Source organism: Nelumbo lutea, chromosome 3, assembly GCF_056320005.1.
Source record: "Nelumbo lutea isolate HS-2025 chromosome 3, American lotus-T2T, whole genome shotgun sequence".
Taxonomy (NCBI): domain Eukaryota; kingdom Viridiplantae; phylum Streptophyta; class Magnoliopsida; order Proteales; family Nelumbonaceae; genus Nelumbo; species Nelumbo lutea.
Window position 1 is genome coordinate 111566772 of NC_142686.1, and position 141253 is coordinate 111708024.

A 141253-nucleotide genomic window follows, 5' to 3' on the forward strand; every position below is an offset into this window, starting at 1 on the left:
AGAAAACTTACCAGCCAAGAGCAAAGAGGCTCTTCGATTGTGGCTCTGATTTGGAGAGTTCTGGTTGGATCTTCCGCTGAGGTTGGGATGTGGATCATCCCTTCGGTTGGTGTAGCTCACTCCTCGAAGCGTTTGATGTAGATTCTAATCGACTTCCCTTCCCACTAGACTATACTAAGAGGGCTCTCTTGTGACCTCGGGCACTTCTTACTGGTGATGAAATGCAAGGTGAACAACTGTGCGAGCTGCGCCCTGCTTTTAATTGTCCCAGGCACAATGTTTTTATACCAAGTGCGGATTACTCCTTTGAAGGTCGTGGAGAAGGCAATGCACATGCAGGCCTCATCAGCCCTGGCGAGATGCATCTGGGACTGAAAGGAATCTACAATGTCATTAGGGTCAAATGACCTGTCATACTTGTCCAAGTGGGGATTTTGAAGTTCGTTGGCATCGGGGAAGCCAGAAGCTCGGGGGATAGAGGAGAGGGTACATATAGGAGTGGAGTAATGTTGGTGACTCCCGAGCTTACCTCCACTTTACCTTTAGGTTGCTCAGGTCGGATGGGTGCTTTGGTATGCCTTCTTCACCGCTGCTCGACTAGTTCTGCAGCAGTGCTGCTAACCTTTGCACCGTCGAGTGGTGCTTTTGTCAGGAGTGACTCGGACTGCTGGCTACTATGGAGAGAGAAACCCTATATGAGGACTTCATTCTTTCAACCGAGAGAGCTCGAGGGTGGAAATCTGACTTCTTCCCCCTGATAGGGGACCTGCTTTTCATTCTCTTGTCGCCATCGTTGTTCAAGTTGTGGTCCTCCTTTCTTTTCTCTGTTGGGGCTTCAGTATGCTGGTTCATCTCTTCGTCAGTCCTGATGTACTAATCAACGAGCTTAAGGAACTCTGTAATGTCCTTAGGTTTGTTCTCCACCACATGCCATTCAAATTCTCTGTGAGTAATCCCTTTTTTGGTTGTCGCAAGTCTCATAGTTGGGTCTAAGTCTGGGATTAGCAGGCAAGTGTCGTCGAAGCGTTTGATGTAAATTCTAATTGACTCCCCTTCCCTCTAGACTATACTAAGAAGGCTCTCTTGTGACCTCGGGCACTTCTTACTGGTGATGAAGTGCGAAGTGAACAACTGTGCGAGCTGCGCCCAACTTTTAACTGTCCCACCCACAATGTTTTTATACCAAGTGCAGGCTACTCCTTTGAAGGTCGTGGAGAAGGCAATGCACATGCAGGCCTCGTCAGCCTCGGCGAGATGCATCTTGGACTGAAAGGAATCTACATGGTCATTAGGGTCAAATGACCTGTCTTACTTGTCCAAGGGGGGATCTTGAAGTTCGTTGACATCGGGGAAGCCAGAAGCTCGGGGGATAGCGGAGAGGGTACATAAAGGAGGGGAGTAATGTTGGTGACTCCCGAGCTTACCTCCGCTTTACCTTTAGGCTGCTCAAGTCGGATGGATGCTTTGGTATGCCTTCTTCACCGCTGCTCGACTGGTTCTGCAGCGGTGCTGCTAACCTCCGCACCGTCGAATGGTGCTTTTGTCAGGAGTGACTCGGACTGTCGGCTACTACGGACTGAGAAACCCTACCTTGGGACTTCGTTCTTTCAACCGGGGGAGCTTGGGGGTGGAAATCTGACTTGTTCCCCTTAACAGGGGACCTGCTTTTCTTTCTCTTGCGGCCATCGTTGTTCGAGTTGTGGTCCTCCCTCTTTCTTTTCTCTATTGGGGCTTCAGTCCACTGGTTCATCTCTTCCTCAATCCCGATGAACTGATCAACGAGCTTAAGGAACTCTGTAATGTCCTTGGGTTTGTTTTCCACCACATGCCATTCAAATTCTCTATGTGTAATCCCTTTTTTGGTTGTCGCAAGTCTCACAGCTAGGTCTAAGTCTGGGATTAGCAGGCAAGTATCGTCGAAGCGATTGATGTAGCTTTTAATTGACTCCCCTTCCTTCTTGACTATACTAAGAAGGCTCTCTTGTGACCTCGGGCACTTCTTACTGGTGATGAAGTGCGAAGTGAACAACTGTGCGAGCTGCGCCCAACTTTTAACTGTCCCACGCACAATGTTTTTATACCAAGTGCAGGCTACTCCTTTGAAGGTCGTGGAGAAGGCAATGCACATGCAGGCCTCGTCAGCCTCGGCGAGATGCATCTTGGACTGAAAGGAATCTACATGGTCATTAGGGTCAAATGACCTGTCTTACTTGTCCAAGGGGGGATCTTGAAGTTCGTTGACATCGGGGAAGCCAGAAGCTCGGGGGATAGCGAAGAGGGTACATAAAGGAGGGGAGTAATGTTGGTGACTCCCGAGCTTACCTTCGCTTTACCTTTAGGCTGCTCAAGTCGGATGGGTGCTTTGGTATGCCTTCTTCACCGCTGCTCGACTGGTTCTGCAGCGGTGTTGCTAACCTCCGCACCGTCAAATGGTGCATTTGTCAGGGGTGACTCGAACTGCTGGCTACTACGGACTGAGAAACCCTGGCTGGGGACTTCGTTCTTTCAATCGGGGGAGCTCGGGGGTGGAAATCTGACTTGTTCCCCCTGACCGGGGATCTGCTTTTCTTTCTCTTGTCGCCATCGTTGTTCGAGTTGTGGTCCTCCCTCTTTCTTTTCTCTGTTGGGGCTTCAGACCACTGGTTCATCTCTTCCTCAGTCCCGATGAATTGATCAGCGAGCTTAAGGAACTCTGTAATGTCCTTGGGTTTGTTCTCCACCACATGCCATTCAAATTCTCTGTGAGTAATCCCTTTTTTGGTTGTCGCAAGTCTCATAGTTGGGTCTAAGTCTGGGATTAGCAGGCAAGTGTCGTCGAAGCGTTTGATGTAGATTCTAATTGACTCCCCTTCCCTCTAGACTATACTAAGAAGGCTCTCTTGTGACCTCGGGCACTTCTTACTGGTGATGAAGTGCGAAGTGAACAACTGTGCGAGCTGCGCCCAGCTTTTAACTGTCCCACGCACAATGTTTTTATACCAAGTGCAGGCTACTCCTTTGAAGGTCATGGAGAAGGCAATGCACATGCAGGCCTCGTCAGCCTCAGCGAGATGCATCTTGGACTGAAAGGAATCTACATGGCCATTAGGGTCAAATGACCTGTCTTACTTGTCCAAGGGGGGATCTTGAAGTTCGTTGACATTGGGGAAGCCAGAAGCTCGGGGGATAGCGGAGAGGGTATATAAAGGAGGGGAGTAATGTTGGTGACTCCCGAGCTTACCTCCGCTTTACCTTTAGGCTGCTCAAGTCGGATGGGTGCTTTGGTATGCCTTCTTCACCGCTGCTCGACTGGTTCTGCAGCGGTGCTGCTAACCTCCGCACCGTCGAATGGTGCTTTTGTCAGGGGTGACTCGAACTGCTGGCTACTACGGACTGAGAAACCCTGGCTGGGGACTTCATTCTTTCAACCGGGGGAGCTCGAGGGTGGAAATCTGACTTGTTCCCCCTAACAGGGGACCTGCTTTTCTTTCTCTTACCGCCATCTTTGTTCGAGTTGTGGTCCTCCCTCTTTCTTCTCTCTATTGGGGCTTCAGTCCGCTGGTTCATCTCTTCCTCAGTCCCGATGAACTGATCAGCGAGCTTAAGAAACAATATAATGTCCTTGGGTTTTTTCTCCACCACAAACCATTCAAATTCCCTATGAATAATCCCTTTTTTGGTTGTCACAAGTCTCACAGCTATGTCTAAGTCCTGGATTAACAGGCATGTCTCGTCGAAGCGTTTGATGTAACTTCTAATTGACTCCCCTTCCCTCTAAACTATACTAAGAAAGCTCTCTTGTGACCTTGGGCACTTCTTACTGGTGATGAAATGCGAGGTGAAAAACTGTGCGAGCTGTGCCCAGCTTTTAACTGTACCAGGCACAATGTTTTTATACCAAGTGCGGGCTACCCCTTTGAAAGTCGTGGAGAAGGCAATGCACATGCAGGCCTCGTCAGCCCCGGCAAGAATCATCTGGGACTGAAAGGAATCAACATGGTCATTAGGGTCAAATGACCTATCATACTTGTCTAAGGGGGGATCTTGAAGTTCATTGGCATCGGGGAAGCCAGAAGCTCAGGGGATAGCAGAGAGGGTACATATAGGAGGGGAGTAATGTTGGTGACTCCCGAGCTTACCTCCGCTTTACCTTTAGGTTGCTCAGGTCGGATGGGTGCTTTGGTATGCCTTTTTCACCGCTGCTCGACTGGTTCCGCACTGGTGCTGCTAACCTCCGCACCGTCGAGTGGTGCTTTTGTCAGGAGTGACTCGGACTACCGGCTATTACGGACTGAGAAACCCTGCCTTGATACTTCGTTCTTTCAACCGGGGGAGCTTGGGGGTGGAAATCTGACTTGTTCCCCCTGATAGGGGACCTGCTTTTCTTTCTCTTGCCGCCATCGTTGTTCGAGTTATGGTCCTCCCTCTTTCTTTTCTCTGTTGGGGCTTCAGTCCAATGGTTCATCTCTTCCTCAGTCCCGATGAACTGATCAGCGAGCTTAAGGAACTCTGTAATGTCCTTGGGTTTGTTTTCCACCACATGCCATTCAAATTCTCTATGTGTAATCCCTTTTTTGGTTGTCGCAAGTCTCATAGCTGGGTCTAAGTCTAGGATTAGCAGGCAAGTGTCGTCGAAGCGTTTGATGTAGCTTTTAATTGACTCCCCTTCCTTCTTGACTATACTAAGAAGGCTCTCTTGTGACCTCGGGCACTTCTTACTGGTGATGAAGTGCGAAGTGAACAACTGTGCGAGCTGCGCCCAGCTTTTAACTGTCCCACGCACAATGTTTTTATACCAAGTGCAGGCTACTCCTTTGAAGGTCATGGAGAAGGCAATGCACATGCAGGCCTCGTCAGCCTCAGCGAGATGCATCTTGGACTGAAAGGAATCTACATGGCCATTAGGGTCAAATGACCTGTCTTACTTGTCCAAGGGGGGATCTTGAAGTTCGTTGACATCGGGGAAGCCAGAAGCTCGGGGGATAGCGGAGAGGGTACATAAAGGAGGGGAGTAATGTTGGTGACTCCCGAGCTTACCTCCGCTTTACCTTTAGGCTGCTCAAGTCGGATGGGTGCTTTGGTATGCCTTCTTCACCGCTGCTCGACTGGTTCTGCAGCGGTGCTGCTAACCTCCGCACCGTCGAATGGTGCTTTTGTCAGGGGTGACTCGAACTGCTGGCTACTACGGACTGAGAAACCCTGGCTGGGGACTTCATTCTTTCAACCGGGGGAGCTCGAGGGTGGAAATCTGACTTGTTCCCCCTAACAGGGGACCTGCTTTTCTTTCTCTTGTCGCCATCGTTGTTCGAGTTGTGGTCCTCCCGCTTTCTTTTCTCTGTTGGGGCTTCATTATGCTGGTTCATCTCTTCCTCAGTCCCGATGAACTGATCAACGAGCTTAAGGAACTCTGTAATGTCCTTGGGTTTGTTTTCCACCACATGCCATTCAAATTCTCTATGTGTAATCCCTTTTTTGGTTGTCGCAAGTCTCATAGCTGGGTCTAAGTCTGGGATTAGCAGGCAAGTGTCATCGAAGCGTTTGATGTAGCTTTTAATTAACTCCCCTTCCTTCTTGACTATACTAAGAAGGCTCTCTTGTGACCTCGGGCACTTCTTGCTGGTGATGAAGTGCGAAGTGAACAACTGTGCGAGCTGCGCCCAGCTTTTAACTGTCCCACGCACAATGTTTTTATACCAAGTGCAGGCTACTCCTTTGAAGGTCATGGAGAAGGCAATGCACATGCAGCCTCGTCAGCCTCGGCGAGATGCATCTTGGACTGAAAGGAATCTACATGGTCATTAGGGTCAAATGACCTGTCTTACTTGTCCAAGGGGGGATCTTGAAGTTCGTTGACATCGGGGAAGCCAGAAGCTCGGGGGATAGCGAAGAGGGTACATAAAGGAGGGGAGTAATGTTGGTGACTCCCGAGCTTACCTTCGATTTACCTTTAGGCTGCTCAAGTCGGATGGGTGCTTTGGTATGCCTTCTTCACCGCTGCTCGACTGGTTCTGCAGCAGTGTTGCTAACCTCCGCACCGTCGAATGGTGCATTTGTCAGGGGTGACTCGAACTGCTGGCTACTACGGACTGAGAAACCCTGGCTGGGGACTTCGTTCTTTCAATCGGGGGAGCTCGGGGGTGGAAATCTGACTTGTTCCCCCTGACCGGGGATCTGCTTTTCTTTCTCTTGTCGCCATCGTTGTTCGAGTTGTGGTCCTCCCTCTTTCTTTTCTCTGTTGGGGCTTCAGACCACTGGTTCATCTCTTCCTCAGTCCCGATGAATTGATCAGCGAGCTTAAGGAACTCTGTAATGTCCTTGGGTTTGTTCTCCACCACATGCCATTCAAATTCTCTGTGAGTAATCCCTTTTTTGGTTGTCGCAAGTCTCATAGTTGGGTCTAAGTCTGGGATTAGCAGGCAAGTGTCGTTGAAGCGTTTGATGTAGATTCTAATTGACTCCCCTTCCCTCTAGACTATACTAAGAAGGCTCTCTTGTGACCTCGGGGATTCTGGTGGGCTGAGTATCTCTTGACCTGCTTACTTGAAGAGAGGTGGGGGGAACTTGTCTTTCTCTTCTATTGCGAGATGACGCCTAGGAGGTCTCCTCCCGATCAGAACGGCTGCTTTAGCAACGAGGCTTGCTCGGGGTGATTGGACACTAAGGTGAGGTGGGTTGTTAGATGTGAAGCAGAACTTGTTGTTGGTACTGATGGAACTGCTAGACCTGGTGCATTTGGTCTTGAATAGCCCGTACACAGTATACCAGGTCGTTTAGTTGGTTTTGTCCTACTCCCGGGGGAACTATGGACAGTTCAACAGAGGTTGCGCCTGCCACAGAGGGAAGTGGGGCATTCACAGGCCCAAATAGTTAAGGCATAGTAGGTGTTGGGATCCCACACGTAGGAAGTGGTATGGTGAACTTGCCTGTACAGACAGTTGGGGGCTAAGGTTGCGCCCCGGAGGTGTTTGCTTCCCTATGCTGTCCGGCATTGCTGGAAGAAGCCATAGGTCTGGTTTTTGAGTTCTTTTTGTTCTTGGAAAGAGAATAGAAATGCTTTTTTGTAAGATTTCCCACATACGGTGCCAATTGATGTGGCATAATCCGACTACTCCCTGCTGGATGCTGATGTGGCTGCCAGTAACAATGAGGACTAGGTTCTTGGAAGAGAAGAGTCAGTGATCCCAGGGTGGATCACCCGTCATGGATACTCCGATGACTAAGTTAGAACATTCTTATAGTAGAGAGCTTGAAGATGATAACAATGAGAGAGCTAGAGAGCAAAGATTACACACAATCAATAGATAATAGAACATACCTTCGCCCCTGGTGAGAGCGAGGGTTTTATACACTAGCTCAGGTGGGTAGGTGGAACGGTCACTGAACCCTCGTTACGATGGGACCTGTCGCATGTTAGGTGGTTGAAGTGCCATCAAACGGTAATATTGTCACTTCCCGTCAGAATGGGGAGTTGGTGACCTAATGTTACAGTTATAAGTACGATCCTACGGAGTTCAAGGATGAGGGTGTACTCCCTGAGGTTTCCATGCGAAGATCTGTACGGTAGGTGAGCCACCTGTAGAATACCGGGCTGCTCGGAAGTGAGCTAATTTGTAGCGAGCTTCTCAAGCTCGTGTTTTGGTTTGCCCTTGTTGTAAATGCCAAAGTGCCTTCGGGCCGAGGTGATCCCAATGTAATCTTGTGTGGTGTGCTCGTCCCGAAGTGACTTCAGTTTGGGGTACTGACGTATCCGAGCTCGCTTTGTATCGAATTGACTTATGCTGAGTTGACACTTGTGTCAAGTCACGTCCATGTGCCAATTTAGTTACGTTGAGTTGTTGCTTATGCGGAATCAAATCCACGTGTTTTCCTACCAGGAATTCGGACCAAATCCTCCATCAGTTATTAAATATAATAATAAGAATAACTAAAATTTTATACTTTTTTAGCATTCAAGTTATAGTAGCTATAGGAAGGTATTTGTAGCTCTCTTTTTTATTGTTATCTAGTGAAAAATATGCTACCATGTAATTAACCTTGGACCTCCGAAGGAATAGTAATATTAATAATTCTCTTTAACTAAGTTAATATAGCCAAACTTAAAAGCATAATGATAAATATCATTAAAATATAATTAAAGACATTTCCAAGGAATACTAGTAAATTTCCCAACAATTGCACTGGTTGTAACAGAGTCTGATCCAATCTCCAAGATCTTCCAGTTCTGCTCAAAAGCAAAAATAAGAGCTCTAAAGATAGCTAGGAACTAACTTGCAAAATGCATTGTTTAACTTCAAAAGTTTCACCTGCAGCCACAATGAAATTCCTTAAATTAGAAGAAACCACAAAACCATATGCCCCATCAATTATCTTCTTCATACTTCCACAATCTCAACCTGTAACTCATGAAATTTCTTTGGTTTGAAAGTCCTGCCAAATACTTAGCCGTGCAACATAATATATTACATGAACTTTCAGAAGACATTGCATCACATTATTGACCATTTTATATCAACTTGATGCAACTATGAAATTTGATTAAATATGCAACCAACTTGATAGATCACAGAAGTCTTTAGCTACCTGAATATAAGGATCAACATAGATTAGATCACAGAAGTCTTTAACTAATGGTCAAAAAACTCTCTAATCTCAATTCCTTTGCTGTTGATTTTTCCAGAGCCTCGAAGAGAAGCACCTATAGTACTGTTAAAGTACAATATGATGCAGTTACTAAACATTGCTGCATAAAGGAAAAATCTCATGCAAAAGAAAATGGAGAACAAAAAAAAAGGATAAGTTCATGTGTATGCCCCTACCCTACCGATGATTTTTTATGTGCATCAATTCAAGAAAATAAAGATTCAAAGGGAACAATTAATTAATTAATTAAAGAATAAAATTTTTTGATAATTCTTCCTTACTGGAATTAACTAATTAATTTAAGAAACTGAAGGGTAAAGCAAGGAACAAATTAAGCAAAAGAAGAGTAAAAAGGAAGGAATAAATTATAAGAAACTTATAGACTGATACCCAAAAAGCACAACAACGAAATTAAAAAAGCACCAAAGCACAATAGTGATAACAATGCTGACAGAAATGCTAATTAAACCATAGGGTACACCACCACGCTCAAGCTTAACTGCAACGGTATAAAGCGAATTAGGAATTGAAAAACTAATGGTATAAAGTACTAAAACACAAATTATCACCCACAGAAGCATCAACTTTGTTGAACCCACGATACAATGTCTCAAATATCACCTTGGGAAGTAAGGGACGATGGGAAGATACAGAGCAAGATCGTAAACGGGGTTCTTTTATAAAGACGATGAGATGTGAGGGACGATGGGATTCATTTACAGGGACAATGGGAAGTGACAAAGCAAGATCGTGAAGCGGAGCAACAATAACTTAATTGAACCCACAACGTCTCAAATATCACATTGCAAAGTGAGGGACGATGGGAGAAGAAACAAAGCAAGATCGTGAGTGGTGTTTGTTTCCAGGGATAGACCGGATAATCCATCTTCTTAAATCTTAACCCGCATACATGAATTGTGTCAACGAAAACCGACGCATGGGGCGACTTCTTCGGTGGCTGTTTCTACTTTCTAGCCCATTTGCCCCGGAAATACGTCAAAAAAGTTGCTAGAGAAGTCGCTGGCAATATGTCATAGAAAAACGGCGAGAAAATGAAAATACAGTCAGGATTAAGAGTAAAAAATGAGAAAAAGCGAGTGAAGAAATAGTACTTATGTCTGAGATTGAAAAACCGTAACCCCAAAAAAGTATCGGCGGTGAGTGAAAAGACGATCACCCAGAAACCGACAAAGAGGGTGATCATTCCAAAAGCGATCTAAGTCCAAAATCTGGACGTTCCAACAAAGAGGAAAGTGAGACAGCAACAGCGAAGCAAGAAGAGGAAGAGAGATATATAGTTCTGATTCTTTCCCCGAGACTTGGTGGGAGGGCGGGAGACGTTTTAGAAGTCCAAACGTCTCTCTCCTCTCAATGGTTTGAATACAATTATGTGGATTAAAAAAAATAAGAAAAAAAAAAAAGAAAATTAGGAAGGGGTTTCCTGTCGAGAGAGCAGTTTTAATGTGTTAGGTTTTGATTTTTGGTCTTTATTGTTTTGGGACTATTTATGTATTATTAGAAATTTCCACTTTTTAATCTTTATTGTTTATTTTTTTGAATTGTTGACAGTTAAAGTTTTTTATTTTATATTTAGAATTTTAAGGTTAATTTCTTTAATTTCGACATTTTTCATGTATTTTTTTTTTTTTAAATCTCAATTATTTTTATTTGAATTGACCCATGGATCAACCCTAAACCGAACATTTAGAATTAGGATCCAATATTTGCTAATCCAACCCAAACAGAAATCAAGTCAAATTGTCTTAACCCAACCTGAACCTGACCTAACCCAATAGCCAGGTCTAGTACCCACCGTGAAAATCTTGAGAGAGGATTTGAGGGGAAGTTCAGAACGGAATCGTCCACAAGTTTGGGACAGACTTTTTGGGTGGAGAAACTTTTGGCGCTTTAAACAAAATCGTCAACAAGTTCGTCAGTTTGCAGATCCTCGCTTCATCTCTCAATGTGTAAGTGTATTCCTTAACATTCCATCACATCATCAGACTTAGCTCCTCATTTAAGAATCACAATGCCACTATCAACAAGCTCGGTACTCTTCCTCTTCGGTTAGGGTTCCAGACTCTCAAAACGGCAACATTCTAGCCTACCAACATGCAGCTCCGCTCAACTCTCCTTTCAATATTTGGGTTCAAACTTAAAAAAGTTTAGGTTAACGCTCTCAAAAAATTCAACAGCCAAGCCTCTTGGCTATCAGCCCTATCAAAAAGTTTAGGTTAACGCTCTCAACTCTCTCACTTTTCATTTACTTTTAAGGGGTAAAATTGTCTAGTAAAATAATATTTCTTTCTCGCTCACCTATTTGAACATTATTGGTTTTGTTAATTTAAATAACTTTATTAATTTTTTTTGCAAAAAGTCTGAATTTAAATTTGATTATATTTTGTTGAATTCGGAACATCCCTATCTATATGTTTATATTGTATTTTGGTAATTTTTTATAAAAGGAAATGTGTATACATATAATAAAATAGTTGAAAAATAAATGCTTATATTTTTTCATTATATAGACTGTTATATTTTTTTTTCTTAATCACTTCTAAAATTTTACAAAAAACAAATCAAATTGGATCATATATTCAAAAATTCTTATAAAATTTATAAAAATTTATATATTTTTATTTTTTATTATTTAATTTATGAGATACTGAAAATTACTTATTTACCAAGAGGAAATGCAATTTCAATATATTGTTTGAACATTAGTTTTTAGTATTGTGGTCAAATCAATTATTTATATATATAATTCATATATAATATATACGTTATTTATTATTTATTTATATTGTACTTTTGTAAACTTTGACATCTTGATCGGATCCAAATTCAAATCAATATTTATGAGATCTGATCGAATCTTTGGATCATATCATATTTGAATATACCCCGATTCAAATCTGATATGATTTGTTTGCATCCCTACCAAATTACTTGCATACGATGACCTAGCTAATTAAATTATTGAACCATTTAACATGTTTAGTCGGGTCATGTATTAGACATTAATGCTCTTTATTTTTTTTATCCCATTTCTATTGTTAATGAAAATAATTCTCATTAATCACACTTTTTTATATGATGAATATATAATATTATAAAATGTACCCAAAACTATTGACAATTTTCTACATTTTCTAGAATTTTATGTATTTTATTATTTAAGAATAACATCATGTGTGTTGATCCATTTGATATGGATAGTTTAACCACTAACCCACCACTTGGATGGAAAAACCATTTTGATTTTTCGGTTGATTTTAAATCATGTATTCCATTTTTATCATTGATAAAAGTAATTCTTATTTTTACATTTATTTTTATTTAATATGGTGAATATATAACAATAGAGTTGTATCAAAATGCTTTATATAAAGCTTATATATATATATATATATATATATATATATATATATTCATTACTTAGTTATGACATCATAAATTGACCCATTTCACCCGGAATGTTAGAACATTGACCTACTTACCATCTAGATATGGAATTGGTTTCATTTTCAAATTGATTTTAAATTTTACCTTTCATTTATATCATTAATAAAATATTTATTGCTTATCATACTTATTTTTGTTTATATTATTAGTATATAATATTATAGATGTGCCCAAAATTGTTTCATTTTTTTGTACTATTCTATTTAAAAAATATATATTTTTAATTATACATCATGGGTTAACCTACTTGACCTAAAGGCTGAATCACTAACCCACCCCCTAGATAGGATGGTTTCATTTCTCATCAGTTTTAAGTTGTATATTTGATGTCCATCATTAATAAAATTATGTCTATTTTATCATACTTATTTTTTAATATGACAAATATATAATAATAGAAACATTTCCAATTTTTTTAAATTTTATTTTTTTTTATTTTGTATTTTTTTATATTTTTAAATTTATATTATTTATTTATGACATCATGAAATTATCCATTGGACCCAAATGGTTGAAGTACTTACCCACCACCTCTATGGAAAATATGATTTCATTTCTATGTTTATTTTAAAAATATAAAATTCCATTCTATTAATAATTATTGTGTATGGATTTATTAGTAGAATTTAATGATGATAAGCAAAAGCATTTTTTATATTTCTAAGTTTGTATTATTTATTTATGATATCATGAAATTATCCATGTGACACAAATGATAGAACTACTTACCCACCACCTACATGAAAAATATGATTTCATTACTATATTATTTTGAAAATATAAAATTTCACTCTATTAATAATTATTGTGTATGGATTTATTAGTGGAATTTAATGATGATAAACAAAAGTATAAATGTTGGATTCAATGAGAGAGAATGTGATTTATTTAATGACTTAAATGTAAGATTTAATAAGAGGTAATTGAATGTAATTAATGGTATTCTTTTACTTACATTTTCTGCCCTTTCAATGGAGATGAACTAAATTCAAGAGGATGGATATTTTAGTAAAGAAAAATTCTAGAAGCCAATACCTCCTCATTGGCACTTTTATTAGTATAGATATGTCTGGTTTCAATTATTCAAATTTGGTTATTGATTTTGACCCTTATGCTTAGAAGTTCGATTAACTGAAGAAAACAACTTTTATGTTAAGTTTAATATTATATGTAATATATATAATATCATATATAATAACAACAAATAATTTATTTAATCAAAAAATAAATAATTATGTATAAATAATATTTAATATTTATAAGCCTGATGGCATGAAGTGGTTTGTACTCTAAGGTTGAAGAATTGATTGGAGTGAAAGTAGGAAAAAATGAGAAATAAGAAAGTGGTTGGACCCCGAAGAATGGGCAACCTACATACCTCTAGGGAGGGATCATGCTAATGTAGTTCATCGGAGCTAGAACTTTGATGAAAAGAGAGACAAAGTGGCTGATGGCTGAAATTGGAATATGGAAAAATGTTAATATGGATGAGAGAGAGAGAGAGAGATGATGGATTGATATTAAGGTGATGGGGCAAGAATGGTTCCAAGACCCCTATTCTATTTATAGTTTTGTGTGCACATTTCAGAAGTTTTTTAAGTTTGTGTTCTTCCTATTTTACTCTCATATTCTAGAATGTTATTTAGGCCTAGTTTGGAAGTAGTACAAATACAAATATGTACACTACAAATACATACAAAATAATATAAAATAATCACATTTTCATTGTACATATTTGTATTTGTACTCCTTTCAAGCTTAGTATTATACACATTTAATACATGTGGCTAAATATCCTTTTAGAATTATCTTATTAATTGTTATTTTTAGTTTTACCCTTTTGTCACATTTTTTTGATAAATACCTTTTTGTCATTTAAACCACATATTTAGTTCCTTGATTAGCTGGATTTATTTCTAGAATGTTTTCAATCTTTGTCTCTTATCCAAAAATGCCTTTTTGATTTATAGAATATTCATTAATTGTGTTGAAACATTCAGCAATTATATTTAATAGCTTGAATTGACCCAAGCTTGGTTGGTCTTGCCGCGGTCATTAATCCATGTTGCTTCTTAAGTTGATCCCCTTACAATATTAATAATTTACTAGCGATGACTCGTGCGAAGCACGAGAAAATATGAAAGATTTAATAATTTTATTTACTATTAATTAATATTAAGTTAATATCAAAATTTGTTGTTAATTATCTAAAAGTATTCAAAGTTATTGTTAATATCTAAAATTTTAATAATTGTATTTTTTATTTAATGTTGATTTACAAAAAATAATTATTGTTAATTAATATGAACAATTTTTTTTAATAAATTTAGTTTTATTAATAATTTGTAGTAATTTTAATAATTTTTATTATTTTTATTATTTTTAAATGAAAATTTGACTAATTTTAAATAAATAAAAATAATTACAAAAGCAAACATTTTTATTAATTTCACTAATAATTAACAATTACATAGGAATGACAATGGGGTGGGTTCAGGGCAGGGCACCCCATCTTTGTCCCTACCCCATAGTCAAGACACTCTACCCCATCCCCGCCCTATCCCCAGTGTCAAGCGGGTTTAGGGCAAGGCAACCACTCCTCAATGTCGAGCAAGGCATTTCACTCCTCAGTGTTAGGCGGGTTTGGGTGGGTTCAAGTAGAGGTGTAATTTGGGTCATGATGGGTTGGTACGACATGACCCGCATGCAGCCCACACAAAGTGTTGGTCGTGCCTCCCTCCCCTAGGATAATTTGGGGGGTTGATTCGGCATGACTCATGGCCCGAGCCCGCATGGACCCGTACTGTGCCATGGGCCAAGCCAAGCCGCGAATTGAGCCAAGCTGTGAGAGGTCCATTTAAAAAAAATTGAAAAAGATGTTTGAATTTTTATTTCATATGGTTTTTTATGTATACAATTAGACTTATTCATGGGTCGGGTAGCCCCGCAGTCTGGCCCGGCCTAACCCATTATTTTTTAGGCTTTGACAAAATTTCAGACTCGTAGGCTTGAGCTCAAGCTTTCTCAAATAAGCCTGGCCTGGGCCCGAGCCTGCCACTATACTATTACATATATAAAAAAGTACTTATGTTACATAAGGGCTAGGCTCGGGCTTGAGCTTTGGACTTTATATAAGGGCTATGTCGGGCTTGGGCTTACACATTTTCTGTTGATAAAGAGTCTCGTGTTAATTATAAAATTATGATTTTTTATAAATTAAAATTTTATTTAATTTTAGTATAGTATAAAAATATACAACATTTCTATATATATTAATATAAAAATTTTTATTTAAATATTATATAATAATGTTTACCATATATGCATATAACTTCCAAGTTGAGCTTGTTAGGGGTTGTTTAGCTTGGGCCCTATCTGCTAAAGCCATCATTGGACTCCAAAAGTTTGATACCTAATTAGACTTTGAATTTGATTATCGTTGATAATGTGTGGGCATGGTGCATATCTCAGCTAGGTCTAACTCAAAAGAAAATAGTTGCTTAAGCTTGTAAATTTATAAATCTAATCGGGTTAGGTTAAGTTATAAACGATTTGTTACTTTTTATTATTAATTATTGAAATATTATAATTATTAAATTACTATATTTATTTATAATGCAATAAGTTGTAGAAATTATAACATTTTCAAAAATATTGCTAATTTTTTGGCTAAATGTTGTTTTTGGTAATTAAATATAACTTTTTGGAAATTAAATGTAGTTTTCTACTATTTATATCTTAAATTATAATTACTGTTAACTATAGTTTAAAAATAATTATTGTTAATTATATTACTATTAATAATTAGAATACATTATTTTTTTCATTATTATTCAGTATTTTTGCAATAAAATAGAAATAATTTATTTTTTTATTATTTTTAGTATTTTAATTAAGCTTTAGGTTTTTCATAATTTTTGGATTTTTAATTAATTTTTGGTGTTTTTCGTTATTATTCAGTAATTTTGCATATGAGTATTTTTCAATAATTTTCAGTATTTTTGACATTTATTTTTGCATATTAGTCACTACAAAATTAACTTGCATTTGTTTTCAGTAAAAATAAATTAAATAACTAAATAAGTACCACCGTTAATAAAATAATACAACTAATTTTCAATAATTTCTAGCTTGGGTATTTTTTTGGTATTTTTAATAAGAAAATACTATTAATTGTACTTTTTAATTACTTTCAGTAAATGCCCTTATTAACATAAAATATTGTTAATTTTCAATATATTTTTAATTATGTTTAGGTTTTTCTGAATTTTCCATATTTTTAATTAATTGTTGGTATTTTTTCATTATTATTCAGTAATTTTTACATATGAGTAATTTTTGTAATAAAACATTGTTAATAAATCAGGTTTTGCATTTTAAATTTTCATTAATTTTTATCATTTTTAATGAGTTCATTATGCACAATAAAGGTCTCAACTCATAAAATGAATTATTTACAAATTTACCAATAAAAAGTTATCTAATAATATTATTAAAACTATCAACTAATACTTTATTTTTAAATTTCTTATTTTTAATTAATTGTTGGTTTTTTTTCGTTATTATTTAGTAATTTTTGCAATAAAGTATTGTTAATAAAATGGGTTCTGCATTTTTTATTTTCATTAATTTTATCATTTTTAATGAGTTCATTATGCACAATAAAGGTCTCAACTCATAAGTTATCTAATAATATTATTAAAACTATCAATTAATATTTTTATATTTAAATTTCTTATTTTTATTAGCGTTTATTAAGTTTGGTTTTTAAGTGGAATTGAAACACATTTTTAATATTTACTAAGTTTTGTTAATATTTATTTTTTGTGAAAGTTTAGTGTATTTTTAAATTAATAATGTTTTGATTGTTTAACCTCAACCTATTTATATTATTATTATTATTTCTCTCTTTCTTTTAAATATAATAATAACATGCATTAAAATAAGAGGCCTTGGAAAATCCAAAGGTCTCTCTCTTAAATGTCTTTTTTAAATGTAATAATAATATGCATTAAAATAAGAGGCATTGGAAAACCCAAAGGTATCTCTTTAATAGTGTGCAACTTTATTAATCTAACCAAGATAAACAATGATTACCGTTTTATATTTTTAAGGCAAAAGAAAATAAAAAATTCAAAAAATGGAGAAAATAGACAAATAACTTCTCTCAAAGGACATTTTGACATGGACCGTCCAATTTTAATATATATAATGCTGACATGGATTTATCATGTATGCACTCTATTATTGTTACAACAGCTTATACTTCTACTACATTGTATTGTTCCTTGCCCTTATGGTGTCGTATGCCCATGATATAAATAGCAAAATTGGCAATCATATTCTTTGAAAATACAAATGGTTTCGGTATTATGTTAAAGGAAAAAAAAAAGAGAGAGAAATAGTTTCAATGGTTGGATTCTTCAACCATCCCCTTACCTTAAAATCGCTTGGTTCATTTATAAAGGATAGTAAATGTGCACGTGGCAATTCTAGATTATGATAACTATAATAATAATATATCCAATTTTTTATATAAATTTTATTTATTATTTATTATTTATTTTTATATATATTTTTTTGTTTTTATTATTAATTAGATGCAATTTACAAAACCCAAATATGATTACATAAGCACCTCATCCAAATATGTGATAGGCTATTATGCTTGGTTAGACTCTTCTTTTTATAGTATTTTATCTTCTTGGCATATTTTTCTTGTTTTGTTTATTTATCAAAAAAATATAAAATTTAAAGAGGGAATTGAATGAGGTGAAATGTACGTAGTAGTTCAATTTACAATTTAAATCTTACAGCTAAATAGGTACTAAATTCAAATTTTAGTATTTTAATCAGTATTTTAAAAACTGGACTAGATCGAGTGGTCGAACCATTTGGTCTGAGAACTGGTTAGATCAGTGGTTCCATTTTGGCCATGAATTGCTATTTTACAAAAAAAAAAAAATGTTGAAATGGTCAATGAACTGTTGACTTGGACAATATAACCGTTAAAATGTTCAACCCAATTAACAGTTATCGAGTTGCTTTCAAACTAATTCCAAAATTTTTTATTTATTTTAAAATAGAAATTAGAAAGTAAAATTGAAAAAATAAACTTTCATATGTTATAATCTTTTTCAATTATTCCCAATGGCCAAAATTAGTTAGGGTTTTTAGTTTTTCCATTTTGATTTTGGGTTTTCTTATTGATATGATTCTTTTTAAGTTGTAGCAGCAAAAAAAAATTGTAGTTCCAATGAAAAAATCGATGCAAGAGATGGGAGATTAAACATCAATCTTATATTTAGAGAATTAGAGAAGTTAAGCAAATGATCTAGGATTTGAGAGATATTTAGAGAGATGATAGATATGTAAGAAGAGGGAAAATAGTGTTGTAGTGGTAGTGATAATGAACATGGAGATAGTTGTTGGCAGCAGTTCCTTTTTCTTTTTCTCATTAGGGAAAAACGGTTTTGCAATAACAACCGGTGAACATCTTGACAACCACTTCCGGCTTCACTTCATTATCTTCTTCTTCATCTCTTTCTTTTTTTTTTTCCCTCACTTCTCAGCTTTAACTAGCCGCCTCATTCTCAATGTCTCACATTCCCCCTGTTATAACAATGTATATATATACGGTGGATTTTAACATAATCCTAATCTAACAGTCAAGATAAAAAGTTACATTATATTTTATATCTTATCGGTTTGACCCACTCAAACTAGATGGTTAAACCATTGACCCATAAATCAGAAGCCAAATAGTTGTTTCTGGGTCGGTTTTCAAAACCTTAATTTAGACAAAATAAATTTCCGCAATCTTATTCATATTTTTAATAGTAGTGTAAATATAGAATTATAGATGTGTTCAATTTTTTCTATATTTTTTTTGTATTTTTGTGTGTAAAAATAATTTTGATATGTCATACTTACTTTTTTATTTAATATGATAAGTACGTGATATTATCCATGAGCCTAAATGCCTTTTTTTGCAAATTTATGTTTTTTTTTTCATTTTTGTATTTTTATAGTTTATTAATTTTTATTATTTGTTTATGGCATTAAAGGTTAACACATCTAACCAAAAAGTTGAAATATTTATTATTAATTTTTAAATTTCATTTTTGGTTAGTTCTAAATTAAGTATTTCATTTTAATTATCAATAAAAACAATTATTGTTTATTGCACATATTTTTCCTACAGTTTTTTAAATTTTTCTATTTATTTTTCTTTTTTAAAAATTTTATTACCTAACTATGATTTCATAGGTTGATAAAATTGATTCAGATGGTTGAATTGCTTAGCCAACAATTGGATAAAGAATTGTTTTGTTTTTGAGTCAGTTTTAAAATATATGGGTTTATATTATTAAAAATATTAACATAAATCTAATTAATAGTATTTATTAGTGAACAATAACTTAAAAATATAGGATTTAATAAGAGAAAATGAGATTCAATACTATAAGTATAAGACTTAATGAAAGGGGATTAAATGAGGTGTAAAGTAATAATTGAAGTTACATTTGCAACCCTTACAATTAAAAATGGATTAAATACACAAATATGACCATTATAGTAGCCATTAAAACTAACAGTAAAACTATAATAAAATAACTTTTATACCCTTTCTCAAACAAAAAAATAAAGGACAACTTTAGTCCAAAAAGAGTTCACACTGCATTCACACTTTTATATATAGTATAATTAGTTGAACACAATTAGACCTATACATGGGGCTGGGCTCAAGCTTGGTTTTTGTCAAAATTTGAATGGGCATGACCCAAAAATTGAGTCCAACAGTGTAAAGGTAGGCCTAAATCCAGACCCCATAAACAATTCTAAAGGCAATAGCTGTTTTAACAGGCTATGGAATCAATAATAAAACTCCACGCAAATAATCAAATATATGGGGCATTACCATTGGTTTCACAGCCCCTTGAACAACCATTGAAGCTCACCCATTAGGATTAGGCTTTAAATCTTACAGCGAAACAACTTGGATATACTATTCTTTTTAATGAAAGTGGGGTTGGGTGCTAGATCCCTATCAAACAAGAAAGGAATGTATTTTTTTGCATTTTTTATTCGATCTATTAAGTTTTGCTTGCCGGATTGACATGTTTAGGTGCTGGAGATGCATGGGTATGCTTGAACAAGTAGATCTTTGGATTTTCCTAATAATTGAGAAGTTAAAAATATAAAATAATTTATTCCACATCGCAATTGTTTCTTCATAAATAAATTTAGTTGGGATAAGGCTTCATTGTGATGATGATTGATGAAATAATTTATTTTTCCTTGTGTTTGTAGGACTTAAATGGTAATAAAAAGGACTATTGGTAAAAAATAGATAGATCTATCAACATTTTTTTTTATAAAAATATATATTCTTATTTTCAATTATTTATAAAATTAAATAGAACAAAAAGGAGCAAATTTCTTCAACTATCCTTATGGTTTAGTTAATTGAGTATTTCTATCTTTATTACTTATATAGTATCCTTAAATTTTTTGACAATTGTATAAAATCTCCCATATCAATAACTTTTATCATGTAACTGATATATTTTTTAAAAATTCCTAAAATATCCTATACCACCTTTTACAATGATTTTTGGGAAGAAGAATTTCAGCCGAGGATTTCAACGTGTTGCAGGATTTTGAAGCCCGGCAACAGCAATTCCTCAATGATGATTTGTCCTGCTTCTCCACTGATAACAATAGGGCGTGTTATCTCTATTTTGGATCAGTGAGGGTTTTGAGAGACTCTGAGAGTCGAAATTCTAGCGGGAGATGCCCACAAAGATTGAAAGCGGAGGTTCCAAACACATTGCACCTGCCCGCCGTTGATAAGAAGATGATGACGATGGATGTCGAAAAAGTAAAAATAGAGTAATAGTTATTTTATTTTGAAAATTTAAAGAAGATTGAAGGATAAAATAGTTTTTTCAATTATTAAAAAATTTAAAGGTACTTCAAATTAATTTTTAAATAATAAGGGTGAATTAATCAATTTCTTAAAGCTTAGGAGTACTTTAAAAAATTACCCAACAAAAAATAGTTATTTTAGTGAAACACGATGGCTTTTGACTTTTCTAAACTGCACTGTGAACAACCCTAATATTTAAACACCTAGTGCCAGTTTGGGAGGGATGAAGTGTGATGGCTTCTGGCCATCCGAGGTGGGCCATATATAGACAGCTTTAAGTTATATTTGATGAAAATCCAGAGAGTTGAAATCGGTTGTCAGCATTTTGTAGTGTGTTTGCTTCAATAATTTATTCAGAGCATCTAAAATCAGCTGAACCAGTTTAACAACCCTCACAAGGGGTCCAAACGGACTAGGTTATGATCCAATAAGAATTCACAACCACTTCAGGAATATATATATATTTTATAATTTAATTTTTTATATTATTTATGTTGTTTTATAAGAAGATATATATAGCCTATTTTATTTTATCTTTCGTTCAAATACCCTATTTTATTTTAAAACACATGTTAAAATGATTGTAATTTTATTAAAATCAACATTAAAACTACGAAGTGATCGACTATGATATAGATATATACCGATTTGAATCTGATCCCGCCCGTTTGCATTCCTACCCTCCCAAACGGGAACCTAATACGAGCATCTCCGAAAGTCTTTTGTGGCAGAGGTGGCAATGTGGTATTTGGCCATTGGGGCTCGATAGCCTCCATTTGATGACTTCGTGGCTCTATTATCAACCGTGAAAAAAGCATTTCTTCTCTTTATGGACCAGTTTAAAGATTAGGAGAGGTGGGTGCCTGCCTCTTTCACCATACGCCATGCTCAAGGGGATAAGGGTAAAAAGTGGAAAGAGACAGATACGGGGAATCTCCGAACAATGGAATGGAGTCAACTGCCAACCAAAACTACTTACGCAATGACAAGTTTCAGCGTGGTTGTTACAGTTGATTTCCTAGTCCATCCTCCGATCGAACATCAAAACAGAAATGCACTCAGCCGTTGTGGTTGAAGAAGGACGAACTCCTCTTCCACAGTCTTCTCTCCCTGCTATTCCATACAGAGAAATTTCAGAAGATGGCGAGATCATCCCTTTGTCATCGTCAAACGAACAAGGTGGAGCGAAACCTAGTTCTACCGATCCAACCCAACGGCTTGTCTCTCTCGATGTTTTTCGAGGTCTCACTGTTGCGGTACATGTCTCAAATTTCTCCCCAACGACTTAAGTTCATTTTGGTTTTGGGTGCGAAGAGTTTGTTAAGCTTGTGTGATTATATCTGCTGCTTGAATTAGCTATTGTTTGAACATTACGAAATCTGATTAACGATACAGGGGAGCATTTAAGGGTGTGTCTTCATCGATGTTTCGCTGATAGAAACCGTAGAATGTATAATCCCATTCAACAGAATTAATCGAATCTAAGTTTGTGATACAATTGAAATAGTGTTTTCCATGCACAAATAACAATGATGGCAAAGGTAAGGGCCAAGAAAAGCTTTACTAACTAATGAAGGGTAGTCATCATAGGAATCTAAGTAACCTTCTCCAAATGTTTCCGCAGAAACAACCAATCATGGTTGCTATAACTGAAGGCCTATGGGGAACCTCTTTTTTTTCCCCAACTCATTCAACAATCTAAAATTTAGTCGTTCTATTATTTATACAAAAGGAAAAGTTAGTATTGTTTACAATTCTATCACAAGAACTTTTCTACAAAAAAGAAAAAGAACAGATATGAAAGAATTATTATGAAAAAAAAAAGACTAAGCCGTAATCAAAGGCTAAGAAATTAATGTCTATCATGTTCAGACCCCAAACGGTGACTTATGCCATAGAGCATGGAGATTATTATATTGAGTACCTAGACAAAAACTTTGTCCTGTTGAAGTTGACTGTTATCTTCCCCTGTGGGATTAGAAGATTTAGTAACCTATTTTTGCTGATATCTATGTTTCACTTCTTCAATAAATGATTGATTTTGGACCTTGAATAAATTATTTTTCTAAACTTACTACTTTGGAGTTATAGTGCAGCACTATGCTGTTTTAGTGGATCCTATACTTTGATCCTGTTTGAATACTTCAGCCCTTGTGTTTCAGTTGTAGGTTGAAAGAAGAGAGAAAAAAAAAAAAGAATAAGAAGAGAATGAGAGATCCACGGTCTGGACTGGAGAGAATACTCTCTCCCCTAGCTGACCCAAGCTTATATAGATGTGATAATATTACAATGACTAATTTGCCCCTACTTAAAGCAAGACAAAACTGATAAAGCATAACTTAATGAGAAGATAAAAGACCAAACTGCCCCTATTTAGTCGACTCTAACACTCCCCTCAAGCTGGAGAGTATATGTCATATAGTCCCACCTTGTTATGCATGTAATCCACTTTTCCACAACTCAATCCTTTTGTAAACAAATCTGCCCACTGGTTTCCTGAACTCACGTGCTCTATGCTTATCACTCCACTAAGAACCTTCCTTTACCTACTTTTTTCTTCAAGCCAAACACAACCTTACAAAATGGTAGTCAACTTCTATGTGCTTCATCCTCTCATGAAAGACTAGATTAGATGAAATGTGGATGACAACTTGATTATCACAATACAATTTCATAGGACTATTTACTGAGAGCCCAATCTCTTGTAGGAGGTTTTTCAACCACACCAACTCACACGTTGTGTGTGCGATAGCCCTATATTCAGCTTCAAAATTGCTTACTTTTCCACGTTATTAGATTCCTCCAAGATTTCAATATCCTGTAGATGACCTTCTATTAGATATTGAACCAGCCCAATTTGTGCCGGTGCAACCTATTATTTCAAGTTTCCCCCCTGACTTGTACAACAACCCACAAACTGGTGCTCCCTTTAAGTATCACACAATTATGAGAACTGCATCCTAATGAGGGACTTGTGTGTTCTACATAAACTGGTTGACCATACTAACTGCAAAAGAGATATCTGGTCGAGTAATAGTCAAGTAGTTTAACTTTTCAACCATACGTCTATACCTTCCAGGGCCATCAAACACATCACCTGCATCAATGCTCAATTTAACATCTGGTTCCATGGGAGTTTCAACTAATTTAGCACCTAACGACCCTATCTCTTCCAATAGATCAAGAACACACTTCCTTTGGCACAAATTTACACCATGCTTTGATCTTGCAACTTCTATGCCCAAGAAGTACTTCAACTTGCCAAGGTCCTATGTTTGAAAGTGATCTTGTAGAAAGGCCTCTAACCTGTCACTGCCTGCTATAACGGTATCATCTACATATACAACCAAAAAAATCTTTCTAGCCTCAGAATTATGGCTAAATACTGAGTGATCAACCTGACGCTGTCTCATACCAAATTCTTTTATAACTTCATTGAATCTGTCAAACCAAGCTCAAGGAGACTGTTTCAGCCCATAAATTGCCTTCTTAAGCCTACATACCTTACCATCCTCCCCCCGAGCAACAAACCCAAGAAGTTGCTCAATATAAACTTCTTCAGCCAAGTCACCATGTAAAAAGGCATTTTTAATGTCAAGCTAAATCAATGGCCAATCATATATAGCTGCTAAAGATATGAGAACATGTACTGAACTAATTATAGCAATTGGAGAGAAGGTTTCCATATAGTCCACCCCATACAACTGTGAATCACCTATAGCCACTAATCAGGTTTTCGATCTTTCCACTGTGCCATCTAGTAGGTATTTGATAGTATATACACACTTACAACCTAAAACATGTTTACTAAGGGGAAGAGTAGTAAGTTCCCACGTGTTATTGTGTGCAAGAGAGGAGAGTTCTTCTTCCATTGCTTGATGCCACCTTGGTGAGGTAAGAGCTTCGTAAACATCCTTAGGAATAGATATGGAAGACAAAAGAGAAACAAACTTGCAATGGGAAGTAGAAATGATAGAAATAGAAACATAATTGGATATTGAATGAAGAGTACAACTACATTTGCCTTTATAGAAAGCAATGGGAAGGTCAAGGTCATAAGCAAGAGGCAATACCGGGGTAGGAACACCTGGAGTAGGATTTGTCGATGGAGAAGGAACTATAAGAGGAGGAACCAGTGTTTGTCTATTAGTATACACTTTTTTTTGATTGGTGGCCTCTCAATATGTGTCTGCACTGGAGGAGGTGAAGGCTTAATCACAATTGGAACAATAGGGATGGCATTATCAACTGGAACTAGAAGAGGAACCGCTAGAGAAGAGGGCAAAAAATCAGCACTAAAAAGGGAACTGACTCAAAAAAAGGTAACATCAGAACAAACAAATGATCGTTGATTAAGAGGATTTTAGCACTTGTAACCCTTTTGGGTCCTAGAATAGCCAAGAAAGATATACTTTGTAGCACGAGCATCCAACTTGCCCAATCTAGGACCTAGATTCTAAACAAAACATACACAACCAAAGGTTCGAGGTAGGGGTGAGCATAATTTGGTTAAAACCGAATAACCGAACTGGAAATTTCGGATTCGGTTTTTTCGAGTTTTGGTTAATTCGGTTTTTGAATAATTCAGTTTTTTGTTTTGGTTTTTAGAATTAGAAATTCGGTTAACCGAATTCACTGAGCTTTGGTATATAATATGTAATATATATTATGTAGTATATAATGTGTAACATATAATGTATAGTGAGTGTATGTACAAGAAGTTTGATGAATAATATCATGATGCTCCAAATATTGCTGAAACAAAGTAAGAAAGTACTCTTTGCCATTATTAAAACGAAGAATTTTTATTGGAATGCCAAACTGAGTGCAAATTTCAACATGGAACTTTTAAAAAATAGAGAATAACTCACTTCTTTCTTTCATAAGATAAATCCTTATCATCCTTGAATAGTCATAAAAAAAGTACAAAATACTTGTAACCGTTGTAGGACACAATTCTATTCAGACCCCAAACATCTAAATGGACTAAAGCAAAAGGACTTAATACATGATGATTGACTCTAGGACTAAGGGAAACCGATGGCGTTTCCCATACTGACATGACTCACACTATAGTGATGATAGGCGACTCAATGATGGAACAAGTAGTTTGAGAGCTTTGAGAGACGGATGACCAAACTTACAGTGTCATTGGAAAGGAGTAAGGGAAGACTAAAGTGCTACTGTAGGGCTACCACCATCAAGATAATACAATCCACCCGTTTCATGCCCTCCACCAATCTTTTTTCCTGTCTTGAGATCCTAAAAAACACAAGAAGATGGGTAAAAGGTGATGGAACAATTGAGGGATTTGGTTAATTTACTAGCAGACATAATATTAAAAAGGAAATTTAGGCACATATAAAACAAATGATAAGGATAAAGATGCAACATCAACGTTACCAACACTACAAATGGCTAAAGTAACATTGTGTGAGGTGGAGGATTGAGAAAGGGAAGAGAACGCACTTGGAGTCCCAGTCATATGATCGGAGGCTCTAGAATCGATAATCCAAGGAGAGGGTTTGGATGTCAAACAAGCCATACCTGAGTGAACAAGAATAGTTGTGTTTTTCTGGGATGTAGCCTGGAGAAAACTCTCATATTCATCATAGGGAACACTCGTTATCTCTATCCTAGGAACAAATGTAGAAGATGTTTGATCAACTTGCTAGTTATTACCTGCTTCACCACCACTTGTTACAGCATGATTGGCCATGAAGAAGGTGGGTCATGTAGATCATAGCGGAAGTTCACTGTATGTCCCTTCATACCACAATAGATGCACTTCCTAGGACCATTACCTCATCCTCCACACGACCTCCCCATAAATCTCGAGCACCACTACCTCCGCCACCTTGGCTAAACATAGGACTACTACAGCCTCCTCTAACTCCATGACCACCACCTCGATTTCCATGGCCTCCTCTTCTTGCTACGACACATGCTCACTTATCAAAAGTAGTATTGTTTTCTGTAGGTCTAAGTGAAATCCTATGAAGTCGAGCAAACACCTCAAGAGAGGGAAGAGCAGGTCCCCCCAATATTTGTTCTATAACTGGCTCATATCCTGACTTCAAGTCCACCAAAAATCTAGTCACATCAATCTGCTCTCTTTGTTGTTGTTGAATTTTAAAATCTAGAGTTTAAGGGATGGTAAACATTGAGTTCATTCCTGAGACTTCTCATACTAGCATAATATTCTTCAAGACTTTTGATTTCCTTGTTGCAAATTGAAATACTCTTGGTAGAGAGCTACCCTTGTGTTATCCTGACTAGAGTAGAGTTTCCTAGCATGATTCCATATCTCCTTGGCTGTATCAAGTGTGTGCTGAATGCTGTATTCAAAGTAGAGAAGTGAAGAAGAAAACCACTGGTATGCTGGAAAATGTCGAACTGTACTGTTCAGTCGACCAGCAATGATTTATATTTGAATGAAGTACAATGGTACAAGAATTTACTGGAATGCCCGTGATTAGTGATGGGACACCCAGTTAACTTAAAACATTAAACAAGCTTAGGCCCATTAACCCAGGCCTAGTTACAGGATAATTTAACTTAAGTATGGGCTAATAAGATTCTTATCAGCCGAACACTCATACAAAGAGACTTCATTCTAACATTCTAACACTCCCCCTCAAGCTAAGCATGGATATCAATCATGTTTAGCTTGCCAAGTAGGTCTCTGAACTTTGTTGCTGTCAGTCCTTTAGTCAATACATCTGCAATTTGCATCTCAGATGGTGTATAGGGTACACAAAGTTCTCCTAAAACAATTCTCTCTCTGACAAAGTGTCGGTCAATTTCAATATGTTTTGTCCGGTCATGCTGCATGGGATTGTTGGCTATGTTGATAGCTGCTTTATTATCACAATACAGCCTAAGAGGGCCCTCACCCTTAATACCAAGCTCGTTAAGAAGAGTTATGAGCCATAAGAGTTCAGCAACCCCGTGCTTCTTACTGCGCCATGTGACCAGGTTCCCTCCTAAGAATGTAAGTAACCTGAGGTTGATTTCCTGTCTCCAATAGAACCAGCCCAATCTGCATCAGTGTATGCTTCAATTTCAAGTTTGTTGCTTTTCCTTAATAGGATTCCTTTCCCTGGGCAAGTCTTTAAGTACTTGAGAATTCTTTCCACTGCTCTCATATGAGGGGTCTTTGGCGAGTGCATGAATTGACTAACAACATGCACTGCATAAGCAATGTCTGGCCGAGTAAGGGATAAGTATATCAGCTTTCCTACCAATTTTTTGTACCTCTCTTTATCACAGTATTCCTCACCCATTGATTCTTGTAGTCCGTGGTTCAGTTCTATTGGGGTGTCTGCTGGCCTGCATTCCATCATGCCTGTTTCGTGTAGGAGATCTAACACATATTTCCGTTGACATATGTAGATTCCTTCTCTTGATCTAGCAACTTCAATCCCAAGAAAATATCTCAGATTTCCTAGGTCTTTGATCTCAAGTTCTGAAGCTAAGAACTTTTTCAGCCTTTTCATCTCTTCCAAGTCATTTCCGGTGATCACCATGTCATCCACATAAACAATGAGTGCTGTAAGTTTGTCATCCTGTCTCCTTGTAAACAATGTGTGATCTGCACTACTTTGAGTGTACCCCACTTTCTTTATAGCCATACAAAATCTCTCGAACCATGCCCGGAGAGACTGCTTCAAACCATATAATGCTTTCCTTAGTTTACATACCTTCTTTCCAACATCCTAGCCTGGTGGGGGTTCCATGAATACATCTTCACGAAGATCACCATTTAGGAAGGCATTCTTCACATCTAGCTGATGAAGTTACCAAGATAAATTTGCTGCTAATGATAGTAGGACCCGGATTGTGTTGAGCTTTGCTACTGGGGCAAAGGTTTCTTTGTAGTCAATTCCTTCATTTTGTGTAAATCCCTTTGCCACAAGTCTAGCCTTATACCTTTCGATTGACCCATCTTCCCTGTGCTTTACTGTGAATACCCACTTGCACTCAACAGTGCCTTTCCCCTCTGGCAGATCAACCAATTCCCACGTTCTTGCTTTCATTAGGGCTTTCATCTCTTCATTCATGGCTTCTTTCCACATTGGATCAGATGCTGCCTCTGAGTACCTGGAAGGGACACGGACAGAGGAAAGAGCAGACACAAAGGAGTGATAGGCAGGAGATAAGTGTGAGTAAGAAAACAAAATCAGCTATGGGATGCCGGATAGTACAAGAACAAACAGTCTTACAGAGAGCAATAGGAAGATCCAAATCTGAAGTGTGAGGGTCAGAATTTCCTTGGATTGCAGAGACAGATTGGTCTGAGTTCAATTGGTTGTAATCATGAGATTGAGGGCCTTTCTTTCTTTTGCTGTATGTAAGTATCTCTTTCCCTTGCTTGTTGGAGCCTTCAAGAGCATCTGCTGTATCAAGGGATGTAACTGGCACAGTGGGAGCCTCACTAGATTGACCCGAAATGTCACAGCTAGGAATAGTGGAAGGTGATGAAAGGGGAACAGATGAGAATCCTCTTCCACCCCATTTGTCTCCCCCTGAAGAGGATTCTAAGAAGACTAGAAATAGGGTTGAGACTAAAAAAAAAACTACATCTCTAGTGACATACTTTCTCTTGGAGACAAGATCATAACACTTGTACCCTTTTTGTGTAGGAGAGTACCCCAAAAATATTCCCTTTGTAGCCTTGGGATCCAGCTTGGTTTTCTTTGGATCCTTCACATGTATGAAGCATGTACAACCAAAAACCCGTGGTGGGAGAGGAAATTTGGGAAGAGTGGGACACAAAGCAGAGAAAGGGGTAGATGGCATCCGATTTATCAGGTATGATACAGTGAGTATAGCTTGAGACCAATATTGCTTGGGCACTTTGTGTTGGAAGAGTAGAGCTCGAGCTGTCTCCAAGAGGTGCCTGTTCTTGCACTCAGCAACCCCATTTTGTTGAGGGGTGTTAGCACAAGAAGATTGGCGTAACATGCCTGCATCTTTCATGAATGAGTTCAAAGATCTTTCAAAGTATTCAGCCGCATTGTCTGACCGGAATTGCTTAATCTTCTTGTCAAATTGTGTTTCAATCATCTTGCAAAAGGCCATAGTTATCCCTGGCACTTCATCTCGTCCTTTTAACAGATAAATCCATGTACACCGAGAATAATGATCAATAAAACTGATAAAGTAACGGAAGCCATCAATGAAGACAATGGGTGAAGGACCCCAAACATCAGAATGCACTAAATCAAAAGGAGCTCGAATTTCATTACTAGAAGTTGGATACACACTTCTACATTGTTTTGACATCTGTCACACATCACAAATTAGACTCTGACTTGGAATTCCCTTAAACAATTCGGGTAACAACATTGCTAAAGAAGAAAAAGACACATGACCTAGCCTAGCTATTGACTCTACACTTTTAGGACTAGTAGTAGCAGAAGCTTGTAAGGCTGAGCTGATGTCTGCATCAAAATAGTAGAGGCCCCCATACTCACGACCGCTCCCAATCGTTCTCCTCGTCAATCTGTCCTGAAAGACACAATGAGAAGGAAAAAAAATGTTATACTACAGTTCAATTTTTTTGTAAATTTTGAAACAGACAAAAGATTTGAGGTAAGAGTAGGAACATGTAGGACAAATTTAAGAGAGAGGCCCTTGCGTAGGTCAACCACCATCTTTCCAGAGATGGTGGAGAGAGACCCATCAGCCACTCTCAACTTATCCTGCCCAGACAACAAGTAGTATGAAGAGAATAAGGAGGACATATGTGTCATATGGTCAGTTGCTCCGGAATCAATCACCCATGAGGAGGAATCAATGGAACTAGTTGCGCTGAAGGCAGAGACTGTACCTGATTTGGCAAGAGAGGTGGAAGCTAAAGGGTTATTCTTCAGACGGGCTAATGCCCGGCTGAGAATCTCTACCTCACTAGCTGAGAAGCCCAAGGTACTAGGTCCAGAGGAGTCGTTGACCTGCCCTGTGATGGAAGAGGACACTATTGGAGTATTCTGTGACTTGTCACCGCTGTTGTTGGTGGCAAGATTCCCACTTGCTGTATGCCCCCTATGTTGTCTTTTGTCCTTTTTCAAAGCAGCTGGCTTCAGATGAGGATACAAGACCCAACATTTTTCCTTTATGTGTTTCTCACCACCACAATGAGTACACTTGAGGGACTTCTTGTCTTGAAGTCTATTTCCCTTAGTGGAGACTAGGGCTGAATGTTCTCCAGATAGCTCTGTTGATTGTGTCTGGGAGTCAACTTGCATCTCCTTTCTCCTTACTTCTTCATTCCTCACCAGGTAGTAGACATGGTGAATCTCGAGTAATTCATCTCTCCCTAGAATCTGTGACCTTATACCTTCATATACTGGGTCTAGTCCAGCCAGAAACTTGAAGGCCTTGCTCTCCTCAATCTGCTTGTCATGCTTCTCCTTATCCCTGGCATTTTCCCAGTCCAAAATCAAGTGATGGTCAAGCTCTTCCCAGAGGCCTTCCAGTGTTGCAAAGTATGTTGCTACGGACATGTCCCCTTGCCTTAGGGCTGCAATGTCCTGGTTCAGCCTGTAGATTCTAGCATTGTTCTTTTTCTGGCCGTATGTCTTGGATACTTTCTCCCAAGTCTTAGCAGTTGTAGGGAAATGATGAACAGTTCTAGCCACCCGAGGAGTCATGGAAGCAAGCAACCAAGACATGACTGTGGCATTTTCCTTGCGCCACACGGTGTATTCAGGACTGCCAACATCTGGTTCTTTCTTGTCTCCATCCAAATAGCCCGTGAGTTCATGAGAGGTAATGAACAGCCTTGCTGAGACGGACCACTCTTTGAAGTTATATTCATCCAACAATATGTTAGTGATTTGCAAACTGTGCAGATTAGGGTTTTCCAGGTTGGGTGACCTTGCGGCAGGTCTGATATCCCTGGAGGAAACTTCTCTGGATAGTGAAGACATGCTGACTTCAGTCTTAACTGGTCAAAGAGTTCAGTGCTGGGCAATCTAGAGCTGACAGCCCCCTAGGTAACTTCACTTAAGCTGAAGGAGATCGGGTACAACAGTGGTGAGGGGTTTCGGACTGATAACCAACCTGAACTTGGAGCTGTTTACCACTTTGCTGTGCTGGTTTTGCTGGGGCTTCGAAGCTGCTGTTGTAGGGAAGCTCTCCCCCTTTTGACTAGGGCTAGGACTGCAGAAATCAGTCCTCAACTAGGTCTGTCCTATACAGACCTCACTTAATAGCCAAATAGCTACTATCTTGCTGAAGAAGAAGCTAGTAGGACATCCACTTCTGGGCCTTACCTCCCTTGAGCCCTACAACCAAGGGAAACCCTAGGTTCGAATCTACCTTGTTCTCTTACAACCCTCTTTTTTTCAGCAACCCAGAGAAGAAGAAGAAACGAGAAAAGAGCAGCAAAAAGAGAGAGAGTAGAAGCTGGTGTGCCGGCTGGAACCCTAGGTTCGAATCAGCTCTGATACCATGTGTGCTGAATGCTGTATTCAAAGTAGAGAAGTGAAGAAGAAAACCACTGGTATGCTGGAAAATGTCGAACTGTACTGTTCAGTCGACCAGCAATGATTTATATTTGAATGAAGTACAACGGTACAAGAATTTAATGGAATGCCCCTGATTAGTGATGGGACACCCAGTTAACTTAAAACATTAAACAGGCTTAGGCCCATTAACCCAGGCCCAGTTACAGGATAATTTAACTTAAGTATGGGTTAATAAGACTCTTATCAGCCGAACACTCATACAAAGAGACTTCATTCTAACATTCTAACATCAAGAAACATAAAGTTTACTATTTTGGACTCCATACTATTCCACAACTATGTCATAATTTGAGAATCTTTCTCCTCCCACTCACTATACCCTGGAGATTCAGTTGAGGGTTTCTCATCCTTCACATGCTTCACCTTTTTCTTAGCCCTATGAAAAACCTCCACTGATTTGGTCCATGGCACATGATTCTCACCATTAAGTTTGATTGATGTCATTTGCACACTTATCAGGGGTTATCATCATATTTGATTTTTTATCACCACTAGTCTCTCCTATTGTTGTCATAATGCTGTCTACTCAAAACTGTCAACACCACCAGGTCAACCACTACTGCTCTACTACCAACTCACAAGAACTAATTGTCACACACAAAAGAAATATTACCTGGGCATTACAGCAGTTCACCTACCTCCTAATAGCACCTTCCAACCCACATAGTGAGGAGAGACATGCAATAACCATACCTAGAATACATCAGCAACTTTCTCCACCACAAAGTTCAGCCACAGTTTCAGCCAGCATTAGTACTGTCAACTGACCAAGGAAAAAGCCCTCTTGACTGCTCAAATGAGGGTCCAAACCACCAGACAAACCACCACTTGATCACTAGGTCTGTCACTCATCATGACAGCCGTTCACAGGGTGCTGAAATAGGGTTGCCACAGCCTCTTCAGTCCCTCAACTCGACCCGGAAAAGAAAGGAGGGAAAAGAGAAAAAAAAACTGCAGCTGTGTCTTCTCTTTTACAGATCTGATACCATGTTAGAATACTTCAGCCCTTGTGTTTCAGTCATAGGTTGAAAGAAGAGAGAAAGAAAGAGGAAGAGGAAGAGAAAAGAGAAAAGAAGAGAATGAGAGAACCACGGTCTGGACTGGAGAGAATAATCTCTCCCCTAGCTGACCCAAGCTTATATAGATGTGATAGTATTACAATGACTAATATGCCCTTACTTAAGTGTGGGGACATCAACTTAAAGTAAGACAAAATTGACAAAGCACAATTTAATAAGAATATAGAAGACCAAATTGCCCCTGTTTAGTCGACTCGAACAGATCCCATGTCATTTGAACTACACCCGCCCCTCCCCCCTTCCTCCAAAGGAAACATTGGTTTCATACCTTAACTATGTTCTTATTCTGTAGTTGGAGTGCCTTTGGCTGTCACCATCATCATCATCATCATCATCATCATCTAAGCTTTATCCCAACTATATGGGGGTGGGTGTAGTTCAAATGATATGGGATCAAGGTATAGGATCCACTAAAACAGCATAGTAAGTCTTTCCTTTGGAGTAATACTATTAAATAGTTTACTTATATATTGTCTACAGATTAGACAAAATATGCATGTAAGTTCTTTACTTTCATATCTCTATTGAAGGTAGCTCCTGTGTGAACTTGCTTTTTCTTACACCCTTGTTTGGTTTTCCTAGTTGATGATTCTAGTTGATGATGCTGGGGGCGCTTTTCCATCCATAAATCACTCCCCATGGTTTGGAGTCACACTTGCAGACTTTGTGATGCCGTTTTTTCTTGTCAGTGTTGGCTTTTCCATTGGTCTCGTATTCAAGGTATTTTGAACTTTCACCTTTGGTTTAGAATTACACTATTTACTTTGATTTTCTTAAGAACCTTAATAATATACAGCTTATGCGCTCTTCCTACATGAAAATTCTTGGTTATCTTGTATTTTGTTTTTTATGTTTGAGATTGGTTGTTACATGTCTACTTACTTTGAACATCGAACTTTTTTAAAGGTAAGAGTTGCATTGCTATGCCTACAATTGGGTTTTTGTTTGGTTAACGCTGTTCATGACTATATTTTCTTTGTTGGTTTGTTTGAGGTTTGAATTGTTTGTATTGAAGTGGTTGATGACTTGAGAAATTAAAATGAGTACGGAGAGATTCTTTGTATTTCTATCAAGGTTAGGGAGGGTGCTGCAAGCTTTTAATGGCTGCTTGTAGAGGGTCAGTTGCTTTGTTCTCGTCACCTTTTTTTTGCACTCTTTTCATTTCTTAATAATCTATTTTAGCTTCACTGTAAAAAAAGAATGTGTGCATAGTCAGCTTGGCTTCTTATAAACCCAAATAACAGAAGTCTCATTAATCATGAGAAAGCCCTCCAGAAGCTACTCAACGACACTCTTGCTAGAGAAGAAGTATATTGGGCTCAAAATTCTAGGGTTGACTGGCTCAAGCTTGGAGATAAGAATAATAAATTTTTCCACACCACTGCAACAATTCGAAGAAACAAAAATAAAATTAGGAAAATCAGAAATGACAATGGTAACTGGGTGGAAGATATAGAGAATATCAAAGTTGTTCTATAGTGGTTTTGAGAAGAGATTCAATGCTGAGGGTACTATGGATGTTGACAATTTCATTTCGAATATTGGCAGTTGTGCAACAGAATCTATGAATGCTACCCTCTGTAAAGAAGTTTCGAATGAAGAGATCTACAATGCCCTTCTTTCGATGAAGGATATGAAGGCCCCCGGTCCAGATGGGCTAAATGTATTTTTTTTTTTTAAGTTTTGGAATACTGTTGGGGATTCTTTTTGTAAAACAGTTAAAACTTTCTTCCATTCCAGGAAAATGAATGTTGAATTAAATAGAACGTTTATTACTCTTATTCCAAAGTTTGATAACCCGGAGCGAATTAATGATGTTAGGCCCATTAGCCTGTGTAATGTTATTTATAAGATCATTTCTAAAATTTTAGTGAACAGGATTAAGCCGTACTTGGATGACATTATTTCCCCCTTCTAGAGTGCATTCATTCCAAATAGACAAATTACAGATAACATTCTTATTGCTCATGAAATTATGCACACTATGAAGAAAAAGAAAGGCAAGTAGGGGATGCTTGCATGTAAGGTTGACATGGAGAAGGCCTATGATATGTTGGAATAGGACTTTATTAGGAGAGTTCTTGTTAAATTTGGATTTCATGTCAAATGGATTAATTGGGTTATGGAATGCATCACTTCAGTTTCCTTTCAGATTCTCATAAATGGTTCTCCCACTCGAACCATAAGAGCTTCTAGGGGTATTCGGCAGGGAGATCCCCTCCCCCCGTATATTTTTGTCCTTTGTGCTGAAGCCCTTTCAAGTAAACTTCATATGGAGGCTGTTGGTTGCAAGAATGATGTGGGTTGTAAAGCCTTTAGGGGAGGTCCGACAATTCCAATTCTGCAGTTTGTTGATGACTGTATCATTTTTGCTAAGGCCTCTATCAATGCTTGTCTCAAAATCAAGGAGGTTTTGGATAGTTATGCTAAAGCTTCTTGCCAGCTGCCTAATTATCTTAAGTCGACCATAACTTTTTCCAAAAAATCCCCAATAGGCTTCAGAAAGTTATGGCCAGAATTCTTAAAATTCCGATTGGGAGTAGGAATAGGACTTATCTTGGAGCCCCCATTATTGAGGGTAGAATTTCAAAAGATACTTTCAGACATTTGAAAGAAAAAATGACTAACAAATTGGCAGGTTGGAAAAAAAATTCTCTCTCCTTGGCAGGGAGATTAACTTTAATTAATTCTTCTGCCTCCATGGTGCCTCAATTTGTTATGCAATCCTTTAAAATTCCAAGTAGTATTGTTGCTGATTTAGAAAAAGAAAAAAGGGATTTTATTTGGTCGAATGCAAGGAGCCAAAACCCCATTCATCTTGTCAGGTGGAGTAGGGTTTGTTCGCCCAAAAAGTGGGGTGGACTTGGTGTGAGGAACCTCAGATGGTTAAATAAGGCCCTTCTTGCTAAATTGGGGTGGAAAATTTTAAATTGCCATGACAATCTATGGGTCAAGGTTGTGACTAATAAATATCTTAATAAAAGCAATTTCTGGGATACAAATAAAAAGAGTAGTTCTTCTTGGGCATGGAGAGGAATTTTGGGTTCAAGAGATCTAATTAAAAGGGGTTCAATGTGGAGAATTGGCAACGGAAAGAATGTGAATTTCTGGCTGGATTCATGGGCTGGTAATGACCCTCTGATTGAGCTAGCTAATAAGAGTGATTTGATTGGTACGGATTTAACTGTAAGTAGGGTAATTGACCTTGAGAGGAGAGTTTGGAATGAGAATCTCATAAAATCTATTACCAATTATCAGGTTTGGCAACTTATCAAACCTATTTTGATTCCCCACGGGGACTATGAAGACAAAAGAGTTTGGAAATTCACTCTAGATGGTAATTTCTCGGTTAAAACAACTTATAACGAGGAGTGTTGTTTTAATGGTGGTGAGAGTCTTGCTTCCAACTATCAAGTAAATTTTTGGAAACTTATGCTCCCCCCAAAAATTAAAATTTTTCTTTTTCTCTTGTTAAATAAAAGACTTCCCACAAAAATCAATCTCAATGCGAAGGGTTTTGGGATTGATCCAGCTTGTGTTTTTTTTTGTGGGGAGGTGGACATTGACCACCTATTTATCAAATGTGAAGTTTCTAAACAAATTTGGTGTAGATTAGAAGGGGAATTACCAGCTCCTGGGAACTTAGTGTCGTCAGTTAGTCAGTGGTGGGCTTATCTAAGCAAGCCGAATGGTATCTTCAGGGATATTTTCCTTAGAATAATTTGCTTGTGTTTCTTGGTTCATTTGGAAGAATAGAAATAATAAATGTTTTAATGGAGGTTCCAGTAATGTAGAGTATATTATTGGTAGAGCTTTGGCTTACTGGAATGAAATTAAAGAGATATCTTCTTGCATGGGTAACATTAACAGTAAAATTATAACTCATGTTGAGTGGTTTAGGCCTGAAACTGATTGCATCAAAATTAACTTTGATGCTACTTGTTTGATAATGGCAACTGTGCCATTGGGTGTGTTGCTAGGAACCATCAAGGTAAAGTTCTCGAGATCAAAGCGCTTGGGATAGGTATCACGACGATCAACCTTGCAGAAGCGTGGGCAGCATGGGAGGCCATTAATATCGCGATTAACTTCAGGGACCAACAAATCACCATCGAAGGTGATTATAAAATGGTTATAGATTGTTTCAATGGTCGTGTCTCGCCCCCGTGGAGAATAGATAGTATCATTAGGGAATGTCGGAACCTTGTTGAATTTTTCAACTTGAATAAGCATACGTATCGGGAAGCAAATCAAACGACTGATTGGTTAGCTCATAAAGCTCTTAACAACCGGGAGGCTAGTAAAGAGTTTAGGTCTTGTGATTTTAAGTTTATTTGTGATGCGGATGTAAGGGGAAGAGCTACCCCAGGTTTGTGTACTCACATTTTTTCCATAAAAAAAACCCAAATTTTTGGACAGCATAACTGAAATTTTCAAACTAGGCTCCTAGTGATTGCTTTGGCCTATAGGTTACCTTCTTCAATTTGCATACTCTCCTTTTGTCACCAAACAATACTATCCCAGGGGAAATTATTACAATTCAATACTTTACCTTCTTCAAAAAAAGGAAAAAACAAAAACCTACTTATACTGCATTTTTTTTCCTTTTTTTTTTGCTACTGGAAGATCAACCAAGTCCCATGTGCCACTCTTGATTATCATTTCATCCCCTCATCAATTATACTTTTCTATTCAGGTTTGCTTGCAGTTTAGCTTTTTAGACACCATTTGGAATTTGGACATCAAACTACGAGGAAACAAGCTCAAAAGGAAGGGGAAGATAAGGCATTGTACAACACAAAATGCCAACAGGGTAAATAGTACATGTAGGGGGAGCTGTTTATCCATTCCCACATAAATTTTGTAGGGGAGCTGCATTTCTATATATATAGATATATTGATTCACAAGGAAGGTTCAATGCAGCGTCAAGAAACACTAAAAAAATGAAGGTCCCAAGGGCTTCTGGCAACAAACTCCTAATCTCTCTGTAAACCTCTCTTCGCCAGCCATTCAGCCACACAGTTTCCTTATATATATTGATATATATTGATACAGATAGATATAGATATATATTGATACACGAGGAAAGTTTAATGCCAGCGGGGCAGCGCCCTGCCAGCAACGAACTCCTCATCTTTCTGTAAATATCTCTTTGCCAGCCAATCAGCTGCACATTTTCCTTCTCTGCATGTGTGCACGTATTCAATTCTTGCATGGGTGTTACGGGTCTGCTTTTCTATATTTCGTGCATCAGTTTACATTCTCTCATGTACTCTCTCTTATGATATATAATATGCTTACACTTTTAATTGTATGGAGGCCTGGCCATCTTAGATAATCCTTGGTTATTTTTATTTGAGATTGACATGGTATACTTGTATCTCAATACTTCTCCCACAATTGGAGTTAATGATCTTTGTGTTCTAATATTTAGATTTTAATAATATTTTTTGATTGGTTATGATAGAAGAAGGAACTACTAGGCCAATGATTTTAGGACTTTGAAGAAAATTGCCGCAAAGTATATATATACAATTTTCATGGAAAAAATTGCCCTAAAGTAAAGATCTACACTTGTAAGTCATAGGTTACTTACAACTCAAGGGAAAAGAAGGTTTTTGTGCATGGAGGCTTCTCAGGATGCATCTTAGGCTTCTCCTTGAGGATGCTTCTGTTCTTTCACCTCAAACTAGAGAGAGATTGCAAGTTTAAGTTTCTATAACATGAAAAATCACCACTATTTATTGATGGATTTAGCTCAAACCAATTTATGGGGCATAGAATCTAAAGTTTTCATGTTAAAGTGAGATCTATAGTTGAGTCATTCTTTAAACTTGAGTTCTTCTAGTTCTAGAGAAGTAAAACTCTTCAGTATAAACAATTGTTTGAATTTCAAGAATTTTAGAAATAGTTATAATTATAAATATTCGATAACAATTGGAAAAACTAGAAAGGATAGAGTCAGAAATGAAGTCATACGAAGGAACCTAGGAGTAGCTCCAATAGGTAATAAAATGAGAGAAAGTAGGCTAAGATGGTTTAGTCATGTGCATAGAAGACCATCTATAGCACCCATAAGAAGAAGCAATCTGTTGCAAGTTGAAGGGGCTAGAAGGGCCGGGGGTAGACCAAACAGGATGGTAACAATTTAACCTGGCTAAAGAAAAAAGTTTGAAGGAATTGTCCACAAAATTCTAACTGAACTGGACTTAGAAAATTATGAAAACTCATAAAACCATTCATAAACCCTTTCCCTGTTGATGAGGTTTGGTGCAGAGCAATCCCTCCTAGGGTTGGTAGTTTTTGTTGGGAAGCCTATCTGGAAAGATTCAACACTAGTGATCTACTCCAAAAAAAGCGACCCAATACTTGCTTGTCACCCCATTGGTGTGTTCTATGTAAAGCGGATGGGGAGACTGGTTTTCACCTATTGGTGTCTTGCCATTTTGCGAGGTCAATTTGGGAATGGGATTTTTCCCTCTTTGGGTGTAGATGGAACCCTCCACCAGATCTGCAGGGCCTTTTTTCCCCTTTTGTCTTCAGGTGGCATAGGAAAAGGGGAAGGACTATGTGGAGAGGTTTGAGGGCTGCAGTATGTTGGACAATATGGGAAGAAAGAAACTTCAGGATATTCTCAACAGCTGAGAGAGGGGTGGAAGAACTAAAAGCTATCATTCATTTTAGGGTTGTAGAATGGCTGAAATCTTTGGAACTATTCACAGGTTACACAGTGGATGACATGTTGAGGAAGTGGGGTGAAATAGCAAAGGGCACACAGACCAAGTTAGTAATGAGTGTGTCTTGGACACCTCCACCTGCTAGGTTTATGAAATTAAATTTTGATGGGAGTAGTAGGGGGAACCCTGGACAATTAGGGATTGGGGGTGTTTTAGGGATGAGAATGGGGTCATTTTTGCCTTGTTCTCAGGCCTAATTGGAGTGGATGACTCCCTTAGAGCTGAGATCTTTGCAGTTATGGAAGGAGCCCAGAAATCCAAGGAGATGAACATCAGAAAACTCTTAATTGAAGGGGATTCGGAGGTGGTGATAGGGTGGCTGAATGCAGACAACAATGGTTTATGGAGGTACAATAATTAGAGGAGGAAATTTAAGTGGCTGGTGCGGGAGATGGAAGTTAAAATGTGTTGGGTCAAAAGATCAACCAATTCTCTAGCTGATGGTTTAGCTAAACAAGGGGAAGAAAGGGATTCAATGTTTTGGGATAAGTTGTAATTTTTTGTCTCTACCTATTCTTTTGTTTTCTTGATTGTACTTGGAAGATAAGTGTGTTTGTCTTTATGTAACCTCTTTGGTGAATTAATGAAATTGTTATTGATCAAAAAAAAAAAAAACTAAAACCTTCAAAAAAATAGGAAAAACCCATTCTAAATCCTCTTTTCTGAGTGATTCAAAATCTATAGCTATCATTGTGAATATACTTTCATATGATAATAGTTTAAAAATTAGTAAATTATCAAGTCCAATGGTATTTTCGAAAATAGCCATATTGCAAGTTCTAAAGATTCCTCATATCTCAGAATGTTCCACATTGAATATCTCTGATCTCTCATAGTTAGTCCCCAAGAACTAGTAGAAGTCTGCAAATGGAAAAAAAAAAAACATCAATCTTGACTTGAGTCAGCCTGAAAAGGATGTGGTGTCTACAAACTTCATATGGGAACCAATAGATCAAAGCATAACAAAATGGGAAAAAGAAAGAAAGAAAAGGAAAACAAAGACTCTTTGACTTCCTTTAGTTAATGACTTTAAATCTTTTATTTTATTTGTTACGAGATTATAGGTTGTAATTATAGGCTGTAATTATGGAGCATTAGCCCAATTTGGAATGGCTTGATTATAGGAGTTATTCTTGGAGGAGGTAGTTGATTTTCTTCCTATTTTAGTATCTACAAGGCTATATATATATGTACTATTTTCTCAGTTGATAAAGACATCAATTTCTTCCAATTCTTGTTCTATCACATGGTATCAGAGCTAGAGGCACCAATTCTAGTCTGAAATTAATTTCTGGTTTTCTTCCCGTTGCTGCCCAAGTGAGAAGATTTGCCCAAGTGAGCAGCAGCTGCGATCTCTAGGTCATCCATTCCGAGTGACATCTGCATCTCACCACCCCTACCAATGGAAGCGGAATCCCCAGATCGGCCTACCCACCAAGTCGCATCGCCGGAAACCCAGCAAGTGAGCTACACACACCGCCACCGGTTTCTGCCCCTCCGTCATGCGCCGGAGCGTGGAGGCATGTGTGACGGACCCACCTTCACCGGTCTCTTTTCCGACGATCGCATCAGCTTCGGTGTTACTCTTGTGGTGTTTGTTTGCCCATCAGGAAAGTCTTTCTTCTCTGTTCTTTTTTATACATTTGATATTTCGATGCTGCCAATTGTGATTTGTTGCTATTTGGGTGTTGCATCTGTTGCCGATTCTGTTTAAGTGTGTTTTATTGGCTTTGCTGGTTGTCAAAAGTCTATTTTCTTGTGTTTATGGTGGCGGTTGAACAGAAGAATTGGGCTATGCCTAGTGTTATCCCCATTCTGTCTAAAATCACTGAACAAAAACTAAACGGGACTAATTATTTAGACTGGAGTAAGACTGTTCGTTTGTATTTACGAAGTATCTCTAAGGACAACCATCTAAATAAGGACCCTCCTACTGATGAGACTCGTACTGAATGGCTAAGGGTTGACGCTCAATTGTTTTTGCAAATCCGTAATTGTATTGAGAATGAGTACGTCGGTCATGTCTCTTGCTGTGAGTTTGTAAAAGAACTAATGGAATATTTGGCTTTTCTATTCTCTGGTAAAGAAAACATTTCCCATATTTTTTATGTTTGCAAGGCATTCTATCGGGCTGAACAACAGGATCAGTCTCTTCAGACATATTTCATGAATTTCAAATGCACTTATGAGTATCAAAGTTTAGCAGACTCAACGTGAACAGATGGATATCATGAGTTTTCTGGCTGGTCTTAATCCTCAATTTGATGGTGCTAAGTCACAGATTCTGTCTAATCCTGAGATTACCTCTTTAAAGGAGGTTTTTACTAGGGTCCTTCGTACAGATACTAGTTCCCATACCTCACCTGTACAACAACCTAGTGCACTTGTCAGTCAGAATAGTGGATCAACTGGCCAGTCTCGCTCTCAGAATAGTAGCAGAGGTGGCAGTAATAGTGGTCGGGATGCTGGAACTCAGGACACAGGGGGATTAGTTTGCTACTATTGTCATGAACCAAGTCACACTAAAAGGACTTGCCAGAAATTGCTAAAGAAAAATCAGAAGTCTTCTGGGTCTCAGTCAGCTCATGTTGTAACTACGAGTGATGCTCCTCATCCATCGCCAGATCAGACCATTACAATTTCTGCAGATGAGTATGCGAAATTTACCCAGTATCAAGAGGCATTAAAGAACTCCTCTCAGTCCATCACTGCCCTTGCTGAGTTAGGTAAAACCAATACATGTCTTCTTTCTTCTTCCTCTTAGTGGGTCATTGATTCTGGTGCAACAGATCATATGACAGGTAATCCTAGTCTCTTTTCCACTTTCCAATCACACACTTTTCCTTCTTCAGTCACCTTAGCAGATGGTTCTATTTCTTCTGTCCTTGGTTCTGGAACTATCAATTCCACACCAACACTTTCTTTGTCATCCGTATTGAGTTTATCAAAATTTTCTTTTAATTTGGTATCCGTTAGCAAACTCACTCGTACTCTTAACTGTTGTATCTCATTCTTTCCTGATCATTGTCTGTTTCAAGATCTTATGATGAAGAGGATTATTGGTAAAGGACGAGAATCAAGAGGTCTGTACATTTTGGATACCCAGGAACCCCGGACCATTGCCTGTTTCAGTACTTTATCCCCTTTTGAAGCTCATTGTCGGTTGGGGCATCCATCTTTACCTTTGTTAAAGAAGTTATGTCCTCAGTTTCATGATGTATCTTCTTTAGATTGTGAGTCTTGTCAGTTTGCAAAACATCATCGTCTATCGTCTGTTTCTCGAGTTAATAAAAGGGCTAGTTATGCTTTTGAGTTAGTACATTCAGATGTTTGGGGGCCTTGTCCCATTATGTCTAAGACTGGATTTTGATATTTTGTTACCTTTGTGGATGATTTTTCTCGTATGACTTGGCTTTATTTAATGAAATCTCGTTCGGAGTTGCTTGCACATTTTAAAACCTTTTGTGCTGAAATAAAAACCCAGTTTGATGTGTCTGTACAAACATTGTGAAGTGATAATGCCAAAGAATATTTCTCTGATTCCTTTCAGACCTACATGGCTCAGAATGGAATATTCCATCAATCATCTTGTGTTGATACTCCATCTCAAAATGGAGTGGCTGAGAGGAAAAATAGACATCTTCTTGAAACTGCCAGGGCTCTTTTGTTTCAAACACATTTTCCTAAACAGTTTTGGGTTGATGCTGTTTCTACAGCGTGTTTTTTTATTAATCGCATGCCCTCCACTGTTCTAAATGATCAGATTCCTTATAAGATTTTGTTTCCTAATAAATCTGTGTTTCCTGCTGAACCTCGTATCTTTGGATGTTCTTGTTTTGTTCGTGATGTTTGTCCGCAGGTTTCCAAATTGGACCCCAAGTTATTAAAATGTGTCTTCCTGGGATACTCTCGTCTCCAAAAAGGGTATAGGTGTTTTTCTCCTCTCTTGAATAGGTATCCTGTGTCAGCTGATGTTACATTCCATGAACATCTTCCTTTCTTTACCGCTCCATCTACACCTGTGTGTCCACAAGAGGATGATGATCTACTAGTGTATCATGTCCCCAGTCCAGACTCTAGTGTTGTTTCAATACCACCACCACCGCCTTCTCAACCAAAACCACCTATTACTCAAGTCTATTCTCGACGACCTAATCCTCCTGTGACAAGTTCGGCACCGGTCTCTTCTTCGTCATCGGATCCAATGCCCAGTGACATTGATCTACCTATTGCTCGGAAAGGTAAATGTCAGTGTACTTATCCAATTTCTTCTTATGTTACCTATGATCGTTTGTCCTCTACTTCTTGTTCGTTTGTTGCCTCTCTTGATTCTGTAGGGATTCCCAAATCTATTCACCAGGCCTTATCCCATCCTGGGTGGTGTGATGCCATGCTTGAGGAAATGAATGCCTTGACTGAGAATGGTACTTGGGATCTGGTCGATTTACCTGTTGGTAAGAAAGCGGTTGGATGCAAGTGGGTCTTTGCAGTCAAATTTAATATGATGGATCAGTGGCTCGCCTGGTGGCCAAAGGCTATGCACAGACATATGGAGTGGACTATTCTGATACTTTCTCCCCTGTGGCAAAATTGATTTCAGTTCGATTATTTATTTCTCTGGCAGCTACATATGATTGGTCACTTTACCAGCTTGATATTAAAAATGCTTTCCTGCATGGAGGTCTTCAGGAGGAGGTTTATATGGAGCAACCACTTGGGTTTGTTGCTCAGGGGTAGTCTGGGAAAGTTTGTCGTCTTCGAAAATCGCTGTATGGACTAAAACAGAGTCCTCGAGCTTGGTTTGGGAAATTCAGTCAGGCAGTAGAGAGGTTTGGGATGAGGAAGAGCAGATCTGACCATACTGTTTTCTATAAGCAGTCCACATTTGGCATCATTCTACTTGTTGTATATGTAGATGATATTGTTATCACTGGGAGTGACACGCAGGGAATCTCATCCTTGAAATCCTGCAGAGCCAGTTCAATACTAAAGATTTGGGGCACCTAAAGTACTTCTTGGGGATTGAGGTGGCAAGGAGTAAAAGAGGCATTTTTCTGTCTCAGAGAAAGTATGTTTTGGACCTGTTAACAGAAACCTGGGAGTCAAACCATGCAGTACTCCAATGCTTCCTAACCAGCAATTCACAAAGGATGGAGATGCTTTTGATGATCTTGAACGATATAGAAGATTAGTTGGAAAGTTGAACTATCTCACAGTGACTCGTCTTGACATTGCTTACTCAGTTAGTATTGTAAGTCAATTTATGTCCTCTCCTACAGTGCATCATTAGGTAGCCTTAGAACAAATCATGTGTTACCTGAAAGGAGCTCCTGGACGGGGGATACTGTATCAGAATCATGGTCACAGTAATATTGAGTGTTTTTCTGATGCGGACTGGGCGAGTTCCAAGATTGATTGAAGGTCCACTACTGGCTATTGTGTTTTTGTTGGTGGTAATCTGGTTTCGTGGAAGAGTAAGAAGCAAAATGTGGTGTTGCGATCTAGTGCAGAATCTGAGTTTAGAGCAATGGCACAAGCTTCGTGTGAAGTTATGTGGGTTTCTCAACTCTTAACTGAGGTCGGTCTTAAAGTCTCGGTTCCAGCGAAACTATGGTGCGATAATCAAGCTGCGATTCATATTGCTTCGAATCTAGTTTTTCATGAACGAACTAAACATATTGAGATAGACTGTCATTTCGTTCGTGAGAAAATTCAACAAAACTTGATCTCTACAGCTTATGTGAAGACTGGAGAGCAGTTAGGAGATATCTTTACAAAAGCTCTTAATGGAGCTCGGGTTTCTTATATTTGTAACAAGTTGGGCATGATTGACATCTATGCTCCATCTTGAGGGGGAGTGTTACGAGATTATAAGTTGTAACTATAGGCTGTAATTATGGAGTATTAGCCCAATTAGGAATAACTTGATTATAGGAATTATTCTTGGAGGAGGTAGTTGATTTTCTTCCTATTTTAGTATCTACAAGGCTGTATATATATGTACTATTTTCTCAGTTGATAAAGACATCAATTTCTTCCAATTCTTGTTCTATCACATTATTAAATAGATAATGGAACCACTTAAGAAACGTGCTTCATAATTATTTGTTTTGTATCTCTGATTAAGCTTTTAACTAGTAACTTTTGTATAAAATTTCTGAATCACATTAACCACTTTGGCCTTTTTAACTAATAACCCTCTACTCGTGATGTTTTTGATCTTTTAGCTGGTTGTTAATCTTGATAAATCATCAAACATCAGTTTGCCTTGCATGATCACCCCCTCCCCCCCCCCCCCCCCCCCCCCAAAAAAAAAAAAAAAAAAAAAAACCCTCAATTTGCCCCTTTGTTGATTGCTAACTTTCTCAGATCTTTATATGCTGCAATCTTGGTTATGATTTATGAAGTTGTTAGAATTGATTTGGTCCTGGGAGGCTGGGACACATGGAATATGCCAAATCGTCCGAATAGAAATCAGGGTAGGCTGATGTTAACTGGAGAAAAGGGAAGGCTGATGGGATGGCCATCTCCCTCACTAAGCCATTTTCCAGTTTCTGTGGGATTGTTGTTCTGGGAGCAGGGAATGATAGGGCAAGAGGGTCATCAGGATGCATTGAGTGGATTGCCACCTTTTTCTTTCTCCTCTAGTTTACTCTCTTGCCTTCTGTGTCTGCTCTCGTATTGAGTAATGACTTCGATAGGCTGTCTTGATGTCAACTACATCTTTGCTGCATGGGTATTTGGATAAAATAATATATATTTTTTAGAATCATGCAATCCTCCTTGCTTGGCTTGTCTCTGAAGCATGGGAAGTTTGCCAAATGTTTTTTGACAGAGCCCTATCGGGCCCCCCTCCTCCCAGCAGTTCCTCCAGACATCTGACTCAGCAATGTATGAGACATGATTTCCCATAGTTACCTCCATCCCTGCCACGTGCCACTTCGTTCTGTTTTTCCTCTACTGCAGTCTGGCCTGCCCCAAAGTAGTTTCTTCCTAATCCTAAGCTGATCTCACCCATGTGGTTGGGCTAATTGCCATGTGGATGCCTTGTTCTTGGGCATTCAGAAATTCACCTCTGACAGAAGTTTTCTGTACAATCTTTAAAGAAGATTTTCTTATTTTCCTTTCGTTTCCTTCCCTGATAATATAATGAATTTTCATTTAGAAAAAAGTAAAGTACATTACATGAACACAATATCCTTATGTTCCTGTGGATACGTTCCTGTTTATTAAAATATATACTTCAATCACTTATTGTTTTTTAGCATATCTTTTTGACTGGCTGTAATTATGATCTGTAACATCATTCAGAAAACATCTAACAAATGCATTGCAACGAAGAAAGTTATTCTAAGGACAGTGAAGCTCTTTCTATTGGGTTTGGTGTTGCAAGGTATGAATCTTTCCACCTTTAGAAGACCTTGCATGAACTTGTTCTCTCAACTTCATCTCATGTGCATAAGTCAAAATTACATAAATGTGAAGCATCTCCAGTGTCTACAATTACTGCAATCCCTTTTAAAGCGACCAAGTCCAATGTAATCAAGTAATGCCCTAATGTGTTTGCATTCTTAGAAAGGTGATTATAATTATCAACAGGCTAGTAATATGAGTTTTCATTATTTTCTAAGTGGCTTTTATGCCGTCTTTATGCTGGTTTCATCTTAATGAGGGGTAAATCCATTTAATTTTTAATGGGTAGTTGTGATTTTTATTTCTCTGGTTAAACAAGTAGTACCTACAATCAAGGTTCAAATTTTTGATATGTATCAGGCTGTATCAGCTGATATGTATCATATCTGTGGCTTCCCGATACACCCTTACAGGGGGTGTTTTGGGGTCTGACCTGGTTCATGGGGTAGAAGGGCCTTAAACCGACCCCTTTGAACCAGTTGGAGAAGAAAAACTAAAAAATAGGCGAGCCACGATACAGGCCGATATGGCCCTACTGGTGTATTGGCCTGTATCAATATTTTGAACCTTGTGTACAATGTATGCCATGATCATCCCATGGTTTAGCCTAGTATTACTAGCCACCTTTCATGATATGACAAATTTCTTATGGGACCAAAGTTTGATTTGCTAGTCCATCTGTTAGACAGTTGGTAGTTCTTGGTGATAGATCCATTAATTTCATGTTTTCCCCTAGATATTCCAACCACTGACCCCTAACACTTACAGTGAAGTAACTTGTTTTCCTAATTTTGGGTTAATACTTATTTCTTTATTGGTTGCTACTATTTCTTGTAACCAAACTTGTTAACTGAGCATGGCTTAATGATTGTTTGTTCATGTTTTTCATCTTAGGTGGGTACTTCCATGGACGTAATCATTTAACTTATGGAGTGGATGTAGACCGTATACGCTGGCTGGGTGTCTTACAGGTAGTATTATCAATTAATCCCTTGTCTGAAAAATTTTCTTTTATGTTGCTAGTTTATTTAATAGAAACTCTCAATGTTCTATCACTGATTTTTCATCATTGAGAGTAAACTTTGGTCTTTGTAATATTGTGAGGGTAGTTTACTAATGCCTAGATTGAAATTTCCAACCATATTGTACACTTCCTACTAGAATCACAGATGACCATATAAATTTCAATTTACATAAGTTTCAACACCTCATAAACATAAGACTGAAAATTGCAATTATTTATCGAAACTTAAGATCTTAGCCTTTAAGTAAGTAATTGACTAAAAGAGTAAAGGAAAAACTAAAAGATAACAGGAGGTTTCCTGCATTCAAGATTACCTTGTTTACATGTATTTTTTCTTTACCAGCCATGGGAATAGTATTATTAGAATATACATTTTTAAGTGTATTCCTATAAAATACTTAATTGTGTAATCAAATTCAGCATTGAGTCCAGTATATTGACCTGCATCCTTGCTCCCCTTGTTCTCTTTTATGTGCAAATGTAGTTTTCAAGAAATCTCCTAGCATCTCCAATGGTTTATTGATGGGTGAATGCAATGCATCACAGAAATTTCAATTAGATGCATGAAACCACTTCATTTGGTATTGTCACTGGAGTCTAGATCAGAGAAAATGTCACTCCATCAACTCCAAAGGGTGCCAAACCATCACGGAGAATTAGTGACTTGAGGGCAAAACACATGGGTCTATTCAATAATTTTAGCTCATACATGGTGGAAGTGGAGTTTGTAGTCAGAAGCAACAATAAAGACTTCAGTTGTGTTTGTGTGCATCCTCAAATAAATTGATTTTATTATGATCTCCAGTTCTCCATTGCACTTTAAGAACAAAGGTTTACCATCTCAAAGCTATTTCCACTTACTGAAAAAAAGATAGAAATGAGATTATCATAGGATTTCAAGAAGTGAACTTTCTAAAGAGCAGCAAAGGCTGGTGCAATACACTAAAGTCCTAAGTGAACTTATCTCTCTTAAATTCTAAGATGAAGTGATCTCATTTTGCTTGGCATCATCATCATCCAATCCTTGTTTTTCCATTCTGTTCTGTTTATTTGCTTGGCATCTTCACAAATAAAGAAATATTAATATTTCTCCCCTACATAGAATGCTAACATGCAATGAATTTTTAAGTGCATTTTAATTTAAGGGGAAAATGCTTGAACCTCCCCTGAGATATCTGACAAATACTTAAACCTTCTGCTTTTTGAAAGGATTCTGACATCCCTTGCCAGGTGATGTCACTAGACTAATAGTACCCCTTCATTAGTCGTCCTTCATGCTCCATTTGCATGTGATATTACATGATCGTTATCATCATCCAAGCCTTATCCCATCTATATGGGGTTGGCTGCATGAATCCTGTTTTTCCTATCCGTTCTGCTTATTGCCATATCCATTGTTAAATTATTGGTGCTTAAATCATTTCTTACTACTTCTACCATGTCCTTTTTGTCTATCCCTTGCTCTTCTAGCCCTTTCGACTTGTAACAAATCACTTCTTATGGTGCTGTTGATGGTCTTCTATGCACATGACCAAACCCATCTTAGTCTACTTTCTCTCATTTTATCACCTGTTGGAGGTACTCGTAAGTTCCTATGAATGACTTCATTTCTAATCCTATTTTTTCTAGATTTTCCACTCATCCATCTCAGCATACACATCTCTGCCATACTCATTTTCTGGATGTGTTGTTCCTTGACTGCCTGAAATTTTGCTCCATACAACATAGATGGCCTTGAATTTTCTCTTTTATCTAAATGGTATTGGCCTATCACATAAAACTGTAGATGCACCCCTCCATTTTGCCCATCCTGCTCTAATTCTATGGGTGATATCCTCCTCAGTCCCTCCTTTGTTATGAATTATCGAACCAAGGTACCAAAAAAGGTCACATTGAGTTATCTCTTGGTCTTCAACCTAAGTGTACCCTGATTTGCACTCCCATTGTTATTAAATTTACATATGTTCTGTTTTGCTTCTACTTACTTTAAAACCTCTTGTTTCTAAGGCACTTGTCCATAAACTTAATTTTGCATTTAATCCTTTTTTAGTTTTAGCAATTAAAATAATGTCACCAGTCCGGGGGATCTCCTCCTAAGTGTGTTTAGTCAATTCATCCATGATCAGTGCAAATAAAGAAGGGCCAAGTGTTGAACCTTGGTGAAGGCCCACCTTAACTATAAAGTCTGATGTTTCTCCCACAGGTGTTCTTAACATTGGTTGTTGTACTCTCATACATATCTTTAATTAGATCTATATACATATTCTGAACCCCTTTCTTTTCCAAGACCCACCATATTATTTTTCTAGAAACTCTACCATATGATTTCTCTAGATCGATGAACACCATATTGAGATCTCTCCTTTTCTCTCTTAACTTTTCCATCAATCTTCTCAAAAGCAAGATAGCTTCCATGGTTGTTCTCCCTGTTATGTTATTTTGGAAGCCCACTTTTGTCTTTCCTTTTTTTTTTTCTTTCCTCCTCTTCTTCCCATCCCTGTTTCTCTTCTTTTCAACCTCCCTTGAAGTACACATTTAGATTTTATTAAAACCCAAAATTACCTTTTATTCATCTTTCTCCCTCGCTAGAAGATGAGGATTTTTATTTTTGGGTTCCAATCTTGTGCATTTTTGTGATTTGCAAGATAGCTGGCAGAGATATGTGAATGCTATGAATGAGATTCTGGACAGTGTTGGCTGTAGGATTATGGGGAAGGGGAGTATAGCTAGCGCATCTTCTACACTGAACACCTCCTTTGACTGAAATTGATGATGATCCTCTAATTCTACATAGAGCACCTCCTATGTGGAACTCCTTTTTTGATTGGAATTTCCCTGTACCCTCCACTTATTTTCATTTCCAAAAGGCAGAGCACCTCCTTAGACCGGAATTGATGACCTGATGCTAGGTCATAGAAATATCTATCTTTCATTCTAGCAGAAATACGATGGACTTGAGTTCCAAGAAGTCCCAAGCTCAGCTTTTTTCTCTCCACATTCACCTAATGTTTTTCCATACTCACAATGTGGCATTACCAGACCCTTTTGAACCTCACCAACTGAACCCATCTCAGCTTCATCTTCCTTCCTCTTTCAATCCCCACATTGTTGTGCATATTTTATGTAGTTTTTAATTTAAATTACTATGTCGTAAATATTTGCATTCTATGAGAACATGATGACATAAATATTAGAGTGTTTCTTTGATTAGACTCATGGATATCTTGGAATCTTGTATTTGAATAATTGAATTTTCTATGTGTAATGATGGCGATTTGGGCACAATTAATAAAAAAGAGTTTTTTTGAAAGGACAAAACTACTGCTATTAATTACTTTTTGTCATTTTCATAAATAGGGTACCTTCTATCTCTCTCCAGGGACGTATCTGGTAAAATGGGATTTTCCCAAGTTGGCACCCATTTTGTATATTTTTAGGTTTTGGGAAAGTTTAATTTTCCCTTATCTTTATATTTGCATATTTGCAGATGATTTATCCCAAGATTCATTAACAAATTCCCTGTACGGCTTTGTTCATTTTCTCATGTACTTATCTTCTTTTTTTCATTGATCCAAATATATCAATTAGCTTTGTTAAAGATGAACAAGAACATCCATGTATGCATGCATATTCACCATATGCCTTTGAAGTTGGATATTCCTATGCACCTTCATATTACAACTTTATTTAATGTGATGATCATATGCATACAATAAAAGCCAGGACAATTCAGGGACAGTGGCAATTGCTTTATTTTCATGTGTCTATAAATATACTATGCATTAGTTTGATGAATAGTACAGTGAAGATATTGCAATTGTCGGATGTTTTTGCAATATGGATTGTTTGTGCAGCTTTTGAGGTTCATAATAAAATTGCTTGTGCAATTTTAATTGTGTTTCTATATTCTACAGAGGATATCAATTGGTTACTTATTAGCAGCAATTTCTGAAATTTGGCTTGTGATCGATATCATAGTGGATTCAGTCGTGGCTTTTGTGAAGAAATACTACATGCAATGGTTGGTAATGTTTATTATTCAATTTATTCTCCATAAGTTATTGCCACACATGAAGAAAATCAATATAATCGACTTTTGACTGCTTGGCGTATTTATGTTACTTAATTTTGAGGATGTTTCTATCTTTTTTGTATATTTAGTAGTGGCATAATGGTACTTTTACTAACTTATGTAACCTAACATGTAAATAAAATACAGACAGCTAATGGGTGCAAATTCTTCTGTTCTCTTTTAGTCCTTTACATGCTCTCTCTTTCTGTATTCTTTTATTATTCTACTCTCACTTTTTTTAATATATTATTCTTTTTTATTATTTCAAGTTGGTATCAGAGCTCTTTTCTTGGGGTGATTGAGCTATTGCTCTGCTCTTCTTCATCAAGTGCATGGAATAGAACCATTTGCCCTTTACCACTTGAATCACCCAACATTTGGATTTTTCTTTTCAGATTTTTTGCAGCTTTCTACCTCGGTATGACTGCCTAGAGAGGTTCTGGAATGCCAGGAAAATCAGTTTTGGTTTTTTGAATTGGTGAAACTTAGTGAGAGGAGATGAGCCTATTTTTCCACTAAGAATATTGAGGTGAAACTTAGTGTTGGACATTTATGGACTGCTAGAATCAAGCAGTGATTGATTCTGGGAGATATCAAGTTTTTCTATAGTAATTTTTATGATCCTTTTTTAGTGCCATCTATAGTGAGTGTATTTGGAAGCTGGCTGCTTGGTATCTGTTAAAAGACTGTTTATAAGTTGTTTTCTTTGTTTTTTTATTTTCTGATTAGTGTTGCAGGGGTACTATTATAATTCCCCTCTCTTTATGTTATGTTATGGTCGCCCTAATATAAATACCAAAAGGCTGGTGCCGCCAGCTACAGTTTTGCTCTCAGATCTCTCTTTTTCTCTTCTCTCTTCCTCTCTTCTATCTTCTATTCACTTCCGCTTCTGGACAAGATGGTATCAGAGCAGGCCCATTTGATCTGAAAGGAGATTGAAAAAGCTCTCCTTTGTCTTCTCCCTTATCTTGCTGCTGATTTTTTTTTTCCTGAAGAACCAAGGTAGATTTTTGAACTGATCTCAGAAGCTTCTTTCTTCCTTTTTTTTTTTTTATATTTTTCCTGATCGTGTATCAGGACAGAACCAAAAAAGGGGAATAAATCAACTGACGTGAGGTGATCAGCACCTGTACCTTCCTTTTTTGTAGGATCAAGTGATCCTTGTGGTGGTTGTAGGTCAGAGGTGACCTATATGTGCTGTGACAGCAGCTTTGTGGAGTGTTTGTAGGTCAGAGATGACCTGTGTGTGCTGTGACAGCAGTTCAGTGGGTAGTTTGTAGGTCAGTGATGACCTGTAGGTGCTGTAACAGCGGTAAAACGATTTTTTTCGGGTGATTGAAGGACTGTGGTTGAACTAAAAGGTGGCTGCCTGTAGTTTCCTTTTTTCTAGGTGCTGTAGTTTCCTGTTTGTAGGTCAGTGCGTGAAAGGGAAAACAGGTTGAACAGGTCGGACTGTACTTTTTCTAGTTTCCTTTTGGAGCTCTTTTGAGTGTGATCTAAACCAGTTATCATGAATAGTGAAGATTCAGCCACGTTAGTGTTTCCTCAATGCAGAATGGACTGAGTGGGGGTATGGATTTATCCTTCCCTATGGCTGCCATACCTCTTGATGGTCTCAATTACTTAGAATGGTCGAAGGGGATCAGGTTATATATTACTACAAGGGGAAAGATAAGATATATAAATGGAAGAATTAAAGAACCTAATTCTGGGAGTGCTGAGCATGATAGATGGAACCAAGAAAACAACATGGTAATGTCATGGCTCTTAGTGTCTATGCAACCTTAGGTGAGAAGAAATTTTATGTGGGCTGAAACAACTTATGAGATTTGGGAATAAGCAAAGTCAATCTATTCTGATTGCGACACTATGCAAAAATCTATCAATTACAGGCAGAATCCTCTACTTGCAAACAGGGGGAGAGGAGTCTCTCTGTGTACTACTCAAACTTGTCTTCCATTTGGAAAGAGTTGAATCACTATCAGAGTATAGATTGGAAGTGTGATGGAGATGCCAAAGCATATAAGTCTCTTGTTTCACAGCAGAGAGTCTTTGCCTTCCTCCTTGGCCCAAACCCTATGTATGAATCCATTAGAGTACAGATCCTTGGAAGCAAGGATCTCCCATCTGTCCAAGAGGTATATGCTCTAGTACAATCCGAAGAAAGAAGAAATCTGATGAATAATTATGGGGGAGATGCAGTTGTGTTGGCAGCAAAAGGAAGTGTTGTTACAAGTGGGGGAAATCCCTTTAAGAAGGGAGATTCTCAAAAAAAGGTGGATGACAAAGAAAAATTATGGTGCACCCATTGCCAGAAGTCTCGACACACTCGTGACACATGTTGGGACCTCCATGGGAAGCCAAAATGGGCTTAGGAATTGAGTAAAAAACAAGGTTCAGATCTGAATAAGAAGTTAGGACAACAAGGTTCAAGAAAATTCACTACAACAAACATGGCTACTCAGGAGAACCATCCCTCAACTACTATTGCAGTTCAGACATACACCTCTGGTTCTGACCCTAGGGAGGATATCATTAATTCCTTCCGTGACCATTTAGAACTTTATGGTAGGGCAATTCGCCAGATGGATGCTCCTCTTCCATCAACTTCATATGCATCTGCATTAGATAATTCTGCCACAGCTCTCCATGTATCGTCTCGTTCCTCCGACTCTCCTTGGATAATTGATTATGGAGCGTCAAAACATATGATCAGTAAGTCTACTTACTTCCAGACCTATCATGTCCTCTCTAGAAGAGACAAAGTGAGACTGACTGATGGTTCATTCTCTACCATAGCTGGCCAAGGAACCATTTCTCTTCCTTTTGGCCCTACCTTTCTAATATTTTACATGTTCCACAATTCCCTATTAATTTGTTTTTTGTTAGTAGTATAACCAATTCTTTAAACTATTCAGTAACTTTCTTCCCTTCTTGTAGAGGAAATGGTTGACTAGCTTGTGGTCCCATCTGCTCACATGTTCTTTCTTGTATATAGTACTGTTAGACTTTTTTTTCTAGTGTTTCTAGTGATAGGGACATTCCTGTCATTGTACCTCTTAATGTTGAAGACCTATTTTAAATATCATTTGGGGTGGTAGACTAAGCTAGCCAAACCCTTCATTCTCTTCTATTCTCTCTTCTTCTTCTCTTCTCTTCATTTCTGGTTTACTTTTCTTACTAAACAGGTCTGAACCCTTTGGTTTCAGACAACTTGGTATCAGAGCAGGCCTAAACCTGGCTTGGGCTCTCATGTAGGTGTTGTCCAGCCGACTACATGAGAGTTGTTCTAGGGCTGGAAGCTTCAGCTTGAGTTGCCTGGTTCTTGGAGGTCATTGGAGATCGAAAGAAGGTGCCCAAGATTCAAATCTCTTGGGAGAGCTGTCCGGTGACCAAGAAGAACCGGAGAAAACAAGTTGGTTTCTGATTTAGAGCTTAAATCAGAGATTGAGAGTGGCGCCCAGTAATTTCTGGGTTGTTTTTATTTTTCTGGACTGTTAAAGTGTCCAAAATTTCTATGAAGTTAGTACAGCTATTCGGCTGTTCTTTTGACTGCTTTAGCCCAGAAATTTCTGGGTTTTTTTCATATTTTTTGGACACTCAAGTGGCTGAAATATCTCTGGAATTAGTACTGCTGGTTGTTTTTTTCTCTTGGACTGTTTAGGGCTCCTGTACAGACTGTTTTCTGGGCTGTATTATTTTTTGACAGTGTTATCTCCTCTACTTCCCACCTGGTGTTTGTAAAAAGGTCTCTGAAGTTTTCTGCTTCCTTTGGGTGCTGTTTGGACAGTACCTTGAATTTCTATTTAGAAAAGGAGTTTGGACAGTTCTGTACTCTTCATTCAATGATTACTCTGTCCACTTTAGCATGGAAATGACTGGAAATGAGAACAAACCAAATGGAGGACTTGTGGGAGCTGTAAACTCTACTGATAACAGTTCATTTCAGATTACTACTGTCAAGTTTGATGGAACAAACTATTTGGAATGGGCCCTGTCAGCCGTGATGGCCATAGGAGGGAGGGAAAAATTGGGGTATGTGATGGAAGACACAAAGAAACCAGCACAGGAGGACCCTTCCCTTGCTAAATGGGTTCAAGAAAATTATTTGGTTATGACTTGGTTACGCAACTCCATGCAGCTTCATATCAGTAGAAACTATCTTTGGGCAAAGACAACTAAGGAGATTTGGGACAATATGAAAGAAACCTATTCTCAGCCCCTTAATGGTGCTAGAGCCTATGAACTGAAAATGGAGGTGAATAATCTTAAATAGGGGGAGAAACCTGTGTTAGTTTATTTCTCCACCTTGAAATCATTGTGGTATGAGATTGATCATCTTGAGACTATGGAGTGGGAGAGCCAAAAGGATGCTGCCACATTCAGGAAATTGGTTGAGAAAAATAGTGTTTGAATTCCTAGTTGGGCTAAACTCTGACTATGACATTGTAAGACAACAACTCCTTACTAGAGATAGTATCTCTTTATCTCAAGCCTACTCTTTGGTACATAATGAGGAAAGTAGAAGGAAGGTTATGATGCAAATCCCATCTATGGAATCAGCTTTAGTAGCTATAAAGCCAAAGATTAGAGGTGATAAGGAGAGGGATGTAAAGAATGATGGAAAGAGGGATGTGTTTTGTGACTACTGTAAGAAGCCAAAACATACTAAGGACACTTGTTGGAAGCTTCATCCTTAGCTAAGTCCAGAAAGACTATAGCCACAGGAGCTTCATCCACAGGAGCTCCATCCACTCCCAACACTAGATCCAGTCCTCTTGATGCAGTGGCTGCTGTTAGGGCTGCTTTATCTCAGCTGGAGAGTGAAGTTGGTTGCTTTGGACAGTCTCATTCTACTCCCACCTCTGCTTTTCCTCAATCAGGTACAAGGGCCTCTGCCTATAATGCCTCTACCCCAAGTAACACTAGCCATTTTTGGATTATTGATTCAGGTGCATCTTATCATATGACCGACTTATCTTCATTATTTCATACCTATTGCTAGACCTGTTCATGGGCCGGGCCGGGCCAGGCTTTTACTTTACATAAACAGGATTTTGTTAGGCCTGAGCCCGAGCCCGGCCCAACCAATGGGCCTACAACTTGGGCCCGAGCCTGGCCCTGATAAAAAGCACAAAGCTCGGGCCCGAGCCCAAAACATGAGAATGAGTCTATAGAGAAGATTGATTCTGGAAATTGTTCAACAGGGTTTTGATCAAACCTAGGCCAGACTCTCCACCTAACAAATTTATTCTCTTTGTCCTTGCTTTTCTGGCCTAGAAAGACCCCATTGAACTTGGACAAAGGACAAGCTCGATTTTTCTTTTATTTTTTTTGGGTGAACAAGAACTGAATTAAACACAAAGAAAAATAAAACAATTACAATCTACTAGGCTTAGTGGCTTACTAATTACTAAACCAAACTACTACAAGGGGCTTTTAGTAAACCACGACGAGCCAACACGTGCGCTACTCTGTTACTTGACCACTTGATGTAATACAACAAAATGGCAAAGAGGACTCACCGTCGGTGACTGTGTTCGCTTGTGCTGAGTTCGTAGTGAGCTAAGATTTTGACAGTGAAAAGTGAAGTCAATTTGCATCAAAGAGAGAGAAAGAGGACTCACCACTGCCGCCTCGCCGGTGCCTGAGTTTGCGTCTGAGATTTGAGAGAGAAGTGAGAACTGAGAAGGGGAATGAGAGAGAGAGAGAGGACTCATGCCGGTCTACCGGAGTTTACTGGTTGCGCCGGTGAGTGTTCGCCGGTTCTATGTTTGCTTGAGAGTGTGAGGTTGTGAGTCACTGTGAAAACTAAGAAGTTCGGCTAACTGACTTTGACAAGAAAGAGATGAATGAAAAGAGGGGTTAGGATATTAGGGTTTTTTTATTTAACATATAGGTTAGGGCGGGCCGGGCTTTTTTAAAAAATTCTGAGACCGGCCTGCAACATAGTCGGGCTCAGACTTTTAGGCCCGAGGTCAAGCCCGCAAGCTCAAATGTGTGTTCAAGCCCGCCCGGGGGCCAAGCCGGCCCATCGGGCTACTCGGCTCATGAACAGGTCTACCTATTGCTTGTCTTCTGGCAAAGACAAAGTGTCTATTGTTGATGGCTCTCTTGTCCTTATTTCAGGCAAGGGAGACATCAATGTCTCTGATGCTATTTACTTATCCTCAGTTTTGTATGTTCCTAAACTAAGCACTAATATGCTTTCTATCAGTAGTATCACTAAACACTAGAACTATTATGTAACCTTTTTCCCTGATCATTGTGTTTTTTAGAATCTGGCTACAAGGAAGGTGATTGGGACTGGCCGTGAGACGAATGGGATCTACTTGCTTGAACATCCACCTGGGAAGAGGAAAGAAGATGAGAAGTCTTTTGTGTCACAGTCTGTGAGTCAGATTATGCTTTGACATAACCGATTGGGTCATCTTTCTTTTGGGTCTTTAAGGAGTCTTTTTCCTAATTTGTTTGAGTCAATCCAAGTGTCCAGTTTGAAGTGTGAGAGTTGTGAGTTGGCAAGGCATTGTAGATCAACTTATTTACAATGTAATAAAAGAAGCTCTGTTCTTTTTCAAATTGTGCATACTGATGTTTGGGGGCCTTATCATATTTCTGCTATGGGTGGGTACAAAACATTTCTATTGTTTGTTGATGACCACTCTCGGTTTTCATGGGTGTACCTCATGCGCTCTCGGGATGAGGTTCCCACCTTGACTCGCATTTTTCATCAAATGATCCTAACTCATTATGGGGTTAAAATAAAAAATCTTAGATTTGATAATGCCAAAGAATGTTTTGCAAAACCCCTGTCCTCTTATCTCCTTGAACATGGAGTGATTCATCAGAGCACTTGTCCTCATACACCTCAGCAAAATGGTGTAGCTGAGAGGAAAAACAGACACATCCTTGAAGTTGCAAGAAGCATCATGTTGAGTACTAATGTTCCTATTCGTTTCTAGGGGGATGTCATTCTTACTGTTGTTTATCTCATTAACAGGATTCCTTCACGATTATTGGACATGAAAGCTCCTTTTAACTTGTTGTATCCTGATAAGGAGTAGTTCTTTGCTCTTCCCAAAACCTTTGGTTGCACTTGTTTTGTCTAAATCCTCGGGCCTACCCGTTCAAAATTTGATCCTAAGGCTGCCAAATGTGTTTTCCTAGGGTATGCACAAAATCAAAAGGGGTATTGTTGCTATGACCCTGTCTCAAGAACCAAATTTGTATCTATGGATGTCACCTTCTTTGAAGATGTCCCTTATTACCCTAGGGTTTCACCTCGGGGGGGGAGTGGTGAGTAGGGTGTGTTTGCTCAAGATGTTCCTAATAAAGGCTGAGATGGATGCCCTTGTAAAGAATGATACTTGGGAACTGGTTGGTCAACCAAGAGAGAAGAAGCCTATTGGGTGTAGGTGGATATTCACAGTGAAGTATAATGTTGATGATACAGTTGAAAGGTATAAAGCTAGACTAGTGGCTAAGGGATATACTCAAACCTATGGTATTGGTTACTTGGAGACCTTTGCACCAGTTGCAAAAATGAATACCATCAGGGTTTTACTGTCTCTTGCTGCTAACTTCTCTTGGCCTCTGTTTCAGATGGATGTTAAGAATGCATTTCTAAATGGTGACTTGCAGGAGGAGGTGTATATGGAGTTACCTCCTGGTTTCTATGGTGTAAGAAAGTTTGCAAGTTGAAGAAAGCTTTGTATGGTCTAAAACAATCTCCAAGGGCATGGTTTGATAGATTCAGACTTGCTTTGGAAAGATTTGGCTATGTTCAATCCAAATCTGACCACACTCTGCTCTTTAAGAAGAAAGAATCTACTTTGACTCTCCTAGCTATGTATGTGGATGACATTGTGGTAATAGGAAGTGATATTTGATGAGATTAACTCTCTTAAGCAACTGCTGAATGAAGAATTTGAAGTAAAGGACCTGGGTGAGTTGAGGTATTTCCTTGGAATAGAAGTGGCAAGATCTAAGCATGGCATTTTTGTTTCCTAGAGGAAGTATGTTCTTGATCTCTTGGAAGAGAGAGGAAAACTAGGAGCTAAACCTGCTAATACTCCCATTGAGCAAAATCATAAGATTAATGTAGAGGATGGTGAGTCTCTAAAAGATAAAGGTATGTATCAACGACTTGTAGGAATATGTCTGACTCGCCCCAACATTTCGTATGTTGTAAGTGTTGTTAGTCAGTACATGCACTCTCCCAAGACCTCACACCTCCTTGTTGTTGAGAGAATTTTAGCCTACTTGAAGAGGTGTCCAAGCCAAGGTATACTTTTTAAAAATAGTGGCCATATGAAGATTGAAGTATATATTGATGCAGATTGGGCAGGTTGTATTGATGATAGGAGATCTACTTTTGGGTATTGTGCCTTTGTTGGAGGAAATTTAGTTTCAGGGAGTAGCAAGAAGCAAAATGTTGTTGCTCGGTCCAGTGTTGAAGCTGAATACAGATCTACGGCTAATGGTGTTGCTGAAATATTATGGCTGAAGTCTCCTTACAGAATTGGGAATTGAGTTTGAGAGACCCTTGATGTTGTATTGTGATAATCAGGCGGCCATTAACATTGCTCACAACCCAATACAGTATGATAGAACCAAACACATTGAAGTCTCCTTATGTTGCCACTAATATGCAGCTTGCCAATGTTTTCACCAAGGCAGTCAACAAAATCAAACTTGAGTCAGATTTAAGCAAGTTGGGAATGATCAATATATTTTCCCAACTTGAGGGGGAGTGTAGAGAAAATGGTTGACCAGCTTGTGGTCCCACCTGCTCACATGTTCTTTCTTGTATATAGTATTGTTAGACCTTTTTTTCTATTGTTTCTAGTGACGGGGGCATTCCTATCATTGTACCTCTTAATGTTGAAGACCTATTTTAAATATCATTTGGGGTAGCAAACTAAGCTAGCCAAACCCATCATTCTCTTCTATTCTCTCTTCCTCTTCTCCTCTTTTCTTCTCTTTTCTTCTCTCTTCTCTACTCTTCATTTCTGGTTTACTTTTCTTACTAAATAGGTCTGAACCCTCTTGGTTTCAGACAACTCTTCTTATTGTGTGATTCAGGATTTGGCATTGGGGAAGATGATTGGTAGAGGGCGTATGGTGGATGGTGTCTACTTGTTGGAGAATAAGGCTGGTCTTGCAATCACAGAGTCTAAGAGTCAGTCTAGTAAGAGTCAAGCCTATTTATGGCACAGTTGTCTTGGTCATTTATCCTTTGATTCCTTAAAAATTGTGTTTCCAGAGTTGTTTAAGCCAGTGTTAGTGTCAGAGTTGATATGTCAAACTTATCAGTTGAGTAAACATTGTAGAACTCATTTTTCTTCAAAGAATAATAAATCTGAATTTCCTTTTCATGTTGTTTATTCTGGTGTTCGGGGCCCAGTTACCTTACCATTCGAAAGTGGCTACAAGTATTTTATTACCTTTATTGATGACTATTCTAGGTACACATGGGTATATCCCATGCGAACTAGGGATGAAGTACAAAAAATTATCCAATATTTCCAAAGAATGATTTTCACTCAATTTCAAACCGAAATCCAAATCTTCCAATCCGATAATGCCAAAGAATACTTTCATAATGATCTCACAGAGTCCTTTGCTTCATGTGGATCACTCCACCGTAGCTTCTGTGCCCGAACACCACAACAAAATGGTGTTGCTAAAGGAAAGAACCACCATCTTCTTGAAGTAGCTCGGGGATTATTGATTCATATGAATGTCCCCAAACGTTTTTGGCTTGAAGCTATCCTTTGTGCTACTTATCTCATTAACCGCATGCCCTCTCGATGGTTAGAGTACAAAGCCCCACATCAGATTCTGTTTCCCAAGGCTCCTCTAGTCTATTCCTCTTCGTGTTATTGGTTGTCATGGCTTTGTTCAAAACCTGTCACCCCCTCATGGGAAATTGGATCCTTGTGCTATTCCTTGCATCTTCTTGGGGTACCCTATAAATCAGAAGGGGTACCAGTTCTTTAATCCCATCTCTCGAAAATAACATGTTTCTATGGATGTCTCCTTCTTTGAGAGTGAACCTTTCTTTCCTGTTTCTCCTCAGGGGGAATGTAGGCATGAGGACAAATAGGTTCAAAATTCTCCTCTGCTTCGGATTCAGCTCCCTCCTCTACCTGATCCTCCTCCCTTTTGTATTTTTTGTCGTTGTCACAAAGGCCAACCATGTTCAAGAGCTGTGGAGCATCTAGAAGTTGTACCACCAATGCCATCAAATTCTTCGGGGACAGATCCTACCCAACCAGGTACCTTAGTTCCCATTGATATTTCTGACCCTATTGCTATTGATACCTCCAGTGCTGATGATCTTGACCTTCCTATTGCTCATTGGAAGGGTGTTAGGTCTTGCACCACTAAGCACCCTTTTTCCCATTTTGTTTCCTATGAAAACATTTCACCTTCCTTTCGGGTATTCCTCTCTTCCATTGACAGTGTTCCAATTCCTACTCCTAAGAATGTGGCAGAAGCCCTCTCGGTGCTTGAATGGACAGATGCAATGAAGGAAGAAATTAATGCATTACATAAAAATGGTACATGGGAATTGGTGGATCTTCTTGAGGGAAAAGAACTAATTGGATGTAAATGGGTGTTTACAGTGAAACATAGGGCTAATGACACAGTGGGAAGGTATAAACTCGTCTAGTGGCAAAAGGATTCATTTAAGTATATGGGATGGATTATGCAAAAACTTTTGCACCAATTGCTAAGATGAACTCCATTAGGGTTCTTTTCTCTTTAGCTACTAACTTCGATTAGGACCTTCAGCAACTGGATATCAAGAATGCATTTCTAAATGGTAGGGCTGCAAGTTGGGCCGGGTTAGGTCGGGCTGAGGCCAACCCTAGCCCAACCCTAACCCTAACCCAACCTAACCTTCAACTTGACCAACCTAACCCTAGCCCTAACCCTAACTAAATTCCTTCAACCCTAACCTAACCCAAACCAACCCAACCCGAAGTCAATTTCGGGTTGGGCCCAATCCAACCTTCTTCCCATCCTTCAAAACCTCATAGAATTTCTCGATTTTAGATCTTAACTCAACTTTCACTACATATATTAATCCTATATTTCATTAGTATTTGTTTGTTGATGTTTTTTTTTTGTTCTTTTGGTACAAAATTCAGAAAAACAAGTGTTAGAAATGACTATAATTTATTATGAGTTATGACTTACGATAGATCTTTCTTGGGTGGCAAACAACATAGAGGAGATGAAGAATAAAATTTTCGAAAAAACATAAAATAATGTTATTAGGGCTTTAGTCTTTCTGATTAGGATTGAGTGAAGTGATTATCTGAAAAGAAATACATGATACTATGTGGTGGGGGCTATACAAATATCATGCATCTAAACAAATCAATGTATATTATATATTTACATACATGTATTATAGAGTTGGGTTCAGGTTGGGTCAGGTTGGCTAAGGGGTCAACCATAACCCAACCCGAAGTAAAGTCAGGCTCATGAATTTCAACCCTAACCCTAACCCAAACATCAACCCAACTCAAACCAGCCCAACTTTTTCATGTTGGGCTCGGGCCAACCCGGCCCAAGTTGCAGCCTTACTAAATGGTGATCTTGAAGAAGTGTACATGGTACAACCCCATGGTTTCTGGGCTCAAGGTAATGAACAAAAGGTATGTACGTTGAAAAAGTCATTATATGGCCTGAAACAATCACCAAGAACTTGGTTCAGCATATTCCAGGTAGTTGTACAACAAAAAGGCTACAAGCAATGTCAATCTGATCATACATTGTTTGTGAAAAGAGGGGAAGGGAAAATTGCAGCCCTAATAGTGTATGTTGATGATATAATTATCACTAGTGATTGGAAAGATAAAATTCAAAGATTGAAGGGCTTTCTTGCTACTTAGTTTGAGGTGAAAGATCTAGGTTCTTTGAAATACTTCCCCGGAATTGAAATTGCCCGCTCACAAAAGGGTATCTTCATTTTTCAGAGAAAGTTTATCCTAGATCTGCTACAAGATATAGGAAAATTGGGAGTGAAACCTGTCAATTCTCCTATTGATGCTAATCACAAATTAAGTGATTGTCTAGGTGAATTCATTAAAGATGTGAAACAATTTCAGAGGCTTGTAGGAAGATTGCTATATCTCTCCATGACTTGGCCAGACATTGCTTATGCAGTGGGTGTTTTTAGTCAATTCATGCATACCCCTGAGACCACCTACCTTGAAGCAGCTGAAAGAATTATTAGATATTTTAAGAAATTCTCTGGTGCAGGTTTATTGTTCCAAAAGCACAGGCATTTGAAGGTTGAAGTGTATACTAATTGAAATTGGGTAGGATCACTGAATGATGGGAAGTCTACCAGCGGCTACTGTACCTTTGTGGGAGGAAACCTAGTCACATGGAGAAGCAAAAAGCAGAATGTGGTGGCTAGGTCTAGTGCTGAAGCTGAATATAGAGCAATGTCTCATGGAGTGGCTGAAATAATGTGGCTGAAAAATCTGTTGAGTGAGCTAAGATTTATGGTTGATGGACCTATGACTTTATATTGTGACAACAAGGCAGCCATAAACATTGCTGCTAACCTAGTACTGCATGATAGAACCAAGAACATTGAGGTAGACGGGCATTTTATCAGAGAAAAGATTGTCAAAGGGGAAGTGTGCACCCCCTATGTCAGTGCAACATGATTGGACTAAGCATATTGAGGTAGATCACCATTTTATTAGGAAAAAGTTTACTTGGAGGAGAAGCATGCTTACCATTTGTCAAATTAGATAAACAAATAACTGATATATTCACCAAGGCTGTTGCAAAACAACAATTTGAAGTTAAATTGTGCAATCTGGGAATGAATCTTTGCTCAGATTGAGAGGGAGAGTAGAGAAAAATGTTATAATCTACTGTTGACTGCTGGAGCTATTTTTGACATTTAAGTTTGATGTATTTCTGTTTTGTTTCCTTTTTACTTATGAGGGGCATGATAGTTTTTACTGCTTTATGTAATGTGACATATAAATAAAAGGGTCATTTACTTAGACACCCCCAATAGTTTAATGCATTATTAAAACCTAACTTACAGTTTGTGTATTACTAAAACACCCCTATAGTTCGCAACTGCTTTACTTAATTGACCTTTCGTCAGGAAATGTTTGTATTTTCATTTGGGAATGGTCATGGAACCTCTTAAAACGAGTAGAAAATGTGAAGGGGCATAGGGGTGTCTTAGTAGTATGCAAACTAGAGTAGGTTTTAGTAAGTATGTGAAACTATAGGGGGTGTCTATGTAAACCATCATCATCATCCAAGCCTTATCCCAATGGGTGTCCATGTAAATGGCCCTAAATAAAATAGATGCAGCCAATGGCTGCATATTCTTCTCTTCTCCTTTACATCAGTTTCTTTCTTTTCTTCTTCTACCATTTTATTCTCTTTCTCACTTATTCTTTTAATATTTTGTCTTTTATATTCCATGTCTACATATTCTAGGAATTCAGATACAGAAATTATGAAAAAATATTCTGAACTGATGTATTAAGATCTTTATGTTAATTGGCATTTTCAAGTAATGTGTATGGGAATTCTCATTTGTTAGCGGTAAGAAAGCTCAGTTCTAATACAAATTTTAGTTGCACAATTTAATGAAGGCATGTAAGAGTTAATGGTGGTCTAGTGAATCTATTCTATGTATATATAGAACTTTTTCTAGTAATCTTAATAATTGGACCATTCTATTAAATATTTTATTTAATGTTATGGAGTACTAATTTTGGCTTGTCTCATTGTCTGTCAAGGTTGGTTGCTATCTTACTATGCTCGTTGTACATGGGCTTACTATATGGGCTTTATGTTCCTAGTTGGGATTTTGAAGCTCAAAGTATGAATTCCACCTTATCAATGCCAATTTATGGCTCTGGTTCTCAAATTGTAAGTTGAAAGCTGAACGTTTTGAAATCATTGATAAACAAATTTGGAGTTAATGTCTTTCCTAGTGCCAGTGGGTACCTATGTTGAAAAGCACTAGCAGTCTACATCACTCTAAAATCTGAACTGAACTTCTTGTAATTATTCTGTACTTTTGCATTGTCAATTTAAGGTCATTAGACTGCAACAATTATTTATAGTAATTTTCTTGGACTAAATGTTTCTGTTCATCAAATTAATCATATAAACATTTTTGGCATCAAATTAATCAGTTTGGATTGGCTTAGGTTGAGATCAACTTTAGCCCAACCCAATGTGTTAAAACTTCAACCTTAATCCTAACCCAACCCAATCTTCAACCTGAGTTTTACAACTCAATAATGAGATTGTGTTGGATTTGGCGAAATCAACTGACATATAGCTTCCTTTGTTGCTAGCCCTTCTTGAACTTGGTCAATCTTGGACGTCCGTGTTAACACGCTTCTTTGGCATGCCTTGGTTTATTACAATATTTCATATTGTCTTTTTCATTTCAGCTAGATCACTTTTCTTCATACTCCCCTTAGGATCATTACCAGAAGAACCACTAGATGAGACCGGCTTAGATTAATCACTAGAACCTTTCTTGGCACTCTTCCATTCTTAACTTTTTACCAGTGTAGACCTTACTCAACCTAGGAAACTTCTTTTTGCCTAAAATCTGATACCAAACTTTCATACTTGAAATTCAGACCAGCAAGGAATAGGAGAGATTTTAAGGGATTATAATGGGCCAGACTTAAAATTCCAACCCAATTGATCATGGGGACTCTACAAAAGCTGAGATTATAGCAACATTGCAAGGAATAAATTCACAATAACACTTAATTACAGAAACCTAGAAGGGAAAAGTGATTATAGACTGATCAGATAGCTCAAAAAAAAAAAAATAGAAGCGACTCCTTGGCAGTTGGCATTATAGAAGGACCATGAGAGAAAAGGACTAAACTACCCTTTACATTTAAACCTCTAGGTCACTACATTTAACTTCTTCATTGTTTTGATTAATCATGTATTATGAGATGTAGGCCTTGATTCATGAATATTGATTATTGATAAAAAAAAATTCAAGAATGCTGATTCTTGATTCTGCCTTTCATTGATGGGAATATGTGTTGATTATCCATTCATTGATGCTTATTGTGGTGAAGCTAAATACAGGTCTTTCTTTGAGCTGTTGCTTTATTTCTTTCCTTCTCATTGGGTATTTAGATTTGTATTTTCTTGCAGTTCTAAAGAAACAAATCAATGGTTACTGGGGGGGGGGATTTCAACATCATAAGATTCTCTCAAGAGAGCTATAATCCCAATCAATCCATCCCGAAAAGCGTGAGAAAATTTAACTCATTTATTAATAATCATGCTTTGAGAGACCCTGTCCCTTAGGCATGCTAGGTTCACTTGGTCTAATTTTTGAGATAACCCCACCTGTTCCAAACTTGATAGGTTTCTGTTTTCTATGGAGTGGGAGCATCATTGGAGCAACCTATTGAGTATTGCCCTACCAAGACCCATGAAACCCTTTCTATGGCACCTAAACCTTCTAAGTTTGAAACATGTGGCTTACCCATCCTTCATTCATCTCTAACCTGAAGTCTTGGTGGGAGGAGGACATTAGAGGCAAATGGGAAGGTTTTAGGTTATTGAAGAAACTTCAGAGGACCAAGGCGGCTTTGAGAGCATGGAACAAGGAGGTCTTCAGTTATCTAGATGCAGAGAAATCCAGAATTTTAAGTCAAATTGAGGAATTGGATGTAAAGGAAGGTGAAGAGGATGTGTCTGAAAGGAATTAAAGAAGGAATTGGAAGAAACTTTCAGGAAGAGATCCATTAGAGATAGAAGTCGAGATATAAATGGATCAAGGAAGGTGATAGGAACACAAGATTTTTCCATCAAGTAGCAAACAACAAGAAGAAGAAAAATATAATCACAAGATTGATGAAAAACAGGGTAGAGGTAACTGATTAGGAGGCAATAGCAAGAATTATGGTGGATCACTTTAAAGGATTATATGGAACATCCCCACTAGCAAGAGAGCAAGTAAAAAGACTTAAATGGCCAGTGTTGGATAGGGATCTATCTGTATTCCTAGAGAGACTTTGAGGAATCAAAAGTGAGGGAAACGGTTTTTTGGATAGATGTACCCAAAGTTTCGGGCCCTAATGGATTTACAATGGGTTTTTTCCAAAGTGCCTGGGAAGTGATAAAAGGAGACTTAATGAGGGTTTGGGGGAACTATTTGAAAGAGGAACTATCAATGTTGGAGCAAATGCCATGTCTGTGACCCTCATCCCAAAATCAATTGAAGTAATGACTCCTAAGGACTTTCAGCCCATCAGTTTAGTTGGGAGTATGTATAAAATAATCACTAAGGTGCTCTCCCTAAGATTAAAGAAGGTATTGCTAGCAATAATATCTCAAAATCAAGGAGCTTTCATTGAGGAGAGGCAAATAGCTGATCAAATTTTGATAGCTCATAAAATTGTGGAGGAGATGAGAAGAGCAAAGAGAAAAGGTTGGATCCTAGATGTGCAAAACCAACTTGGAAAAGACATATGATTATGTGGATTGGATTTTTTTTTTTAGAATTATCTTCAGAGAATTGCAGATTTGGAATGAGGTGGAGAAAATGGATTAAAGGATGCTTTCAGACCTATTACTGTCCCATTTTGGTGAACGTCTCTGCTAAAGAATTTTTTCCAGCTAGAAGAAGGCTAACCTTTATTATTCACTATTATAGCTGTTGTCTTGAGCTGATTGATAGGAAAAGCCAACAGTTTGGGCTTAATAAAGGGATGGAGGGAAGTGAGGAATCATGTGGTTGTGTCACATTTGCTCTTTGCAGATGACACCAATATCTTTGGGCAAGATAATGGGGAAACTAGGGTTAGGAATCTCCATCTTCTACAATTCTTTGAGAGAATTACCAATTTAAAAGTTAATTTGGGTAAGAGTTTTATTGTGGGAATTATTTTGGAGGAGGTGGTAAGGAAGTATGCAGAAATTATGGGATGTGACTTAGCTCATTGGCCTATTATATGCTTGGGTCTGCCTCATGGGGGGATCCTAAATCATTGGCTTTTTGGAGCCCAGTAGTAGAAATATTCTCTAGAAAATTGGTTATGTGGATGAAAAAAATACATATCCCTAGGGAGCAAAATAACTTTAATCAAATCCACTTGTAGTAATTTCCCATTTACTACCTACCAGTTTTTAGAATCCCATGCAAGATTGTGTTAAGATTTGAAAAAAGATAATGAGGAATTTTCTGTGGGAACCAGGGGAAGCAAAAAAAAGGGCTATTTAGTTAATTGGAATTTGGTTAGTAGGAGGAAAGAAGAGAGGCTTGGAGGAGAGATTTTTTGTGGGAACCAAGGGAAGCAAAAAAAGACCACTTAGTTAATTGGAATTTGATTGATAGGACACTCATATAGTTTCTACTAAGAGAATCCTTTGCTACTTGAAGGGAACTCTAGAAAAAGGTATTTTGTTTGCTAATCATAGGCACAGGAGGATAAAAGCACACAGTAAATGGGCAGGCTGTATTGATGATATTAAATCTACTTCTGGACATAACACTATTATTGTTGCTTTGTTGGTTCTTCAACTTAAGTTCAGTATAGGGCTATGGCCCATGGGGTGTTAAAATTGTTATGTCTTAGATCATCTCTGGGTGAGTTGGGCATTGTTCATGTTAAACTCATGTTGTTATACTATGATAATTAGGCAACTATTAATATAGCCCATAATTTGGTCCAACATGACATGACAAAGCATATTGAGGTACATAGACATTTTATACTAGCAAAGTAGCCTCTGGAGAAGTTTGTCTACCCTTTATTGCCTCTAAAGAACATCTAGCGGTCTTCACTAAAGGAGTTCCCAAGTCTAAGTTACAGAATCATGTAAGCAAGCTGGGCATGTTTGTTGTCTATGCTCAACTTGAATGAGAGTATTAAATTCTACTTGTGAGACAGTGAATATACATTCAAGGGCATTGATGTGCATGATGAGGCTTTTAGTAAATAACAAAATGGATGCCTCGCATCATATCGAGAAATGGAACATTGCGAGGCTGAAGAAAAGCTTGCTCGCAAGAGCGATAATCAAATATGGAAAAGATGCCCTTCAAATTGAGCCTTGCAAGACTAGAATGACCTCACTTCACGAGGCCATACTAATCCAACCTCGCGAGCCAAGACCTATATCGTGAGGTTGAACTGATTTTACTTTGTAATTAGCAAGAAAACTGATTTTGCTTTGCAAAGCTATACTAATTCCACCTCATGAGACTGAACTGTTTTTGCCTCGCAAGGCCATGCCAATCCGGCCTCACGAGGCACCCAAAACCAAGTCAGAAGTGTGGTAAGTTACTCCAAAGGCTGTGGAGATGGATGTATTGGAGATCTTCTTACATAGTGGTTGAGTATGACCTATCGTTGCACTTGGGTCCCTCTCAACTGCAAGCATTGGCCCAAAAAATTGATGGGTTCATGAGGTTGAAGACATTGGTTCAAGTAGTTCTCAAGAGGGGAGAAAGTTCAGTGATTTGTCTCCACATAATGATAAAAGAGTTATGTTTCTTCCCCTAGGACAATTCTGATGATATTTCATAGTCTTCTTCCAGTAAATGGAGTTCTGAGGGGAAGGTCCAAGTCTTGATGCAACCTTTAGAAAGCACAAGGCACCCAATGGAAGCCCTGCTAAGGAGGCCAGTTTTATTGGCAACCAAAGCTTGCATCAAGAAATTCCTTTCCAAATTCAAGAAGCCTAGTTTGTAGGAAATCATTTTGTAGTACATAAATTTTGGAATCCTATCATCCAATCCACTCCCCATATAGGTTGGAGGCATGGATGATGACGATGATGATCATCCAATCTACTGGCAGAAGGAAACCCAACCAGGCCTGGAATTAACATCTCATCCTTGGCATTAACATCATCATCCTCAATGATTGTGCAATTGGCACTGTAGTCTTCAGAAATGAGAAACTTGAAGAACCCAAAACAGGTTGAATAAAAGGGATGCTAGAGTATTCTGATAAATCCCGCTGATGTTCTGTCACCGGTCCTCCTGAAATGGATGAGAGGTAGAAGACGAGAGAGAAGAGAGAGAGAGAGAGAGAGAGAGAGAAATCTCAATGATTCATTCACTGCCCTTCATGTATTCGTTCATTGGCCTATATAGTAAATGGCCAGCTAACAACCTGTAACCGATTCTGAGCATTTTCAGTCTATGATTACTTTTCAGTACGTGGGCGTCGGGTGTAAACGAATGTAATGGGTGGTGCCACCCGCGTGATTCGTGTGGTGTTCTGGACTGACGCATGGGCCTGTTGGGCCTGACTTGCTCTGCTTGGGTCTTCTCCACTAGGCCTTACATTCCCATCTCCTTCGAGAATGACCTTGTCCTCAAGGTTGAGGGTGGGCAACTGCTTTTGAAGTTGGTTATAATGCTCCCATGTGGCATCCTCTTGAGGCAAGCCACACCATATAACTAGAGCCTTCTTAAGGACCTTACTGCCCTTGCGAACCCAACAAAAATCTTTGATCACCAGTGGCTCGAACACCACTTCCCCTGCCTCTGTGAATTGTGGAAGGGTGGGGCCGATAACATCGGTGGAAGCCAAGCATGGCTTCAGAAGACTGACATGGAAGACGGGGTGCAGCTGGCACTCGGTAGGCAAGTGGAGACAATAGGCCACAAGCCCAATTCGCTCTGCCACCTGAAATGGGCCAAAGTATCTGGGAGATAGTTTATGGGATGCCCTCTTCACCAGAGAGGCCTGTCTATACAGTTGGAGCCGTAGGTAAACCCAATCCCCAACTAAGAACTCTAATTCCCGATGCTTCTTGTCATAGGCTAATTTTAGTCGTTGATGGGCTTGTTGTAAGTGGAATTTGAGGAGCTTGAGTGTACTGTCTCTCGCCTGTAATTGTGTCTCCACCTCGGCTACCAGCGAAGTGCCTGGCTCATACGGCAGAATGGAAGGAGATTCGTAACCGTACAACACCTTAAAGGGAGTCGTTCCAGCGGAAACCTGGAACATAGTATTATACCAATATTCAGCCCAGGGCAGCCAGCCACTGGGCCCACTGTTTGGGCCTATCACCCACAAAACATCTCAGGTATGTCTCCAAGCAACGGTTGACGACTTTGGACTGCCCGTTTGTCTGAGGATGGTAGCTGGTAGAATGCAACATCTGGACCCCTTGAGTGGTGAAGTATGCCTTCCAGAAAGCACTCATGAAGAGGGGATCCCGATCTGTTAAAATGGACTGTGGTGTCCTGTGGAGTTTGGCTACCTCATGGATGTAAGCCTGGGCCACTGTGGTTGCTGAGTAAGGTCGGGAGAGGCTTATAAAGTGAGCATATTTACTTAGTCAGTCCACCACCACCAGCACCACTGATTTCCCATGGGACATGGGTAACCCAACTATAAAGTCCATAGTGACTTCTTCCCACACCCTCTCCGGAATGGGTAGAGGTTGCAGAAATCCAGCTGGAGTCTGTGTGCTATATTTCTGCTGCTGGCAGATAGTACATCGGGCTACAAACTCTTTCACCATCCATTTCATACCTTTCCAGTAATAGTGGGCTGCCAGGCGTTTATAGGTGCGGAAAGCTCCAGAGTGTCCCCCTTGGGCCAAGTTATGGAAGAGTCGAAGCAGCTCTTGATGATATTTGGATTCTCCCAATACCAACACATGACCCTTGTAGAAGAGAATCCTGTTCTGGACTGTGTATCTTGGGGCCTGTGCAGAATCCTCAAGGATCTGGGCCCGAATTTGGGTTAAATGGGGATCATCCTGGGCTTCCTGCTTCAATTGGGTAGACAGTGGATAATTCAGCCGTGACAAGCCCATCAAGTGAAAGTCACCAGCTCTGGAGAGTGCATCTGCCACAGCATTAGAGGCCACAGACTTGTATTCGATAGCAAAATCGAACCCCATTAACTTGTAGGCCCACTTATGCTGATCCGGGTCCAAAACTTGCTGCTCCAACAGGTGCTTAATGCTGCGGTGGTCCGTCCTGACAGTAAACCTTCGGCCCAGAAGATATGATCTCCATCTTTGAACTACCAAAGCAATGGCCATGAGCTCCTTCTCATAGGTGGACTTAGCTTGAGCCTGTGGAGAAAGAGCCTTGCTGTAATAGGCCAAGGGCCGGCCTTGCTGCATCAGAACTGCACCGATTCCTTTACCTGAGGCGTCAGCCTCCACTATGAACTCCAAATCAAAATTTGGGAGCGCCAGTGTAGGTGGAGTTGTTACGGCTTCCTTGAGTGCCTGAAAGGCTTCTTCAGCTTGTTGGTCCCACACAAATGAGTGCTTCTTCAACAGTCATGTGAGGGGAGCGGCAAGAACCCAATATCCTTTAATGAACTGGCGGTAGTAACCTGTTAACCCAAGGAACCCCTTGAGAGCCCGTGGAGAGCTGGGTCAGGCCCATGAAACCATGCAATTAATCTTCTCTGGGTCTGTGTAAACCTGTCCTCCAGAAATGATATGCCCCAAGTAGCTGATCTGGGTCTGTCCAAACAAGGACTTTGAGGGTTTGGCAAACAATTGGTGTTGTCGTAGTAGGTTTAACACGCACTGCAAGTGATCCAAATGGGAAGCCCAACATGAACTGTAAACAAGTATGTCATCGACGAACAATAGGACAAATAGGCACAGATAAGGCTTGAAAATCCCATTCATGAGCCTCTGGAATGAAGAGGGGACATTGGTCAGCCCAAAGGGCATCACTAGGAACTCAAAATGCCCGTCTGAGGTCCTGAACACAGTTTTGTGAACGTCCTCGGGGTGGACCCGGATCTGATGGTATGGGGTACCTGTCCTTGGCCGTGTTGTGGTTCAAGGCTCTATATTCCACACAGAATCTCCAACTTCCATCCTTCTTTCTTACCAAAATTACTGGGGAGGAAAAGGGGCTTCTGTTGGGCTGGATAAAACCTTTGTCTAACAGCTCTGTCACCATACGCTCTACTTCTACTCTTTGGTAATGAGGGTAGCGGTAGGGTCTGATGTTGGTGAGTGGGTCTCCGGATTGGATAGGAATCCAGTGGTCATGGGCTCGAGTGGGTGGTAATGAAGTGGGTTCTTGGAAAATGTCGGAGTAGGACTGAAGCAAAAGTTGGAGCTGTTGGGCTTGGCTTGGGGATGGGCTAGTGTTTCCTGTGAGTGGAGTGGGCCCAGTGGGCATGGAACCCATGCTCATCAGTAATGGGAGTCTTGTTGACGGGTCTTGAGAACCACCTCCAAACTGTCAGTGGTTATGGGTTGGGCCTTAATCCCTTTTAACGTGTAGGAATTCCCCTCATAATTAAACTGCATGGTCAAGTCAGCCCAGTTACACACTACAGGGCCCAACAACTGTAGCCATTGTATGCCCAAGACAACATCTGCCCCAGTGAATTCTAACGGATGTAGTTCCACCTTAAATTGGTACCCCTGAATCTTCAATTCTACTGACTTGCACCTACCATCACAAGAGATTTGGTGGCCATTAGCTACATTAACTGCAAACGGAGAGACGGGTTCTATCATAAACCCAAGTTGTTTGGCTAGACGAGGAGTAATAAAATTCAGAGAGCTTCCACTGTCAATCAAGACAGCCACTCTCTTCCCTGAGATCAGCCCTTGTACTCGCATGGTCCTTGGGGCCTGGTAACCAGCTAGGGCCTGAAGGGATATAACACAGTATTCTATCTCTGGTATCACCTCCATCTGCTGAACCCTCGGATCACCGATTTGGGTTTCATAATCATCTTGTCCTCCTTCTACTTGTAGAAGATATACCTGCTGGGCCTTGCACTTGTGGCCTGGGACGAATTTTTCGTCGCAATTATAGCAGAGGCCTTTCTCCCTATAGGCCTGCATTTCCGTCCATGATAGTTTCCAGTAAGGGACGGTGATAGCTCCAGTCTTTCTGTTCGGTGGAGCTGGTAAGGGTACCAGCTTGGGAGTAATAGGGGTTGGAAGTAGAGGCCCAGGTTTCGAATCCGCCTTGGGATAGGGTCCTTTCTGAGTCAAGCCCGCCTGAGGCCCATTAGACCTCCCCAATTTCTTAAGCTGGTCCAGTCTCTCCTCTTGAAGTTTGGCCAATCCCACTGCTGCCATCAGGGTGGTCGGCTGCATGGCATTCACCCCTATGCGGATGTATTCCCTTAAGCCCCCTATAAAGCATCCCACCAGTGTGGCCTCCGGCCAACCGTGAACCCAGATGGCCAACCGTTCGAATTCATTCTGATACTCCCTCACTGTCCCCGTCTGCCTCACCTGGGAGAGAGACTCGTTGAAATTTTCATAAGCAAAAGGACCGAACCTCACACGTAAGGCTTCGGTAAGGTCTAACCAGGTGGTTTGAGGGTGGGTTTTACGGTACCATTGGTACCACATGGTAGCTTCACCATCCATGTGTATGGCAGCAATGGAGACCCTCTGATCTGCTGGGGTCTCATGGAATTCAAAGTAGCGTTCGGCCCGATAAATCCAAGGAATGGGATCATCACCTGAGTACAGAGGAAAATCGATCTTGGCAGCCTTGACTGGAAATGCTCCTCCTCGCCTAACGCCACTGCTGCTAGACCCTTCAACCTCCGTGGATCTGGGAGCTGGTGACATTCGTTTGAACTGGCCTACCAGTGCTGAGAGGGTCTCCTTGATTTCTCTCAGTTCATTGGTGGTCTGTCGAACTTCTCCTTCTATGTGGTCAATCCTCTCTTCTGCAGACGAGGCCCTGGTGGTTGGCATCATAGCAAGGCTCTGATACCAATTGATAAATCCCGCTGCTGTTCTGTCACCGGCGAGCTGATTCAAGGGAGCTCGCCCTCCTGAAATGGACGAGAGGTAGAAGACGAGAGAGAGAGAGAGAGAGAGAGAGAGAGAGAGAGAGAGAGAGAGAGGAAGAGAAATCTCAATGATTCATTCACTGCCCTTCATGCATTCGTTCATTGGGCATCGGGTGTAAACGAATGTAATGGGTGGTGCCACCCGCGTGATCCGTGTGGTGTTCTGGACTGACACATGGGCCTGTTGTGCCTGACTTGCTCTGCCTGGGTCTTCTCCTCCACTGGGCCTAACATATTCCCACCTCCATGGCTACTTCCGTACTTTCCTCATTCAGTTCTGCAACAAAGGGCCTCTCTGAAGTGGTTTCAAAATCATCCTCACCACTCATGAAGCCCCCTTGGATTTATAACTATTGTCACTACTGTGACTGCTAAAGCTACTTCTATTGCTTTGCTTATCACCAATGTTTTTCTGTAGCAGTTTTGATATCAACATTAGAAGGCAGAGCTCAGATACCTGGTGAGCTGGATAGGGAGACCTTAAGATGCAGTGGTTGTTGCAGTTGGGACACTTCCACTAGGTAATGGGGCTGCGTGTGTTGTACAACACAGTCTCATCAAATGGGCAATTTAGTAATTTTATTTTTATTGTTAACCTCAATGGTGATGAAGTCATTCAGAGGGAACCTAGAAGTAGCTCAATAGGTGATAGAATGAGAGAAAGTAGACTAAGATGGGCTGGTTATTTGCATAGAAGACCATCAACAGCACCCATAAGAAGTAATTTGTTGCAAGTTGAAGGGGCGAAGGGCAAGGGGTAGACCAAAAAGGACATGGGTAGAAGTGGTAAGAAATAATTTAAGCACCAATAGTTTAGCAATGAACATGGGTTTAAACAGAAGATTGGCAAAACAGGATTCATGTAGGTGAACCAATATGGTTAGGATAATGCTTGGATGATGATGATGATGATGACCTTCATTGTTAACCTCATTAACTGTCGGGTAAAGTGATGGAATCCAAAAGTTCGGAAGGGCGGGGGACACCAAGTGTCATGATCCCTAAATACAGGGTGGGTGTCTGTAATTTAGCTTAAAGAATACTCATCCTGAGTGAAGTTTGAATATGCATTCCAACATATTTATCTTTGTCGGCATGAAATTTTTCATCTTATTATCTGGACGACTCTGGTAATTAGGTGAATTGTGGAGTGAGGGGTAGTCTTGAACCTCCCTGCAATGCAGTTGGCATGGTTGATCGAATTTTACTTGGTGAAAAGCATCTCTATCAGCATCCTGTATACAGAAGAACAAAGGTAATTCCCTCCTATTGGTGTATTTTCTTGATAAGCACTGTTGTTTGCATTCATCAACATCTATACAATAGCCTCCTATTGAAGAATATGTTTTCTCTGAACCTTGATCCACTTTTTTTCTTACTGCAGGAATGCAGTGTTAATTCTCCTGACTATGGACCCCTTCCATCAAATTCACCTGTGTGGTGTCTTGCTCCATTTGATCCAGAAGGCATCTTAAGGTCAGTTAACTTCAAAATGCATTCCTTTGCATGATACCCCTATCTTATGTTAATGTATGTAAACTTAATTATTTATATATATATATATATATATATATATATATATAATGTACATTTTTGTACACCTATATAACATATATATCTCTGCTCACCTTATGTGTAAAAACAGCAAGAAGCAAATTAATTGCATCCTGATGTTTCAAAGACAATTTTTCTTGTCAAAATTAATATTATAATTATTTATTCTCCTAAATATTTTTTCCCTTTAGGAGAATGATACTTTAGATATCATATTATTTATTAGTATATTAACAGAAGCTTGTGTCACAATTTCGCCTGCAAAATAAATATCATTGAATTTTATTATTTATAACATTCTTTCATCTTTCTTCTCTTCAAATTCTGCACACCCTTTCTCTACACCTTTCATATTGGATAATTAATTTTAGTGTATAATTTTTCAAAAAAGAAAAAGATCATGAGGTCCTCTAAATGGCACATGGAAGGCTTAAATAGTGTATACCAATGTTTTAAAATGTCAAGGTGTGACATGAGGTGTAAACCAGAATGCAAGAGGCATAAGCCTTCTGAGCATAAATTTTTAATTAATAAATAATTAAAATAATAGCAAATAAATAGAAAAAGGAAGTCCCCCCAAATAAAAGAAAATTTGGAACAAACTAAAAAAATTGTGGTTGTAATTTCAAATAAAAAAAAACTGATATTTAAGCATGTCAGTAGCCAGAATGCTTAAATGTCAATTATCAAATTCAATTAGGCAAATGATTGATGGTAATTGTTAGAGAATAAAACCTATTCAAGGACCTCACTTAACAGTTTAAGATTTTAGGTTGAATGGTTCTTTGAGATGGTATCAGAGCCACTTTGAGCAAGTGGTCCAGTGTTCGATTCTCATCACCCTCATTATAATTAATTAAGTTTCAGCACGAGGTAAGGGTGCGCCTGTGCTGTCCACGCTTCAAGCCCAATGGGCTTTCGTGTGAGGGGGCACGTTAGAGAATAAAACCTATTCAAGGACCTCGCTTAACAGCTTAAGCTTTTAGGTTGAATGGTTCTTTGAGAGTAATATTATCATATAATGATGTCCAAATGTGTCAATTTAACAAATAAGTAGGTTTTTTGTCAAATTACAGATTAAAATACAACTATCAGTTATGATTGGATCTTATCGGGTCAGACCCAATACTCCTGATTACAGAGCCTATAGGGTCTAGCTTGGAACTGGTTATTCATGTTTACTTATCAGATTGGGTCCTGATCTACCCTCACCAGTGCCAGACCTCACTGATTGACGGCACTATTCCCATGTCTAGGTGATATATCGAAAAAAGCATAGGTGTAGGCCAGAAACATGTGGAAATAGGAAGAAAAGGAAAATAATTATTTGTCATCTAGATTTGGAGGCAATGCTAGAAAAATGTTGTGTTGCATTTCTGGGGAACAAGCTGGTGATCACCGTTTAAATGCTTTCTTTGGATAGGTACTGTTTTAATAGGAACTAATTTTAATTTCTGTTGTTCAAGTCTCTCTTTTTCCAGTATTTAGCCATGCTTTCTCGTTCAATGGTTTCATTTGGCTACTAATTTGTCTATTCTGAATTTTTAGTTCACTGATGGCTTCTGTCACATGTTTTGTTGGATTGCATTATGCACACATTGTTGTGCATTGCAAGGTATGATATTCTTTGTGTTTGATTATGTTTTTTAAGCTATAACATTATTTTGTAGTGTCTTAAATATAGTTTATTAGATTCTTATGTTTTAACTTGATTTAGTATTTTCATTATTTGGTTTATGTATTATTGTTTCCATTTTTAATTGTTTTTAGCTCATCTTATGTTTCTTTGCTATAGAGCCACAAGCGAAGGATCTTTTTGTGGTCCATGTTTTCTTTGCCATTATTACTCTCAGGATTTGTCATGAAGGAATTAGGTATACTGTCTTACCTAAGGACATAGTTGCATAATTTATTTTTAAAGGAGCTCTATTTCCAGTTCCCTCTCTAATTACTGTAGGTCTTTATTTATTTCAGGTATTCCTTTTAGCAAACAGTTATACACATTAAGCTATATGTGCATAACAAGCGGAGCATCAGGCATACTCTTAAGTGTGATTTATTACATAGTGAGTTTGAAATCCTTATCTTCTGTAAAATAATTAGCAAGCTTATGTTCTTTCATTTCTTTTTCTATTTTTCTTTTTCTGGAGGGGGTTATTTTTGTAAAAAGATCATCCGATTAATCCTTTTATTCATGACAGAATTTTCCCAGGCATGCCACTAACTTTATCGTTTTGTTCAGTTTTGGTTCTCTAACAGTAGAAAAAGATATTGATGGAATTATTTTCCTCTGAAAGTAAAAAATATATTGATTCTTTATAAATTAAGTAATAGATTCAGATATCATCTGCCGCTGTTTCTATGGTAATGCTGCTTTATAGGGCTTGCATCAGTTAAAGATGTATTTATATTTATTGTCAATTTAAATTAGGTGTTTGACATGAGAAAAGTTTGTCCTGTGAAGGTTGATGCCAATCATTTTAGAAAGCCAACTATCTTACTGCAGTGGATGGGAATGAATGCTCTCATTGTTTATGTTCTGGCTGCTTGTGAGCTTTTTCCAGCAGCCGTACAAGGTTTCTATTGGCGTTCTCCTGAAAAAAACCTGGTAACCTCTTTCTTCTTTTGTCCTGAACTGTTACCACAAAAATAATTTTGAATTCTTAATTGTAATGAATTACTAAGTTTTATATATCATACAGTATTATTTTTCTCTTCCAATTGTAATGAAGCTGGTGAAAACAAAAGCTGAAAACCCTTAGATAACATCAATGAACTTGAAACACCACCACAAACTACTACAGTTTCATTTTATGGTTATTAATTACTTGCATAGAGGAAGAAATTGGATAAATTGTGTAGCAAGATTAATATGACCCATTTGTTTTTGTCTTCAATGGTTCATGAATGTTATTGAAGTTGATATTTAAAATGAACTTATACAAACTCGAATGATACTTTTGATATAAAAACATCATGTATGTTAACATCTTTTTGAAACAAATATGAAAATCTATTTATGTATCATATCTTGTTCGTTACCATTATTTGGTATTACTTGGAAAAAATTAGTGGGAACTCGGGTGGGGACTGAACAGGGTCCATGTGAGGAAGTGTTATCAATGCTGTGAAGTGATGACTAGTCATTTTGTCCTCTCTAGTTGATGCAATAACTGATCAGTGCCTAGGCACTAACTAGTCAATAAAAAAAGTTGTTCTAAGTTTAATATATTAATGCAATCTCATAAAGAAGTTAATATAGACTACAATTATGCAAGAAAAGAATGAAGTTGAACATTTAGTTTAAGTCCTTTTTTTCTGCAAACAAAGAAAAAGTTAGGCTGGATAAGGAATCAAAGCCTTTGTTTTTTTTTCTTTTTTTTGACAAATAAACAAAAGCCTTTGTTTTTGAAATAACAAATGCAACCTTTCTATTTGATGCACCCTTTGTTTGTTTTAACACTATTAACAACACATCACTAATTGGAAGGAAAATAAATTCCTATGCTGCCTTCTTTTATTTTTTTTATTTTCTATATTATACCACCATCCAATCATGTTCCATCATAAATGTTTAAAGCAACAGCATGAATATAACAAAATGTAAACATATTATATATTATTTCAAATAATCAAAGATACAAACAAACAAATAAAACTTTAAAATGGATTTGTGATGGACTAATTGTTAATTGACTGGTGATGAGTTGGTCTGGTCCTCAAGTTGACTAGTCAGTCATCAGTCAACTAATCAATGCTTTGATAACACTGATATGAGGCCAACTGGCCATACCATAAAGGACCTGAAGCTCTGTAGGTTTGACCTTATGCCTCATTTTTTTGGAGTGATGCTGAAAACACTTAAAATCATCCCATGAAAGTAAGGGATCAGTTTGTTTTAGTTAGTTACACGGATGCTTTATTTATTAAAAGGGGACATATCAATGCTTTCAAATAGAATTGGCGCCGTGGCTGCAACTTGGAGTTTCCTCTTAAGACATTTAACATTATGAGTTTTCTAAGATGCAGTCTTTTTGCCATTATAATTAATATGAAAATATTTATTTACCACTGGAACAGAAAAAATAAGAACCAGTTATATTCTATATACAAAGATTTCCGGTACAAGCCCCCCTTGGTCAATCAATTGGCATCCTTTTTGACGTTATTATGAGAACCTATACAAAAATCTCACACAGACCTTATTAAGGTATTATCATGAAAAAGGAATTCAACAAGGTCCTTGGAGCACTGAACACATTTTCATGTTAACATTATAAATGTCTTATTTTCACAAGATATAACAGTTAGGATTGAACAAATGTGCATTCTAGCAATGCCTCTGGTGTGTTATGTAGCAAGGACTAATTAGTAGTAAAACAAAGAAATTTTTACTCACTTCAAAATGCAAAATTAATAGTAGATGAAGGAAATATTTATGCAAAAATTGCAATTGCTTACCTATCATTACTCCCTTGTATTTATTTGTAAAGTATAAAATGGAATTATAGTTATTGATCAGACGTATATCCTTCATTTTCTACTTGACCTCAAGCAGAAGCTGATTTGCAGGTAAATGGTACAGAAGCTTTAATGCAAATCATATTTCGATCTAAGAAGTGGGGTACCCTGGCGTTTGTATTGTTGGAGATCCTATTTTGGTGTCTCGTTGCAGGCTACCTTCGCATGAAAGGCATATATTTGAAGCTATAACAGCTAGGGGAGTACGTTATTTTCTAATGTACATAAAACCTGTATTTTCATCTTTTTGTGGTTGTATTAGTGTCGTCGTCAGGATCCACGTTCATTCTTATATCTACTGTGCTGTATAATTCTATCCACTTGTCATTTCTCCCCTTCATGCCTTGCTCATAGAATTTGTACCATAAAAACTGTTAGGTTTCAAGTAAAGCACCAAGTCACCACAGAGGCATTTGTATGTTTAACGTGTGCCTTTTTTTTTTGTCTCATGTAACAGAGATGTATGATGTTTCCACCTACTCTCTTAAATAAACTCTTGTTTTAAGATTTTCCTGAGATAAATTTAAAATTGTCTTGTTCTCGCACTTGGAGCATGGACAACCAAACGTAACCTTTAAGAGAAGATTTCTCATCAATTCGGATTTTTGCAAGAGATGAGGACTGAATATACGAACTATGAAACCAAGCATTCATGGATCCATACGCATCGCTAATATGATTTCAATAGATCCTCCCCCATGTAATAGAAGACTATGTCCTGCTCCTGTCTGTTTTAGCTTTCTTTCCACTCAAGATGCAAAAAAACCCTTTGATTTCATCAGCCTAGTGCCCTACTCTTACCTAGCCCCAATAGAAGATGAGCACTTGCCTGATGTATTAACAGCCACACCTTCCAAAAAATCGAAATAGAGAAGGGAATGCTTTAAGGAATATTTAGGTGGTGTTTGGCGTTGATGCCGTTTTCTGAGAAAATGGTGCCATGTAGGTGCCACATCAGAAAAAGCAGTGTTTTAGAAAACGACCTCTTATTTGGTACTGTTTTTCCATATAAAGAAAACGTTTCATACTACACCTTGGAAATCGGGAAAGTGTGGTCTGAAGCAACACCAAATTTGATGTTTTTTCAAAAATCAACTCATTGGTGCTAGCGGTGCAATGATGTGGCATCATTTTGGGTGTTTGATAATATGACTAATGCTGAAAACAATTTTACAGCACTGGTACTAAACAAAACTAGTGTTGTTTTCCCAAAAAACAGCCTATGTAACAGTACTGCTTCCAAACAAAAAATAAGCACAGTGCTTATAACCCAGACATGTCCAACACCGTTTTTTCATGAAAACGGTACTGTATTCCCAGCACCGATGCCAAACACCTACTTAGGGGCTCACAAGGAACAAGTAAACAATGGATGATGAAACATGAAAGGAAAAAAGAAAAGACAATCAGTTGGGTTCGCTGGATCCCACCTAAACCAAATGAAATTAAAATAAATTTTGGTGAAAGGAAAGAGAGCGGTAATTGTGCTTATGGTTGTGTAGCCAGAAGTTACAAAGGAGAGGTCATAAAATGGATATATGGGCCAAAATAAGCATCACGAGTGTAACGGTGGCTGAAACGAGGGCGGGCCTTGAGGCCCACAAAGAAAATTGGAGGAGAGAGCGTTATCATTAAAGGAGGCTCTAAGGTTATGTTTGGTTTGAAGGAAACAATAGAGAAAGGTGGGAAAACCTTTAAACCTTTCCCAACTTTTTTCTTCAAACCAAACACAGCCTAAAGTCACGATCGTGACTCTAGGAAGTTCATTTAATGCTACTTGGAGGTGCACGTCAATGTTACAGAAAAGGCAACCAGGTGGCAGATTGGTTTGCAAATGGACACAATGCTGAATTACCATCCTCTTAACTCTCTTAGGACCATGGATTATCTTCTGTTAGCGTATAGTTCTGGATGTGTGTTTCCCCGAGTCGCTTAATTCTTCCTTTATACCAAAAGAAATTAAAAAACAAAATAAAATAAAAACTCCATATTGCAAACAGGAGTCAACTCTCAAAGAAAAAAACTACAGAATGCACAGGTCACTCGACTCACTCATGATAAAACATAAATATATGTATATATTTAACAACTAAAGCAGAACGACGGAGGATTTGGTGCTCACAATATTATGTTCACACCCATTCCCACAGCCCTTTTCAGCCGTGTATTGAAAATATCGCCCCGTGAATAAAAAGATATAAATATAGAGATGTTCTAAATGCATAGCTGAAAATAACTGTGAGAATAGTGTGAGCACAATTTTGTGAGGACTAAATTCGCCCTCAATGAATCTTCTCTTCAAGATGTACAAGGAATATGGAGTATGAAAAAGAGCAATCAAGGCCAAGGCTGCACATTGTATGCCTTACATAATTTATTTTTCTTGTCTTGTCTTTTTTTTTTCACTTTTTTACTAAAGCATGCAACCAACAATGAGGATATCCAAATCACCACTGCCTACATAAAACTAACTTTTTGTACTAAAGCATGCAACCAACAATGAGGATATCCAAATCACTATTGCCTACATAAAACTAACTTTTTGTACTAAAGCATGCAACCAACAATGAGGATATCCAAATCACTATTGCCTACATAAAACTAACTTGGTCACAACTGTCCAGGATGATTGTCCCACAGAGAAACCTGTTAAAGAGCAACCACCAATTTGTTAGTTAATTCTACTGGTAATTAATTAGCTAGTATTACAGCACGTATTAGAAATTGAATTCCTTGAGAGATTTTACCTTAATAAGATCATTTCTATCAACACCCTTTCATAATTAATAGGTACCTCAAAAGGGAAGCTAAGCACTTACAAACAATAACCATATGTGAATCAATTAAGGATCTGAACTGTTAAACATCATTGGAAAAATCGATAAACCAACCAAATTTTATACAGCTTTAAGCTATTAGCATTTGTATATACGTGCAGGATTTTGCAGAAGGTTGTCATGACAACATTCATACTCGATAACCTAGAAAATATTAGGAAAACCTACTGAAGAAAATTAATAAAAAGAAAAAGGGAAAATCTATGATGTGGGAAAGATATGTAATCAAATGTTCCGCAGATGAAGATTAATCAACTCATAGATGCTCCTTGTACAATAGCGGAACTCAAATCATTCCAACTTAAAACCGAATAACCTTCTCAAGGACAAAAATAATTTCATCATCTGTTTTAGCATGCAACAGAGAGAGATTGAGCAGACCAAGGCAAAAGTATTTTATATGAAGAAGCAATCTATTTCCTGTAGTGGCAGAAATAGAGCATCTCCAGTTCATATTATTTCCTGTTGTGAAGAGGATCTATTTAACAAGAGTACTAGTTATGCAACAGGAACACAGAATATTCCTTTTTTAAGCTAATTTTTTTCATAAAACAAAATGTGTAAATCTTTCCCCGACATGAATGGCAAATGAACTTCTCAATCCCGTCAAAGGTTAACAAAACATGTGTGAGATCTGTCACAACAGGAAAAAGTGACACCATAAAATTTTGTATGGTTGCATTGGGGTAGATGGAAAAATGCGCTGCTTGTAGTGCATGAACATGAAACACCATGTCACTGTTGCTTCACACATCCACCATCACCAAAATCTTTACAAGAATCCTAGCCCATCGCCATTTAACCCATCTCCTCCCATCATTGGACAATCAGTTGCATCATGTCCAAACTGCCCACAGCAAGGCACAGAGCAACGCCTTCGTTTCCGTGAGATATCAACCCCATCTCTTGGTCTTCTTTCTTTTAGTTTTCCCAGTGAACTAATGGATTCATGGGGATTCCCAGTGGTAAAACTTTGAACAATGCCATCAGAGTCTTCCACCTCTGGCAGAATTAGTGAATCGGATGGACTATCATAAGCAATGTCATTTGTGCTATGGGTCAGCCTAGGAAATTCCTTAATTCGAGATAAAACCATGGCAATTTGCTCATAAGCAGCATTAAGGCGTTCCTCAGTTTCAACTGATTCTGTAACAAGTGTTGAAACCATGGACTGAAATAACTGAATTCTCTCCGCATGTTCCCTTGGAGCATTGGTCTGGAAGGGCTTCATCGAAGATGAGCTAACACAACGCCAACGGTTCGGTAAATATCGCTCTGGAATGTGAAAGCAGTTATTTGTTGACAAGACACGAAGAACATGCCTACAGAGGATGCCTGAGAACTCAAACTGATGGCAACTACAGCTAATGAGCTCTTCACGAGGAACCCAAATCACTTTGCAACCTCCATCCATCTGGGTATGATGTCTCACGTGGAAACAATCTTCTTCTGTTTGAAGTGATGCATATTGTGGAGCCAACACAAGCTCTTCTTGGAGTTTACAGAAGGCATAAGGTGTAAGAACAGTAGCAGCATGTGATTCAATTGGTGATCCAGTTTTAAGACAGACTTTGTGGAGCTTCCGTTGCATCTTTTGTTTAGTTCCTGCTTGATCTCGAAAATCAACAACAACAGCCACCTACAGACAGGAATTTGAAAGATGGTGAGCTTATAAAATCAAAAGATAGCTGAAAGAAAGGAAAAAAAAGGGATCATACTTGCTCTACAAAATGATCTAGTTGAGATTGTGCACTCAAAAACCGTTGGATGAAAGCATTTATGGACTCTGATTGGAATGTACTTGTCATCCCTGCAAAGAAGTAGCATCTCAAGAAGGGTAATGCCCAAAATGTCCTTAATGCATATAAGCTGGCAATGTGCTTATTTTCAAGGAGTCCATATGTATTAACCATTTCCTTCCATCCTACTTCGAAATCGTCCACCATTTCCAAATTATACAGCCGATGGAACTCAGCTTTCCAATTATCATATTGTGATCCAAGCAATACTGAAAACCAATCTGAGAACTTGGCAATAATATGCCAAATGCAAAAGGCATGTTTTGTACTTGACATTTCAGTAGCAATTGCTTCTTTAAGCCACATGTTTTGGTCAGTCAAGATTGTTTGTGGAGCCTTTCCTTTCATGAAGCCCAGGAATGTCTGTTCAAGATGTATAGAAAAAGAATGTTAGTTAAGAAAAAAGTGCAGAAATATAACCCACATTTTGGGATAAAAATATAATAGGAATGATTCATCATCCTTGATGAAAAGCCCTCCAAAATTTCATGTCCTACCAGCTCATTGAACTCAACTATTTGAGAGTTCACCACCTCTTTCATTGAGCATGGCCCCAGAAACACACTTTTAACCAGCTGATTCAAGAATTCTTTTTTCAACTTGTTCTATTTGGATCCAAGTGTTAGCCCTAAATGGGAAGGTTAAGATAGCCTGGCTTCACTGACTCTTGGGCCATGCTGCCAAATAAGAACACCCGGCTCCTATATGGTCCAGAAAGATGGTAGGAGCAAATTGCAGAATATGGGAATAACTTCTTGATGAATGATGATGATGATGATGATGATGATTGTTATCAAGATAAACTATGCTTAAGAGAGCTTTATACCTTCAATGCCCAGGAAAAGGACTGTGTGTTTTCATCGCGTAGAAGCACACAGCCAAAGAAACAGTTCATACCATGGTTGCCCACTCCAATCCAAATTCCTAGAAGCATATCATATGCATCCAAACGATGAGTTGTATCAAAAACAACAGCATCTCCAAATGCTTCATATAATCGAATAGATGAAGCATAGGACCATGCAATATGCTCCAACCTGTTGTGTGCATCTATTTTGAAGTCATACTTGAATTCAGGATCTTCATCCTTAATGTTCTTGCACATTGCAAGAAGGTCAATAGCATCATTATCTCTATCCACATTCCTGAAGGACTGTAGCAGGTTTCTCACATCTATTTCTGTAAATGGTAGACAACCTAACTTAACTCCTTTCTCTAGTTCCATTAATCGTAACATTTGTCTCACTGACATACCAGCTTTTGCAAACATGCAGATGCGGCTCTTGTCATCTGCAGATATGGTGCAATAGGCAGGAAGGAGACGCACTTCATTGGATTTCAGGAGTTCATGGTTGTGAACATTACTAAAGCCTGTAATACGCCATTCAGGGACATCAAAATCTGCTCTTTTAACAATTCGCATATATGCTTGACACCCACAACGTGAAGATTTTCGATTCCTTTGCAGTTTTCCATCATCTGATGGCTTTATCTGTGGATAGCCACCACGATGACAGGTGAAATCCCTTCTTGTAATTCCCCTACCAACCCCATCCTTTCCTCGAGTACGATGACGTCTAATTGAAAACCCACACTGTTTTGCAAAACTGCAATAAAATTCATAGGCAGCATCTTGGGAAACAAATCTTTGTCCAATAAATGGGACAAGATTTACAGAAGTTTGTCGTGATAAGATTGTGTCTTCAGGCATTTCTTCAATTGTGCCAATGTCATCTGGAGATAAATCTGTGCCATTTTCTGAAGTTTCTATCACTAGGCTCATTCCTTCAGACATTCTTTCCATAACAGATTGGGGAAACTGCAGATAGAGTGCCTGCACACAAATGTGCTATATTTCAAATACAATAACAGAGTTTCCATGTCCAAAGTATTTGAATTTTGAAGCAATGGGGGTATACATGTGTATATAGTGTAGAGATATTATTAAATAAACGTATTTAGTCTTATAAGTGCTACAAATGTTATTGTATATTCTGATTAACAGAAATATTAATGGTGTTTGTTCCCTCTAAACTGCTCTTACTTGCTTTTCCTCTAAACAGAGACGAGGGATGAAAAATAAGGAGTGGGCATCCAAGTGATGTCAGCTCTCCAGACCATCCCCAAGTGATATCAGCAAGATGGAGATTTGGAAGAAAGTTAGCCATAAAATTAGAGTAGGGTTCATGAAGTGTAGGGGTGCATATGAATGTTGTATGATCAGAGAATACAATTAGAGTGTGAAATCCATCAAGAAATCTGACATTTATAAGCTGAAGAAGCAAGGAATGAGGCTTAAATAACACCTTGTCTCACTGTCTTATGCTCTCTCATGGCTGAGTCTCCCAATCATCTTTTTATGCATTGTAGAATTAGCCCGTCTCTTTGGAGTTACTTTCTTGGCATTTTACATTATAATGGTGTTTCCCAGAAACCTTGTAACTATTGTTTGTGGGATGGTATCTTGAGGGTCTCATTAAACAGTGAAAATGCTATGTCTCATGTTCTTATGATATCATGCATTATTTAGCTGGAGAGAAATTCTCAATTTTTTTTTTTTAATCCTTAGAAGCAGTGCATGTCCTCAGGTTTCTGACTATCAGTGCAGCAGAAATTAAAGGATGCACTCCTATTTTGATTTCAAATCTTTATTTGGATCAATCTGAAATGTGTAGTTCCTTTTTTTTTTTTGTATTATTACCTGACCTTTTAGACAGAGCCACAGCATACTTCAATTTCTGGTGTACAGTTTGTTTTGACATAAGAATAAAATATAAAAGGAAGATCTTTTTTATAAATAGAGAAAGGGACTACACAAGGCGGGTAGCACATCCACAAAAGTCAAAGAAACAAATATATCGTAGTGACCAAGAATACCTAGATAAATCCATTGACTCATACAGATTCCCAACATTGGCTAACCAGTCAGCAGCTTGATTAGCCTCCCTAAAAACATGAGAATACACAACACTAAAATTATCATCAATGTTAAAACATTATTCAGTGGGATTCTTGACCCTCCAGGGACAGTCTACTTTTTCAAACACTCAATGATTAATCTTGAATCAACTTCAATTATGATCCTTCTGTTTCTTTTTTTTTTTTTTTTTTGCCAAACATGGGCCTCAAAAGCTGCTCATGCTTTGGCCATATTTAAAGTAGTATGGCCAATAGGTTTAATTTAAAATCTAGGATATTCCCAGAAGCATTTCTAGCTATACACCCAATTGCACACTTCCCATCACCTTTCTTCAAGGCACCAAAGTTGATCTTAATTTCATTTTTTGGGCCCTTCCATTTAATTGGAATCCACTGTTTTCTACTGCTAGAGTCAATCTCATCCTAAATTAACATTTTTTTTGGGATCACATATAAAACATGTTTTAGAGGTAACTCTAAAAGATGCTTTTTCTTATCTAGAATATATAGTAAGTAAATGTAACATTTAACTCTAGAACACATAATGAAGAGCAGTTTTGACCACCATGTAACTAGCAATGCTTTAAACTAACCTAATCCCTTTATGGATTTGATGAGGTTGAATTGGGCTGGCCCAACCCAAGTTGGGCCCTTTTAACTTTTTCTACACTAAAGAAAAAAGTTCATTAACAGAAAATGAGGTACAAAAATGGGTGATAAGGAAGAAGAACCAAGGAAGGAATCACCCACTTGGGTTGGGTGGTAAGGAATCACCTACAAAGGAAAGAAGAACAACAAGCTCCCCAATCACTTCTAAGTTCTAACAATAGCTGGCATTTTAAAGGGCATGCCTAAGTGCAGAGGCCAGATGCATTATGCCTTGCTTGAACCCAAGGGACCCTTTCGAAAGGCACATGCCTAGTGCACCTTTTTATAAGCTTTTCTGTACCTCCTTTTGCATTCCTATGTGTTCTACACCTTATTAATGGTCTGTTACATCTAAATCAGCTTTTATTGGTGCTTGTGTACTAGTATGGTCTATTAACCTCTAAAAGAAACAAAAACAAAGTCCATTTGAATACCTGAAGTCCTAGTTATTGCAGATAGGATCTCAAAGAGCAAATATTCCAGTAAATAGTAACAATCAATCTTTGATCCTTAACCCCAAAATAGAATTAACTTCAACCAAAATCATAAAATCAAACCCTTCATATATATGGGACAAAAGTTCAGGTCAAAGGAACTGCCCCCAAACTCCCACATAGGCTTTTTTGGGCCTGCCTCAAAGGGCCTCAACCTCCTAGGATTAGGAATGCAAAGTTTAACATTACACTAGATTTGAGAGCTTTGTATGCTTGAATTGTTCAGTGCTTACAAGCACTTTGTATTGTGCCTTGCTTTGTCTGGATATGCCCCTTGCTTTGCACCTTGGGCACTAGAAGGCCCTTGTGCTTGCCCCTCTTGTTTTTAAAACATTGACAACAACAACCCGCACCACTTTAACTAATTGAATATTGGAGATGCTTGGCATCTTGTATGTACTGATTCTTCAAGACCCATAACCACACTTCAGTAATCATAACCACCACCAACCCACACCTTAAAAGTAGTTTGTGGTTTATCTATAAAAAATGTAGTTTCTTATTTGGGTTCTGTGTCAACCACCACTAGCCTCATCCTCCTCACCATAATACCATCAAATTTGCTCCATCCATGGGATCTCTTAACCCTCTGGTGTTCCATGAAGAGTATCACGTAACCTAAAAATTTCTAGAGTAAACCTTCTCCCACATAACTCCACATCTTTTTTCTCCTTTACCAATCTCCACCACCCACCATTTAAGAACCCATCTTTGCATTGCTTTCTACAACCTTCCTAATACTTATTAGATGACCTTCTATATTTTGCTTTCTTCCTCTCTCTTTCTTCCAACTCTTTAAATACACCCCTTGCTGCTTCTTCCCCACCTAAATAAAACTCCCCCGATGCTCTCCCATTCCAACCTCTTTCTCAATGACTTTCTCGAATGTGAAACTTTGCTGAACCTCATACACTTCATAAAGGCAGCTCCTACTCTTAATCTTCTTCTTCTACCACCTCCAATGCAATATTTCCCTTTGATCTTCCAGCTACTTCAATTCCATCATATGCCTCACTCCACTGCTTTTGTTCTATTAACTTCTTTTGGAAGTAGAGCAGGTCTTCTGACTCCTATATCTCTTTGTTCCATTAATCATAAAGGCAGCTCCTACTCTTAATCTTCTTCTTCAACCACCCCCAATGCAATATTTCCCTCTGATCCTCCTGCTACTTCAATTTCATCATATGCCTCACTCCACCATTTTTGTTCTATAACTTCTTTCTGAAGTAGAGCAGGTCCTATTGGCAAACAATACTACATGCAGTGATGTGGGGAGTTTGGGAAGAAAGAAACAATCACTTATTTGAAAACAAGACAAAATCTCATGAGGAGCTAGTCTCTCAAACTTCTCTACATTGTAACCTTTGGGCCATCAATTCTGATCTTTTTTAGAGGATTCTCAGTGAATGATCTCAACAGAAGTGCTCAGTTTCTCTTCTCCCAATCGATCTCCCCCCATGCTGTTCCCCATGTGTTAGTAAGAAGAAGGGTAGGAGGGACAATTCTAAACTTTGATGGGAGCGCATCAGGCAATCCAGGAGCAGCTGGAATAGGAGGCATAGTAAGGGATGAAAGGGGTGTTATCATGTGGACTTTTAGTGGTCCAATAGGTGTCACTCACTCTACCAAGGTGGAAGTGTTAGTGGCTCTCACAGGAATCAGAATAGTCAGAACCCTGGGCATTCAAAACTTAACCATTGCAAGAGATCAGCAAATACTATCAAATGGATAAGAGAAAAAGGAGGTCCGTGGAGATTAAGCCATTTTTTGACAGAAGCTAGAGAATATCTGGATCTTCTGAATGCTTATCTGATTTGGATTCAGAGGGAGTTAAACTCTATTGCAGATGGTTTAGCTAAAATAGGAGCACATTTGGATGTAATGTATAGTGATAGTTTGGTTCCTGTGTAATCCCCAGGGGTTTCCCCTTTTATGTTGTGCATCTCCTCATGTACTCTCTATTTTATTCAATAAAATTCTGTTACCTTTTCTCAAAAGAGAGAGAGGGAGAGAGAGAGAGCAGGTCTTCTGACTCCTATATCTCTTTGTTCCATTAAGTCCCTGTCTATCCTCACAATTTTTGCTCAATGCACCACTGCCAATCTCCAAATATCTATAATTATTTGGTTGTGTCTCCTCTTCACCCTTTCCTTCCTCATCCTGTAATGTGTATTGAGGAATAGATGATTTTAGATATCATCAAGGTGGTGATCAAAAGGTGGTCTTTGATTTGCAGGCATGTTGCTTGTAAGAAAAGGTTCAGAAAAAGTGACAAAAGTGAAAAACTAACAATGATCTTGTAAACACTTCTTACAAGGCTAATGAGACAAATCCTTTTCTTTGATCTTTCAGTAATGAAATGAATCTGTTATTGATCAAAAAAAAAAGTCAACCCTAGACCAACCCAAGGTAAGAAACCCTCAAGGCCTCAACCCCAATCCAATCTGAACCTTAGCCTAAACCAAACCAAGCTTGAATTACCTAACCCAAACCAAAGCCAACCAACTCAATTTCTAAGTTCTGAACTTTTTCCCTTTATTCCATGCAAAAAACAGTATAGAAAAGAGAATAGGAAAGAAAATTTATCAAGTCATCATCACTCTAATAGTTATCTTGTACAAAGTCATCCCTAAAAGTTTATCAAATCAAACATAAAATGCAAAGTTGAACTTTTTGGTATTAACAAAACTCAATTCAATGCTTAACATCATAGGCCTACGACCAGTGCAAGGCAAATATGAAATTTATTAATTGCATGCTGTTTTTTAGTGGTAACTATAATTCTTTTTCTATCAATACCAAAGGGAATTTTATTAAACCGTGAAATTTTATTAATATAGTGATTGCATGCCATTGGCAATCAAGTTTTCAATAGGACACTTGGTACACCAGGTATTATTCTCATTTAACCAGTATTGAGGGGTCATTGTTAGTTTAGAATTAGATAGGCAAGAATATAGCACGTAAATTCAAATTTGGGCCTGACAAAAAAGATATTTAATGCGTACTAGTCAGTAGAAGTAGCGCTTAGTTGACACTTGTCGACTAGCCATCAACTGTGTACATCCATAAGAGGTTTGAAGAGTCCATGAAAGAGTATAGACCTACATAAGCAGTTACACAATTCAGAATTGCCAACTTATTAAAAAAATAGTGTATGAAAAGATGATTGATCATGTAAACACTGCCAAGAAGCTACCTCCTCTTTCCTTACAAAATTAACAAATGCAAGGTCAGCAATATCATGTACAACTTACAGCTAACAAGGCTAATTTTCACTTTTATGAGTATATGCATTTTAGCCCTACTGGTGTGTTATTATGACTGTTGCACTACTGCAAAAGGGGGTTACACAGAGTACTGTTTTTAGGATGATGGATTCTTTCTTCATCTATAACACTATTGATAGGCTATGGCAGTTTGTCAATCTCTCAACACACATTATCATCCAAAATTTATTGGTCATTCATGTGTGCAAAACTGACGGGCAACAGCTTATCATTTGGCACTTCTGGCAAGTTCTAAATTCCATTTAAGTTTTTCATGATGTATGTTTGAAGCAAGACAAGAACTTGAAGCTGTACATAAAATTGTATAATTTTATTTGCATGATACTCCCAACAAATGTGTACTTAATCCTGCAACCACTCAAGCACTTCTGAGATGAGCACCTGCTAGATGAGGATGTAAATTGGGATATATGGATGATGTTCCGGGAGTGTTTTCCTTTTTGCGGACGATTTTATCCATTAGAATCTCTTCACACGGACAAGCACAGGTACCACACAAATAGAAGGTTGAGAGATTCCATTTATACATTGGGTTTTGCTTATGTGTCTTTGGGTTAAACGTATACATGCTTAAACTATTGTTAAGGGGCACTCTAAAGGGAGCACTGTTAGGGCAATCTAAAGAGAATTGGTGTTATTTTAAACTATTGCTTAAAGGGAACACTGCTATCACTTTAATAAAATTACATCCATGGTCCATCTGAGATTTTAAGAGATGGTTTCCCTCAAACCGAACTGTTATTGCTTTGCTGAAAGAAGTATTGTGACTTTTTTTTGATAAATTGAAGTATTGTGACTTATTCGATGATATAAAGACAACCAACACACGAACATACAAAATTCAACTTTAAGTTCACCCCGACTGATAATATTAATTAATAAATACACTAAAATTGTTGAACTATACGTACATAAAAACATAAAACACAGTATTTCTTGTTGTATACAGAAGCAATTCAATAGTATACTCATCAGCAACACGTAATTGTATCAACAAACTTATATTTAAGGGAAAGTTTTCCCAGAAGATGTTCTATGATATGTGGTTAGCTTAGTAGAGAGCTCATTTGCATCAAAGCTAATTCGAGTCAAAAGGAAACTCACTTGAAAGCTAATTTCATGTATGAATTTATGATCTTCAAATCAACTGAAACCGTTGAAATTCCCAATACATCGTAAAAATCTCTCTGGCGGGCATGCCGAGAGCGACTTTCCATGTCCATATATGAAGATTTAAAAGCGATCCCAAGGGGATTCGGTCATGTCTCGAAGTTCCAACATTCCAATCAAGATTGAAGGAAGAAAAAACGAATCTATAACCCTAATAGACAAAAAATTCTGCACCAGAGAGCACAAAGCCATCATAATTATGATAAATAAGAACTCCATTGAAATTGATCGACACATCGAAGAAAAATTGAAGGTCAAAATAAAATAAATTCTGCATACCGATTCGGGAAGCGCGATAAGATTCCAGTAGGCGAAAACCCTAACAGCCAATTACGAACAGAAAATTGAAGATTAAAAGAAAAGAGGAATTAAGGAAAAAAAAAAATGCGCAGGGAAGAAACAGGCGGGGAGGATCAGAGAAGGGGAGGAGTAACGCGCATCCATGGAGAACGATAACCATTTATAAGGAGGATGAGCTATCGTGCGCCATATGGATACATGGGGTTATCGAGCGCATACTCGAGTGTTAGCCGTGGGATACTGGGTTAGTGCTTCGTTTCGGTTTCCACGAATTCCATCGGGCCCATGATTAGAGACGTTGAGTAACGGTGAATGCTGATCTGCGCCCTACGCGCACCGAATCAACGGCTCGCGCGAGAAGCGCGTGTTCCCCTTGTCACGGTGGCGTAAGTTAGAGGAACCCTAAACCTAGAAAAGCCGTTTGGCCCGTTTCAGACTTGTGTGAGTGTTCACGTTAACGGATGTCGCTACTCGCTAGTCCCTACCGTATGCCCCTGTGCCCCGGCCAAAACTTGTGACTGGCTGGATGCATTATCCTATCCCATTCCATCATTCAATTCATTCCCTGCTCAGATTTAATTTTTATGGATAAGGTACGCTCCGGAGGTTGAAGGCCTGGAGGGCGCTGGTAGAAGTGAAAATAACCGAAGCTTCCTCTATTATACGCTTGGAGCGAATTGCGCTTCATTTTTTTTTTTTTGTTAAGAATTAGGGGTATAATTTAATTTGGGCGGGCCCAACCCAAGCCTCATCTAGCCCAACCAGAGCTTTTTACGCAGGTTGGGCTTGAGATTTTGGACTTGATCAAAACACGCAGGCCTAACCAAAACTCAGGCTGGGCTTGAGTTGAGCCCTTAGGTAGAGCCTAATCCAGCCCAATCTGAATCTATTCATCATTTTTTTTTGTAATAACATTTTATTTTATACATATATATATATATTGTTACGTTCATGTCATCATACTTCTCTTTTAATATATATATATATATATATTGTTACGTTCATGTCATCATACTTCTCTTTTAATATATATATATATATTGTTACGTTCATGTCATCATACTTCTCTTTTAATAGAAGTTATTTATCTATTTTTTTCTTATTTTCTTTAGTTTTAAAAATATAAAACAGTAATTATTGTTTATCTTGATTACATTAAACAACCAATAAGATGCATTTTCCCACAACCTAAATAATCTCTTCTCCTAAATTTCCTCCTAAACTACCTCCCCCACTTTCTTCAAAATTATCTCTAATTCCTATTTATTTTCTATCTCTAATTCCTATTTATTGGAAATAAGACTATTAATTTAGCTAAAATTATGAGTGTTCATGAGTTGATTCGGACCGGTCGTAGGCTATTTGGCCAACCAAATTGACCTAGTCAGGTTGTAGAGTTGGTTAGTTAAAGTCGACTAACCTTTTTGTGAAAATCGACCCACTCAAGTTGTATCGGTTTGGGTTGGTTTTCACAAAATGTCAATTCGTTCAAAAGATTTAAACTTAAAATTTTAATTTAATTTTAAAAGTTATAGTGCAATTGTAGGTACATGGTGGTCACTTAGACCATCAGAACAAGGGAAGTGTCAAACTAATACTATGTGAATGCCTGTAATGAGTCCATAAGTCATTCGCACATCTACGATGAGTTCATAACTCATCACACATTTGTGATGAACTCATAGTTGAAACAGGTTGCAATGAACTTTGGACCTGCGTGGACTTACGATGAGTCTAAATCCATCGCAGAACCGCAATGAGCTTCGGAATTGTGATGAGTTTAAAGTCATCACAAAATCGCGATGAACGTAGTCATTCTATCACTTCATTTACCTTAACCTTTAGCCTACCTCCTATATTCAGCTTTCCTTTGTCTTTCAAGGAGACTCCCGTACGTAACCTAACCACCTTACTCACAACAATTATTAAAAAATAAATTTAAAAATTAGATTTATGAAATGAAACATTTTAGACTAAGAAATATGGGAAATTTTACTTTTTTTCATATTAAAAATTACATTTAAAATATGATATATATGGTTAGGTCGTTTGATATAAATGGCCAAAGATAAACTGATCCAACTTGGTCGAATTGGGAATTTTTTGAACCAAAATCGACAAAAAATACTAGAAAACTGACCTTCTTGGGTTGAGTTGATCGGATTGGCCGATTTTATAAGTTTGATGAATAAACCTAATTGAAATTAATTATTGTTATTTTTGTATTATAAAAAATATTAAAAGTAGTATATAAAATATGGATAATCATTAATTATTTAAAAAGTTGAAAATATAAAACAATTGTATACTCTTATGTGTTTCTATTAGGGTCATTTACTAGAACAAACCTTATAGTTTTACATATTTACTTAAACCTACCTTATAGTTTTCATTTTACTATAATATTCCATATATTTTATAATTTGTTTACTTAATCAACAAGGAGTGTTTGTTTTCCCATTAGGCCTATGATTTTTTATTCCAAAAAATACCCTTAACACTTTTTTATACAAAAAACAAAATTGGCCAAATATAACCAATACAGTGGTTGCTTGTGTCTTATTAAGGGCAAAATGGTATTTTTATTTTTATTTTCTTTTGATTAAATTTATTTCAATGAATATTATGGTCAACACTGTCATTTTCCACTATCATATAATGGAAGATTGATTAAATCCATTGCAAATTATAAGTGATATTTTAGTAAAATGCTAACTATAGGGTAGATTTTTAGTCAATCCATAAAATTATAAGGGTGTTTTAGTAAATTGGGTTAAGCTTGTCATAGACCAGGATTGTAAATTGGGTTAGACCTTGAGTTGAGCCAAGCTTGAACTCGAGGTTTGAGACTTTGAGTTAGGCTTGGGTTGACCCTCACCCAACCAACCTCCCATGTTGCACCTTAGGAGCATTGTGACATTCCTAATTATATTATTTTTTATTTTTATTAACATATTTTAACTTTTACTAAAATTTTATTTAAAGTTAATATTTTTTTTGTTATTTTAAATGGATTTGGGTATCTAAATTAATAATAATAAGTTTAAAATTAATATTTTTTTTTAACTTTTAATCTTATCAACAAATTTGTAGTATCATTTTATTTTTCATAGATGAAATTTAAATGGATATCAAATTATAAGAGTTAATTTTGAAACTAATATTTTCTTACTTTTTGTTGTTTTATTAATAAGCATGCAATAATTTGTATTAACTTTATTTTTAAATAAAATTTTGTATTAATAAAAATATCAAAAGAATTTTATTAATTCATATTAATCTTATTGTATTATTAACTTAATTAGTTAACTAATTAATTACGTTATTAATTAAATAAGAGTAATTATGTTATTTAGCTTTAATAATTAGATTATAATCACTTTTTTATGAACCATCTTTTTAACACTACCAATGCCCAGCCCTATCCACACCCCAACCCTAATAATATTTATCTTAGCCTGGGACAAGATAGGCTTGATTATAAAACTAGTCGGGGCCCGTGCAATACATGGGCTTTGTTAACCAAATTTGAAGTAGAAAGAGCCCTATGACATTCCCAATTGACCCAAACCGATCCAAGTCCAATTCAAGCAGTAATTTTGCTTAACAAAGTCCTATAATAATTCAAAAGTTCTGTCCCTTTTATTTATTTTTTTAAGATGCACCCACACATAGCCTTAGTCTAATAAACATTCAAAATGTCAACAACCCACACTCTATGCACCAATGCGTGAGTTGACATCAATTCCCAGATGACACCTGCCTCAATAGTACTTTGGGCCTACAAATTCTGACCCTGGGCTGAACGGTCATTCTCACAAATATTTTCCCAACTTGATGAGCCCAAGCCCAACCCAAGTGCAGCAAATTCAAGTGTAAGTTGAACCCGAGTTGGAAAGATTAAGTCTGACTTTGGACTTGATCTTTAGGCCCCATTCTTAGGGTCGAGTCTAGCTAGGTTGAGTTTCAAGTCAACCTAGCCGGCTCAACTTACACTATCCATTTAAATGAATTTTGGATTAACAAAAGTTAATTTTAATATTAATAAAATTTTGTTACTTTTATTATTTTCCAATGAAATTAGTATGATTTGAAATTAATAATAATTAATTTTAGAGTTAATATATTTTTATTAACTTTTATTTATGCTATTTGTACATGGATTTTATTATTAGTAATTTTATTTTATTCGATTTTGTTAGATAATTTTTTATTAGCTTTTATTATTGTCAAATGGAATATAAATTTTAATTTTTTATTGATTTCTGATGAAGGGTGATTTGGCACAACCTAGTAAGAAGGGGACACGTAGACGCGATTTGCTCAAGGGGTGACAATTCAGCCAAACGAACCCGACCCGCAGCATTCGGAGCTCGGATGTTCAGCCATCTCAGCCCAAAAACCACCTCGACGTAGAGACACGTCGACATCCAATTCGGTTCGGGACTGAAGAACTGAAGTACGAGTTCAGAGCTAAAGAGCTGAAACGCCACGTAATCGACTAGAAAGGCCTCCCCAACGAACCCCGAATTTCTCAGATCACGACGAGACTCATCCTAGCTCTGCCTGAACCGGAGATAGACGATAAACCTTATCAACACATTACTCTCCTTAAAAAACGGAACAAATATTATACGCACAGCTCGGAGATCCCGAAGCTCTTTCGTAAGGCCCACGACTACTCCATTATATAAGGACATAAAACCCCAAAGCAAAGGTACGCGTGATTATTTTACTCACTAGCATTCAAGCACTCAGGTATTCAGCTCGCATCCACAGTATTGTACTGACTTAAGCATCAGAGCGATCTTGTCGGCTTAGCTACCTCGGGTTCTCTGATCTACTATTTTGTAGATTGATCCAGCTCACCGCGCAACTGGAGTTCGGGTCGTCTTCCAGCTAGGAGTATCTAGATCGTGCACCATCAATTGGCGCCGTCTATGGGAAACGATCGAAAGGTCATCCCAACTTTAGTTGCAATTTTATTTTTCAATTTATTCCAATGGACTCTTCCAGCAACACCGGAAAAAGTATCGAGATGAACGTCACCAGGGGCAAGATCAGAAATTAACCTTCCCCCAAGGTCCTATGGTATGCATTGACCAGTTTACTATTCCTCTTATGGTGTCAGGAGTCCCGTCACTGTCCGGACCGCAGAGCACTACGCAAGTGAGCGTCCCGCTTCCCCTAGTGGGCGCGAATTTCTCCGAGCCATCCATGGTCTCTCCTGGAATCGGGCACTCCCAATTCCATGATCTCATTCAGTGCATCCATACAATACAGATCCAGATGCAGCAGGTCCAACAATTCCAGCAGTATTAGTAGTTCCCATCACTACAGCCGAACCAGCAACCGATTCCACCCGACACCCAGGGTTGCATCGAGGCCAGAACCCGAATCAGCTTGGAACCAGCCAAAACATCAACCGATCCCCCCATCGGGGTGAGGGGACCTCTCAATTACCGATTCCTTCCAAGGGTCAGGTTTTGCCTCTTGGGAGGAGAGCCGGTCAGCACACTCCTCCAGTCTCACAACGAAATTTTAGAAACAGGTCCAGGGATAGTCAGCTCAACAAGGCCAATATGCCTCGGCACTCCCATCAAGAAAATGACAGCTCGCGAGGAGATAATAACCAGCCCGGAGTTCAAGGCAAGACCCCTCCGTCCCTCGCGATAGCTAGTGCGAACCCCACAACCAATAGAACCTATCAAGAAGGAACCAGGATCTACCTTGCGATAATGTCCATAGTGATGCTAAAATACAAGACCAGACCAAAATTAGTAGTACCAATGCCTAGACGATGAAGAAGCAGTAGCGACGATGTCGTAAGACATGCCACTCCTTGGCCAGAAATAGTCTGCCGGCGAAGCCAGGCCAGCAAGCCAAAGAAAAGGAAGAAGTGAGCTCGGTGGCTACGAAGACTACACCTCCATTACTTTGCTGGTCATCTCCTCTGTCTCCCGAGCTCTTGGAAACTCCGATGCCGAAAGATTTCAAGGTGCCCCTGTTAGACAAGTATGACGGGTCGTTTGACCCCAACGATCATGTGTGTGGCTTTCTCCACTACGTTTAAGGGGGTAGTCTGAACTTCATATCGAAACCTCGCGCCGAACTCCATCAAAAGCTGGTCCCAATTTGCCGACCTGTTTATTATGCACTTCATTACCAGCAAGAAGTGCCCGAAGTCGCAAGAAAGCCTTCTGAACATGGTTTAGAGGGAAGGTGAATCAATCAGAAGCTATATAAAGCACTTCAACGATACTTGCTTGCAGATACCAGACCTCGATCCCGCGATGCGACTCACTGCGGCAAAGAAAGGAATCACCCATAAAGAGTTCAAGTGGCATGTGGTATCTAACAAACCGAAAGATATCACCGAATTCCTCAAGTTAGCAGATCAGTTTATCGATACCGAGGAGGAGATCAACCAAAAGATCAACAATCCACCGTCGGAAAAGAGGAAGAGAGAAAATGAAGGAACAAGTAATGGTGGACAAAAAAGAAAGAAAAGCAAGTCCCCGAGCAGGGGAAGAAGCAAGTCAAGAAGACGGTCCCCCTCGCGCACCCACAAGCCAGGCCGGTGCTCCAGGACCCCACCTGTGGAGAGAAAGAGCTATACGCCTTTGAATGCTAAGCAAAGAAAGATCTTAATGGCTATTAAGGGTTTCTCCTTTGTCAAATGACCTCCTAGGTTAAGGGGAGACCCGGCAACAAGAAACCCGAATGTCTACTACCATTTCCACCGAGATCATGGACACAACACGGAGAATTGCAGGAATCTCTACGACGAGACCGAGGAACTTATCCGTTGTGGGTACTTGAAGAATTACATATTGCGAGAAGAGAGGGGGCAAGCAGACCGACAAGTAGATCGACAGGGGGACCAGAGGAAGAATGGTCCTGAGGTCAGCAAGCAGAATGAGCAACCACCACAATAGTTGCCAAAGGAAAGACCAGTCCGCGGGGTGATTAACATAATCACCGGAGGGTTCATCATTGCCGGATGTACATTGGCAGCTGGGAGGACCTCGGTCCATGAATTGGAGAACGAAGATGAAAACCCACCAAAGCGACCTTGGCTCAAAGAACCGATCTACTTCACTGAGGACGATGCGCGCGGGATCCAATACCCTCGCGATAATGCTTTAGTGGTGAAGCTAAGGATTAACGACTTCGAGGTAAAACGTATCTTGGTGGACTCAAGAAGCTTAGCAGACATACTCTTCAAGGAGACCTTTGACAAATTACAGTTACAGTAGAGCAACCTGAAACCGGTAGATACGCCTTTGATAGGGTTCAGCGGCGAGGAGGTCAGACCTCTTGGTCAAATCAGAGTACCCATGGAAGCCGGCACGTGGCCAAACATTGTGCGATTTGAGCGCATATTCCTGGTAATCTCGACTCCCTCCCCCAACAACGCAATAGTAGGTCGGCCTATCACGCATGTTTTATGTGCGATAGTATTCACTTACTACTTAGATATGAAATTCCCAACTGATTACGAAGTGAGAGTCATGCGGGATGACCAACTTGAATCCCGCACGTGCTACGTGGCTGCCTTAAAAGGAAAAGCAAAGCTAGCAGAGGATGTCGAGCTCGAGCGACCAGTGGAGTATACCGATGAACGAGTTGCCCTGAAAGAAGAACCGGTCCACATACCAGTCTCTACCGTCGAACCAGCCAAAACTCTTCAGATCAGTGCATCGATCAGTGAACCACTTCGAACCCAGCTAGTAAGCTTCTAAGTTGAAAATTTAGATATTTTTGCTTGGTCTACGACAGAGATGCCCGGGATTGATCCAAAAATTATAACTCACAAACTTAATACCGACCCTTTAGTCAGGTCAGTAAGGCAAAAGAAGCGCAACCTTGCCCCGGAACGTTGGAGGGTAGTCGATGAAGAAGTTGGGGAAGCTCTTCGCGACAGACTTCATCAGGGAAGTCCATTACCCGAGCTGGGTGGCTAACCCAATTCTAGTGAAAAAAGCCAATGGAAAATGGCCCATGTGCATCGACTACACCGACCTGAATAGAGCTTGCCCGAAAGATTGCTTCCCACTGCCCAAGATCGACCGCTTAGTGGATGCGACCTTAGGGCATGAGTTGTTGAGCTTCCTGAATGCCTATTTCGGTTACAACCATATTAAGATGGATCCTGCTGACGAAGACAAGACCACCTTTATAACTGAACTCAAGTTATATTGTTACAAGGTCACGCCCTTCGGATTGAAAAATGTTGGGGCAACATTCCAGTGCCTTGTAAATAAAATTTTTGAGTCGTTAATCGACAATAAAATAGAATGTTATGTTGATGACATGGTCGTGAAGACCCACTTTTCAAATTCTTTGTTGAATGATTTAAAATTTGTTTTTCAAATTTTACGGAGATATAACATGAAGTTAAATCCAAATAAATGCATATTTAGAGTCGCTTTGGGGAAATTTCTAGGCTATATATTCAACCGACGCGGCATCGAGGACAACCCAAACAAAATAAAAGCGATTCTAGATATGAGACCACCTTGCAAAATAAAAGAGGTCCAAAGGCTGGCTGGCCGAATAGCCGCCTTGAGCCGCTTCATGTCTAAATCGGCAGACCGGTGCCTACCCTTTTTTAAAGCTATAAAAAAGAGCAAGGACTTCGAGTATATTGAAGAATGCCAGCTCACTTTGGATGAGTTGAAAAGGTACTTAGATCGGGTTCAATGACCCATCTACTATGTTAGCAAAATTTTGTAGGATGCAGAAACTAGATATCCAGAGATTAAGAAACTAGCATATGCACCAATTATAACAGCCCAAAAACTTCACCCGTATTTCCAGGCCCATACTATCGTTGTTCTCACCAACGAGCTGAGAAAATACAATATTTAGTATGAGCATCGACCAATAGTCAAAGCTCAGGTCTTGGCAGATTTTGTAGCAGAGTGCACGTTCAGCGCAGTGACCCCCGAGTTGGCCGAGCTCGCTCGCATGGCAGGAGCATCAACCGCTGCGGCGCCAGCCCTAGTCAGAGTGGAACCGACTTGGGACGAGGAGCCCTGAATCCTCCACGTCGATGGCTCGTCCAACCAGCAGGGAAGCGGTGTAGGACTGATACTGTACGGCCCAAGCGAGGTGAAGCTGGAGTATGCTCTTCGGTTCGGATTCGAGGCATCAAACAACGAAGAAAAATATGAAGCATTGATCATCGGACTAACCTTTGCAAGAGAAATGAAAGCAAAGCACCTCATCGTTTGCAGCAACTCACAACTAGTGGTCAACCAAGTCTGGTGAGTACGAAGCCCGTGAACCCACTATGGCAGCTTACTTGGCCAAAGTCAGAGAGATACTATGCAGCTTCGTCTCCTACTTTATCAAACAAATTCTGAGGTTCGAGAACGCTAAGGCCAATGCCTTGTCAGATCTAGCTAGCATGAGCAGTAACACTATGCGAACTGTGTACATAGAGGACTTACCTCGACCCAGCATTCTCTGGGGGGGCAAAAGAGGTCACTCCCGTGTTACAAGCGAAACCGAGCTGGATCGACCCACTTGCGAGTTATCTGCTCCACGGAACCCTACTTGCATAACACAATGCGGCTCGGAGGGTAGAGCGTCAATCAGCCAAGTACGTCCTTATAGACGAACAATTGTACAGAAGATCCTTCATGCTCCCTTACCTGCATTGCTTACGACCCTTAGAAGCTGATCATGTACTTCGCAACACCCATGAAGGCTTATGCGGTGGACACTTGGGGGGCATAGCCCTCGCACAGAAAGTGTTAGCTATTATTGGCCCACAATGAAGGCAGATGCACTCGAGCTCGTAAAAAAGTGTGGCAGGTGTCAGAGGCATGCCAACATACACCACCAACATGCTGCGGATTTGAAATACCTCACCAGCCCGTGGCCCTTTGCGTAGCGGGGAATCAACATCCTTGGTCCTTTCCCGCTAGCAACAAGGCAGAAGAGGTTCTTGGTTGTAGCAATAGATTATTTTACGAAGTGGGTGGAAGATGAACCCTTGGTAACGATCACGTCCCATAACATATAAAATTTCTTCTGGAAAAGAATAGTATGTCACTTCGGACTACCCTAGGTGTTGATTTTCGACAATGGGAAGCAGCTCGAAGATGTTAAGTTTCAAAACTGGTGTGCCGAGATGGGAATTTAGCAAAACTTTACCTCAATGGCACACCCCCAAGCGAATGGACAAGCAAAAGTAACTAATAAGGCGATACTTTGCGGACTGGAAGCTCGCTTAACTCAAGCCAAGGGATTGTGGGTAGGCGAACTGCCCAAGGTCCTTTGGGCCTACTAAACTACTATCAAGACTGCGATGGATGAGACCCCCTTCAACCTCACGTATGACACAGAGGCGGTGATCCCACCAAAGATCGATGTACCAACGTTACGATTGGAGGCTTATGATGAGGAAACAAACAATGACAAACTTCGTACCAACCTGGACCTGGTAGAGGAGGTGCGAGACCTGACCTACATTCGAACCGTAGCCTATCAGTAGAGAGTAGCTCGATACTATAACACCCGGGTCAGAAAGCGACAGTTCCATGTTGGCGACCTAGTTCTTCAGAAAATTATGGTACCTGAGCCCAGCGTAGGTAAGCTCGGACCAAATTGGGAAGGTCCATACCGTGTAAAGCAGGTATTCGGGGAGGCTACATACAAGCTCGAGACTTTGGAATGGAAGCAGGTGCCTCGAGCATGGAATACCGATAACCTAAGAAGGTACTACTTATGAGCCCATGACTCCAAGGCAAAATTTCTCTAAGTCTATGCGACCACCGAACTGATAAAAAAAGACGACTGACTGGAGAGAGGACTGTGAGTCACTCCTAGAAGCCTAAGGGCTATGGCGTCGAGCTAACAAAAGATCTCGGCACTACAATAAGTCCAGGTCACCTCTTCGGCATAGTCAAACAAGTCCTATTGCCTCTTCGGCATAAGCAGACAAGCCTTAGTCGCTTGTTTGGCATAGGCAGACAAGTCCTAGTCGCCTCTTGGGCATAGGCGCAACGATCCCCAATCACCTCCTCAGCTTGGGTAAGTATGTAGCCCGTGCATAGACAGGTCTGGTATATACCCTACAGTGTCTATCCACCTCGACGTACAATAAACACAAGGATTGTTCCTTCCTGGAGTCTAGCTCGCTAGACTGGTACTTCGGGATAACCAATTGCCGTTAAGTAGCTCATGCATAGATAGGTCAGGTGCATACCTTACAGTGTCTATCCACCTCGACGTACAACAACGTAAGGTTAATTCCACCTGGAGTCCAGCTCGTTAGTTTGACACTTCGGGATAACCAACACTTAGAAAATTTTTAGAAAGATTTTGCATAAGATTTTTTGAATCATTATATTTCATTAATAGAAAGGTTCCGAGTACATGCTTACTATAACCAGGCTCGGAGGCCCGGGACATACACTATATGGGTGTCCAAGAAAAGATGCATGTTTAAACATCAGATCTACCAGAATCCCCTCCAGCAGGCAGGTCGGTCTCCATGTAATCCTCCTCCACGTCATCTCGGCCTGCCTCCCCTGACGGTCTCGCCTCGAGAAGTTCGTCATCGCTTTTTTCCTCGGAGGAGTCAGGTTCCTCGTCAGCCTCCTTCGTCATCTCAGAAGTAACGATGGACCTGGAGATAGATCCGAAGTCGAGCTCGGGAAACTTCTGTCGCATCAACCACTTGTAAAGCTTGAAGCCCGATCGTTACGAGATAGAGCCATACTCGACTTGGAGGTCATGAAACTCAGGGGACTCCTTGAACTCCTTGATGGCGCGATGTCTTTCTTGAATCCTAGCCACCTGAATGGCGGTGTTGAAGATCTTGGTGCACTCCTTGATCATCGTCTCAAGGTTTTCATTCTTCCAAAGGAGAGCTTCCTTCTCCCCTTGAGCTTCTTCTTCTCCTCCGTCAACACTAGGATCAGCTCCTCCTGGCTCCGAGCTCCATTCTTGACTCTAAGAACTTCATCCCGAGCTAAATCTAGCTCGCGGTAAAGCTTTCGAGCGTTCTCTTCGACCTCACGAGCTAGCTTCAAGTGGATCTCAGATTGGTAGATGAGCGAGTGGATAGCGGAGTTCACCTAAAAATAGAAAGTAAGCGTAAGTGTCATTGACAGAAGAATAAGAAAGTAAATGAAGGGGCAAGTTACTTACCACCATACAGTAGGACGCTGCCCTCCCTCCGAGCTGGCTTGTTGGCATGTCAGCCCACTCCACGATCTTCGCAGGAAACACGACATCCTTGCTCTTTAGGAGCCCGAGCCTCAAAGTCATTATGCTCTCCTTTGCTGAAGGGGGCTAAGGCTCGAGCACCAAAGTACCTTTAGGCTCGCGAGGTGGGGTCCCCCATATTGATCCTCATCCAAGTCAACAATCGGGGGGTTGGGGACAGACCTCCTCCCCTTGGAGCTCGGTAGAGGGTGGCTCTGGTGCTACGACCTCGGGATTGGTAGGAACCGAAGAGGTGGCCTCCTCTCGACGGAACCTCTTCGAAGCCTTTCTCTTCTTCCCCCTTTGAACACTCCTCAAAAGGTTAGCGGCGTCAACACCTGTCATAGCTTTTGCAAGAGAGAAGAAAAAGAGTTAGCTGCGAATTGAAGTAAGTGCGAAAAGGAAAAAGGAGAGGTAATGTGTGTGCCGAGGTGGAGGCCTACTAGGAGGACTCAGCCCAGCTCGTACAAGCTTCTCCTCAGCCAGGAAATCTTCCATCTCAAGGCCGAGGTCCCTCCAAGAGTGGATGACTGCCCTAGTCTCTGCATCCAGCCACACCCCGGGGTCCTTAATTGCCACTCGCCGGTGAGTCGGGAATGGCCATCCTTCAGAGTTTCGAACAAAGAAGTACCTCCTCTTTCAAGCCGATACCTTGTTCGGGTTACTGAATAGGACCTTGAACCCGGGGCGAGGTGAGAGATAGTAGCTCCATTAGGTGTCCCCATGCAGGCAAGAAGAGTTATTTTTAATGGAACAAATTGAGCTAAAGATGTCTAAAGTAAGAGGTCAGTTATACTCATGGGAAAGTGAGATCGTACCAACAATGGCACATATGGAGTTCGGGTGTAGCTGGTCAATGGTGACATTAAAGAACTTAATAATTTCTACGATGAAGGGATGGAGCGGGAAGCGTAGCCCAGATACGAGCTGCTCCTCAAAAACCGCGAGTTCGTAATGATCGTGAACCCAAGGGTACTGACCCAAAGGAATTCTAGAAACAAGAGTGTCAGGGAGACAGTAACATGCTATCAAGGACAACAACCTGTCCGATGTCATTGTGGAAGGGCCGAAGTTGTCCAAATCCCGACCTCGAGTAGAAGATGAGACCCCCTCTCCGGAGGTCGACTGCTCTACCTGGGGTTTGGGTTCCTCAAGCCGAGATGGCCCGATATCAGGTAAAGGCATTTCTCCTAAAAGGATTAAAGAGGAGCTCTCTAGCGCAAAGCTAGCCTCACCGACGGGAGCTGAGGACCTACACCTCGAGACCCCCGGGCACACTAGAGTCACTAAGTAACCTATCTATGCTAGCACTAGACATATTGGACAGGAAAAGGAAAAGGGAACAATTAGTGAAAGAAGACGAACTCTCTAAAGAAGACGATAACAACCTCAGACACAAGGGAAAGAATGGCGAGCTGAAGGACTTCAACGAGATCTCAGGAGAGCTCAGTTACACGACTTATGGCAAAGGAAATGGGCTCTTCGGCCCCCTATTTATAGTCCACCACATTCGGCAATCAACGGTTGAGATCTGTACGATCCGACAGCTCCCATGGAAACCGGTTGCACGCTACCTGAGGACAAGATCAGTTGAGCGCGCCCTTTGGCATCCGCAAAATTTATAAACAGTGTGACGTCTGCACATGACTGAGACGTGATCTAGGTCATTTCGCGGTTAAGCCAAATGATTGAACAGGTCCAATCAGCAGTTCGCCCTTCAATTTGCCTAGACTTCATACCAAACCCACCTAAACTCGTCATGGACTCCCCGCACCAGGTCAGGACCCCAGGCACGAGGAATGGGGGGCAATTGATGAAGGGTAATTTGGCACGACCTAGTAAGAAGGGGACATGTAGACGTGATCTGCTCGAGGGGTGACAACTCAACCAAATGAACCCGACCCGCAAAATTTGGAGCTCGGATGTTCAGCCACCTTGGCCCAAAAACCACCTTGGCGTAGAGACACCTTGACATCCAATTCGGTTCGGGACTAAAGAATCGAAGTACCAGTTCGGAGCTAAAGAGCCGAAATGCCACGTAATCGACTTGAAAGGCCTCCCCAATGGACCCCAAATTTCTCAAATCACGACGAAACTCATCCTAGCTCCGCCTGAATCAGAGGTAGAGGATAAACCTTATCAACACATTGCTCTCCTTCAAAAATGTAACAGATCTTATCCATATCGCTCGGAGATCCCGAAGCTCTTTTGTAAGGCCCACGACTACTCCATTATATAAGGAAATAAAACCCCAAGGCAAAGTACGTGTGATTATTTTACTCACTTGCATTCAGGCACTCAGGTATTCAGCTCGCATCCATAGTATAGTATTGACTTAAGCATCGGAGCGACATCGCCGAGTTAGCTACCCCGGGTTCTCTAATCTACTATTTTGCAGATTGATCCAGCTCACCGCGCAACTGGACTTTGGGTCGTCTTCCAACTAGGAGTATCTAGATTGTGCACCATTAGTTTCCATTAATAATACGGGGGCATTTTGATAAATGACCCTTAATTAAATTAGAAGAATTTCGTTAAACCGGATATATCCAATAGTATTTATTAAGAGTTGTGTTGAATAGGGTAAGTCTTTATAAATTAACAAAATTACCTTATCTTTATTAATTGCGTACACACAATTACATTAGCAGAATTAATTTTAAATAGAGTATGTCTTTATAATATGTAATAGGGAAATTCTTATTAATTTTACATATTTATATTAATTTGTTGTTGGATAGTATCATAATATTACACTAGCGGGGACCTGTGCGATGCATGGGATTTATTAAGAGAAAGCTAAATAATAGAAAAGGGTCATATACTAAAATACCCCTTATAGTTTCATGGATTTACTAAAATCTACACTATAGTTAGCATTTTACTAAAACACCATTTATAATTTGCAATGGATTTAATCAATCTTCCATTAGATGACAGTGGAAAATGACAGTGTTGATCCTAATGTTCATTTAAATAAATTTAATCAAAAGAAAATAAAAATAAAAATATCATTTTGCCCTTAATAAGACACGGGCAACCACTCCATTGGCTATATTTGGTCAATTTTTTTTTTATACAAAAAAAGTGTTAGGGGTATTTTTGGAATAAAACATCACGGGCCTAATGGCAAAACAAACATTCCTTAATGAAATGTTGATTAAGTAAATAAGTAGTAAAATATATGGATGTTTTAATAAAATGAAAACTCTAAGGTAGGTTTAAGTAAATATGTAAAACTATAAGATGTGCAGGAATGGCAACGGAGTGGGGATCATATTCCCATCTCCGACCTTGATTCTGAAATTAACCCCCATCCCTGATTCTCGACAAGGATGGGTTCCCTGTGGAGAACCGAATCCCCAAAATGTTTTTCAGATGATAGTATTTTTTAAAATAAATAAAAATTTTAAATTATAAATAATGTTTTAAATATGTTTTGATATATATATATATATCTGGGTCGGGGTCGAGGTGGGGCGGGGACCTCAATTCCCATCCCCGACCCCGACCCCGACCTCGATCGGGGATTCCTATTAATCCCCATCCCCGCCCCGCCTCACCAATACAATCCCCATCGGGTCGGGGAAGTCGGGTCCCCATTGGGGATGGGGAAATTGCCATCGTTAAAATTGTGTTCTAATAAATGACCCTAATAGAAACACATAAGAGTATACAATTGTTTTATATTTTTAACTTTTAAATAATTAATAATTATTCATATTTTACATAATACTTTTAATAAAATTTTTATAATACAAAAATAACAATAATTAATTTCAGTTAGCTTTATTAATCAAGTTGATGAAACCGACCAACATGATTAACTCAACCCAAGTTGGTCGATTTTTTAGTATTTTAGGTTGGCTTTGGTCCAAAAGTTTTATAATTCGACCAAGTTGGATCAATTTCACTTTGGCCATTTGTAAATCGACCAAAATCAAAAGATTTAACCATGGATATATATATATATTATTTTAAATACAATTTTTAATATGGAAAAGTGGGAATTTTCCCATATTTATTAGTCTAAAATGTTTTATATCGTAAATCTAATTTTTAAATTTATTATTTAATAACTGCACTATTATTTTTTAAATTAAATTAATTTTTTAAGTTTAAAACTTTTGAACAGATTGACAAAACCAAAAGTCGACCCAAACCGATACAACTTGAGTGGGTCGGTCTTCACAAAAGGTTAGTCGGTTTCAATTGACCAACTCACTAATCTGACCAGGTCAGTTTGGTTGGCCAAGTAGCCTAAAACCAAACTGAACCAACTCATGAACACTCATAATTTTAGCTAAATTAATAGTCTTATCTCTGAAAAATAAGAATAGTTTAATCTCCAATAATTATTGAAAATTTATAGAAAAAATACACAATTATTGAAAATATATTGATAATGAAAAATACAATAATTATAGAAATTACAAAAATACAATAAGTACTAAAAATATATTAACTTTGTCAATAAATAGTATAATCTCAAATAATAGTTTAATCTCTTCTAAATATTAATCAATAACTTATAACAAAAATACAATAAATTAAATTTACAATTTTTAATAATAGTAATTTAATCTCCAATAATTATTGAAAGTTTTCTATTAAATAACAGAACAAAATAAATTCATACATAATTATTGAAAATATACTTATCACAAAAGACAATTAATATTAATTTTAATATATATAATTATATAATAAATACAGATTAAGGGTTTAAAATTATTATTAATAAATATTATTTTTTTGAAAGTTATTTTCTCGAATTATTACTTGATATAAGTGAAATTAGTTATTTACAATATTATGTAAAAGCATTAAATTATTATTAATTTCAATATTATGTTATAATTATTTTTCTACTTTTTAGAACTTTTTAAATTTATTAAATTATTTCTTTATTTTAACTGTTTAAAATCTAGTTATGTTAAATATTTTTTATTTAAAATACTTAGTTATTTAAATACTTAAATAATATGCAAAATATTTAAATTTTAAAATATTAATTATTTATTGAATTTAATTATCCATAAAATCATAATCTATACTATTATTTCATAATTTCATTATTAATTATGTAATATATTAAATTATTATTAATTTAAATATTATATTATAATTATTTTTCTACTTTGAAGATTTTTTTTAAAATTTATTACATAATTTCCTTATTTTAACTATTTAAAATCTAGTTATGATAAATATTTAGTTAGTTAAATATTTAAATGATCTATAAAATATTTACATTTTTATTATTTAAAATTTATTTATTTAAAGCTATTATATATTATTAAATGTTTAAAAAATCATGGTCGTAATGGCAAAACAAACACTCCTTGATGAAAGGTTGGTTAAGTAAATAAGTTGTAAAATATATGAGATATTTTATTAAATGAAAACTATAGGGTTGTTTTAAATAAATATGTAAAACTCCAAGGTGTGTTCTACTAAATGACCCTAATAGAAACACATAAGAGTATACAACTATTTTATATTTTTAAAATTTTAAATAATTAATAATTATTCATATTTTAGATACTACTTTTAATAAATTTTTATAATAGAAAATTAACAATAATTAATTTTAGTGGGTTTGTTCATTAAATTGATGAAACCGACCAGCCCGATCAACTTGACCTGACCATATTGGATCAGTTTCGCTTTGACCATTTGTAAATCAACCAAAATCAAATGATTTGACCATTAATATATATTAATATTTTATATTTTAAGTATAATTTTGAATATGGAAAAGTAGAGAATGCCCCATATTTCATAGTCTAAAATGTTTTATATCATAAATTTCATTTTTATATTTAATTTTTAACAATTGCACTATAATTTTTAAAATTTAAGTTTAAATCTTTTGAACCAACTAACCAAACAAAAAAATCAACCCAAACTGATACAACTTGATTGGGTTGGTTTTCATAAATGGTCAGTTGGTTTCAACTGACCAGGTCAATTTGGTTGGCAAAATAACCTATTACCGAACTAAACCAACTCATGAACACTCATAGTTTCAGATAAATTAATAGTCTCATTTTTTATAAATAATAATATTTTAGTCTCCAAAAGATGTTGAAAGTTTATAACAAAAATACACAATTATTAAAAATATATTGATAATAAAAAAATACAATAATTGCAAAAATACAATAAGTACTAAAAATATAATAAATTAGACAATAAATAGTATAATCTCAAATAATAGTATAATCCCTAATAAATATTAATCAATAAGTTAAAAAAGATATACAACAAATACAATAAGTACAATAAACAAAATTTAAAATTTTCAATAATAGTAGTTTAATCTCCAATAATTATTGAAAGATTTTTGATAAATAACAAAACAAAAATAAATTTATACATAATTATTGGAAATTCATTTATCACAAAAACAATAAATAATTACTGAAATACAATAAATATTAAAATTAGAATATGTAATTTTATAATAAAAATATATTAAGATTTTAAAATTATTATTAATAAATATTAATTTTTATGAAAGTTATTTTCTCTAATTATTAATTGATATAAGTGAAATTATTTTCTTACAATATTATGTAAAAATACTATATTATTATTAAAGTTATTTAATTACTAATTTTGTAAAAAATTAAATTATTATTAATTTCAATATTATGTTATAATTATTTTTCTAATTTTCATATATAAATTTTTAAATTTATTACATAACTTCTTTATTTTAACTAATTTAAAATCTAGTTTTGTTAAATATTTTGTTGTTTAAAATATCTAGTTACTTAACTACTAAAATAATATGTACAATATTTAAATTTAAATATTAAATATTTATTGAATTTAATAATCCATAAAACTATAATTTATACTATTATTACATAATTCTATTATTAAATTTGTAAGATATTGAATTATTATTAATTTCAATATTATGCTATAATTATTTCTCTACTTTTAAGATTTTTTTTTAATTTATTACATAATTTCATTATTTTAACTATTTAAAATCTGGTTAGGTTAAATATTTAATGATTTAAATATTTAAACAATATGTAAAATATTTAATTTTTTTTGTTATTTACTGAATTTAATAATCCATTAAATTATAATTTCATTGTTAATTTTGTAAGATATTAACGTATTATTAATTTTAATATTATGTTATACTTATTTTCTACTTTTATGATTTTTTTAAATGTATTACATATTTTCGTTATTTTAACTATTTAAAATCTAGTTATGTTAAATATTGATTTAAATATTTAAATAATATGTAAAATATTTATATTTTTTTTGTTTTTTCAATTTTATTTATTTAAAGCTATTAAATATTACTAAATGTTTTGTTATATAGTTATTTATATATTTATAATATTTGTTATTTATGATATTTATTTATTGAAATATTTAAATAAAATTTTACTTTTAATGTTAAGTCTTTATTATTTGAATAACATTTAAATTGATAATCCAGAAAAACAGATTTTAAATTGTTAGTGCATAATTTCATGATATTTTTTTAAATATAAAATTATTTTTTATGTTTTTAATAAATATTTTAAAGTTATTATATAATTTTGTTAGAATATTTAAATAATTTTTATATTTTTTAATCCGAACTTTCTTTAGATAGATATAGATAAAAAGTTGGGGAGAGGATAAATAGGAATTAGAGATAATTTAGGAGAGAAACTCTCTACTAAATTAGAGATAATTTTTTAGATTAATAGGAATTAGAGATATTTTTAGAGAAATTGGGGGATAGTGGGGGATGTAATTTTGGAGAAATTTTAGGACAAGAGATTATTTAGGTTAATGGGAAAGTGCATCTCCTTGGTTGTTTCAAAAATGACATGGAATAAAAAAATAAAAAATTGAAAAAATGAGAAAAATTTCTTGACCGCTTTGTTTTAATATATATATATATATATATCTATGTATTTGTTATAGTTATTTTTGTATAATTTATGTATATGTGAAAAATTAATGGGTTGAGCAAGTTGGGTTGGGTTATGGTAGGTTTGGATTGAACCCAAAATGGGTCATTAGCAGGGTGATGGGTCAGGTGGGTTGGGTTGAAGCTCAAACCAAACCTAAGTACCTCACCTACCCAATTTCTTTTTAGAAAAGACAATGATTTTTTTTTTTTTTTTTGCCAACAACTATCATGCACCCTCATATAGGATTAGGATGTGTCAGAATAACCAAAACAGTAAGGGGTAGAATTAGTATGAAAAATCAGGGTCTTTTAACCACATTAACTGAATCATTTTGTAATTTATGTTTTTTCTTCAATTTTTATGATTTTCTATATTTTTTTTTGTAAATCCTCTCTCTATTTCTTTGTTTTTTGTAATTTATATTATTTTCTTCATTTTATGTGTTTTTTCATAATGATTTTGCAATGACATATATACAATGGGAAAAAAATGAAAAGTCGAGGGTAAAGTTAAAAAGTAAAATCAAGGTATTTTGACCAAATCAATTGCAACATTCTCATCTTTTTAGTATAGTATAGAAATTTTTATGATTTTCTATATTTTTTGTAAGTTTTTTGTGTATTTCTTTGTTTTTTTTTGTAATTTATATTGTTTTCTTCATTTTGAGGAGAAAATGTGCATAGGATAAGAGATACGCCATTTCTGCTTCTTCCTTCCTATGGTAAAGTAGGGGGAAGTGTCTTTGCTTTATGTGTGAATGATGACATTTGGCCTTTTGCCTCCTGCAGTTCAACTTGTCAATGGTGGGGCCGTTATTTTCATATCTAATGGTTAGCATCAGGATATAGGTTAGTCCTGATTCATTTATATTCGGATTTGAATTGAACATCCATCCAATTTATATATAAGAGTCTGGATCTCCTGCCAACAAAATACATTCCAAACCCCTACAGCCCTACCAAGTTCAACTGCTATGGTATTACGTTGGTAGGGTGTCAAATTACCGGATTGGCCCAATGATCGTCGAGAAAAAAACACCCTAAACAAATCAATATAATGAACCTAAGAACATTTCCTGATCCAATACAACCTATTACGTTAACAGAGACAATTGAAAAAAAAAAGGAGAAAACCAATAAAAAAAACATCATTTAATCATCTAATTGATTGTTCCATGATGAAAAGAGAGAGGTTGAAAAAAACCAATCCTCCCTTCAATTTAAATTCGTGATTTGGGCAAACCATCAGATACTTGACACGTGTTGGCTCTAATCAATGAAGAGGCTTGTTAAGTAGGTGCTTCGGGAGAAGATTGGATAAGGCGAGGAGTATGTTCCACAGCAGTCTTATTATTATTATTATTTTATTTGTTTATCCATTTAAAGTGTTAACTGTTAATTAAATAAAATTAAAAAAATAAAAAACATAACAAAGGGTAAAAATGAAAAGTGAAAATTAGGCTTTTTGACAAACCATTGCCACCACCCTCATTTTTATAAATGATATAAAGATTCTCCAATTACAAATGTTAACCGTTAATTAAATATAATTGGAAAAATAAAAAAACATAATAAAGGGAAAAATGGAAAGTGAAAATCAAACTTTAAAATAAAAAAACATGATAAAGGGTAAAAATGGAAAGTGAAAAATCAGACTTTTTGACGAAACATTGTCACTATCCTCATTTTTATAAATGCTACAGATTTTTAATGACACCCTGAGGTTTAATTAGGGGCAATTTTATAACTTCACATGTTTACCGTTTGAATTAGTGACTAGAGGGAGGTTTTTGTTGAATTGTTTAAAAGTTGAAGGGAATATTTTGTTAAAGTGAAAATAAAGGGACGGTTTTTATAATTGTCAAAAACTTAGCGGAGGTTTTTGTATTTTATCTTTTTTTATTTAATGCAACGTTGCATGATGTAAAACTTGGCCCTTTGCTCCTTTATTTATTTGTGATGAAATTCTAATTGAAAGGAGAGTTATAATAGTCAAGGTTCCAAATATCAATACATATCGGCCCGTATTGGTTGATACATATCATATTGGGAACTTCCCAATACGCCCCTATAGAGGGTGTACCAGGGTTTTGGCCAGTTCAGGGGGTGGACGGACCACCTTAAACCACCCCCTCTGAACTAGATTTGAAAAAAAAAAAACCACCGATACACCTCTACCGGGAACCTAGCTTGATAGTAGTTATTAATAATTACTATAATTATTATATATCGAAAAAAAAGAATAAAACAATAAGAATAGACTCAACCCATGAAAAAAAAAACAATAAAACAATAACAGATTGAGAAACAATCTTGCATCAAAACTAAAGAAAAAAGGTTGGAACTTGTGTTTGGTTGCAATGCAAATAAATTTGCACTTATGCAAAACTATGACAGTGCAAATGATTTGAGTGTAAATTTTGACTTATTTTAGTTTTAAATTTTAGCTGTTTGTTTGATTGCACTAAAAATGAAGTAAATTAGGAAATGAATCAGCATAAAGTAAAATCTAAAACAAAATTAAACAAGAACTTGCATATTTTACATTTGCATTCTCGGACATTTGTACTAATGCAAATAAATTTGCACTGCAATAAAACACAACCTTAGAAGCATACCTGGGTTCAGTAGTAGGGAAACGGATGGATGGCTCCCTCCCATCAATGAGAAAAATAGAGAAAACTTTTGCAAAATGGGAAATGCAGCTTATACAAAAATAGGAAATTTGGAAATTTTCCAATTTTTTAAGGTATGCCTGTTTCATCCATAAACAACCCCAAATAACAGTTGTAAGTCAAAAAATAAAAAAAAAATAAAAGAAAGAAAAAATACAATTGTATGCCACTTTCTTTTTAGAGAGTTAAATGATAAGAGTCCATAGACTAGTTAAATCAAAGTTCACCATACAAACAGACCAAATCAAGCTAATTGGACCACGCTGGCTAGAGACACTACAAAGCGCGTGACATCATTCAAGCATGGTACCAGCTATATGGGGTCAGCTACATGAATCATATTGTTGCCATTTGGTTCTAAATTATGGGTGCTTAAATCATTTTCTATTACTTTGCCTTTTTAGTTTTCTTCTCTCTTCTAGCTTATTCAATTTGTAATAAATCACTTTTTTCAAAGGTTGTTGTAGATGTTTCTTCTATGCATTTGACCAAACTATCTCAATTTACTTTTTCTCATTTTATCACCTATTAGAGATATTAGCTCGCTCCTAAGTTCCATCAAAATGACTTCATTGTTGTGGGGAAGATGAATTGATGATATATATTATGGATAGTTGTAAGAATATATAGTATACATGACAAGTTATGACCTAGTATTGTTATTATGTTGAAATTTTAGATAGATGCAGGGTTTAGATACAATCAAGATACAAGCTTAGTGAACCTCAAACTTAAAATTAAAAGAAAAAAAAAAAGAAGAAAATTGAAGAATGAAGGAAACGATGAATACATACTCAAACAGTCAAGATTTTTTGAAGTACATATGCTAGAACATTTATCACAAACTGAATGAAAACACATGGACAAGTACAGCGGATTCTAACTCCTTCCTTGTTAGATAACATAGGTCAGATTTCAGGATAGGATCGAGACTCGAGAGAGAAAGTAGGAGAGAAAATTAGAATGATAGAGGTAGTGCTTAAGAGAATGCACGAATCTATAGCTATATCCATATTAGAAAGAGGAAGGAGAGGGGGTTAAGGGTCCTCTCACCACAAAGTTCAGACAGACCTTCTCCTTTCATTTCTCACACATGTGGTAAATATTTATTACATCTTCCTTCTCGCATTAAATCCTTAGGCTGTATTTGGCTGCAATGCAAATAAATTTGCATTGATGCAAAACCATGCTAATGCAAATGATTTGAGTGTAAACTTTGACCTATTTCTGTTTCAAATTTTAGGTTATTTTGTTTGATTGCAATACAAATAAAGTACAAAAAGGCATGAAATAGAATAGAATAAAATCCAACACAAAATTAAACAAGAATTTGCATTTTTTTCATTTGCATTCCCATGCATTTGTACTAATGCAAATAAAATTGCACTGCAACCAAATGCAGTCTTAGGCTCAATTTGGAAGGAGTACAAATACAAAATAATGCAAATTACAAGTTTTGCACTCTACATATTTGTATTTATACTCCTTCCAAAGTGAGCCTTAATTTCCTCTTAAATCTCTTTGACTCTTTTAATCCTTTAATAAAGAAAGAATTTAAAATTGATGGATTGAATTAGGTTAAAGGCCAAACCATGACTAACCCTAGAATGGACCTTACTCAAGACCAAAGTGATGTTAAAAAACCAAACCCAAATCGACCAACCTGAGTAGGAATGCAACTTGGATCTGAGTTGGGTTGGGAGTTTGATAAATTTTCAATGGACTTGAACCCCAACACGTGATAATGGATTAATGTAGTTCAAAATTTTCAAATTTGGCAACCCAACTTGTAAACCTAAATTAGGGGTAATCATGGGACGGCCAGATGGGTTGGGCCAGGCTTTGCACATGTGATACCTGCCCGAGATTGATTCCAGACCTATAGCTTTTCTTACACCAATGTAAGCTTGTCTTGCATCACCGGTTCTAAGCCCAAGTAGAGGAGGGTTGTGTTAGATTGGCAGCTGATACTAAAATTTTTGCCAAACTCTTATGAATATAGATCGTGATTTGTCTTTTCATTTTCATGTCAAATATTAAAAATATAAAATCTTTTATATTATTTGTCATGGTGCCATATTATAATACATATATATTGAATATAACATAAAATAACACACATATACATGTTTATAAATAATAGATACATAAATATGTGTGGGTTGAGCTAAAAATGATTATCCTACCCTAAATCCAAACCTGACCAAATTTCTACTTACTCTCACCATAAAGCATGGACCTCCTCCTTTCATTTCACACATATGGTTAGTTAATTTTAAATTAAATTATCAAAAATAGAAGAAACCAAAACTACTCTCAAGTGGTAATTGTTCCTAATAAAATCCATCATTACTCAAAATAAAAACTCGCTTCTAATAAAAGTTATATAACCCATTATTACAAAAATAAAAGCCCTCTCATTTCTTAATTGTTTCTTATAAAATCCATTACTCCCCATTGATGGATTGAATTAGGTTAAGGGTCAAATTAACCAAGACCAAGCCTAAAATGTCCCTTATCTAAGACCCAATGTAGTGTAAAAAAAAGAGAGAATGATTGATCAGCCCAGCTCAGAATTCTTTAGCCCCATCGTAAGGGGATGAATCCTAACCGTGGATTGATTTCAAACCCATGGACAGGATGCGATTTATAAGGGGGTTATTAGTAAATTATAGGGGGTTATAATTCAAAATTCTGAAGTTAATTGTAGAGTACTCTTCCCAAAAAAAAATGCCAACGCAAATTTGGGGTTGAAATTCTTCTAATTTGACAACCCGACCTGTAGCCTTAAATTAGGTTGATCATGGGTCAGGCTATGATTTCAGATGTCAGATCAGCCCAAGATTGATTCCGGCCATATAGATTTTATGTATAAAATATTAAATATATAATATTTTATATTATATATCATATAATATATGTATACAAATTGTTTGAAGCGTATAGGTTTGCAAGATCTGACGTTTGTTTAAGTGTTTCTTTTTTTGAGGTTGTGTGGAGCGCATTTTAGGGAGAGATTCTTTGTATTTCGAGCCTGGGGGCTGGGGCAAGTCTGGCCATCTCCTCCCTTGTACTATTCTGTGGCTGTAGGTGGCCGTCCCTCCACATGGAATAAAGTTTGGGGGTTAAAAAAATACACCTAATTCATTGGAGATAGTAATACCCCCCCACACTCCAACACCCCACCTCTAAATTTTATTCGTGACAAATACCCACCCGAAACTTCCAAATTTCAGCCCTTTGCCCCTACCGTTAGTCTTTCATTAGTTTTCAGAAAAAAAAATCTTATATGATTGTCATGTGCTTGTTTAAACATTTCAAAATCTCCAAATTGCCCTTATATCTTTAGAGACAATTTTGCAGAAAAAATAGATAAATTCAATAAAAACAAAAAATAAAGGAAATATAGAAAATTACAGAAAAATCAACAAATAAAAAAAATACAGAAAAAAACAGTGATATTTGCAAAAATAAAATAAAAGTATAAAGGAAATTGAGAAAATACAACAAAAATACAAATAACTGTAGAAAATAAAAAGAAAAAAGAGGAAAATATAGTAAAACATAACAAATACAGAAGAATACAATAAAAATGTGAGGATTATTTATCAAAAAATGCCACTATTATAGGCATTTTCTTCTCTCAACCCATCAAACTTCAAATGGGCAATTTAATAATTTTATCTTTATTGTCAAGCTTGTTAATTAGGTGGGCTGAGCGAAGTGCTGGAGTCCGGAAGTTCAGGATGGACCTTTGTCGCAAATGAAAGTATCGCTATCCCCAAAGTACAACGTAACAGTTGTGATTTACTTATTTTGTATGTATTTATGTTGTATAAATACATACAACATACAGCTATGTAGCAGTTATTAGTGAACACGCTAGTGTTCCATACACTTGGTGTGGGTGCCATGTGTATTGGACACTAGAGAGTGTTCACTCATGATTGGATATGTATCCTTTATATACAGCTTTAAGAGCAACAAATCCTGAATTCTCTTTCTCCTAGAATATGAAAGAATGTCAAATAATTGAAATCAAAATGGTGTATTTTCCATAGTTTGTTTGGTTTAAACAGGAACCAGAATGGGAATTGAAATCAATTGCAATAGAATTTCATTCTCAAGGGAGGGAGAAGGAATGACCATTCCCTTAAATGGGGAATGTCATTCTACCAGGAACGGGAATGCAATTCTAATTCTACCCAACCTAACAATTGGAATCTGAATGAACCTTTCCTATTCTGATTTCGATTCCAGGTCCCTATTCTTGTGAACCAAACAGGCCATAAATTCAAATTGTGATATCTATCTATACTATTTATAAAAGTGTGAATAGGGCATTTTGGCTTCTGGAATTTTTATTGGACAGCTTTAACCTTATATCTTAAGGTCTCTAGAGGGCATACATGTAATTATAACTTGATAAAATGCTTCACATTAATTGACACAATTTAAGAATCAATATACCTACTTTTGGTTTTGGCTAGGAAACAACCAGCTAAAGAAGATATACAGTCTGGATTTTCAACTAACCAAACTCTACTATCCTTTCTACTGATCCATTGAAACAATTTCACCTGTCCACAGAGGTGGTTAGCGGTGGCAATTGGGTAGGTTGGGTTGGGTTTGGTTTGGGTTGAGCTTCAACCCAATCTATCTAACCCGCCAACCCATTAACGATCCAGTTATACAAAATTAAATGGGTTGGGTTAAACCCAAGCCCGCTTTACCCCAATCCAACCCGCCCAAACCCATTAATCTTATATTTATGGACTTAAAAAAAAAATTCTCTTAACAAAAAAGTTGGTCATAGCTTGGTGGTAATTGTAGTTATTACTTACACAAGTAGTGAATGTTCAAATCACATTGCATGCATGTTATTTTTACACAAATAGCAAAGCCATTTGATTATGTTCGGATTTTGGGTTTGACCGAACCACTTAGGTTCAAACCGATTAGACCAATTTGAACTATCTAATTGGATTATCTTCGAGCTAATCACATAAAGGGTGGTTGAACCGTTTAGATATGGATCAATCTGGTCGAACCAGATCAGACCGATTCAATCAATGGTGGATTGACTTGGATCGGACCATATCAGGTTTATGCATGGGTTTGGGACCAAACCGACCAACCTGAAGCGGGTCAATGTAAGTAAATCGGATTGGACCGAATTCAGGTCGAGTTGTGTGGATATTGGTCGAGTGGACGATCCAGACCAGGCAAAGCATGCGAACGCTGAACCATCCCGCCTGAAAACATTTTGGATTCGGGTTGACCCATATCGATTTGGTGTTGGGTCGGTCTGTGTGAATACTGGTTGGACCGGACAACCCATACTAGGCAGAGCAAGCGATACCAAAACATCCCGCCCTGGGGTCTATTCGGAATTGAGTCGACCCGGATCAGCTTGTACCGGGTCGGGTCAATTGTGTGAATACTGGTTGGAATGGATGACCCAAACCGGGCAGAGCAAGCGGTATAGAACCATCTCGCCCATAGTCTATTTCGGATTCGGGTCGACTTGAATCAACATATGCTGGATTGGGTCAGACCGTATTGAATTGGTTCGAACTCGGGTCAATTTGATTTGGATTTATGTTGGTGAATTGTGTTGATTCAAGACAAAACTAAATTTAGTCAATAATTAATAGAAAATTAATGTATTAATTATATTCAAATGGAAAAAATTAAAAAATGGCTAAGGAATTAATACTTATATCTGTAATGGTTATCCACAACCCAACCCATTTTAATGGGCGGATTGGGTGATGGGTTGATCACACAACCCGCCAAGTAAATGAGCAGGTTGGGTGAAAAATTGCCACCCCTAGTGGTGGTAAGGGTCCTATTTCTTTGCAACAATTGAGCAAGCATTATGCTAACTCTCATTGCATTCATAAAAATAAAATAAAAATAAAAAATATGAACCTTTTTGCATAAACCTTTTCTAAAAATAATATCTATTTTCTTTTTAAGCACCAAAGAATGAAGTTCGGTGTTCCACCTACCACACCCCCTCCTCTAATCTTGTTTTCTTCAGGAGGTGTTGCAACTCCCTGCAAATCCAATGCTCCCCTTGTAGTTCGACTCTCTCCAACTTACTATCCTCTCAACAACACCTGACCAATTCACCTCTCCCTCAATGGTGACTTTGATTTTAAACACTAAGCCTTGGAAAAATCTGTTTTTTCTCCTGTGAAATTTTGTCAACCATAATTGCATTTTATTAATCATCATAGAATATAATGATTTTTTTTTGAAAAGCATAGAATAATGAAGATAATTTATATTCCTGTGATACTTTTATTTGAAATAAATATAGAATAGAAAAAGTGTTCTTCGCCGTGCATGTAGAAGAAACATATAAAAAATAGATATTTTTATTTTAAAATTTCAGAATGAAGAATTTCAGAAAAAATAGATATTTTTCCCTTATTTAGGTTTCCAATTGTAGAGCAGAGAGAAAAGGGGAAGAATAGTCTTTTTCGTGGATAACTAAAAATTAGGGGATACTAGCGGCCCCCATGCAATGCGGAAAAAAGATGTTAAGGTTTATTGGTTTTAAAACTTATTAATTTATGGGGCTATACAACCCAAGGCTAGGGATGGTAAATTTCCCCATCTCCATGAAGTAACTAACCTCCCTAACCAAGCGGAGATGGGGATAGAGACTACCTTAGTAGGGATAGGATTAATAGGAATACTTGATTGGGGACCGGGATGGGAACGGGGAGTGAAGTCCACACCCCGCCCTGACCCCAATTATATAATTTAAATATGTGCATATTATATTAAATATATAATATTATTTATATAAATATAATTAAAGTATTATTTGCATTTTATTTTTCCTTTATTTTAAATAAATACCTTCCTAAAAACAAACTTAATTAAAAAAGTTGGGGATTCAGGTCCCTAGTGGGGAACTCTCTCCATTGGGGATCAAGGACATAGGCTAGTTTTTCTCCAATGAGGATCGGGGTTAGAGATGTGAATTAATTTTAAACTCAGGGTGGAAGCAGGGAGTATGATGCCCACTCAAACCTGCCCATTGTCATTCCTAATTGGGGGGGTTATGTCATTTGAGTGTGTGACTTATATGACCCGAAAATGGAATTGTTTTGGCCACTAGTTTTTGGATCGACGGTTCAGCCATTCGGTTCGAACAAACAACCCGTTCTGACAACAAAAAAATTATAAGCAAAAATTTATGGAACCATTTTGGCCACCAGTTTTCAGGTCAGTGGTTCGATCGTCTGGTTTGAACTGACAGTCTGTTCTAACAACAAAAATTACAAGCAAAAAATTGAGTGTGTGAAATCCATTTAGTAGTATCATACATGTTATATCATTCGAGCGTGTGACTCATATGATAAAAAAATAGAATCATTCTGGCCACCGGTTTTCAGATCGACGATTTGACTATCCATTTTAGCAATTATATTTTCCAATTTACGAAAATTATGAAATTTATATTTTAGGTGTTGATAATTACTAAAAAATATTCAATAATATCAGTAATTATTGAAAATGTCAAAAATATTTCATAACCACGTTTTTGGTTTTTATGTGGTTTATTGGGCATGTAATATAGATTAAGAGGTGTTTTATGAAGAATTTTAAGTGGGAGAGATAGTTTAGGAGAAATTTTAGGAGAGAATTGACTAAGTATTTGGGTATATTAGAGAGAGAGAGAGTTGGAGTGGGACTCTAATGAAGAAGCACGTGATTATATGGAATGACTGGGTTTTAGGCAAGTTTCAATTTGTGTAGATTGGGAGAGGTTATAGGAAAAGGCTAGAGAGAGATTATATGAAAAGATTTCCTAAGTTAATAGATTTTCTTGATAAATTAATGTGGCAGAAAAGGGGGTATTGCCATACCATGTTGCAACTCCATGGGCTTCTACGGGAAATCTTGCACCACCTCTATCATATGTAATGTAGATGTTTCAAAAAATATTTATATTTTGAAAAGAAAAAGATATTTTCTTTTGAAGAAAAGAAGAATGCAAACGGAGGCCGATTTTTGGTTAGTTATGAAAAGTTTAAACTGTTGGCACATGGGGCAAAGGCAGGTGGCACCTTTTCATTGGGTTAGTACAGAAAAGAGTAGATAGAGGTAAGAAATCCGAACGGGAAAACAGAGAGGTAGTGGTATAACTTCTTGGTGGCGTTAACGACTCTTCACTTACTAGAAGAAAATGGTAGAATTGGAGTGTCCCTCCTTGCTATTGTCATGCCTAGAAACCATTCATGAATTGAAGCCCTTGTTCTCCATGATCACTAAACGCTCATTCATTTGCATTCATCTTTTTTTTTTTTTGTTTATTTCCTCAAGATTCCCATAAATCCCTCAATCATTAGATTTTCTACGTGTTAAGTTACAACCAATTGCACAGGACAATCTGGACCCATCTCCCCAACACCTCATCATTTATAGGGTTTGATGCGGCACGATCCGAGCACTCCTATCTAGCTACTGACTGACTCCTTGTTGGCAACGGACGGCACCTGAGAAGAGGAAAAGAAGGACTCCCAGGGATTTACTCGGTGGGAGTACTCCAAAGCTTAAGTCAGAATGTTGGCGAAGGAGAAAAAAGAGAGTGCAAAAGCTAAGAGTGTAGGTCGCGCTTTATCACTATGATCGAGAGATTAGCTCGCGAGCAAGTAAAGACTCAGGTTGAGAAAATGAGAGTGCGAAAGTATTCAAAAGTCTAAGAGAGCTTTTCTCCTTTGCCTCAAGGGCTTTTATAAAGGAATTACTGTCAAATCGGGTGCAACCGCCACTGGGCCCCTTCTGCAGTCGTTACCTGCCAGCGCTGCGCAGGTGATCGTTGCAACGTACCTCTTGCTTGGATGAGTGACACGTCTTAAAGGGGTCAGGCACGCCTCCGCCTACTGAGAGGCGTGGGTGCAGACTGTCAAAAGGACAGGGACTGCGCCGTCAGTTAAGAGACGTGACGCAGTCTGATCGGTACGATTTGTTAGGTAGAAGCTTCCTGAGAAACGCCCGTGCTGCTCATTCGCGAGCTACTTTGTAGCGTGCCTAGGAATGCTTCGGGGTTACCCTTACTAAGGTTGTTCTCTGGGGTGACTTATTCGCTTAGGGGCTGGAGCGAGCTGGTTTCCCTAGCTCGCGAGCTGAAACAGTCTTGGAGTATCCCCTTCGGGGTAGCTCGGGGGACCTAGAGCTCGTGTTGTAGCGAGCTCCTCCTACAGCGAACTATGATATAGTGATGCTTTATGGGCTCATTACTTAGCCGTGATTAGGCTATGATGCTGAGTTGTTGCCAGTGCTGAGTCAGGTCCACGTGTCATTATTTCATAGGTCGGGTCAAATCATCCTCCATCAATTTCCCCCCACTCCTCGAGCTAAGAGTGTTGCCTTAGCGCAAGGAGTTCATGAAGTATGATGGACTGATTTATCCGAAATTCAAACTTGATTGACTGCTCACATTAAATGTGTTCGCGGGAATCAGAAGATTTCCTGACCTTTCGTATTCCGAAAACGTGCTGAGGTGGCTCTTAACTCCGGATGTCATGTAGTCGTTGTTACCTCAATCATGGGAGACATGTAGCCAATCGCTTTTTGGTTTCAGAAGGCATGCGGTCAGCGCACCTACAAACCGTCAGATCTGCCTTAATCTGGGCTGTTGATTCGGAGGTGTGGAGACTATAAATAGGAGGGCCCTCTGGGTCTCACTTTCTCCCACGCCATCTTGTTGTCTTCGGATTCTGAGGTCGCACATTGTCAAGTCTACTCGAGTTCCTCAGTTTACTTCGTTTTGTCTTTTCCGGTGAGTCTCGATTATGTTAATCATGTCTGGGTACCCGTACCATGCTCACCACCGGGGCGGTGACCGGGATGAGGATGCTCCATCGAGCTCGGGGGGAGCTTGGAAGCATGTCCCAGGGGCTCGACAGACCTCCGGTGACGGAGCCTCCACTTCTCGGGGAAGAGAACCTGATACTTTCGGCCCTTCCTCTATGACAGCGGGGAGACTTAGGTCTCTAATAAGCTATTTTCACCTTCCTAGGGACCTTGTCTACTGCCTTCCCACCGGCAACTTCTCGTGGGAGCAGCTCGAGGCTGGCCTGCGTCTCCCCTTGCATCCCTTGATAGAGGAGGTGCTAAACCATTTTAACGTCACCATTGACTAGCTTCATCCCAACGCTATTCAGAACATGGTTGGGACTCTATCCTTGTGTTGTTAATATTGTCTTCCTTTGGACCTTGACATCTTTTCTGTCATTCTCTGTATAAAGAATGCCACCCCCGGGGCTCCACCGAAGAGGGGTCTTTACTACCTCTCCCCCCGCCGTGGCTACAAGCTCTTACACGAGCTACCGAATAAAATTCCCGCCTGAAAGCAGGATTATTTTTGGGTCCGCAACCCCGAGGGGTGGCCCTTCCTTACTTCTTGGAGGGGCGCCATCCAGGACTTCGGGGTCGAGCTGGACTCTGAAACTCAAAAAACAATGTTGTCTTGGGCATCCGTAGGCTTCCCCTGTTCGGACTACTTGACCGAGGAGAAGCTCGTGCAGGCCGGCCTGAGCCCGGGTAGGTTGCCTATTTAGGTCGCGTAGTACCTTGTCACAATGTTGTGCATATACATATACTTTGTTCTTACCGAACTAATACCTTATGGTTTCTTCTTGGCAGCCATCATGTCTGGTGTTGACTCACGTCGTCTTCTTTCAAGCAACTAGAGGCACAAAGTGAAGAGGTCGCGCCTCGACCAGACTCCCCCCTCTGGGGGTACTGAGTTCGGGTCTGCTGAGCCAGACCACCTCTCCGTCACCCGAAATTCTGCCGCTCCCATCCGAAGGAGAGGGCGAGCTCCCGCAGCAAGAGGTAGTCCCCCTGGGTTCTTCTCGATCGTTTCCCTATCCACGGCTCCCAGTGGAGAACTAGGAGGGCGTAAACGACTTCGTTTTGGCTCGTCTGAGGAGCCGGAGAGCGATCTGCAACAAGGAGGTTGCTAAGTGGGGAGCGGTGGAGCCTGGGGATCTTGTTGCACTTGCCGCCTCTCACTGTATGGTGGTAAGTGATCCTTTTCTTCTCTTTCATCTTTCCTTCCTTTTTTGCTGTCGTTTGACTCCGGTCTCTTTTTGGCAGGTAAAGACCGCCATACATGCCATGGCCCTCCAAATGCATGTCCAATTCTGTGACGCTCATAACCAGAAGGTCAACATTCAGAAGCTCCAGGGCGAGCTCGACCGGACTCGGGGTGAGCTCTTTCACACCAGCAAAGGGAGCGAGTCTCAGGAGCTGCTCGTCCGAGACCAGGAGGCGCAGATTGCCAGACTTTCTGAAGAAAGCGTGCATTACAGGGAGGAGTCGTCAAGGGTGGTGGTGGAGAGGGAGCTCCTTCGCCAACAGGTTCGGGACTTGGAGTCCACTCTTCTGGACCGAATTCGGAACTTCAACAACATGGTGGAGGTCGAGCAAGAGAAGGCGGTCTAGGACTTCAAAGACTCCCAAGAATATCATCACCTCCAGGTAGAGTAATGCTCAAGTTCATACCGGTCCGGGTTCAAGCTCTACCGGTGGTTGGTCCGAAAGAAATTCTTTGGGCTCAACCTCGATGGCAGCACTATGAAGGGCCTGTCTCCCGAGATGGCGGGCCAGGCGGAGGAAGAGGAGCCTGACTCTCCAGAGGATGAGGACGAGGAGGCGTTCCCTGAGGCTTCGGCGGCGTTTGATCATCTGCTTTGACTTCTGGTGGCTCCCGGGTGCCATAAACCTGATCTTGAAAGGATCTTTTGCTGGGCGGTTGCGCCCTTTTATTTTCTATCAAACTTTTTTGAGCTTTTTAGCTCAGTTGCTGTTTTGTCTGTTTGTTTTTTTTTTTTGGGACAGTAATGAAATTTCCTTTTTCTTCCAAGTAAGGTGTGCCCCTTTTTATTTTTGCTAAAGCGATCTCATTACTTCGAGCTGTTAGGGCTATATGCATAAAATAAGTCCTTCCGACAATTATTTTTAAGGCATCTCTATAGTATGTCGCGGAGTAGTCACAATGTATGCCCGAACTACACGTTTGTTGCCTATACTTTGGTTTAACCAATGTGCTCTGATATTCCATACTTTGCCTTCATTACTGAAGCGGCTAAGTCTTTCCTGATGCCGAGGTCTTTATTAGCTTGGTGTTTTAGCCTTTAGGCTGAGGGGGTGACATAGTCTACCCTTGAAGTTTGCCCATGCGATGGAGGCGATTGGGTCTTGTTGCGCCGAGGTCGTGTTAGCTCGGCATTTTGGCCCTTAGGCTCCGGGAGTGACTTGTTGTCTACTCAGTAGTTCACCCATGCCATAGAGGCAACTAGGTCTCATCACGCCGAGGTCGTGTTAGCTCGGCTTTTTGGCCCTTAGGCTCTGGGAGTGACTTGTGGTCTACTCAGTAGTTATAGGTAATATCGCCTTAAGTTGACAATATTCCATGCCCGAGGTACTTGTTTCCCTTCGAGGGTCTCGAGCTCGTATGTTCCTTCCCCGAGAACTCACTTCAATCGATAAGGTTCTTCCCAATTCAGTCTGAGCTTGCCAACACCGGGCTCAGGTACCATAACTTTTCGAAGGACCAGATCGCCAACGCAGAGGTTCCGCTTCTTGACCCTGGCATTATAGTATCGGGCTACTCTTTGTTGGTAAGCTGCAGTCCTGATATATGCGAGGTCCCTTACTTCATCGAGTAGGTCAAGGTTGGTACATAGCTCGTCTCCATTTGCCTTAACCTCGTAGGCTTCTAATCGTAACGAGGGAATCTCGATTTCAACTGAAATGACAACTTTAGTGCCATAGGTGAGGTTGAAGGGAGTTTCTCTTGTGGCGGTCTTCTCTGTGGTTTGGTAGGCCCATAAAACATTGGGTAGCTCGTCTGCCCATAGTCCTTTAGCTCGATCTAGGCGCGCTTTCAGTCCGCGAAGAATAGCTCTGTTCGTAACCTCTGCTTGACCGTTCGCTTGAGGGTGTGCGATCGAAGTGAAGTTCTGTCGTATCCCCATGTCTTGGCACCAGTTCTGAAATTTTATGTCCTCGAACTGCTTGCCGTTCTCAGAGATTAGCACCCGAGGTAAAGCAAAGTGGCACACTATGTTCTTCCAAAAGAAGTTCTGGACGTTTCGGGTTGTAATTGTTACAAGAGGTTCAACTGCTACCCACTTGTTGAAATAATCCACTGCTACCACTAGGAACTTCCTCTGGCCTGTCACTGGTGAGAATGACCCAAGTATGTCGATACCCCATTGTGCAAAAGGCCATGGGTTGGTGAGGTATTTGAGGTCGGCAGCGGGGTGATGATGGATATTGACGTGCTTCTGACACTTATTGCATTTCCTAATGAGTTTGGTGGCGTCTACTTTCATTGTTGGCCAGTAGTACCCTTGTCATAGTGTTTTTTGGGCTAGGGCCCTACCCCCAAGTGTTCGCCACACAGGCCTTCATGAGTATCGCGGAGTACAAGCTCGGCTTCGAAAAGTCGCAGGCAGCACAGGTAGGGGAGCATGTAGGATCTTTGGTACAGCCGTTCGTCTATTATGACATATTTGGCCGCCTGACGCTCTACCCTTCTAGCGGCATTGCAGTTCGCAGGGAGGGTCCCATGTAGCAGGAAGCTCGCAAGCGGGTCGATCCAGCTCTGCTCTACTGGAACGATGGGAGCGACCTCCTCTGCCCCCCCCCCCCCCCCGAGAATGTTAGGCCGAGGTAGATCCTCTATGTACACGGTCCTCATGGTGTTATCACTAGTGTTTGCCAACCGGGACAGAGCGTTGGCCTCAGCGTTCTCCGACCTTGGGATTTGCCTGATGAAGTATGACTGGAAGTTGAGCAGGGCCTCCTGTACTTTGGATAAGTAAGCAATCATGGTCAGTTCGCGAGCTTCGTATTCTCCTGTGACCTGATTAACCACGAGCTAGGAGTCGCTGCAGATGATAATGTGCTTGGCTTTCATTTCTTTGGCTAGAGCTAGCCCGACTATCAACGCTTCGTACTCAGCTTCATTGTTGGATGTCGTGAACTCGAAGCGCAGTGCATACTCCAACTTTGTGCCTCTTGGACCATGCAGGACTATGCCGGCTCCGCTGCCCTGCTGGTTCGAGGAGCCATCTACGTGAAGGATTCAAGGCTCCTCATTCCAGTTCGCGCTTGGCCTAACTAGGAGAGATGCCATACTAGCTGCAACCTCACGGTGCTCAGACTCGATCGACCTAGGAGCTTCAGGCTTGCCCGAGTTGGGGGCCTCGTGCTCAACCGGCCTGGGGGCTTCGGAGCTGAAAGTGCATTCTACAACAAAATCTTCTAAGGCTTGGGCTTTGATAGCAGTTCGCAGCTTCTATTGGAGATCGTACTCGCTGAGCTCAACGGACCACTTCGTCAATCGACCAGAGACCTAAAGCTTGAGTAAGACTTGCCTCAGAAGTTTGTTGGTGAGGACGACAACAGTGTGAGCTTTGAAGTATGGGCGGAACTTTCGGGCTGCGATAACCAATGCGTAGGCCAATTTTTCTATCTCTGGATATCTTGTCTCTGCTCCCTGCAACACTTTACTAATGTAGTAGATAGGTTGTTGGACCCGATCTACTTCCTTTATTAGTATCAAGCTGACCACTTCGTCGCTGGCCGAGAGGTACAGCTATAAAATGTCACCCTCTTCGGGCTGGGTTAAAACCGGAATACTGGCAAGGTACCTTTTGAGCTCGTCAAACGCGAGCTGACAATCTTGGGTCCATCCGAACCCTTTGCTTTTCATTGCCTTAAAGAAAGGCAGGCAGCGATATGCCGATTTGGACATGGAGCGGCTCAGAGCGGCTATCCTGCCATTCAACCTCTTAACCTCTTTCACTTTCCGATGTGGTCTCATATTTAAGATGGCCTTTATCTTGTCCGAGTTGGCCTCGATGCCGCATCAGTTCACAATATACCCTAAGAATTTACCCGAAGCGAATCCAAAGACACACTTGTTCGGGTTCAACTTCATATTGAATTTATGCAAAATTTCAAAAACTAAGTTCAAGTCTTGTATTAAGTCACAAGAAAGCTGGGCTTTGACGACCATGTTGTCTACATAACATTCTACCTTTCAGCCAATCAATGGCTTGAACAGTTTATTTACAAGTCTTTGGAAGGTCGCCCCGGCATTTTTTAACTCGAAGGGCATGACCTTATAACAGTACAAGCCTAGCTCGGTTATGAAGGTAGTTTTCTCCTCATCTGTTAGGTCCATCCTGAACTGATTGTAGCCCGAGTAGGCGTCTAGAAAGCTCAGCAACTCATGCCTCGAGGTCGCATCCACTAGGCGATCAATCCTGGGGAGTGGAAAGCAGTCCTTTGGGCAAGCTCGGTTCAGGTCGGTGTAGTCGATGCACATGCGCCATTTACCGTTAGTCTTTTTCACCAGAACGGGGTTGGCCACCCAGCTCAGGTAATGGACTTCCTTGATAAAATCGGCTGCAAGGAGCTTCCCGACCTCCTCGTCGACTGCCCTCCACCACTCTGGGGCTAGGTTGCATTTCTTTTGCTTAACAGGCCTAACTACATGATCAGTATTAAGCTTATGAGTTATAATGTCGGGGTCTATGCCGGGCATTTCTGCTGCGGGCCAAGCAAAAATATCTAAATTCTTAAGTAAAAAATGTACCAGTACGGACCGTAGGGGCTCCTCGACGGAAGCGCCGATCTAAAGCGTCCGGGTAGGGTCCTCTGCCGAGGTTGGAATGGAGACAGTCTCCTCCGTGGGTTCAGTTCATTCCTCGCTCTGCTTTGCGGGTCGCTCTAACTCGAGGTCGTCAGCCACCTTGGCTTTTCCCTTGAGGGCGGCAACATAGCACTTGCGGGACTCAAGTTGGCCACCCCGCGCTACCCCGATACCGAAGTCCGTGGGGAACTTCATGGCCAAGTAGTAGGTGGACACCACAGCCCGTAAGGCGTGGGTAATCGGTCAACCTACTATGGCATTGTATGGGGAGGGGGTCGCGACCACTAAGAAGTCGTGGTTGAGCCTTACAATGCTAGGCTAGGTGCCGACTTCCACAGGTACCGTTACTCTTCCCAGGGGCCGAACTTCCTCTCCGCTGAAGCCAACCAGGGGAGTGTTTGCGGGCTTTAGTTTGCTCTCCCGAAGTTGGAGTTTGTCGAAGGCCGATTTGAAGAGAATATCCGCTGAACTGCCTGAATCAACAAGGACTCGCTTGACTTCGAAGTCGTTGACCTTCATCTTTATGACGAGTGCATCGTCATGAGGGTAGTGGACCCCGTACGCATCGTCCTCTGTGAAGAAGATGGGGTCTTCTGTCCTTGGCCGTTTTGGAGGGTTCTGCTCTTCCCTGCTGGATTCACACGCTGATGCGCAAGCTGCCGCTGAAGTGCAACCCGCCACAATCGATCCCCCGACTATGACGTGGATGATCCTCCGAACTGGTCTCTATTTGTGGGGCTGTTTCTATGGTTGCTCCGCTTGTCGATTGGATTTGGGGGCGTCTCTGCCCTGCTCCCCCCTGTCGACTTGCTTTATTATTATTATTACTATTATTATTTTGTACAAAATTTCGTAAATATCCGTGACGGATGAGCTCTTCAATCTCATCGCAGAGGTTTTTACAACTCTCGGTACTATGATCGTGGTCTTTATGAAAACTACAATACAAATTTTTATTCCAGGTGCTAGGGTCAGCCTTCAGCCGAGGTGGCCACTTCACATACGGAGCGTCCTTGATCACCATGAGGATCTCAGCCCATTTTGTATTGAGGGGCGTGTAGTCCCTTTCTACTACTGGGGCTCGGGAGGGGTGGGCTGGCCTCACCCCCCGAGCTACGTCCTTCTTCTTCCTACTGTCGCCCTGAGATGGGGGTTCTGGTTCCCTCTTTCTTTTTTCTGGGGCATGTTCGCCCTTCTGGTTGATCTCTTCCTCAGTCCCAATAAACCTATCCGCGAGCTTAAGGAACTCGGTCACGGTTTTGGGTTGGTTGACAACTACGTGCCACTTGAACTCCTTATGGGTGATACCTCGCTTAGCTGTTGTGAGGCGTACCACAGGATCCAGGTCGGGTATCTGCAAGCAAGCATCATTGAACTGCTTGATGTAGCTCCGGATGGACTCCCCTTCCTTTTGCATTATGCCGAGGAGGCTTTCCTGAGTTCGCGGGAATCTCTTGCTAGTGACGAAGTGGGAGGTGAAGACCTGTACGAACTGCGCCTAGCTTCTTATCGACCCTAGCACGAGGTTCCGGTACCAGGTGCAGGCCACTCCTTTGAAATTAGTGGAAAAGGCCACGCACATGTAGGACTCGCTAGCCCGTTAGGTGCATCTGGGACTGAAAGGCGTCCACATGGTCATTTGGATCAAAAGACCCATCATACTTGTCCAGAGGAGGGAGCCTGAAATCCTTTGGCATGGGGACAGCAAGGAGTTCTGGAGATAACGGGGAAGGAACCGAAAGGAGGGGGCTAGCTCTCACTTCAACCGAGCACACCTCCTCCTTTCCTTTGAGCTCGGGAGAGGCTCTGGAATCGGTTTGGCGAGCTCGCCGACGCCTTCGCTGCTGCTTTGCTGGTTCGGCGTTGGTGCTCGATGCCTCAGTGTTGTTGAGCTCGATAGGCTCGGACTGCTGGTGACAGCTCTGGACCGAAGGGCCCTGTCTGTAGCCCGCTGCTAGGACCTCGAACGGGTTGTCCGCCAACGGGAGCTCGAACTGCGAACGTTGTGGTGACACGGGCCTTGTTGGGTGAGAGGCCCCTGACCCGCCCATAGGCTGTGAGGTGGGTGCCGAGATGGCAGTCGGCCTTTCTTTCTTGCCGCGGGAAGATGCACGTCTCTTGGCTAGATCTTGGACCTGGGAGACTTCTTCCCGACGAGGCCGCTCACTCCGACGGATTGGTTTGGCCTATTTCGTGGGCGGGTGCCGAGGTGGAAGCGACATCTGGGCCTAAGGCAAAGAGGGAAACTGTTGCTGGTACTGGTACTGGGAAACTTGGTGCAACACTTGTTGTTGGTAGAGTTGAAACTATTGGAACTGGTGCATTTGAGCTTGTATGGCTCACATGCATTGCACTAAGTCCTCTAGTTGGTTCGGCTTGGCTGTCGGGGGCACAATCGAGGGTTCAGTAAAGGTTGCTCCTATAGTAGAAGGGAGCGGAGCAATGGCGGGTGCCACTATAAGAGGCACATTCAGACTGGGGACTTTGTCCACGGTGAGGGAGATGGTAAACTGTCCAATGCAAACAATAGGAAGTTGGGGCTGCTCCCCACTAGCGTTCTGGTTGTTGCCACGTCTGGCATTGCTGGAAGAAGCCATGAAGAATGCTAAGTTTTTGGAAGAGAAGTGCTATAAAAGCTTGGAGGAAGGCTTTTAGAAGCGTTCCCACAGACGGCGCCAAATGATGTGGCACGATCCGGGCACTCCTAGCTGGCTACTGACTGGCTCCTTGTTGGCAACAGATGACACCTGAGAAAGGAAAAGAAGGACTCCCGGGAATTTACCCGGTGAGAGTACTTCGAAGCTTAAGTCAGAACGTTGGAGAAGAAGAAAAAAGAGAGTGCAAAAGCTAAGAGTGTAGGTCGCGCTTTATCACTGTGCTCGAGAGATTAGCTCGCGAGCAAGTAAAGACTCAGGTTAAGAATATGAGAGTGCGGAAGTATTCAAAAGTCTGAGAGAGTTTTTCTCCTTTGCCTCAAGGGCTTTTATAGAGGAATTACTGTCAAATCGGGTGCAACCGCCACTGGGCTCCTGCCACAGCCGTTACCTGCCTGGGCTGCGCAGGTGATCGTTGCAACGTACCTCTTGGTTGGATGAGTGACACGTCTTAAAGGGGGCAGGCATGCCTCCGCCTACTGAGAGGCGTGGGTGCAAACTGTCGAAAGGACAAGGACTGCATCGTCAATTAAGAGACATGGCGCAGTCTGATTGGTACGTTTGTCAGTTAGAAGCTTCTTGAGAAACGTCCGCACTGCTCATTTGCGAACTACTTTGTAGCATGCCTAGGAATGCTTCGGGGTTACCCTTACTAAGGCTGTTCTCTGGGGTGACTTATTCGCTTAGGGGCTGGAGCGAGCTGGTTTCCCTAGCTCGTGAGCTGAAGTAGTCTTGGAGTATCCCCTTCGGGGTAGCTCGGGGGACCCAGAGCTCATGTTGTAGCGAGTTCCTCCTACAGCGAACTATGATATAGCGATGCTTTATGGGCTCTTTACTTAGCCGTGATTAGGCTATGATGCTGAACTGTTGCCCATGATGAATCAGGTTCACGTGTCATCATTTCATTGATCGAGTCAAATCATCCTCCATCAGGGTTCTTATGCAATTTATGAACCCTAGGATTTATCAGATGCACAATAACATCACCTGATCTCTTTGAATTCGATTGTGTTGCTGTTTATGTTAAATGTACTTTATAAGCTTGTTTTTATTTTATTTTTTATGATATTAGGAATCTAGAGATTTCTATGGTTTATCACTCTTTAATAGTAATTGGATGCCATATCCTATTGCTTGACGATTTACGTGAATTAGGTCAACCTGAAAATATGCTTTCTGGGATTTTTGAAATTTGAATTAAGTTTTCTTTTATTGGAATCTATTGCTTATACAACTATTCCAAGTTGATCAACATCAAGTTAGAATTTTGGGTTTTAGTTCTTGAATTCCTTTTTTGGGGATATCAGATATCGTTACTTCTAGCAATTCGAAGAGTTTTTCAAGGTAACCATGTTCACTAGTAAGAATTCGGACCATTCGAAAGGTTATTGCTTTGTGATATTTATTGTTTTGGATTGTTATTCTTGTGCTAATTAATAATCTATCTACAACTACAAAAATGAGAATTTTTTTCCCTCTTCTTTTCCTCTCTCTACTTGATATCACGTAAAGATAAAGATGCATAAACTTCCAAGGTGCAAATGTGATCAAATGTTCACATTTATTGGTCTTAGGTAACTAGAAATTTGGTGGAAAAAGGAGTTGTAAATGTAATTCTAATACTTGAGCAAGAAACTTATTAAACTCTGTACTTAAAAATAAGGGTGTAAATCGTGTAATGGTTGGCTTTAGAATTGTAATTTGCGAAAAATCCCTGTTTTGGCCTCAAATTGTAATTTTAATATTTTTATAAATAAAAAATAAAAACTGAATTAAAACATAAATTAAATATAAAATAATACATACAATATATCTAAAACATTTTTATACATTATTGCTAATATATATTTGTATACACACACAGATATATATACACGCTGATGTGGCACGGCCTGAACCGTTTGACCAGCTGGTTGAATTGGTGACCCACAACCCGGAGGCAAAAACGGTTTGGCCTTCAGATCAGTTGTAAAACATTGGCTCAAACATTTTTTAATCAATTTTGTTTTCACAACCTAAATCTAAAAGGAAAACACTTATACAAAAAAACCCTACATTTTATTTATGTTTGTCCAATTTATGTTGGTTTTGTTTTACATTGTTGTTTTTTATATACAAATTTGTTCACATTTTTTGTATAAAATTTCTTAGTTCTTATTTAACATCTCTTTGTTATTTTATTTAATGGAAATTTAGTTATTTGTTGGACGAATGCAAACATCAGAAGAGGGCCCTCCAATAGAAGTTTCTTCAGATATGGCTTTACCATCAAAGTTGGGTAACTTGTTCGAGTTAAAGGCATGCTAATACTTTTTCCTATTTTAAGTTTTGCATTAGGGGGCACAAGCCCAAGTGCTAAAAGCCTAATATCTAAGACCTTATGTTATTCTTTTGACATGATCATCTCTTTAATGTTGTATGCCTCCTTGTATCCAACTTATGGCACCATGTTTCAATATTTTAATCATAATTACTAGTATATAAAGAAAAAAAAATTGAAGAATACTTATTTAAATAAAAGGATATGATATTGTGTTCCTTCTAGCAGTGAGGTAAACGGGGATTGGCCAAATTCAATTACAAATACAAAAAAGTATCTATATCCATTGATTAACTTAGGATTTAGTGGAAGTAATGTTTAAAGAAATAGACCGTGCATAGAATCGGAAAAGGGAGAGGTTCATGGGTTGAGTGTTCAATTAGGATTGAACATGAGGTCGAACCATGATGATATGGCGTATGCATATGTAACAAAGTAATATATACTTTGTTTACATTTTCTTTAAAATACATATGAAACAAAGTAATATATACAATAAAGAGTCATTAACTAACATAAATAAATAAATGGACTGATGGCAATTAAGCAATACATAAAAACTGGAGGTCATGCATTCAACCCTCGTCACATGCATTTCGAAATTCCAATTACTTAATGACTCGAACGGTTTCATGAAATCGGGACTACCCTCGTCACATGCATTTCGAAATTCCAATTATTTAATGACTCGAACGGTTTCATGAAATCGGGACTACTTCACCGACTTTCTAGTTTAATCAACTAATCAGTCGATTTTTACCAGGTTTTTAGCAATTCTAGTTCTTGGGGTGTGACCAAACCAGCTAGGGCCTCGGGTCATACTTTAATTGGTTCAATTGACCGGTTTAGTCTGATTTCCTAAATACCAGTTAAAACCTTGTTGAAATGAGTGAGAATTATGCATTGTAATACTCAACATGAAAGAAAATTGTTTATAATGTTTGTACTAGCATTTTCCCTCCAATTTCCTCAAATGTTATCTATTTGTAAGGCAATGGTGTGGGGACCAGGGAAAGTTTATTTTCCTATCCTAGGTGGATAAATAACTTTTCCACCTGGAAGAAAATTGTCAATACTTGAATGAGACAAAAATGCCCCTTGTAATAGTGGATTTTTATGGCTAAAATGGTAATTGCCATATTTACATGGGAAATAAAAGAATATGTGTAAATGCACTTACCCGGTTACCCGGATAAGTAACTTAACAAAAAACAAATAGAGCCTAAGTGAGAAAGTTATTTATCCACCTAGGAGATATCACTTATTTACCCAAAAAAATAAACTTTCCCAGATCCCCACATAAATGTGAAAAAACAATATGTGATTCTTGATGGATTGGAACTAAAATCCTATTGACCAACTTTTTCCCTTCTCAAAATCCAAAAAAGGAATGCCCCCTAAAAAAAGGGAGGTGGAAGAACTTATTAACCCCCCTTCCTCAAGACAAGAGTCTCCTATTTATAGACAAGTGAACCATGCATGCATGCATGAAGGCTATGAGCTTGTA

At 38.7% G+C, this 141253-nt stretch overlaps 2 protein-coding genes across 3 annotated transcripts; one reads left to right on the plus strand and one right to left on the minus strand.

Moving 5' to 3' along the window:
- Positions 1–21684: 21684 nt before the first annotated feature.
- On the plus strand, positions 21685–83298 carry LOC148867657 (uncharacterized). The gene is made up of 13 exons (XM_088978381.1): positions 21685–22272; positions 34212–34349; positions 47679–47760; positions 48675–48751; positions 52719–52825; positions 66676–66808; positions 77840–77956; positions 78086–78177; positions 79804–79870; positions 80051–80129; positions 80230–80321; positions 80720–80863; positions 82828–83298. The coding sequence occupies exons 1-13, from the start codon at positions 22069–22071 to the stop codon at positions 82966–82968; spliced, it is 1473 nt and encodes a 490-aa protein (XP_088834507.1). The 5' UTR covers positions 21685–22068; the 3' UTR covers positions 82969–83298.
- A 2686-nt stretch (positions 83299–85984) lies between these two features.
- On the minus strand, positions 85985–96736 carry LOC148867658 (protein FAR1-RELATED SEQUENCE 11-like). Of its 2 annotated transcripts, XM_088974169.1 has the most exons (6): positions 96213–96736; positions 95868–96101; positions 94482–94577; positions 88239–89246; positions 87332–87775; positions 85985–87252 (listed from the first exon to the last, which is right to left on the minus strand). In XM_088974169.1, exons 4-6 carry the CDS (start codon positions 89214–89216, stop codon positions 86386–86388), a joined length of 2289 nt encoding a protein of 762 aa, XP_088830295.1. In that variant the 5' UTR covers positions 89217–89246; positions 94482–94577; positions 95868–96101; positions 96213–96736; the 3' UTR covers positions 85985–86385. The 2 variants fall into 2 exon arrangements, with proteins under 2 accessions (XP_088830295.1, XP_088830296.1); XM_088974170.1 differs by lacking the exon at positions 94482–94577 and having other exon boundaries at positions 96213–96367.
- Between the last annotated feature and the right edge of the window lie 44517 nt (positions 96737–141253).

Excerpts from the sequence above, each read along its gene's own strand:
- LOC148867657 (XM_088978381.1), top strand. The coding sequence starts at position 22,069 with ATGCACTCAGCCGTTGTGGTTGAAGAAGGACGAACTCCTCTTCCACAG. Across the intron at positions 47,761-48,674 it reads ATTGGGTTTGGTGTTGCAAG|GTGGGTACTTCCATGGACGT; the intron begins GTATGAATCTTT and ends TTTTCATCTTAG. Across the intron at positions 80,864-82,827 it reads GTTCTCCTGAAAAAAACCTG|GTAAATGGTACAGAAGCTTT; the intron begins GTAACCTCTTTC and ends GCTGATTTGCAG.
- LOC148867658 (XM_088974169.1), bottom strand. The coding sequence starts at position 89,216 with ATGGAAAGAATGTCTGAAGGAATGAGCCTAGTGATAGAAACTTCAGAA. Across the intron at positions 87,776-88,238 it reads CCTTTTCCTGGGCATTGAAG|ACATTCCTGGGCTTCATGAA; the intron begins GTATAAAGCTCT and ends CATCTTGAACAG. Across the intron at positions 87,253-87,331 it reads TAGATCATTTTGTAGAGCAA|GTGGCTGTTGTTGTTGATTT; the intron begins GTATGATCCCTT and ends TCCTGTCTGTAG.